Source organism: Hakea prostrata, chromosome 5 (assembly GCF_041222555.1).
Source record: "Hakea prostrata isolate BN-2017 chromosome 5, UWA_Hpros_2, whole genome shotgun sequence".
NCBI lineage: Eukaryota > Viridiplantae > Streptophyta > Magnoliopsida > Proteales > Proteaceae > Hakea > Hakea prostrata.
The window spans coordinates 392,545-508,482 of record NC_142604.1 but is presented as its reverse complement, the minus strand read 5'-3'; the positions used below and the strand labels follow the sequence as shown (position 1 = coordinate 508,482).

General features: G+C 37.9%; 3 protein-coding genes and 2 long non-coding RNA genes across 6 annotated transcripts in view; 3 read left to right on the top strand and 2 right to left on the bottom strand.

Annotated features, from left to right (window-relative positions):
• Window positions 1-24,548: 24,548 nt before the first annotated feature.
• LOC149014244 (putative isoprenylcysteine alpha-carbonyl methylesterase ICMEL1) lies at window positions 24,549-54,553 on the top strand. Of its 2 annotated transcripts, none has more exons than XM_089156322.1 (11): window positions 24,549-25,415; window positions 35,380-35,456; window positions 35,661-35,730; window positions 35,812-35,892; window positions 37,351-37,425; window positions 49,743-49,844; window positions 49,916-50,056; window positions 52,009-52,074; window positions 52,184-52,327; window positions 53,309-53,399; window positions 53,942-54,553. In XM_089156322.1, the coding sequence occupies exons 1-11, from the start codon at window positions 25,024-25,026 to the stop codon at window positions 54,101-54,103; spliced, it is 1,401 nt and encodes a 466-aa protein (XP_089012448.1). In that variant the 5' UTR covers window positions 24,549-25,023; the 3' UTR covers window positions 54,104-54,553. The 2 variants fall into 2 exon arrangements, with proteins under 2 accessions (XP_089012448.1, XP_089012450.1); XM_089156324.1 differs by having other exon boundaries at window positions 25,351-25,415; window positions 35,385-35,456; window positions 53,942-54,552.
• A 14,811-nt stretch (window positions 54,554-69,364) lies between these two features.
• On the top strand, window positions 69,365-70,023 carry LOC149014243 (uncharacterized). Its single transcript, XR_016173592.1, has 2 exons — window positions 69,365-69,517; window positions 69,815-70,023. It is a non-coding gene; the product is annotated as an uncharacterized LOC149014243 (long non-coding RNA).
• A 5,533-nt stretch (window positions 70,024-75,556) lies between these two features.
• Window positions 75,557-76,152, bottom strand: LOC149014242 (uncharacterized). Its single transcript, XR_016173539.1, has 2 exons — window positions 75,906-76,152; window positions 75,557-75,811 (listed from the first exon to the last, which is right to left on the bottom strand). It is a non-coding gene; the product is annotated as an uncharacterized LOC149014242 (long non-coding RNA).
• A 16,223-nt stretch (window positions 76,153-92,375) lies between these two features.
• LOC149014241 (uncharacterized) lies at window positions 92,376-99,055 on the top strand. The gene is given in 7 exon segments (XM_089157013.1): window positions 92,376-93,744; window positions 93,747-94,555; window positions 94,557-95,388; window positions 95,752-95,981; window positions 95,983-96,177; window positions 96,271-96,327; window positions 98,004-99,055. Coding segments are annotated over 5 exon segments (3,348 nt in total). The 5' UTR covers window positions 92,376-92,399; the 3' UTR covers window positions 96,115-96,177; window positions 96,271-96,327; window positions 98,004-99,055.
• Window positions 99,056-114,327: 15,272 nt separating this feature from the next.
• Window positions 114,328-115,938, bottom strand: part of ABCG21 (ABC-2 type transporter family protein) — a 3,704-nt gene continuing 2,093 nt past the window's right edge. The window contains exons 4-5 of the mRNA XM_089155534.1: window positions 115,311-115,492; window positions 114,328-115,217 (exon numbers count right to left, since the gene is read on the bottom strand). Coding sequence (XP_089011660.1) covers window positions 114,567-115,217; window positions 115,311-115,492 — 833 coding nt within the window. The 3' untranslated portion in view covers window positions 114,328-114,566. The remainder of the gene's footprint in view (window positions 115,218-115,310; window positions 115,493-115,938) is intronic.

The following is a 115,938-nucleotide window of genomic DNA, read 5'->3' as shown; positions in this document are numbered from 1 at the left end:
ACCTCTGAAAGCTAGATCCCAAGTACCTAAAGATTTATTTTGTGAATCTCTTGATCCTAAAGTCTTACTACTTCGTTGCTTCACTTTGTTTTGTATATTTATCGTAAAACCTCTTGACTCCAAAGTTAATCTCCACAACTCAAAACTCACATTAATCCATTTTATTATCTCATCGATCAAACAATATCATCAGCGAATAGCATATACTAAAGTACCTCATCTTATTTGTGCCTAGTAAGGTTGTAGCCTAATTATAATTAAGAATTCTTTCATTTCCGCTGTATTGTTCTAAAATTCACTTTCTAAATCAATAAAGATTATATGAAGCTTTTTTTGTGGGCCTTAAAAATTTTGCATTAAGTCTCCTAAATGGCTTCACTTGTCAATCTTCCTTGCATTAAATCCAGATTGGTTCTTTGATAAAGTAATTTTTCTTCTTAAATGAGCTTTAATGACTTTTTTCCATAACTTTTTGGTATGGCTCATAAGATTAACACCTCTATAATTATTGTAATTTTGGATTTCACCTATTTTTAAAGAAAATAAGCACTAAGGTATTTTCCCACTCACTTGACATTTTCTTTAATACTCCAAATCTTGTTAGATAACTTTATTATTCAAGATAAACCCTATGCCCCCAAGCTCTTCCATGCTTCTTTTGGGACCTCATCCAATCTAGGGGTTTTACCTCCCTTCATCTTTCGTAAAGCCTCCTTAACTTGCATCCTGTGGCATTTTTGTAGGTGTTCTTGACAGGTATTTCTCACCATTTTAGAATCCATCTTATCAATCAGGTTTGGTCTTTTTAGAAGATTAAAATTTTTTTCTTTTATTATTTCTCTAAAATGTCCTCATCCTCCTAGTTAGTACTCTACCATCCCCACTCTTGATATATCAAATATAGTCTAAATCTAAATTCTTCATTTCTCTTAGTATATCTATAGATTATATGATGGTATGGTGACAAGCAGAAGAAATGTACGAATGCATGGTGACAAGTGTAAGAAATATAGGAATTGAGGATTTAGCAATGTGAGTTCTCAGTTACAATTTGGTTACATGAAATATCAAGTTTAACCATTACTTGTTATAAGTTGACATTTACATTGATGATTTGATTATAGGGTAATATTTTTTTAAAAAAAATGGACGAGATGGAGTGCTACATCAAGAGTGTTATGTGACTGTCATATGTATTTAAAATTTGAATGAAAAATTTTATAAGATAGTCATGTATTCAATTAAGCTTACAAGTTCATCCCTAATCACTTGAACCCACTCTAGTTTGGCCTAAGCCTACATGGCGATTGAGCTCAAAATTTGGGCCCTAAGGGTCAATGAGGGCAGTCCTAGACAAGGGTTAGGTTCGGGGGAGGGCTGAGTGTTTGACCTAACCGAACCCTACTGACCTGCCTTGCTACCATTTAGAACACTTTTGGTAAATGTAGGGCGACAATGTGTAATTATGCATTGTTTTATTGTTTTGTGGTTATGATCAAGATTAGTGAGATTCAAAGATACACTATGATATTCAAAATGAGGATCAGGTTATCAAAAAGCTTGGCCTCAATCTTTTTTTTTTTTTTCTTCTTTTATTTTGATTATAATAACTAAACTTACTATTTCCTGTATTACATATTTTATGATAGATGTAGTAAAGGGGGCCATCTATAGGAAAAGGGGAGATTATAGTTACTAACATAATTTCTACTTCTACTAACGGTTTAAACATGTGTATAAGTTGATAAGCCCAGTGAATCATTGAAGGGATTCGAAGCATTTTTAAAAGGGTTATTGAGTCTACCCATATGCAGTTTAGGGTAATATAGTATTGTGGTGCATGTGTTACTCCTTCCATGATCTATCTAGTAGAGCTTCTAAGTTTGAGTCAAAAGTGCAGGCGTCCACCCTACTATATACACTAATACAAGTGTGCTTTTGTGGACAAAAAAGGTGCCTCATCTCCAACTGCTTACCCCTAGCAGTTGAAAACATATAAAAAAAAAACTCGAGGAAAACTAAAGTTTCGACCAAGTGAAAATGAGAATCTTAATTGAAAACTTAAGAAATTTTGAGGAAGCTTGGGATTTTTTTATATATGCAAGTTTGGACATCAAGTTTCAATAGATTTTAGGGAGTATTTTGTGGTGAGACTTTGCATTTAAACTAATTAGAGTATAAGGAACGTAGTGGCACGTGCATTTTGTTAAAAAAAAAATTAATGTAGATATGTCATTCAATGTACATAACATCAATGTAAAGTTGTCTGAGAAGTACACTGGAAACTTAATTACTTAACTACATAACATTCAACATATAACTTCTAAGTTCAAAACATCAAATACAAAGTAACTGGCAATAAAAGGGAAGATTTCATATGTGGAGAGAGTTACAAGAATATTTGTTGACTATAGATTGGAAGATTTCACATTGCTATCGTGAAACTAATACAGTGGCAGATTTTTTGGCAAATTCGGCAGCTAGAATAGAAATTTCTGATATTAACATTCCTTGGTCAGCTTCAATCCTTAATGAACTTGATGTGGATGCCTCTAGACGTCCTAGATTTCGTTTTATAAGTTAGTGGTTTTCTAATCTGAGCAGGAACCAGTGAGGAAGGGTGTATTGGGGCAACAGGTGTTGCGGATAAGGGAGGTTGGTTCTTTATACGGTATTAATTGATGTATTTTTAATATTTCTTCTTCGCTTAATATAATGATCCTTTTAGCGAAAAAAAAATAAAAGGGAAGTACATTTCACTATCAACAGGAGTGTCTAGGTGGATCTATCTTATGAGCCAAGTAATATTGTGCCTGTAACAACCTCTCCTCTGACCAACAAATATAGATATACCATGACATGTTATGCCTATGGTTGTCTAGGAAATCGACAACTGCAACTCTATAAGTCTGGTCATCAACATGCCTAAGATAACTAGTCTGAGGGAAGACACAATTTGGATAGGGAAGTGCTAATGGAGGGGGTATTGGTCGTGGTATTTGGGAAAACATGAAAGAATGAAAAAAAAAAATAAAAGATTTGAGGAAACCACGAAACATGCAGGATAAAGTTCTAGGTTTCCCAAAAGTTTTCCATGTTTCCATTTTATTTTTTCTTGTGAACTGGATGGTACGTCTAGCTGGGTTGAACAAGGTTACAACTCAGTTGGAGGAAATTTCCCAACTTTCGATCGAAACCTGGGATTTTTTTTCCGTTCCCTTTATAGTGTTGTTCCTAGCTCTTGGAAATGCGGAATTTTGCTTAAAATTTTGAGGGTTTTGAGGGAATTTTGTTTCATGGTCGAAAGCATGGAATCATAGAGTATAATTAACAATAGTATTCCAAATATCGAGATGCAAAATTAAATATAAATATGTTTGTGAGCCAGTTGAGACTGGAGTTCTAGGGAAATTGTCCTCCAATACTGTGGTGGGGGACAGCTTAAGGGCTGGGATCCAAAATTGTATTATCTCGATAACTTCTAGTGGGTTTTTTTTTTTAGTTAAATAAGTGTTGAGCGTGAACCTTCCAAATATAGTAAAATGTAACTAATATTCGATTAAGGTCTTTTTGGATGTTAAAAAAAATGGTTTAGTTGATATGGAATGAATTAAAATCCAGTCTTCTCAACCTCTAAATTGATTCCGTTTGGAGGACTTCTTGAAGCAATTATTATGGAACTTGTTACCGCTATACATTTATCTATTTTGATTATTGACAACCTATATATACACTATCAGTATAGGTTGATAGAGAGGATTGAACATATTAACTTGACTGTTCATCTCATTTAGTAACAGTAAAATTTTAAAAAAGAAAAAAGAAAAATGAAATCCAAGATAAGTCATCTCATATTTGCTATTTGGTTTTATCCTTGCATATGTACCATTTGATTTCTTCACTAAACAAAACCAGTACAAAACAAGGCCCACCTTTCATCATAGAATAAATAACTATCATATTAAAATAAAATAAAATAAATAAATTAAAATCCCTCGTATATGATAGATTAAACATGTGATTTAATGAATAAATAGATGTAAATTCTTTTGCACTTCAATCAACATGAACATTTAATGCCTGAATGGTGACAAGAAGAGAAATACTAGTCAATTTATAAATATTCGTAAATAATAACAAACATTGAGTATGAATTTTCAAATGTTGAAACCAATTCATGTGCACTTTGACTAATTTTAGAGAGGGTAACACAACTATAGGCGAAATGCTCTAGCCTTAAGACGGCTTGAACTCTTGATTTCTCTTATTTATGAGGTATTGATCTTTGCCAATTGAGCCAATCCTTCAAGAATTAGTCAATAAAATTATGATTTTTGTTTTGTTCTTTTAGTAAATATATGATTTTGGTTGTTCTGATCATTAAGGGGTGTCAATTCATATCCTATGTTCTTTACTAAAATATATATTGTGTTGCTTATATCGTAATGAATAAATATGCTACGTAACAATATGGCATAGTTGTATTGTATATTAACTGGTACAGTGATAGTATGAACAAAATGGTTTAAATGAACTATATATTGCAGTAATACTGTATCGAACAGCAAAACCATTTAGATTGGAGTGGAGCTAAAATTTAACATTGGGAAGGGCCGAATAATGACTACGACATTTTTTAAAAGAATTATCTTGTGTAAATAAATATTAGTTTCTTATATATATAAGGGATAGAGATATTACTTATATTATCAACTATAACTTAACACAACCTTGTCAAGTGTTGATCATTATTAATCGAACAACCCTACGATAGTGAGGCATAGTTCCCCTAGCCCTAAGAGAGCTCTCTCTGTACATGCATCTTTAACCGAATAAATATAATACATTAATGATATGACATATTTATATTGCGCTTACATTGCGTTTGGTATTTGATAGGATAATGGTGTAAGGTAAAATTTATTTGACACTGGATATATCGATTTCATATTAAATTGACACCCTAATTAACTAGAGTGTTGGCAAGTATGTTAGCTGTTTTAAAAGCGATGCATTTTATGGTTTCTCTTCTTCAGCATGTCTCTCTGATCTTTCTCCTCCAAAGTATGGGTCTTGAGGTATTTTCTCTCAGTATTTGGGTCACCTGAATATTACCTATGTATGCTAAGGTTACTTAGTGAAACGTCCTACTTGGTGTTGTGGTATTTCTCGTCTTGCTTATAACCAGGTGGTGGGCCTTTAGTTCTTATCTTAGTTAATGGTCCATATGCTACTATTTTCTATTGTGAATGCTTTTTTTTCCAACTTTTTCCACTTTATAGAAATTCATGGTAACTTTGCTATGAGCTGGCCTAATGGTATTTCACCATTTTATGAGGTGATATCCGTGGCCACCATGCTTTGGAGAGTTGGTTTTGCTACTAACACATGCAGGCAGGGAGCTCATCTTCGACTGCTGTCAATCTTATTCCTCCCTAGCTATAGTTATAGGAGTATACGTTGCGTTTTGAAAGCTTACTGCAGTAAATCCTAGAGCTACATGCATGTCTTCGGCTTGGTGAAGTATGTTATCTACAGCTTAGATGGTTGTTGTCTTATGCTAGAGGTTATTGGGATCTTTCTTCTCCTCTGCCTTTCTCGATTCATCTGGTTGTCACTATATATATATGGTAGGTCTCTACTGAGTGCTACAGAAGCAGAAGCTGGGTAATGGGACTTTGCAAGTGTTGAAGTTTTCTTAACCCTCTGTATCTTGGCATTGCAGTTAAGAATTATGGCCTTGTATCCCTCTATCTCCACAGCCGCGTCTTCTCGTCCAGTGGTTCCAAATGCTGATGCCCTATCTTTCGACTTTGCAAAGAAGCTGGATTTTCCTATCTGCAAGCCTGAGACTATGTCCATTTCAGCAGGTAAGCTAGCATCTCTGAAAATTTCTCTAAAGTATACAATACAATACATAGTTGGATGGGTCCCGGATGGAATTCCCATTAATGTAACTAAGCTTCGTCGTCATATGGCTAGAAAAGTGTGGTAAATAGGAGTTACCATCACTGATTATCACCCTGTAGAAGGAGCACTTGATCAATTCATTCTTAAATTCAATACAGATAGAGACATGCAATGCTTGTTGTTTTCTCAGCCCATGGACTTACAGAGGGCACCTTATGTTTATGCAACCATGGGATATCGCGTTTCTCGCAAAGACAATTGTGTTCAAAGTGGGTACCATATGGGTGCAAACGATAGACCTATATTGGATGTTTTTTGACAAGGAAATTCTGTACTTATTATTCTAATTGGACATGTTTTGGGTCCCTCGGATGACTCAAATTACCTAGTGGTGCATGCTGCCAGAATTCATGCATGTACCTTTGGACAAAGATCTGCCAACAATAGTGAAGTTGGGCCTCCTCGATTCCTCAACCATTGCAGTCCAAGTGGGGTATGAGAATATGCCATCTGTTGTATGCATCTCTTGCAATCAAATTGGACATCGACAAATGGATTGCCCATTTATGAGAAATCCTTTAGTCGCTTCTGCTCTTTCAAAGCAAGATGCAGAGAACTCTCGGCTCCTAGCATTGCTCTCCCCCCATAAGAAAAATCAAGAATATCGAAGCTGAAGTGCTGAACCCAATGACATTTTGTCTCTAAGCACGAAGTGGAGCTGGTTCGAAGTTTTTTGTATATGGCCTATGTGTTCAACATGATGATTCCACGATACAGAGAAGCGCATGATTCTCAACCTTTTTGCCTTCTCATTCTATATAAGCAAAAGGACTGCAAACACTTCCGCTTGTCCACGTTTGAAGAAGTTCGCTTCAACATTAGGCATATTTCACCCTCTCTGGCTGGTTATATTTCTAATCAAAGTTCTTTTGAATCCTATGAAGATACAACGGAGCCAATGCAAGCATCCTGTGGTGCACCTGAGCCCATACTCCAAGTAAAACAAGAACAAAATCGACCTCTCAAAGGAGTTTGCAATTTTCAGGTGCTCATGGAGAATATGCCTTCGACAACTACCACTCTAAATGAAGAGGAAACACAGATATCTGACTTCTTAGTAGACATTAAAGGAAAAACTGTAATGTACCCCTTAACTGTCACTGCATCGTCATTTCCAGTTAAGCATATAATCCTAACACAATTGGAAGTAGATCCTGCAGAAATGGAAGATCTCACCTCTTCTCCTTGGAATAAGATTTGAGTTTATGAGTATGGATCCAATTTACCTGAGGCCGAGATGGCTGGCCAAAAACAGCCATCCAAATCACCATGAAAACCCTGTACAATAATAGTCGGGGCTTGGGTCAGCCTGCCACAAGATCGGAGCTCAAATCCCTTATCCTACAACATCGACCCAACCTTTTGTTTTTAGGTGAAGTCAAATCGAGTTGTCCAAACCCCAACAATTTGTGTAAATATTGGGGTTTCACTGGTGTGTTTTTCTCCCCTCACCTTGGGAAATTTGGCGATCTTTTGTTGTTTTGGGATGATCAACTATGGGTGCATATAGTGTGGTCATCTAAATGGTGTATCCATGCAGTAATTTCCAATCAAATATCCAGATGGATGCAATCTTTTGTTTACTTGAGTTTAGTACCTCATTTACAGCACCAACGGTGGAATACTTTGTGTCACACCCCACCCGCCGGTCTCGGTTACCCGCCCGACAACCTGTGGGAGTGATCTGTCACAGGATCCACGGTTTTAGTCTATCAATAATAATAAATGCAAGTAAAGACAATCATGAGCAAGAATAAGTTCAATAATTAACTGAAAGGATTACATGAGTCCAAATACTCCAATAAAATAATCAAGGAAAGAATAAATAATCAAAAATGTAAATGAGTTCAGCAAAAGCAATCAAAAAGAGTTATATGATTTTCTTTCCAATTTCCTTCTCTAAAACTAAATAATGTTTTTCATGAATTTCTAGAAATGGGGTCTTCCAGTTCTTCTCCATACGGTGAGCAAACTGCCTGGCAACCTGTCTCCTCCGTCCATCAATGGGTGCTATAAGCGCATTCCATGCACTCTCACTCCCGCACAGGCTATCTCCATTTTCCATTGTCGGTGCCACATCTTCTTCATACGGGAAGGTTCCTTCATAGGAAACCAATCCATCTTCCTACGTATTTCCTCCATCTGTACAAACTAATAAAACATAGAAAAATAAAGGAATGAGTTCTGGAGAACTCAGTAAGAACAAACAATGATTCGCATCCATATGTCAAACCAATCAAAAATGCATAAATGACATGTATGAATGCAAAGTATGAATACCGCTAAAATCTAACCATGCAAGTCTCTAACAGTTGACATGCTTTAAGATATACACCAGCCCTCCTCTAGGTAGGTCTAGTCACTCTGATCCGGCAAGGACTGGTTACCTCTGTAGGGATCTTGGGTAAAATGGAAAGTCCACACCTGGCTCTCAAACCATGGCTGGGGTTAAGTCAACACTCTCTCACCACGACCATTGGCATGAGTATTGGCGCATGTCGGGGTTTCTAATCCAATGCAAGTCATAGTGGCAACATACTACATGAAGTCCAGATACATCCCTTATGGCACCAACCAACTCGGTTCAGTATCCTTCGCTACCTAGGAATGAAAACCCTCACGGACTGGTTACCGCTATTGGACTTCATTCCATAACCCTATGGTCATCCACATATTGTTGGAGCGGAATGCTCTCATGACTCCTCACGACACCCGGTCCGTTCCTTGGACGTCCATGAGCCCAACCCTAACATATGCAACCCTACCATTTATATGACCAACAGTGGACCATCGTCACATCACTGTCATCACAGGTCATCCGGCTTCAATTCCCCTACCGAAAGGGTAGTAGCATGTGGGGTACCTAGCCATGCAACTCTAGACTCTACCTAGGTATGTCATACAGTAGTTATGATAGTGCTAGAGACATCAACAGGCATGTGTCCCATACCACAGCCCTCTGATATCCCAAGCTAGGATATTCAAATGGAATACCCCTTCCATCAGAACCACAAACCAACCAACATCAGCATATCATGTCACACCCCACCCGCAGGTCTCGGTTACCCGCCTGACAACCCGTGGGAGTGATCCATCACAAAATCCACGGTTTTAGTCTATCAACAATAATAAAGACAATCAAGAGCAATAATAGTTCAATTAATGAATAAAAGGATTATATGAGTCCGAATACTCCAATAAAATAATCAATGAAAGAATAATAAATAAAAATAAATACCAGTTCAGCAGAAGCAATAAAAAAAAGTTAAATTATTTTCTTTCCAGTTTCCTTCTCTAAGGCTAAATAATGTTTTTCATGAATCTCTAGAAAGGGGTCCTCCAATTCTTCTCCATTCGTTGAGCGAACTGTCTAACCACTTTTCTTCTCTGTCCATCAATGGGTGCGATAAGCGCATTCCATGCACTCGCAGGAACTCCCGCACATCTATCTCCATTTCCCATTGTCAGTGCCACATCTTCTTCATACGGGAAGGTTACTTCATAGGAAACCAATCCATCTTCCGACACATTTTCTCCATCTGCGCAGACTAAATAAAACATATACAAATAAAGGAGTGAGTTCTGGAGAACTCAGTAAGAACAATTATAATTCCCATCAATATGTCCAACAAATCATAAATGCATATATGATTGTATGAGTGCAAAGTATGAATGCTGCTAGATCTAACTATGCAAGTCTCTAACAGTTGACATACTTTAAGATAGAATACCAGCCCTCCTTTGGGAAAGTCTAGTCACTCTGATCCGGCAAGGATTGGTTACCTCTATAGGGATCTTGAGCAAAATGGAAAGTCCACACCTAGCTCTCAAACCATGACTGGGGTTAAGTCAACACTCTCTCACCACGACCATTGGTAATGAGTACTGGCGCATGTCAGGGTTTCTAATCCAATGCAAGGTCATATAGGTAACATGTCTACATAAAGTCCAGATACATCCCATATGGAATGAGAATCCTCACGGACTGGCTACCGCTATTGGACTTCATTCCATAACCCTATGGTCATCCACATATTGTTGGGGCGGAATACTCTCATGGCTCCTCACGACACCCGGTCCGTTCCTTGGATGTCCATGAGCCCAACCCTAACATATGCTACCCTACCATTTATATGACCAACAATGGACCAACGTCACATCACTGTCATCACGGGTCATCCGGTTTCAATCCCCCTACCGAAAGGGTAGTAGCATGTGGGGTACCTAGCCATACAACTCTAGACTCTACCTAAGAATGTCATCCAATAGTTATGACAAGTCTGGAGACATCAGCAGGCATGTGTCCCATATCACAGCCTTCTGATATCCCAAGCTAAGATATCCAAATAGAACATCTATTCCATCAGAACCACGTACTATCAACCAACATCATATCACATTCATAATCAACAAAGTATATATGTAAACAAGATAAACAACAGTAATATAACAAGATCAGTATGTGAATTATGATTACAGCAGCATACAAAATGAAAGACTAATACTAATAGACACTAGAATAGCATGTTCAAGTCTATTCATAAAGATAGGATTGTATGCCCTTACCTGAATATAACTAATTTGTTTGTAAAAAGAAATCCGTAAACAATTATAAAACTTTCTCTTCAAACGGACACCTATACATAGGGTTACAATAAGGTGTAAGTCAATTGAATCAAATCGGATCAAAACCAAAAGCCAATTGGTCACTGTTTACCAGCCGGTCGCTTGGGCCGGTCACTTAGGTTGAGCAACCGCCACTAGTGACCACCCCAAAAACATTAAGTTTCAGATCTGAAACTTAGGCTTTTGATCACCCGTTTTCAATCCGGATTTCGAGTGATCATAGTCTAAATCTCGAATCTAACACTCCTATAGCCAATGGGTGAAAGGAAACCTAACAATCATCATAATTGGATTATCCAGAAACCTTCCCTTGTTCAGATCAGCCCTTTTTACGAAAGACCCCGCAACCAGAACCAGGCGGTCGCTTGGTTCAATCGACCACCACTAGCAACCGCCCCCATGTATTTTGCTATACAAGGGTGCTTTTTCCAGGGGGTTGATATCTAAGTACAACCTAGCCCTAAAGAAGAGATGGGGGAGATCTTACCCTCATTCTGGACATCTCCAGACATCACTTGACTTCCAGAAGTCCAACTAACAAGCAAGGCATGCTCTTCAGACAGAGAATCCAGATCCATGGGTTCAGGGTATGGATCATGGACTTCTATCCGGACACTCCACAAATTTACTCGACTAGACCTTCGGGTTATCGGACCTGCAATACGGATCTCGGGTTAGAAATATGGGGGTTGTTACATATCACATTCATGATCAAAAAAGTATAAGTAAAGACAGTGTAAACAACAAGCATATAATAAGATCAGCATACTAAACATGGTTACAGCAGCATATGAAATGAAAGAACAGTAATAACTGACACTGGACTAGCATGTTTAAGTCATTTCATAAAGATAGGATTGTATGTCCTTACTTGTAATTATGCGGAATTCCTCTAACTTGCAATCCAGAAACTATTATAAGACTTTTATTTGAAACAGAGAACACCTATATACAGGGTTACAATAAGGTATAAGTCGATTGAATTAAATCAGATCAAAACCAAAAGTCATTTGGTCACTAGTGACCGCCCCAAAAATAGAGAGTTTTCAATTCGAAACTCAGGCTTCTAATCATCAGATTTCAATCCGAATTTTGAATGATCATAGTCCGAATTTCAAATCTATCACTCCCATAACCACGGGTGATACAAAACCTAACCAAAGACATCAAATTGGTTATCCAGAATCCTCCCTCTTGATTAGATCAGCCCTTTTCACGAAAGCAAGGTTTCGTTTTCAAATTTGATCTCACCAAGATCATCAAAAGGGTAGACAGTGCAATAGAAGGATCAAGAACAACCAAAGGGAAACACTAATCTACTTTTATCATAGCTTAAAGTGAAGTACGAGTGAACAATAAATCACTTACCTCAACCAGATCAACTATGAAGGATAGCAGAACCTTCTAGGACTCTAACACTTTAGATATGCTTCCAGCACGTCTCCACAACCGTCTAACCTCCAAAAACAGTAATCCCGAATATAATATTCATAAAATAGGCTAGGGTTACTATTTATAGAAGTCTGGGGGAAAAATAGGGCAAAACCCCGCAACCAGGACCAGGCGGTCGCTTGGTCTAATCAACCGCCACTAGCAACCGCCCCCAAGTATATTGCTATACAAGGGTGCTTTGCTCAGGGGGTTGATGTCCAAGTACAACCTAACCCTAATGAACACATGGGGGAGGTCTTACCTTCATTCCGGACATCTCCAGACATCACCTGCCTTCTAGAAGTCCAACTACCAAGCAAGGCAAGCTCTTCACCAAAAGAATCCAGATCCATGGGTTCAGGGTATGGATCATGGGCTTCTATCTGGACACTCCACAAATTTACTCGGCTAGACCTTCGGGTTCTCGGACCTACAATACCGATCCCGGGTTAGAAATACGGGGGTTGTTACACTTTGTCTCAGTTAGGATCCTTTGTTAATCTACCATGGGAAATCGGGGGTGATTGGAATGCCTATCTCTCTACTAGTGATCGGAAGGGAGGACGCCTCTAATGATATTAGATGTGAAGCCATTTTAGTCATTTGTCAATGATCAAACTTTGCTCCTTATTCAAACATGCATGTGGTCCGATGTATATGTGGTCCAATAAATGAAAAAACTTGGCAAGAGTAGAACGCATTCTAGATCAAGTTATAAGCAACCATGATTGGCTTATGCTATTCCCGTTTGCGCAAGTGATGCATATTAAGGTAGCTCTATCAGATCATTAAGCACTCCTACTAAGCACAGAACCACTTGTAAAAGTTAGCAAAAGGCCATTCAAGTTTGAAAGCTTTTGGGTATTTGAAGACACTTATCCAACAGTGGTGAATGCAGCATGGGCTCAGTGCATTAGAGGCTCCCCTTCGTTTCAGCTTGCAGAAAAACATCTCTCCTTACAGCACACCTTATCTCACTGGAACCGTAATTACGTTCAAAAGCTGGAAACCGCAGAAAAGCAAACTCGCGAAGCTTTATCCAATCATGCGAAGGTACCTTTTGAAAATAGACCGGGAGACTGGTATGCTGAGGAAAGCAGATTGTTGGCTCTTCTCAAGAGGATCACAAATCAGATTTGTGACAAATGGCACCAGAAGTCAAGGATCAACTGGTTGAATCTTGCGGATCGTAATACTAAGTTTTTTCATCTCTCAACCATCAAGCGAATGGCAAGGAACCAAATCAAATTGCTATCTAATAATGGACTCACCTGACGGACCACCAACACATTGCCTCAATGTTCACACAACATTTCAAGAACATCTATTCTTTTGGTATGTCGGTCCGTCATGAAGAATAATTTCTGGTCATTAAAGATCGTCTAAAGGAGGATAGCAAATCCCAGTTAATACAACCTTTCATGGAACAAGAAGTTTAGCGAGTTGTCTTTAAGGCTAATGGACTGAAGGCGCTAGGACCTAATGGATTCCTGGGAATCTTTTATCAAAAGTCATGGAATGAAGTTAAGCAGGATGTGTGGGACATGGTGGATGCTTTTTTTTTGAATAGGTACTTTCATTTCGCAGTTGAATAAGACCTACATTACGGTTGTACCTAAAGTAGATACAACAAACTTTGTTGGAGATTTTTGGCCTATTAGTCTGTGCAACATGTCTTATAAGATATTTTCCAAGCTCTTGGTAAATCGTTTGAAGAGAGTTCTACCGCATCTAGTGTCCTTCTAGCAAAACGGATTTGTCAAAGGCAAACACATATAGTGTCAAACCCCACCCAGCTGGATCCAGCCATACCCAAATACCCATGGGGGTGATACATCGCAAGACCTAGGTTCAATGACAATTCCATACAACACATGATATAGCATAATTATAAGGACAAGAATAAATCAAGTTCAAGTATATAATTATCAAAAGGTTACAATCATCCATTATCTAAAGTTAATCAAAATGAACATCAGAGTCTGAAGGAAGAATAGATTATTGCAGCAGAATTTAAACTAAACTGATCCACTAATGGGATCCAACCCATAAGAACAGTACTTGCACGGGCATGAAGCTCCATGCGAATCTACATCTTCTTCAGTCACTCCTTCAACAAAGTCTGTTGGCGACGAATCCTCCACTTGGAAGGAGTCCTCATAACCTGCAGAATATTCTAATAGAAACAAACATATAAAAAGGAATGAGTTCAACAAAACTCAGTGAGGCCAATTCAACATCATATCATGCATTCGTTCACAAATTTCCACACCACATATATAGCATGAATATCAATAATGTAATTAATGATAATGATATGATATATGAATGATTATGATATTATGCTCCTAACTCTATCATGTGGACTCTATGGTAGACACGCATTAAGTTTAAACACCAATCTCCTTTGGGCGGTCTCAGTCACTCTCCCTCAACAAGAGACGTCTATTGGGTTCTCCATGGTTGTTGGGTAAAGTCTTGTCAAGCCATGGTTGGGGTATAGGTCACCACTCTCTCACATCACCTTTTGGTATGAGATTTGGCACATTTCAAGGATAACCTAGCCTAGTGCAAAGTCATACGGTCCCGTACTACATGTGGTCCGGATATCTCCCCTCATGCCTAGTGCCCTTTTGGTTCGATACCTTCCCACCTATGAATGTAATCCTCAACGGGAGGCATCTGTTGGACCCCATTCCTTAACCCAACGGTCATCCACATATAATGGATAGGATGCTCTCCATATCCTCTCACGGGTTGGTTACCGGTCTTGAGCATCCAGGAGCCCTTATCTATTATATGCAACCTTTCCTTTTTATATTATAGTGGGCCTGCTTGATACTCAAGACTCAGCCACTAACATCACAGGTTAACCGGCTTCAATACCCCTGTCGAAAGGGTAGTAGTACTCATGAGGTCACCTAGCCAAACACTTCTAGACATGCTCTAGGTATGCCAACCAGTAGTCAGGGAAAGCGCCAATGGACACCATAGGAATGCGTCCCATACCACCTCCTCTGGTGTCTAATGACAGAAATGCCAAAATGGCATTCCCCATTCCTCAATCACAATCTAGGCAATCACATAAAGTCACTAGGGCAATGGGCGAACCCACAACCCTAGTTAACAACATAAAATAAAAGGAGTAATATGTCAACATCATTCATATATGTTCATATCAATAATTTAAGATTTAAAATATAAAAGAAAAACTCAATCCATCCAATCTCATCCAACTCATACATTCTCATATCACCATTCAAAGAATATTGAAAAATGGAAGTAAACATATTTTCTTACCTTTCATTCGTGCAAAGTCCCATACATAATCACAAGATATATAAGTACTAAAGCAAGACAATATATCAATAATGAAATTTAATTAACATAATTAAACATGCAAGATAAGGTTAAGTATATTCCTCACCTTTGTAGTTAGCATAAGCCCTCCAAAGTTCCACAAAGTCACACTTACGAGTTGGTGATTATAATCAAAATAAACCTAATCATGTAGAAAGATCAATAGACATAAATTAGAAGTCAATTGGGTTTTAATAGAGTTCCCAAAATCACCCAACAAAAGCCTAATCTGTCAATTAGGTTCGAACCCGCCGTTCTCAACCTAGTTTCTGCGAAAATCAATATTTCGCCGTTGATTCGAAGTTGAATCGAAACGAAACTTTGGGAATGTCTAACTAGCAGCAATAGGGTCCTAAAGGTACCTTCAATTTGATCCATTTCGTTTTGGATAAAATAAAAAGCCCCAAATATGGCTCTTGCGAGTGCCTGCGGGCGTCTCAAAGAGTCAAAACGCAAAATCTCTCACAACGAATCGCACAAACCACATCTAAACTATAAGGAAGCATAAATATAACTAATTACAAGCATTCAATAGGCCTAACATGCAACAACCACCCAAATATATCATTTATTGTGAAGAACACCCCATAAAACCAAGCTTAAAGAAGAGAGTTTGAGGATTCTTACATTTTCTAATGATTCCGCAATGATTCAGGTGCTGGCACGCTTCCGAATGATTAGAAACCTTCCTCTCCCTTGGTTTCTCCTCCTCCTTTAGCCTCAGCCTCGTACTAGCCTTCTAAAATGCGAGTATGCTAGTACGAGAGAATAGGAACTCAGGGAAGAGGCCGCCCCGTGGGGGGGGGGGGGTCGACCGACCGTTCAATCAGCCCAATCAACCAGCCTTGGTTGAGGGGCCAACCAAGGTCAAATTCTGGTGATTTTTGGCTTGTTGGAAAGGTCTTTCGATGATCTTTGATTTGATACCTTATTCGTGTCAATCGGATTTTCCATCGCCGATCTATAGATGTTCCAAGATCACCCTTTTTACACCATCGTGATTAATCTTCCCTCTTCTCTTAAACTCTAGGAGAGTTGTTGAGTCATCACACCACCAACATTGGTTCCATTTCCAATCCATCGTGCTTGATTTGCATGGCCCACAATTGTCTTCGACTCGAGTTTCGCGTTCGTGGTTTTTTAACCATGGGTTAAAGGGTTAGAAATCCGATGGATTTCACATATAGGATATTGTTCTTATTGCTCATGGGCTCATCTACACAATTCATTTACATAGGAAGAGGAAGAAGGGCTTGATGGCAGTTAAGTTAGACATGAGTAAAGCGTACGATCATCTTGAATGGTCATTTATTGCTCACACTCTTACGGCGTATGACTGTTCACCAAAATGGATTCAATGGATAATGTTCTGTATCACATCACAGCAATGTTCCATATTGTTGAATGGCTCACCACTTCCATTCTTCAAACCAACCCGGAGACTAAGGCAAGGTGATCCGTTATCTTCCTATATTTTTGTATTGTGTGCCGAAGTACTCACATCGCATCTTGAGAAAGCCCTACAATCAAAAGAATAAAGGGCATACAACTCTCCAGAGGAGGTCATAGGCTCTTGCATTTTGCCTTTGCAGATGACTTGATTATGTTTGGACAAGCAACCAAGCATGAAGCAACGCAATTTAGTTGCATCTTATGGGACTATTGCCTTGAATCAGGACAACAATTGAATCTAACCAAGACAGTCCCAACACTTTTGCTTCAATCAAGAGAGAGTTGGCTACCACCTTCCATATTACACCCACCTTAGAGCTGGATGTGTACCTTAGAATTTCATTAATCCCAGGCAAACTCAAGTGATGTTCCAAGTCTTATTTCATGTTCTCATTAGGTGATTAACACATATGAATTATCAATTGAATCAAGAAGAAGAAACGCAACCTATAAACCCTAACCTAGCCTAACCATTCGGTGGTGTGATTTACCTAGAAATCAGAAGCAAGAAGAAGAAGAGACACAGGGCATTTGATTACGGAGTTTGGCAATATGCCTACTCTTCGGGATTCAGGATTGAATCCAACTGCACTAAACCAAGGATGTTACAGACAAGAAGAAGAAAGGAGAAGTTCACGAATACACCTGGTACAGGCAACAAAATGCCCCCAAAATACCATCGAGTGATTGTCCTTTATCACTGATCAAAAGCCCTCAACAAATGTCATCAAGATCCAAAGAAAACCAAAGTTGTAGGTGCTCGAACTCGGCTACCATGGAAAGCTTCAAGAGTTCTTCAAGAATCGTAGAACAGAACAGATGTGAAAAACGATTTGCACACTCGCATAAACCAACCCAGCCCTCTCATATACAAAGAGTTATGAACCATATGAACCCAACCGGTTCGGTTCATGACTTAATAGTTACAATTACTAGATTACCCCCCAACAATCTCCCCCTTAATCTGTACATCCAAAATGACTATAGTGAGCTAGATAACAACCATCATCATCCAAGTGTACCTGCACACAAAAAAAAAGAGACCACAATACAAAGCAAATAATAAAGATGCAAAATACCTAGACATATACTAACTATGCAACACTAAGGACTCCATGTAGATACACTATGCAACAAACTGCACCAGGTAGAGAAACCCTAATAGTAACTCATAACTCACAACTCACTCATATAACTATGAAGAGCACTCATGCACACACCAGGCATATATCTCATAACTGAGATAAACAGAGAAAGAGTTATAAAAAATTTGGGCAGCATCTCCCCTAAAACTGCAACAAATGCAAAACCTGATAAACAAACACAAGACATACCTAGACATCACCACACCATAGATAAATGAAAACAAGTATACAATCTCCACAAAAGATAATAACCCACCACATAGACTTACTCATGCTAACCAAAGCATAATAAATATATGAATTAAAAACAAGTAAGACTTTAAACAAGAGACAAGTATAACTTCAAGAAATCCATGGTGATATCCAAAAACAACCTAGATTAACAGAACCTCACACACATCAACAGATGAACAACATGGATCATGACATAACTGACAATGCCAACACAGCCCATGAATCTACAAATGCTTACAATATAAGCCAAGTCAAGTCTAAAACATATCACATGATACATAAGAGAACTTAACCAACTAGAGAAGAGAGAATAAACAATTCAAATATATAAAACATAACAAGTAAGCATAAATCTCTCCCCCTCAATCAGTAGATTCCAAAAACTTAGGAAATTCCTAACAAATCCATGTATTTTCATTTCAAAAATTCTGATTTTAAAACCTTCCCCAAGAAATACAATCATGCAATCAATATGTAAACCACATAGATGCAAATATAAGACACAGAAAATGAAATGAGAAATTAGAGGCAACTGTCAACCTAAAATGCAAATATAATGCAAAAAACTCAACCATCAAGTCTTATGTATCAATGCCTAGGGTATTCAAACGAAATCACAATAGAATTCATTAACAAATCATATTTTCAAATTCAGTTGTTAAAATGCCTAAAGAAGTTGCAAATCATTCTTTCTTCCACACTAAAGTAAAGAAAGACAACAAGTATCCAATTACCCATTAAAATAATGAAGAGAGTAACTCAGGATAGCAAACATTCTAATAGTCTTACATTTAACCAACAAGATGAAAAATATTCCAGACAAACCCAAATAGGCAATAACACTCCTCAATCCATCACTGGCTTACTACCACTACTCAGACCAGGACCTCTTCACCCACTCACCACACATGACGGGCACAAGTCACAACTAGACACATCTAGATCACCTAGAGTAGAAACCAAACCAGAGATAAAAGAAGTAAACTCAATAAGACTTAACAACTCTGACCTACAAGACCAGACTCAATAACCACATAAAAATCAAACTGCAAACAAGACATAATCTAACCAATAAAACTGGTGCAAGTCATCTTACTAGACAACTCCATAAATCTGACAATAACTACTCCCAAATCAAAACCATACAAGCTGACAAACCATATCCCTTGAATATCATGTGAACCCCAACAACATGTGAGGACACACCCTCTTGACATCTCCTATGTCAAGACCAGCACTAATGCTGAACTGGGGAACAAACCTCTCCCCCTGGAGACCAACCTCTCCAAACACTTGACAACATTGTGTCAAAACTAGCACTAATAAGGCTGAACATGGAGACTATACCTCTCCAAACACCAGGTATACATCTAATGCTATACCAAGTGAAATAGGAATCCTCATGTGTAACCAACTGTACTAAACAGCCTCAACACCACCTATTACCACTCTAGCATTACAAAACTCAGTCAGACATGTATACCAATGCAAATAAAAGCATCCATGAGAGTACAAAACAACAACAAATACTTAACATGCCAACACTATCATAATTGGTCAAGAATTCTCACACAACAAGGCATATCTTAACCAATAGAAAATCAGGCATAGAACATGTTGTCTCAGATTTATGAAAATAAACAGTTTCCTTTCACAAGCATATCACCTTAAAGATAAATAGACCACCTCCTTTTAACAAAGGAACAAAATAGGATAAACCAAAGTGTGCACCTAATGGAAAACCAAATAACCAGGTCTTAAAACAAGGTCTATGCTAAGACAGAAAGCACCTAGGTCATCAAAGGACCTCAAACATATTTAATTCACCAGAATTAGGTATATTATTATTAGATGTCTCATCTTCTTGCAGTTTTCTCTTATATGCAAAACAATTTTTCTTAAAGTGTCCTACTTTCTTGCAAAAGAAGCATCTCTTGAGGTTTGCATCAGACTTGTTGTTCCCATTATTATTCTTATTGTTATTCTCATGACTTTCAAATACTTTTCCCTTCCTTTTGGGTCTCCCTTGTTTGTAAGAGCCTTTGCCCTTAACAAATAGATTTTCCCCACTGTCCTTAGTCTTACCAGAAGCCAATAGTTCAGACTCCCTATTCTTTAAGGCATCAATTAGTTGTTTTAGGGAAATGTTTTGACAAGCATACTTGATTGAGTTCTTAACAACAAGATAATCATTATGAAGTGAATTCAATAGGATAATAGACAAGTCCTGGTTTTCTAATTTAGTCTTCTCCCCTGTATTGGCTAAGTCTTGAATCAACTTCTTAAACATATCTAGGTTCTTGTCAAGGCTGATTGTAGGGTCCATCTTAAACCCATACAACCTCTCCTTCAAATAAATTTTATTACCTAGATTCTTTCTCTGATAGATCTGTTCAAGCTTATTCCAAACTTTAATAGGAGTATTGTCATCATCATCAAGACATCTGATAACCCCATCAGTGATGTTCCAGAGCATGCAACCAATTGCATTCTCCATCACTTCAGTCCTCAAGCAACTAGGTCATCTATTGATCTTAGGAGCTTTTGTTGAGCCATTAAGGCTCGAACCTTCCTCTTCCAAATCCCAAAATCCCCTGTCCCATCAAACTTCTCAATGTCTACCTTGGAACCCCCCATAGGAGTATCCAAACTTAGGTAACTAGGATTCCCCCCTAGACCTACTGCTCTATCCGAGCCTGTGGTAACCCCACTGACCACACTGGGAGGAGTGCCCTCCCCTGGTAGACCAAATCCCTTGCTTGACTCCACTTTGGAGCCGGTAAATCACAACAATACTGATATAAACAATTCTGAGAAAGGAAGATTAAACTAATCAAGCATCAATTAATCACACTTTGTTTGCTAATATCATTCAAAACAAAAAAACATCAGCATTTATTTAATTAGATGTTAACACAATAGGCCAATATTAACAAACTAATATAATAATGCAATTTTATAAAAGAATATTTAGCAAAATATATATAACAGTGATTAATTAAACATTAACCATATCAGAATATCTTCTCATACATAGGCTTATTCCATTACACTAATTAAAATTCTTCTTAAGCATAGGACCAAATATGATCAGGGCAGCAGAAGCAGGTATATGCAAAATTAGAAAATTAACAAATGTAAAAGCCTAAGAACCATATGAGAACAAACATCACCTTCTAACCAGGCTATCTGGCTAACTCAGGTTAACAGGCTAACAGTGGTAGAACTAAACAAAAAATTCAGATTATATATATAATCAAATCCGAACAAGCAATGGTTGAAAATTATATAGAACAAATGTATATCATCAATTCTAACCAACAGATGCAGAAAAATATACACAACTGTATATAATCAAGTCCTGGCTAGAAGAGCAGAGCACGAAGCATACACAGATTATATAATCAGGAAAAATGATTCAATAATTTAACCTGAAATTACCTATGAGATCATATAAACCAATTAAGCATAAAACTCATAGATAATAGCAATTAGTCTCCACAGAATCACAAGAAAAAGAAAATCACCGAAACACAGGCTATCTCAGACTAACATGGTTAACAGGCTGACATGCTAATAGGCAGAAATTATACAAACAAAAACAAATTATGTATATCATCAATTCCTAACCAGAAGTAGCAGTAGCCAAAACTGTAACCAACAGGAGCAGTAGCCAAAGCTCAACCGAAACACCTAGCCTGAGCTCTGATGCCAATTTGATGTTCCAGGTCTTATTTCATGTTCGCATGAGGTGATTAACACATATGAATTATCAATTGAATCAAGAAGAAGAAACGCAACCTATAAACCCTAACCTAGCCTAACCATTCGGTGGTGTGATTTACCTAGAAATTAGAAGCAAGAAGAAGAAGAGACACAAGGCATTTGATTACGGAGTTCGGCAATATGCCTACTCTCCGGGATTCAGGATTGAATCCAACTGCACTAAACCAAGGATGTTACAAACAAGAAGAAGAAATGAGAAGTTCACGAATACACTTGGTACAGGCAACAAAATGCCCCCAAAATACCATCGAGTGATTGTCCTTTATCACTGATCAAAAGCCCTCAACAATCGTCATCAAGATCCAAAGAAAACCAAAGTTGCAGGTGCTCGAACTCGGCTACCATGGAAAGCTTCAAGAGTTCTTCAAGAACCGTAGAACAGAACATATGTGAAAAACGATTTGCACACTCGCATAAACCAACCCAGCCCTCTCATATACAAAGAGTTATGAACCATATGAACCCAACCGGTTCGGTTCATAACTTAGTAGTTACAATTACCAGATTACCCCCCAACATCAAGAAGAAGCACTGCTCCACCTTGCTACAAAGAATGAATAGTAGGCTACAAAATTGGCGCTCTCCAATACTCTCGGAGGTAGGCCGCACAATGTTGATCCAATCTACCTTCACTACTTTGCCCACCTATTATATGTCATGCTTCAAACTCCCCTCTTCAGTAATTGGCATAATGGTACACGCATTTCGAAATTTCTTCTGGGTCAAAGCAAAAGGTACATACGGTGGATTGGGCCACTATTCGTTCACCAAAGCTTCAAGGAGGGTTAAACATCAAGAATTTGCATAAGCTAAACCTGGCTCTTTTGTCTTGGAAGGCATGGGAATTGGTACAACCAATTTCTTCTCTATTGAGTAGGCTAATGAAGGGAAAATATTTCCCTACCACAAGTTTCCTTTAGGCTCCTACAGGCTGTTCAACTTCATGGGGGTGGAAATCTTTGCTTCGAGTAAGGCCGTTAATCTTGGAAGGAGTGTTTAAACAGGTAGGCATGAGACACAACATTAATCCATGGACCCTTGGATCCCAAATGTAAGAATGGATAACGGATGTTTTCCGTTTGCTACCTTAGCTCCAGCAACGGTCTTCGATTTTATCCATCTTGTCTCTCGAAGGTGGGATCGGTCAATGGTACAGAAAGGGTGGCCGCCAGAGGTGGCACAAATTATCATGACACGCCACTTCCGACCCAACTTGCAAAAGATTGAATAATATGGAGGCTGACTACATTAGGAGAATTCACAGTCAAATCCTCATATGAGCTACAAGAGTCAAAGCAAGTAACAAGTTTGGAACAAACAAACATTTTGCACACTGGAAAATGTTGGTGTTGGTTTCACCACTAGAATATTTTGCATGGAAAATATTATTACAGAAGCTACCAATTCCAGATCTTCTTATCACTTGGGGATGCAGTTTGTCGGCTTTATGAAGATTTTGTGGTCAGCATGATAGTATAGTGGAGAACATCTTTTTGTAGTGCCAGTTCACCTTGAAAGTGTGGACCAAGTTAGCTCTCCCAAACATGAACCAGATAGTGTGCCTCCAGTCTCATTTGAGGACACTCCTACAACAATACTCCCACTCAAACACTCACAAGACACTTAGTTTGAGAATGATAACCACTTTCTGGCAGTTGTGGCGCTTTTACACTAAGTTGATTGATAATCCCGCACTCCCCATGCCGGTGCAAGTAGCAGTTATCATCGAGAGATCCTAGAGTTTCTTCATCGCTGAAAGTGTACAGAGTTCAAAACCGAGATAGGCGCTAGCCTACCATATATTGCTAGCTACTTCCAAAGCACCCTTATATAAGGTAAATGTCGATGGCTCATCCTTTACAGAGAAAAATTTCTCAGGTTTTAGCGGAATAGCTCGCGACGCTCAAGGTCAATTTATATTTGCATTCGGAGAAGGATGTGGCTATCAGGACTCTATAGTGGCTGAAGCTCTAGCCATTTAGAAAACCCCTCCATTGGTGTGCTAATTTGTCCTTTGCCCACGTGCTTATAGAAAGTGACAACCAAGCGCTAGTGGATATGTTCACAACAACTACGACCATTCCCTGGAAGGCGTATCACATCCTCAATGATGTCCGTAACAAAATGGCTGTTTTTTTCATATTCATTGGAAAGCGAATTTTTCAGCAGATACAAAGCCAAATAGGCGGCTTTAACACAGGACTATTATCTATCATTCTCTATCTCAACTTGTTCACTATGGCCTCTCCTTTTAGACTCGTTAGGTTGTATTATCCTTAGGGCTGTGCCCTTTCAAATGAATTAAGTATGCTTAAAAAAAAAAACCCTAATTGGTTTCTTTGTTTTTTTTTTTATTATTTATTATTTTTTATAATCGCATTACATGTTTTGGAAAAAAAATAAATTTGATAATAAACAAATTGCGGACATGGTTACCCAAAAAAAAAATGGTATATATATATATATAAGGAAGTTGCGTGAGGGATCGTGGTTGGTTGTCGCCACCACGCAAATTGTTCCTTTATTGTTTTTCTGAAGCTTCAACGCCACGGAGACACAGAGAAGCAGAGAAGTGAGCTGACGAAGCACCATGCAGTGACAGAGAAGTGGACCCACCAAATAACCAAAGAAAAGTAGCAAAAAACAGAAGAAGACGAAAAAGCAGAGTAAAAGAGAAAGAAAAGGAACCGAAAGCTAACGACCAATTTGAATTCCGAACCCTCCACACCCGAGAATCGATCCAAATCACGCCGTGTGGAGTCTAGAAACCGCTGATCAATCTGAACTCGAAATCCCTGCCCAGCTCTTTCTCTAGGTAGTTCATGAGTGTGATAAAGAAATGGGTTATCTATGATTCGATGTTCTATCCTTTTCCCTCTCTCTCCGTTTCCGTCTTCCATTTGGCCACACAAATTGAAACCCCCTTACTGAACTGATCAATCCAACGAACCCATTTCGTAGTTTCTCGATCTTCACTTTCCTATCATCTCTAATCTCGACCCATCAAGATAAGTACCTCATGCAATCTCAGATCCTACCCATCTCTGAGACTCCCTCGTCTTCCTCTTCTTCTTCTTGTTCTCCTTCTTCTCCCTCTTCTGCGACTATGGGAACAAAGACAATGTTATTCAGAGGTCGTGAGAATCAGGGTCGTTTGCTTTTCTTGTCCTCGATGCTATTTGGAGATGCGAAAGCTATTGAGAAAAAACCTTTGCTCTCCCGGGCTTCCAGTACCAATAGCAACAGCAGTAACATGAACCTGCACCAACAGAGGAGGCGTAGGGTCAATAGCGACACGTCTCTTCCTTCTCTCCCTCGTCGTGAATACTCATTCAAGCGGGACGTTGGCCACGCTGCTTCTGAGACCTATTTGGTTACTCGTCTTAGCTTCAAGCTCTTACGCTATCTAGGGTAACATTCTTTTATATCAATTACCTTTGATTTTTTCAAGTATCATCTTTGTGCTTTCGTTGTTAGATCTGATAGAATTTTATTGTTTGGATTGTGTACAACTTGTTTGATACAAACCATGGTTGTTCCCTGATTATAATCTTTAAATTTGCCAAGATTTTGTTTTTTCTTTTTCTGACATGTCAGGGTTCATTCATTGACAAAGAAGTTGCTTTTACGTAAATTGGAATGAATTGAAGTCTTAAATGAAATTGGAGAATATCTGTAATTTTGTGTTCAATCTTGTGTAGTAACTAGTGTCCAAACCCTTAATTTTATAGATGTCTGTAGGGAAAATGTGTTGTTTTAAGTGATCTGTTTCTAATTTTTTTAGCTGCTGGGGTAGATGTTCTACCTGTCTAGAGTTCCATTGTATATTTTTGGCTAGAGTTTTTTCTCTGTGATTAATCTGTGAGAGATATGACCACAAGCAATCGTGTGATAGTGATGCAGGGCTTATCTTACTGTGGACTTAGGCAATTTTGTAGAACAATATAAGCCTTATGTGCATTTTTTGATTTCTGTCTTTGATTCACTTCCTTTCTGATTGTTTAGTTTCCAGTCTATATGAGCCACTCACTTTGAACTCATAATTTGATAGCTTCATATGTTATGCAGTTACACAAAGAATTAAAATAGGGTGAATAGACTGGAGGAGCATGACTAAAGTTTTGAGATCTGTGTTCCTTTAAAGCTTAGAGAAATTCTATAGGATAGTTATATGACCAGCAATGATCCTTCGAGTTGAATGTTGGGCAGTGAAAAGACTAACAAATAAATATGATGTGGCTGAAATGAGAATGTTGAGATGGATAAAGGGAAAAAGTTAGAAAGGATACAATAAACAGTCGATAAATTAGAGCTATTTAAGAGCAGCTTTGAATCCTCTGATACATGATGAATGTGAGAAATTTGTTTGAGGTGGCATGGGCATGGGCATGTGCAATGTAGGCTTTTGAATACTCTAGTAAGGAAGTGCAGCTTATTTGGATTGAAGGTGCTAAAAGAGCCAGGGTAATAAGCATGACTTTACATATAGCTTATTGGAGAAAAAAACATCTATACAGTCGACGCCATTTAGTTGGCATAAGGCTGAGTTAAGTTGAGTTTGAAGTTCAAGATCTTGATAATGGTTGTAGGAGTTTTGCTTGTACAACTATGTATTCCTTATGCATATGCTGCTACTTAGCTGGTTTCCATTATGAAAAATCTCCATGATTTCTTTCTGAGGATAAGCTGTACAACTTTGTATTTCTAAATCTGAAGAGCCCTTTCAGTGTCTGGATTCTTTGCTGAATCCATGTCTAACCAGTTTTCAATTGTCTATGCTGATTCCTTCTTATATGCATTGCCTAGCAGATGTACACCTGACTTGTGTCCCATATGTGTAACGGATTGGCTCAATAGCTTTGTTTCAAAGGGTTGAACTCGAACACAACAACAAAAACCACATACTCTGCCTTATTCCAACTTAATGAGGTCGGATATATGGATTCCAAACAAAACAAATAAGAAAAACATAGTTCTGCCCAGAAAAAAAGGGGATGTGAGAAAAAGAGGAATTAGGCACACAATATCTGAGGAGAATCACGGCTAAATGTGGCCTCCAATATGAATCATAGCCCTCCAATAGGCTCTGTCTGAGGTCATTTTTCCTTCTGCACCACTTCTCCTATGGTCATCTTAGGTCTGCCTTCTAGCTTTTTTTTCCCTCCCACAGCCGAATCGTATTATTCTTTCATACTGGGAGACCCCAGGCGACTCCTATGCTCACTCTCATGCTTTCATTTCATAATCTATCCTTTTTTTTCCCACACATATCTTAACATCCTTGTCTGTACTAAACAAAGCTTATCAATATGACACTTCTTAAACTGCCCAATGTTTTGCTTCGTACATCATGGCTGGTCAAGGGACAATCCTATAGAACTCCCATTCTAGCTTTACAGGTATACATCAGCCACACAGCACTCTGGGTGCATTTTCCACTTCATCCATCCCACTTTAATTCTTTGTGAGCCATCATCCTCTATGTCACCCATCTTTATTTCTTGCTGATCTCATACATCTAAAATAGCCACTTTGTGGTATATTTTTTCCTTAATTCACACCATATTGTTTTAGGATGGAACTCGAACACTGTTTCCTATTATTCATGCTGCTATCTTTTTCAATGGTTCATCTTTTTCCTTGAGCAAGAAATCTTTGAACAAAAAACTTTGAACTGTGGCTGATACATGCTTTGGCTCAAGACACTACTTCATTTCAACAGGCTTTCTGTCAGAAATGAGTTCTCTTGATGTTTCCTAGAATTCCTTGGCTATTTTAAGGCTTTGTTTGGAGACATGTTTCTGGTCTCCTTGTTTTGAGTAATCATTCCTCAAGTTTGACTTGACTTTTAGTTGGCTTTATTAGCTGATGGAAGCATTGAGTATGTTAAAAACAAGGAAATGTCAAAACTGCAGCTCTGGAGGAGATTGATACAGGGTATGCTATATAGTTGCGTTCTTCTGCTGCTTAATCTGTTTTCTCTAAGAACCATATAGTAAATACAACGTGAAGGTTTTTCTTTGGATTTGGTATGGATGGGTCTTGAAGTGTATGTTAGTCTTCAAGCCATTGCTGAAAATTCAAGGTGTGAGTGTTGTCATACATCATATGGTTAAGGAAGTTGTGTTTGTCTATGTTACTATAAGGAGAAGTTGGACTCTGATAGTCTAATGCAGAGTAACATTACATGCTGTTAAACATAGAAGATAATGATTTGGTGGAAGACAAGTGATGGTTTATTTGAAGAAAGATGTGTGATACAGTGGCTATAAAGGAAGATATATCATTTGAATTAGGACACTAATGTCCTGCATGTGTAGTTGATTTTCTTACCTTCTTGAAATTGTCTAACATTTATTGCTGTTTCACTAGAGGAGCTAGCTCTTGGGTTAATAACTTAATGGTGGTTTATGGAACTGATTGCAGCTGGATTCCTTGGTAGCCATGCTTATGTGGACCCTCTGTTATGTTTTTCATACTCATGACTTGTAAGCTACCCAAGGCATTAGAGGATTGGAGAGGGTCCAGATGCATGATGACCAATGCATTAGAGCCTTAGAGGGGATCCAGAAGCAAGGCATCCAAGGTATAGGAGTGTTCTAGGGACAAGGCTACACCAAGGCCCATCAAAGTAATTGATGGGGATTGCGAGTTACGAGCTCCACTGATTACTGTATGATGATTTATGTAGACAGAAATTGAATACCAACTATAGAATTGCCCCCTTACTGTTGAGTCAATGAAAATTCTCTTCCTTGAAGACTTGGGGACTTCTGACAGAGTTTTGCGGTTATTCAATTCTTCAATTCCTTTTTATACAACGTTAGGACTCCCTTTTTCATACAACATGAGAATGTAAGAGAGTGCAAAAGGTGGAGCTTCAGTTAGAGAAACTTCTGATCAATCTGCTTCTCTTACTTTGGACCTCTTCTCCACTTTTCTTCAGGGCCTTGCATGCCAATTTGAAGTCATGTAGCTGTCATTATTTCTCATTTGTTGGTTTTCCTAGACCCTGGGTATTTCTGTGGATGATATCTATCAAATTCCAGTCTTAGAACTATTAACCTGCTCATGATTGTAGTAGTTCCTATTGTCTACTGATTTGTGCCTATAGGTTGTGACAGTTAAGCCATTTTTCTCATATAACATTTGATTAGGTCAGGGAATATGAAACGTGAACACAAAGACTTCCTAGCTGAAACCACAAGGGCCCCCCCCCCAGGATGGCTCCAAGAAGCCACACTAAGCTGGCTGAACCCCTTGGGGGGGTATTTTGGGCATTTTGGCCCCTTTTTGAGAGCTGGAATTACTTCCAACTCTAATATGTGAGTTTGATTCTATTTCTAGTTTCCAGTTTGAGTCAAGTTTGGTTTTGTTAAAGAGTTACAGTTTGATGTACCAAAAAAAGAGAGTTTTAGTTTAATTTAAAGTTGTTGTTTGAGTCTTAAGTTATCTTATTTAGCATGTGCTTTAAAGATAACTTAAAGAGTGTTAGTAAGATTCCAATCTTAGGGTTGTGATCTTGTAGTAATTTGATTCCCTTTTAAGTGTGGTAGCCTGGAGTTGGGATCCTTATGTATTAGGGATTTCCCACGCCAGTCAAAGTCTTTTATTTTCAGGCTATAAATGGCCTATTCTTGCATCGTAATTTTCGGCTTTGTTGATTAATAAATTTGATTGAGTTGAGGATCAAGGTCTCGTTGTTGGGTAGGCCCTGGTTGAGTGAAATTATTCTAGTTCTTCATCTTCTTCGTCAATCCAGCAGATTTTCAACATTCATCAAAGCAGGCAAGCAATCAAGCATACAATCCCCAAGCAATCAAGTAAGTTACAGCAGCCTCCCCACCCTTCCCCCTTTCCTGTGCAACCCTAGAACCCCCTCCCCCTTCCACTGTAGCCTTACCTGCCTCTGCCCTCTTGCTTAGGCCTAGGAAACCATCCCAACCCCATGGCAGTTACCCCCTTCTCCTTTCCCTGCAGTTTCAGCCAAACCCTACCCCTTTCCCACCCACCATGGCCCTCTCCTTCCCTTTCTTCTTACAGGACTAGATTCCAAGAGCAGTTCCACACTTTGAAGGCAGGTAATCTATCAGTTTCAAATTACATGCAGCAATTTGACTCTTTGGCCTGTAGAACTGGTACTAAGGGAGCATAAAAGAAATTTCGGTTGAAATTGTCGAAATTTCGACCGGAATGCCTGCATTTTTGAAAATCGAAATGAAATTCCAATTATTTCGGAAAAGTTACAGGTTTCGACCGAAATTTCAGAGATTACGACCATTTCGGAGGTTTTGACCGAAATTTCGATCATCTCGACTGAAATTTCAACCATTTCAACTTGTTTTTCCTCAGTTTTTGTTGATTTTTATTGCTTAATTTCCATGACTCATTTGCCTTCAAGCACCTCTTTTGCTCATCTTTTGCCTCCGAACACCTCCTAAGCCAACAACTACAAAGGAAAGTCTAGCAGCAATAGAATGTGAAGCATGAGCCATACCCAACGGTTCCAAACTTCCCCTTTTTTTATTTTTATTTCATTCATGCCTTAAATGATCTTGTATTGCCTTGAAATTAATATATGTTTAGCCTGGGACTATGATCTATGATTATTTTGGTTAAACTTATTTTTTTGTTATTTGCTTCCATTTTTTCATTTTTTGATTTTAATAATTATTTTTTAAATTATGTATTTTTATTATATGTATATATGATATATGGGATTCAATTTAATATATGTAAGACACCATCACTTGATCTAGTTGGTCATTTTATTTGTTTGACTTGTTGTATATGTAACCAATCTATCAAACAATTTATGTATGTTGATGATTCTATGCCTATATGCAATATAGTTTGTACTTGTCGGAGCCAGTCATTTGTTAGTATACTTGAATTATAAATTTTCAATGGTTTCTTTTTTTGGAAAAATATTAGTTCCCTTGTGTTTATTATGCTTTAAATGGGTAGGAGGCAAGAAATCAGAAATTTTCAATGGTTTTTTTTTTTTTTTTTGGAAAAATACTAGTTCCATTGTGTTTGTTATGCTTTAAATAGGTAGGAGGCAAGAATCAGATGAAATGGATGTCATATAAGGCCCGAAAGAAATTTAAAAGAAAAATGACATGTTTCGACCGAAATTTCGGTCGAAACCTAAAAATTTTGGTCTTTAAAATTTTTTTCCTTGCTAGGGAGAGTAAGTTTCAAATCATGACTAGGTTTAAGCTAGGGTTAAAGCTAGACATCCAATTGGCCTTAGGGGTTATAGACGTCATTGACTTGAGGGACTTATTTAACAAAGCTGTAAGAGCCAAGACCTTGTTGGCTGAAATGAAACAGCCAAATCGAGACTGCAGAAGAGATCCACCTACCACTAGCCCCACTGCAACTGCAAAGGTAACCACTCCTACCAAAACAGCGCCAAACTTTGGCAACAAACCAGGAGTATGTTTTTTCTATAACGAGAGAGGGCACTTCGCCAGAGAGTATCCTAAGAGGAAAGGACTTGCAGTCCTAGAGGGGTACCCCCACCGGACCCAACTATTGACGAGACCTATGAGTGTCTACCTCCAGAGTTTTGAGATGAAGAATACAGTGAAGACAAGATAGATCTAGCAGTCCATCTCAACTTGGTCTCTAGAATTCTGATGTCCACCACTATTGCTGAAGAAAATGATTGGAAGAGAAACACTATCTTCCACACCACACTTATGGCAGGAGAACTTAAAGCCCTGGACATTGTGACAGTGGCAGTAGCATCAGCACAGTGGCGGAAGACTTCCTACAAAAGACAAGAGTCACACCCGGAAAGCACCCCAAACCCTACAGGGTAGCACTCTTGAATGTCTCCAGACTAGATGTGGTTACCAGGTGCTTTATCCCAATCCATCTACATTCCTATTCAGACGCAATCTAGTGTGATTTCATACCTATGAAGTCCACTACCCTCATCTTGGGAAGACCGTGGTTCTATGATAGAGATGTCACCATCCCTTGCAAAGAGAACAAGTGCATCTTCAAGCATGAAGGACAGAAGACTGTACTTCTACCACTAAACCTAGCTGAAGATGCCAAGAAGAGACAAGCCATACAGTAGATCCTCCCCAGAGCCAGCCAGTCAAGGTGACCCAGTCCAACAAGACTCCACAGAGGCCTAGTGTGAAGACACTTCCAGAAGCAGACAACCGTTTATTTGGGGGGGGGGGTGAGTGTGCTCAAGAGGGGGAGAACAGAGGTGAATACAAAGACCCCTTGGCTGAAACCACCAGCGGCCCCTAGGGTGGCTCCAAAAAGCCACCCTAAGCTGGCCGAAACCCTTTGGGGGGGTATTTTGGGCATTTTACTCCCTTTTTGAGAGCTGGAATTACTTCCAACTTTAGTCTATGAGTTCGATTCTATTTTTAGTTTCCAATCTGAGTCAAGTTTGGTTTGTTAAAGAGTTATAGTTTGATTTAAAGTTGTTGCTTGAGTCTTAAGTTATCTTATTTATCATTTGCTTCAAAGATAAAGAGTGTTAGTAAGATTCCAATCCTAGAGTTGTGATATTTTGGTAATTTGATTCCCTTTCAAGTGTGGTAGTCTAGAGTTGGGATCCTTATCTATTAGGGATTCCCAGCCCCAGTCAGAGTCTTTTATTTTCAGGCTATAAATGGCCTATTATTGCATTGTCATTTTCAGTTTTGATTAATAAATTTGATTGAGTTGAGGATAAGGGTCTTGTAGTTGGGTGGGTCCTGGTTGAGTGAAATTGTTCTAGTTGTCATCTTCTTCATCAATCCAGCAGATTATCAATTCATCAAGCACTCAAGCAATCAAGCATGCAATCCCCAAGCACTCAAGTAAGTACAGCAGCCTCCCCACTCTTCCTTCTTTCCTGCGCAACCCTAGAACTCCCTCCCCCTTCCACCGTAGCTTTCCTTGCCCCTCCTCTTGCTTGGTGCCTAGGAAACCATCCCATCCCCATCGCAATTACCCCCTTCCCCTTTCCCTGCAGTTTCAGCCAAACCCTACCCCTTCCCCACACACTGTAGCCCTCCCCTTCCCTTTCTTCTTAGCTGCAATAGCAGCCACTCCCACCTGCTGGTAACTACTAATTCCCAACCCCTTTCAGGTCCTTCTCATCTCCATTATAGTCGCAATATCCCGTAGGATCAACTTCTATGGTTGCTTCCTTCAATTCAGTCCTGCTTCCCTAATCTTAGAAAACCTGCACTTCATCTTCTACCTTGGGAAGTTGCAGAATTTTTAAATTGCTGAATTCTGGTTTCCTTAAATTCTGTTCAATCAAGTGACGTTCTGAGTGACAGAATGTTAATAGAGATCCGTTCTGCGAGTACAGAACCAACAGGGGTAAGCCTCCATCCACCCTAGCCGAATCCTTGAAAAACCCTAATTTTAGGTTCAGCCATTATCCAGAACCCTGCTCACACTGTAACTGAATTAGAAAGTGTGAAAGCACCATCTGAAACCCTAGAATCTTCATCTTTATTTACTGGAATTTCCTGGGGAACCGTAAATCTAGGGAAATTACATCATTATCGTTAGCCCCAGATCTTGGTTTTCATCATTATGTCTCATGATATTGTCCACTTTGGGCGCCTAATGTCACCCTTACAGTATTAAATGGCCTCATGAGGAAGTGAGAATCACAATCCCCATAAGATTTTTATGGTCTTCCCTTAAACCATCAATGTGGGGTATCCTAGTCTCCGTTAGGCTAGGTATTACCTACAAAACGACGCCCCACCCAAGTTGAGGGAATTATGGGTTACTTTACAAACCTAAGGATGGCATGGTTTCCCACAAAAGGAGCCAATGGTGATGTCAGGAATATTTCCAATGATATGGTCTATGTTTGGGCCTTGTGGAGTCTTCATGAGAAAGTAAGGAGTCCAATCCCTGTAAGAGCCATGGTCTCCCATTCATTCACCAATGTTTGACTTTAGTTGCTTATGCATACACGTTTAACTTCTATTCTTTAATCTTAGTTTGTCCAACTGTTCCTTTCCATCATTCCAGGATAAAGAAGAGAGAACGAACTATTTATTCATTATAGACAGAACAATTCAAAATGAAATATTCAGAAATTCTCTGCCTATATTGTTGTTGAAGTTATTTATCAAGGACGAGGACTCGACGCTCTTTCTTTACTTATTAGTTGGAGCTAGTGCCCTTATTTTGCACAATAACCTTTTGGATGTTGCATTTTGGTGAAAAGATAGGGGTAACTTGACAGGATCTGTTGTGAAAACAGACAACTTCAGCCTAATTGATTTGCATGGTGGGGATTCACTCCATTGTTTTCCTTTAAAAACCATGGGATGTTGCATTTTGGTGAGTCTTTCCTCAATTCACATAGCCAGCTTTGGTTGCCAAGGAAGCGAGGGAGGTTAAAATAAAAGTCAGGCAAATCTTGGCAGTTTCTGTGTTTGAACTTGCATGTTCAGTTTGTTTGGTTTGCATGGTAGGGATTTACTCCATTCTTTTCCTCCCTCCCCTTCCCTCACCCACCGAAATTTCCCCCACCCACCCAAATATAACTTTCCTCCTTTTACAATTGCAAAAATACAAATAGTTCCTTGTTTTTCTACTTTCCATTGGTCCCACTTTGCTTTCACCCTCCCTACTTACCAATTTCTAGTGAGGGGAAGTTTTACTTAATTAATTTTAACTTTAGTTTTGTTTACTCAAAGTTATTTCGACATGGTGGGGCTTAATTTGGTGCCTTTTATATCTTCATTTTATCTTCATAAGCCTTCTGGTTCTAGTTCAGTTACTTCCCTTGGGCCCAAATTAGGCTCCTTTAATAACTTTAATCAACCTTTGTTGGCATTTTGACTCTTGTTTGGTCACTTCCAAATTTTGGTGCATGCTTACCACTCTGTGATAGTGTGACTACTTTCTCATTTTGAAGGGAAGGGAGCAGTATGCGTATGTTATGAAGTTAGTCCAAAGCAAATTACTGGGACATGTTTTTATGACTTCAAGGAATCTCTATGTTTGAGCCATGGACTTTACAATGGCTTATTATCCTGCTCCTATTAAACCAAGCAGTGCAACATCGGGAATTATTTAATGATAGATGATCCATTGCTTACTGTTTTTTGCATCCCTATTGCATGGTGGGTAGATTTTTCTTCATTATCATCAATGTCAATGCAAAAGCATTAATTGCTAAGGTTCTTTTGTACACTTGCCAAGTTAATATCAAAGGTTTGCAATGAAAAACTCTGGAGGTTGATTACATTCAATGGGTTGACATGGCAAACATTATAAACAAGAGTGAATTTCATTAATATGCTAGGCTACTTTTTGCACTTGCCAATAATTAACTTTTTGATTTGGTTAATAAACTTTCTAATAGTTTATTTTCATTCAGGGTAGGCTACAGGTGGATCATAAAATTTCTTGCTCTTGGATTTTATGCTATGCTACTTATGCCCGGTTTTGTCAAAGGTGTGTACTTTCTGGTGATAAGGTTATGAACTTATGAACTTATGATTATGATAATCTCATTTAATTTCATCTCTTTCAATATTAGTGGTGAGGATGTCTATCTGTCCATTTCCCCTTCTCTCTGTGTGTGTGTGTGTGTTACAGGATTCTGCTGGTTAATTTTGGTTTCTAATAAGTTTAATTGGTCCCTCTTATTTATTTCAGTTGGATATTACTATTTCTTTTCAAGTCAGGTTCGTCGAAGTATAGTTTACGGAGATCAACCAAGAAATAGGTACAGTTTAGGTAATATGTCATTGATCTGTGCATTAATTGTGCATTTTTTCTAATTGCTCATCTCATTTTGATTTTGCAGGCTTGATCTGTATTTGCCTGTAAATACTAATGGGCCAAAGCCAGTTGTGGCATTTGTAACTGGTGGTGCCTGGATTATTGGGTGAGGAATTAATCTATCGATTTAATTGTAGCGTGTCCAAAGTTTAAAGTCTTGATATTTGGTATCTTATGGGTCTGGTGATTCTAAGAGAGGTATCATATCATATCATATCATCTTGGAGATATGTATTTAACAATATAGAAATACATGGTAATGATCAAAGTTGAACAAATTACAATAGAAACAAGCAATATATGAGTCACTTTATCAAGCATAATTACTAAAATGGAGAATAATGTATAACCAGGAGGACAAGTTTGTTAAAATGAAACTGTTAAGAAGATGATGTTTCTTACATGTATCACTATTCACTCCGTCTATAGCTACAAAAGGTGTTGAGGGATGTTCAAACTCTATATGGAAGGCTTTTCAAGTTCTCATTTTCGGTTGAAGTATGGACTTGAACTTAAATCCTTACAAATGTGGAACCTTGGTGTATCTAGTGCTTTAGTCTGACTGCAATGCATGACTTTGTAGCAAAAACCAGAACTGGAAATCATTATTTGAAGGGGGGGGGGGAATCAAGTTTTTTCAAAAAGCATGTCTTTTCCTACAAAATCCCCTTTAAGTCTTTGATCTCAACTTGTTGGTTGGTGCAAAGGATGTTTTTCAATTAATTGAGTTGTTTAAGTGTTGAGTGGAAGTCCTACAAGATTTGTGAGAAAGCGAAGGTTGAAAGCAAGATTTGGTGGTTCTTCAAAGGGTTCCTCACTGTTTTTTTCTGCCTACATGCTGCTGGGTCATGCTTTTGGGCAAAAAAGATGACTTAAATCCTTTGTGTTGAGTGTACTGAAATGTATCAGTACGTATTGGTATGTATTGTGCTCTATCGACCAATAGATCTATCCCAAAAACATTACATAACTATGTATATTATGCTGTATATTGGACTGTATAGGCTGATACATATCGCTACATATTAAATCCCTAAAAACTTGTCAAATAGGTTCATAGTGAGGGTAGTGGGCCATATTGACTGATGCCATGTGATATGCATGATACGTACTGTTATTTTTTTTTGGAAAATGAAGAGATATATCAGTACTCACTGATAGCCAATACGTTTCAGCTGATACATTACAAAGAAATGACGCAATACAACTGACTGATACCTAATTCTTTGAATATGTCTACTGCCTTCTATTTTTATTTAACATCACATGGAAAGTGTAATAACTTCAGTTATTAAAAGGTTAAGGCAGAGAGACCTTAAAATGCTTTTACGTTAGTTGAAAGAGATAATACAGAGGCATGAAACGGAATCTGTATAATTTACATCAGCGAAGTAGCAAAACAGGTTTTATTTTTTAATGGTTCTGTTGTGTGATCTGGCTTTGCTAATATAGTTGTTTTTCCATCTGAAAGTTTTTCTTTTCTTGGTTAAGTAAATATAGTTGTTATTCCATCTGAAAGTTTTTCTTTTCTTGGTTAAGTGTCATTGTATGCTTACTTATGCAGGTACAAAGCATGGGGTTCCCTTTTAGGACAACAGTTAGCAGAAAGAGAAATCATTGTGGCATGTATAGATTACAGGTAACTGTCTTAGTTTCAGTGGCTCCATGCTGCATGGTTTTAGGGCTCATATTGGTACTGATTTTGGTCAGGTAGAAAACCAAGCTGTGCTGAGATCTCAGTGAGTTGGTACGATATTGTTTTTGTATTTGAAGCCAGGTTACAGTGGGTTTTTGACCTAGTTAGGTCATAAAACTTGTTATACAGCCTGGCAGTCAGATTTTGAAATATTAAAGTCAAATAGGAGCTTGACTTCAGATCTTAGGTCAATAGGCTAGGTGTACTGGTAGTCATTATCCTAAACATAATGGCATGAGTAGTAACGCATACAAGTAATATAAGTTTTGGTCTCCGACATTGAAAAATCTGAGATATCTTAGAGGTCTCTGCAAGAACTTGCTGTGGGCCATGCTATATTCTTCCTGAGCACTCTTGGTGTTTTTATGGCATGTTATACCTGTCCTATTTGTTATATAAAAGACAGCTCCAATTTCAATTAATTTTCTTGAAAAATCTCTTATATTAGAATATTGTCACCTTAGTAATTAGAAAAATATGCTGGCATCAATTTTTTCATAATATTCATATACATTGTCTGTCTCTTACTTGACTGGCAGTTTATATTTGATTTTTATTACTAGTGGCATGTAATGAGATTATGATGCTATGCTTTTATAGTTTTATTCAATTATTTGTTCAGTTCGTATTAATTTGTGACACCGAAAATGTATATGAGATTCCCCCTTCCCTTGTATTTAAGGGTTAACTGATTCGCCTATCTTATGTAATTTGACTCAATTTAATGGCTAAGCCTAAGTAGAGCTGGTGTAGATTTTTGGACATTTGTGGTCCGTGGATGCAGTTATGGTGGTTGTGCATCAGCATGGACCTGGCAACCTCATGAAGAACCAGAATGGGAACAGCTATGTGTATTTGATACATCATGTAAACTATAATAAGTGTATCTCTCTCCAACATTGAAGCATATTAAATGAAGCACCCTAGGCAATAAACCAACAGATGGAAGAAGGATAAGACATAAGAGTTACTGTTGGAAGAGTTAGAGAAGTCCTGACTTGTGTCTGAAGGACACAGCAGGAGCTTTATTTGTACTCAAAACTTACCAAATACAGGAAAAATCAAATGTTCCCACTGTGGGAATCTTACAAGAAAAATAAGATCCAAATATATCCTGGCAAATCTACCCTCAATAAGGTAGAATGGAAAAGGAAAGTAAATCACCTAAATCTATCCAAATCAGCCAATTAACCTAGATCTCCTCCAAGCGATTCTTCCTTAGAATACTCCCCCTCAAGTTGGAGCATAGATATTATCATGCTCAACTTCCAATGGTACTCTGGAACACCTTGGTGCTTAAGCTTTTTGTAAGCACTTCAGCCCGCTGCTCTTCTGAAGTAACAAAAGTGATATGGATCAACCCAGGCTCATTCTTCTCTTTGATGAAATGTCTGTTAATCTCCACATGCTTGGTATTGTTATGCTGTACTAGGTTATGAGCTATGCTGATTGTTGACATACTGAGTACAACTATATAGGAACCCCTGGATCTGACCCAATCTCCTGAAGCAGCCGTTTCAGCAATGATACCTCACAAATGCCCTAAGCAATAGGCCTAAATTTGTCCTCGGCATTGGACCTCCCTACCATGGCCTATTTCTTGCTTCTCCTAGTCACGAGGTTACCTCCTATATACACACAATATCCAAAGGTAGATCTCTTATCATCTGGACATCGTGCCACTTGCATTTGTATATTGCCTCAATCTTCAAGTGCCATGAGTTGAAATAAAAAAATCACTTTTTTTGAAGTGGCCTTTAAGTACCTCAAGATACGCTACACCGCGTCCAAGTGTGATGAGTAGGGATCACACATTTACTAGTTAACAAGACATATTGCAAATGTGATGTTTGGCCTTGTATGCGACAGATATATCAACTTTTCCACCAACTTCCAATACCTCGTCTTGTCAACTGATTCTCTTTTTGCCTTCAAGTGTAGGTAGGCTTAGTAGAAGTCTTAGCAGGCTTATATCGTAGCATCTCAGCTTTCTCGAAAGATCTAGTGAATACTTCTTTTGAGAGAAAGACACACTATTGGCAGAATATGCCATCTCCTACCCTAGGAAATATCTGAGCTTTCCCATATCTTTGATCTCAAATTCAATCCCCAAAAAGGTCTTCAATGCTGAAATCTCATCATCACTACTGCCTATGATCACAATATGATCTCCATATACTAGAAGTACAAGATTGCAGGAACCATCTTTTTTGATGAACATAGTGTGGTTTGCATTCCTTTGCTTGTAGTCATTAGAGATTATAGCCTTATGGAACCTTTCCAAACCACGCTCTTGGAGATTGCTTTAACTCATATGATGCCCTCTTCAACATGCATACTTTCCCATGAGTCTTGGCACTGGAATAACAAGATGGCACATCCATGTACACCTCCTTTCAGAGTTCTCCATGTAGAATAGCATTCTTAACATCTGACTGTCGTAAGCTCCACCCTTATGCATTGCACACGAAAGAATAGCCTGAACTGTGTTCATCTTGGAAATGTGGGCAAATGTCTCTTGTTAGTCAATCTCATAAGTCTAAGTGAAGCCTTTGGCCACCAGTTTTGCCTTGTACCTCTCAACTATCCCATTTTCTTTGTGCTTGATCATGACCACCCATTTGCACCCAATAGTCCACGTTCTTGCATGTAAAGTCACCAATTCCCATGTTTTGTTTTTTTCTAGAGCTCACGTTTCCTTATCCATGTCTTCCTTCTAGTTTGAGTGATATAACACATCCGGCCAAGTGTAGGGAATAGAAGTAAAGGACAAAGAGGAAACTAAGCTTTGAAACTCTAGGGATAGGGTTTGATATGAAACATAACGGGTAATAGGGTGTTTGGTGCAAGTCCATGGCTGCTTTCTCAATGTAATTGGTAAGGACAACGTAGGGTCAAAAGAGGGTTCAGAGATAGGCTTATCTGGAAAAACTTGTACTTCAGGACTAGGAGTAGGACTACAACAAGGAAGGGCTGGCTGGGCTGGGCTTTTTCAAACCCAATCCTAGTCCTAAATGCTTATACGCAAGTCCATTCCCACCTTGACCTTGATTCAGGGCCGAAAATCCTTGTCTCTGACCTTAAGCCCTAATGGGCCAAGCTTGTCTCTGTCCCATCCTGATTGTCCCTAATCGGGCCAGGACAGGGCGACCTAGATTGACAACTTTAACAGAAAAATTATCTTAACTAAGTCGAAAATTAGATGCCAAATCGAACATTGACACTTCCAAAATCTATGCTCTTGTTAATTTGAAAAGAAAAAAATAAACTTCCAAGCTATTTTTATTAAATTTGATATGATAATATCTTAATTACATGTACAATAGAAAAATAGAGCTTCCATAATCTAACCTTTTGTTAAATTTAAATAGTTTGATATAGAAAAAAAAAATAAAGAAACAACATAACTTCCAAGCTTTTCTATATCCTTGATAAATTTGATATCAATAATATCTCAATTATACGAGCAATAGAAAAAAAATCTTATACTCTAACGTGTTGTTAAATTTGAATTATTTGATATATAAAAAAAATAAAGAAGCAATTGATTTTCTAAAATGCTATTAAATTTGACATAAAAAATATCTTAAACAAATGAGAATAAAATGCATAAAAATATATGACAACTCGAGATCCATACTCTTTTTTCTCCATAAAAACAATAAAAAAATTTATAAATCCATATTGTTGCCTTGACCACAAAAATCAAGGCCAAAATCCAGGTTATGACTGGGGCCAAAATCAGGGGCGGGTAGGGACAATTAGGGCGAGGCAAACACTAATTATAGGCTTGTCGTTAGCCTTAATTCAGGATTAGAATATTTTGGCCCTATTCAGGCTCATAAAGGGACAGAGAGGGTCAGGACCACTAGGGCCAAACTTGCACCCCTAACTAGGAATTGAAGGTTCCATTTGGCTCGACACAAAAGAGAAAGTCCTTGTTGCTAAGGTAGAAAATTCGACCTTGCAGAAGGCCGAAATTTCGATGTTTCGGTCAAAATTTTGGCCAAATCCAGACAATTTTTTTTTTTTTTTTTTGGAAATTGGAACTTCAATTTCGGGCATCATATGGAATCAAAATGATTTGGATTCTTGCATATTACCTATTTCAAGCATAATAAACACAATGAACTAGTATTTTGCCAAAAAAAAAAAAAAACCATTGACAATTTATCATTCAAGTATACTAACAAATGACTAGTTCCAACAAGTGCAAACTGTATTGCATACAGACATAGAATCATTAGCATACATGAATTGTTTGGTAGATGGTTACATATACAACAAGTCAACAAAACAAAATGACCAATTAGATCAAGTGATGGTGTCTCACATATATTAAGTTGAAGCCTATATATCATATAAACATAAAATAAAAATACATAGTTTTAAAAAATAATTATTAAAGTCAGAAAATGAAAAAATGGTGGAAAATAATAAAAAGATAAGTTTAACAAAACACAATCATAGATCATAGTCCTAGGCTAAACATATATTAATTTCAAGGCAATACAAGATCATTTAAGGCATGAACAAAACAAAAATAAAAAAGGGAAAGTTTGGAACTACTGGGTATGGCTCATGCTTCACATTCTATTGTTGCCGGAGTTTCTTTTGTAACTGTTGTGGCTTAGGAGGTGTTTGGAGGCCAAAAATGAGCAAAAGAGGTGTTTGAAGGCAAAGGAGTAGTGGAAATTAGGTGAAAATGGGATATAAATAAAAAAAAACTAAGGAAAAACAAGTTGGAATGTTGAAGTGGTCAAAATTTCAGTCGAAATGGTCGAAACCTCCGAAATGGTCGAAATCTCCGAAATTTCAGTTGAAATTTGATACTTTTCCGAAATAATTGGAATTTCATTTTGTTTTTGAAAATTGCAGACATTTCGACTGAAATTTCGAATTTTCGGTCGAATTTTCTTCTATGCTTGCTGCTTTCTTGATAGGTCTTCAGAGGTCTTTGCTTCCTTAGCATATCATCCACCAATTGTTCTTGTTTGTTCACTCCATTTTCCAAAGGAGGATCATGTGCAAGAATTTTAGGAGAAATATCTAAAGGAGGAATCAAGACTAGAACCTTTTGACTAAGATTCTATCCCTGAAGAGGTGTCGGGGAAAAGAAAGAAACTTGTTCCTAGAACACATCTATATAGACAAAGAAACGATGAGAACCAGAATGATGACACTTATACCCCTTTTGCATAGGAGGATAACCTAAGAAATGCACCGTATCCCACAAGGATCCAACTTACCATGGACATGGTGGTTACAGGAAACACAACCAAAAACCTTAGGTGGCACTGTAAATGCTGTTGTCCCTAAAAGAACCTCAGACGGGTAGTGTTGGTCTAAGACCTGGGAAGGTTCTCGATAATCAGATAAGTTGCAGTAAGGATTGCCCACTTCAAAACTTAGGAGACAAATGCATAGTAAACATAAGGGAACATGCCACCTTAAGTAGGTGTCTATTCTTGCGTTTGACAACCCCATTTTGAGGTGGAGTGTTGATGCAACTGGTCTAGCGTATGATGATGGTTAGCTAGGTAAGAAGGGAATGCACCACCGAAGTACTCAATCCCATTATCTGTACGAAGGATTTTGACTATGGTCCAAATTGTGTCCTAACCATGTTATGGAAGCTTTGAAAACGCGGGAAAACATCACTTTTCTGGTGTGGTAAGTAGACCTATGTGGTCTTAGTGCAATAGTCAATAAATGTGACAAACCACCTATGACCAGACAAAGACAGTCCGAGATGGGCCTGACACATCAGAATAAATAATTGAAAAAGGTACAATACTACGATGGTTTGAAAAAGGGTAAACATGCTTGGTTTGTTTGGTTAAAATGCAGGTCTCATAATATCTTCTAATCATATCAAGAAATAAATTGGATAAAACAGATAAAGAAATGTGGCCAAGACGCGATGCCATTGCAACAAAGTAAAAAGTGCAGGAGAAGTGGAACTAAAGGCCGTAGAAAGAGGTGGTGGAGACCTATCCAATGAGTAGAGCCCCCTTTTTGTCTACCACTGCCAATCGTACACCCCATTTTTAGGTCCTGAAATACACAGTGAGAAGGGAAAACAATTATTTTGCAATTCATATAATGAGTGAAGCTACTAATAGATAAAAGGTCAGTCGATAACTTAGGAACATGCAAAACATAAGTTAGAGTAAGAGACAGTGAACAAGTAATAGATTCCTTCCCAGAGATGGGGGAAAGAGACCCATTAGCCATTCCAACATTTTGAGCAAAAGGAATAGATGAATAAGTATGAAACAAGGAAGATGAGCCAGTCATATGGTCGGTTGCCCCATAGTTCATTATCTAGGAGTGATACGTCAAGTTGATATTGTGATAACCGAAAATACTTGTGGAGGACTAGGGATCAGCAGAGGGAACAATGGCAGAAGCTACACTCACATTGGAAGTCGGCGTTGAAGAAGAGATGTCAAATTTGGATATCAACTGGCGAAGGTGTTGAAGCTCGTTAGAGGACAGAGTTGCTGGAATACTTAGGGTGTTAGAATTTGCTTGGTGTGCATATGCTGGATTGCTACCCCTATTTCCACTCCTACCTCCTTTGTGGGAATTTGTTGGACGTCCATGCAACTTTCAAAACTAGTCTTTTGCATGAAGCTCTTTTCCATAGTACTCGTAATTCACTAGGGCGCGGGAACCGCCTTTTTATGCTATGGTGGAAGTAGAGGTGAGTTTGGAGGTGGAGGCAGGCTCAAGCTGTTGCATACATTTAATCAACTGGTGATAATTAACATAGGACAAAGTGGATGTACCAGATGTAGAACTTCAATTCATGTCACTGTTTCTTAGTTGAACTGTCGATCTTGATGGCATTTGAAAGTTCATTCGTCCATCTGATTTTTCGTTTAGCCCAACAAGTTTCCACTATGTATCACGTGGTTTACCATCATAGCATTTGCAGCTGACTTATCAAAAGGATTTATAATAGATATAGTCCAACAGGACTCAACCATGGCCCCTGAATTGGCCATAACCATGGGGTAGACCTACGGAAACTAGATTCTCCGAGCTGAAAGCTCTTCTTTTGAGGAAAAGTTTTCATGGACGTCTCAAGTTCTAGAGCAATCCTAAAGGCTTGAGGGACATCTCGCACTAAGTGGGGTGCAAGTCGTGACCGGATATCGGAGTTAAGTCCAGTAATAAATCTATAAAGTGTCTGCTCAACATCGTCGCGAGTACGGCTTTTAATCTTGAGTTCATTGAATTTGGCCATGTACTCAGTCACAGTTAATTTCCCTTGCTTTAGGGTGTTCATTTCATTCAACAAGTTCAGCCTATAGGTGATAGGTAACAACTCCCTTTTAAGCCTTTCTTGCATCTCAACCCAAGTGGTCACTGGCTCAAGTCCTAGATTGTTCTCTTGGTACTCTAATTCTGTCCAAAAATCTTGGGCAGCCGCGGTAAGCTTAATCTTAGCAAACCTAAAGCGAACCTCTTCCGACATATTATAAAAATCAAAGTACCTATCCATTTGTCTAATCCAATCTAGTAAGACTTTCGCATCTATTTGGCCATCATTAGATGGGGCCTCTACCTTGACTATCCTCCTAATAACGAACCCTCTATCATGGGTGTTAAGGGCATTGTCATGCTCATAGGTTGCATGATGCATAGGACCAAGATGTCCACGTGCTCCACGACCTCTACCTCTACCTTTTCCATTACCTTGGAAATTATCCCTAGTTCTATCAAGATCCTCGAGGCGGTGGTCAAAGTTCCGGAGGTCCACTTGGTAGTTTTCATTCCTAGGTCCATTGGCTTGAGTATTATGTCCATGCTGCTCTTGCTGTCCCTCTATGGCTGTAAGTCGTGTTGCAAGGGTCCGAACATTACATTCTATGGCCTGAATGGTGGTGGCTTGGGCTGCCTGTGCTGCCCTTTGTTATTTAACTCCTCTTGAGTTGTTTGAATGGCCTTTAAGATCTCTCCATTTTGTTGGAGCAGCTGAGTCAATTGGGCACTTCATGAAGTAGTCATATTGGAATCTTCGTTTCCACTTCGGGTTACTACCATACACAGTCTGACCTAAAAACACCTAAACTAAAAACCAACAATTCTAACAACTCGAAACCTAAAAGTCCAGCAGTACTGACACTCTAAACCAGGCTCTGATATCAGAATTGATGTAGGAGAAACCCTAGAAACTAGGGGACCTACAAAGTGGGTTACTAGACTCTTAGAATTAAACACCTATTCTTGACAGATAGTAAAGAAAGGAATTTGCAGCACTTGAAATCTGATTAATTATGCATGTAAGACAACTAAAGTAGAGAAATAAACATAATGAGTCTTACTAGTAAGCACAACTAAACAAGAATCAATAGGGAAACAAGGGGATGGGGATCTTGGCACCATAACACTAAATTGAATGCAAGGATATTAAGAAACTTAAAGAAAAATAGAGCTGTCCTAATCAATATCAGATTTCTAACAAGGAATTTAACAATGAACAATGTAAAGGGAGTCTTGGGAAGTTTTTGTTTTAAACAAAACTACTGCCAAAGAATAAATGAGAAATATTTTGGGAGAGATAATGTTACCTGCTGATCCTGGCTGCAAAACAGGGGTTAGAAAGCATATAGGAACAGAAATAAGAGAAAGAAAAAAATATTTTGAAGTAGTGGTAAATCCTAAGAAAGGAAAAAAAAAAATATATTTTGAAGTAAAGACGTATCCTAGGAAAGTGAGTATGTGATAAGAGAGAGGGAGAGAAAGAAAAGAAACAAAGAGAAGGGAAGGGAGACTAACAAAAGACAACTAGACTGCCGTATAAGGGAAAGGGGGAATAAAAAAAACAAAGATTTTTTTTTTCTGCAAGAAAAACAGAACCGTGGGGTTTGGGGAAGAAGAAGAAGATTTCTAGGAAAAAAACTAGGTCTTTTTTGAGAAAAAAAAGAGTAGATCTTTGTAGAGGAGAGCAAGGGGAATTTTTCTAGTGGGAAACAAGGGTGAAAGGAAGAGAGAGAGATTACCTGGAGAGAGGGGAAATGCTGGTTCCGCCAGGAAGGAGAGAGAGAGAGCAACATGAACTCTTTTTTTCTTTTCAAATTCTTTCATTCATTGATTGCCCAAAACGAATTCCATACAAAGGTTTAAATAAAAAAATTGATTTCTCACAACCCTACATGTTTAATTCCCAAAATAACCCCAACTTAAGTTGTAAATATAACCCAAACTCAAAATAATTCAAAATTGTGCCAAAATAGACTCTAGGCCCAGCCCATAAAGACTCAAACGTGAAATTAAAATATTTCAATAGTAAACTACTACCCAACCCACTAAGACTAAGGAAAATAACATGACAAACTGCCTATGAGCAATGTTTCCCATCGAACCATAGGATCCTAACAATCCGATAACCTCCGAACTCATCATCCATCCACATAGATGCTGTCGTCGGATGATCTCTATGTCGGCGTCGTCGGTAAACTCGGAACTGCTCATTGATATCCTCATCACTTATTATACTCAATTATTGTATTCTTCCTTTGCATGAATAAAGACTTGAAAGAGCTTGGGCCATAGGGATTATTTAAAGCTTTAGAGAGTTTGATAGTGGTCTTAACTTGGTGATTGTCCGATAGTGGCTTTAATGTGGCCTAAACTAAATGATGGCCAGTCCTCCAAGATCTTCAATGGACAATGAAATCAGCAATTTTGGTATTCTTAGTGGTTTGATTTAAATAAAATTTTGAGGGTTTGGTATGGAGGTGTTAAGGAGGATGTGGTGTGAAAATTGGTTAAATCTGATGGCTGGTTTGAGAATCCTGAATTTTCTAGGAGCTTGAATCCTAATAGTGCTTGTATGGCTAATGGGTCTTCAGGACTTGGATGGTGCTACAACTTGGGAATATCCAAGTTTAGGTCAAATCCATCGGTATCAGATTGATGCATATCTGACTTGGAAATTTTGGTGTCAATGGAACCTGGAACTGAAAACAAGTTCTTGAAGAGAAAAAAATGATAGGAGAAGGGAGATGGGGTGTAGGCTTCCTGAAATCTGGATGAGGGGGAACTTATAGATGCTTGGATCAAATGGAGATGGAGTTGTGGCATCCTTTCAGCCACTGCAAGGAACCAGGCTTGACTTCTTGGGCCTTAATGTTTTTTCAATCTTGGACCTACCAAATTGAACAAAACATTGCACACCAGCATGCACTCACAAAGATGATCCAATTTTGAAAACCTTATTAGTAATCTGAGAGGGGTAGCCTTCCGTTGAATGGGATAGGTTATTTATAACAAAAATCCTAGAGTTCTAAGGGGAATAGGCCCCTAACAAACAAATAAAGGAGTTCTATTTGGACTGGAACTCCTAACTAACTTTTAATAACTTAAGACTTGCACATGAAAGACTAGTTCACATTTGTGACTTATGTTGGGTAGAACTTACATAATTGTACCAATTGAACTAATTAATTGACCTATTTTCGTACTTGGCTAGGTCCATTATATTAGGCCCATGACCCACATAAATGAACAGAACAAAGGCCTAACACCCATATTTATCAACCCTAGGTTGATTTCAAAGGAAATTGGCCATTTCAGTGCTGGATCTGCATCAGGTTTATAATCAGACATGAGTAATTAAGCAACAGCCAAGAAGAGCAGTAGCAGAAGGTAGCAGCTGCAGTAAGCAAGCAATCATTTAGACCCAAAGTTGGTTTTGATAGCACACAATAATGGTATAGAAACAATTGCCAGGAGGATAAGGGTTTGAATACAGCAGTAAACAATCAGAAGGAACCAAAATCATATTAAGGTTATAAATCAAATTCATTGGCACTAGATTACCCAGCTGAATTAGGATTTAAAACGCAATCAAAAACAGCAGTAAATAACCGCAGAAATAGGTTTGAAAGCCCAACCTGACAGCAGCAGAAAAAATTGGCAGACACTCGAATCAGATCAGGTTTCACAAACCCAATAATGTCAGCAGCAGCAGAACCAGAAACTTAGCGTATTGAAACCCAAGCAACAGAAGCAGTGACAATCTCAGCATTAGGGGTTGGAAGCAAGCCAAATTTGAAAGAATTCATGAGAGGAGAGGAATCAAGTGGATTACATGAAGCGGGGGAGTTTTTTCTTTTTTTTCTTTCACAAAGAACCTCACTGCCAGAGGCCCTGAGCTTGTGGTTCAATTGGAGAATTGTGTTTAATTGGAGAATTATTCTGATCTCAATCCTTAATATGGTGCCGAAGAGAGAGAGAGCTCCCCACCCACAAAAAGGAAAAAAGGAAAAAGGAAAAAGGAATAGACCGATTGAAAACTTCAAGAAGTGTACATGTGATAACTGTGGGGATAAAACCCTAGTTTTCAATTGAGAACTTCATATAGGGTTTGATTCTCAGCAATAAGCAGCTTGGGTTGCTACATCCTTACAAGAGAATTAAGCCTTGGAAGATCCTCAAACTAGAATAGCAGATCATTAAATGTCGTACCTTGATAGTATTTAGCAGTAGAAAACCTAGCTTACTGGAAAATGAATTAGGAAAGATAGGCGATGGAGGAGAAGAATAATTGGAATGGAGATAAGGAATGTCGAATATATCAGTTTGCCCCTCACCTCATGTCACAACCCTTCATTTATATGTGACTGAGTTACAAGTTACAATGCGGCCAACGTGTTCCTAATCCTAGGAGAAATTAGAATTATATAAATAGAGATGGAAGAAGCAACTAATGCTAGAAATAGAAACAGCCACAAATAAGAATTCAATCTTCTTCATAGAAAGCATCTAAAACTAGTTTGCAAAAGGAGACTTCAGTGGGATTATGTTAAGGCTTATTATTAAGATTATTTCACTTGGCTTTATGCAACACACAGCTGTCTGTATGAATTTCAACTTCCTGGACACATGTAAATCATGGTGTGCATGGAGTCATGAGAATTCTACAATTGTGAATTCATACAAATCACTATTGATTGCAGAACAAAGTACCTAGAACAGAAGCAGGCAGTTTAAAACATCTTGTTTTATTAATAAGAGAAAGCATTGATAAAGGTTAGAGTGCAGATGTAGTTTTCCATACGACCTACCTCATAAATATAACAGAGATGTAGTCATGTAGCTGAGAATGAATTTAATAAGTTTACCTATCTTATTTGGTTGTTTTTGTCTAAATATGCTTCTATCATCATTAGCATAGAATACTTTAAGATTTTGTCAAAGCTCTCTGTTCTTATTTCATGTTGTGCACAATACTGCACATGCAGAAATTTTCCTCAGGGAACCATTGGTGATATGGTGAAAGATGCTTCTCAAGGAATATCGTTTGTCTGCAACAAGATTGCTGAATATGGAGGTGATCCTAATAGGTAAAATTCTCTGGATGTTACCTAGCCATGCATTAAGAGGTACACATTTGTATTCATGCTTTTATATGCAGGATCTATTTAATGGGGCAATCAGCTGGTGCTCATATTGCAGCTTGTGCACTCTTGGACCAGGCCATCAAAGAATCTGGAGAAAATGAAAGTGTCTCTTGGAGTGTTTCACAGATAAAAGCTTATTTTGGCATATCTGGAGGGTAAATCTTACCATTCTCTCTTTGTAACTTGTACTTTTTGTGAACTTAAGTGATGCTTCTGCAAATAGCTCATCCCCTCTTTTGAACCATTTACAAGTATTCCTTTCCTAGTGGTCAAGTATAATCTACACAACTATTATTATCACAGTACTTGGTGGTGGTTTTTTTCTTCTTTCTTTCATGTAGAAAGTCTCCAAAGTGAGATCCGTGGAGTAAAGGGTGCTGCATTTTGCATGTGCATAAATAGCTTCGAATTATGGAGTTGAAACCTCTCCTTCGTCCCTAACTACCACTTTATTAGCATTTCTCTTAGGTAAGTTTTCACTTCAGGTTAAAACAGTAGGAAGTGGTTTAGTGATATGGGGTGATGAAAGCAGATTTTTTTTATCTCTCCATGAAATAAACGATTGAAATTTGAAATAGTAAGGGACAAATTGTGGGCAAGAGAAAGCAACTAATTCTTGGTTTTAGGAAAGGATCAGAAAGAGGCAGTCCTAAAGAACTTGACTTTTGTTTTGGGTGGTCTCATGCATGGACTGGTCAAACCTTGCTGACTTTTCCTTTTTAGTTTACTTGATTGCCTTGCTGAATAGAGAATCATAAATTCATCTAGAAATCTTGGGGTAAGGTTTTGTAGCAATTGGTGACTTTTAAGGTTCCCAGGTGTTCAAAAAAATAATAGTAACCACAAGCGCATAGTATCGTGTAGCCAACGAGTCAATCTTTGGGAGATTTACTAGTTTGCTCACTTAAGCTACGTGAGAATGAGATGTATTAATTTTTTGTTTAATTTTGATTTCATGTATTTAGTAATTACTAATAATTAATACTTTAATTATAATAGTATTCTTAATTAGCAAAAAATTCCCAATGTTTGGGAATACCTTGCGTTGTAAGTAATGTGTGTTTAGGTTAAAAATCAATTACTTTGTATTTAAAGTTTTGAACTTAGAAGTTATGTATTGAATGCTATGTTTATAGTGTATTTGTTGGAAATCTCTCTATATATACTATGACTTTGAATGACATATATTGATTTTTTTTAGTGAAATGCAGGTGTCAATGTGTTATGTATGTCCTAATTAGGTTATATGTAGAGTCTTACCCCAAATACCCCCTAAAACCTATTGAAATTTGTTGGAAAAAGTCCAAAGTTTCTACGAAGTTTCTCAGGTTTCGACCTAAAATTCCCATATCGAAACCTGAGTTTCCCTCGAATTTTGTTCCATGGATTTTAATGTCATATTCTTATCGACCAATATGTATCTGTATTGCTGGGCGTCAATATAATACTTATCTTCTTCTTCTAGAAGAAGAATTGTATTGAGAGGTATGGATTGATGTGGTCCTAACCGTCCTATACAGGCAAGATACACTTGATATTCCTCCTTTGAACCTGCAAAACAGAAACTGAGTGAGGTACGTAATTGAGAGCAAATGAAGGCCTTGGAGATTTGTTTTTCTCTCAGATATGAGATAAAAATTATCTAACATCAAATGCATTTAATAATATTCATGATTTCAATAATTCATGGATTTGTATTGTAAGAATCATCAACTGAACATATTTAGGAGGAGAAGTGGTAAAGTTGTAAATCTCTTTCTCTCTCTCTCTTTAATTTATCATGACTAGGTTATATATGACTGAAATCCTTGCATCAAGCTAATTACTTACTGTAGAATAAAGTACATTATACTTAAAAAAACTGTATATTTTATATTAGCATCTCCATACATTTCTTGACTAGTTCTTTAGCTTATGTTGCTTTCTGATATGATATTGATAGTTTTTTTAAAATTATCCCTTACATAGTTAAATCTTGCTTGTGGACGGCCCCCAATACAGGGTTTAGGTTTATATCTTTCTCCTATTGCTATTGGCATGGGATCTGTAGCATGATGGAAATTATATGCAGTTTTCTCATGAACAACTCTTGCCACAAATTTTACAGGTACAATTTACTTGACTTAGTGGACCACTTCCATAGACGAGGTCTGTACCGTTCCATCTTTCTCAGGTACCTCTATTTTCTATTTGCTAGTGATTGGGTTCATGCTAGTATTAGTACTTGTTCCCTCTGGGGTGCTTTAACCTTGTCACACTAATGCATTGAAGTGTCATCTCAGTATAATGGAAGGAGAGGAATCTCTACGGAGAGTTTCTCCTGAAGTAATGGTACAGGACCCAAGCATTAGAGATGCAGTTTCTCTGTTGCCTCCTATTATCCTGTTCCACGGAACTGCAGATTATTCCATACCATCAGTTGCCAGGTTTGTCTTCTTTAGTTGGATCTTTAATATCTTGAAATAATTGATGTTTAATTCCCAATAAGTTATGACAATTTGTTGAGTTGTACAAGGAAACTTGTTATATAGAAATGTTTCCATTTTTAGATGGTGCCCTTACTCCCTTTTTTTTTTGAGTGGCTTACGAAACTATATTCAACTTTTGACCTGTTGCTTAAATGCGATCTTAAAATCATGGTTCACTTCTGCTCTTCTTTGGACTAATTAAAGGAAAATAAATTGTGCAGTGTTGGTTTGCATTTGAGCTATTAGGTTGACTACAGGGATTAAACGGTTACAAGTGGGATTCTTCAATCCTCACCTGTCTGTTAGATTTTTCTGGAAATGAAGGCTTCTACTTATATTGGTATTGATACATTTCCTGGCAACCCAACATGAAAAGGTTGAGGACTTATAATGATTATGTAGTAAGTTTGGAATTAAAAATTTTCCCATATGCATAAATATATGCTACTAGATATCAATATGAAGTCTTGAAGAAAATTTCACCATTTCAGGTATTTTTCAAAATTCCAATCCTGGTGGGTGCCAGAGGAAAATTAAGTAGTCCTTCCAACGCGAACTCTTGTTATAAAGATATAAGGGAAGGTTTTAGATATGAGTTGAGAAGAATCAAGAATTGTTTCTTATCATGATGTATTGAGTCTAATTCTTGTATCCTGATCATTCCCTATTTAATTGTACAGTATTATACCATGATTCCATATGCCAGGTGATGTCAATATTTATTGTAGATTCCAGGAGTTGGAATCTTCTGTATAACTTGAAGTCTTTTGTGTGTAGGGGTTTCTGGATGAAGGGCATCTAGTTTTTTACATTTTTGTTGTATATTTTCTCGGATAACCCCTTTGATCAGCCATATTTTATTTGATGTTGTATAGTCGCATATCCCAGGATTTTCTCAGATTATGCAATATCCTGATGGTAACATGTTCTCCTATGCAGTAAGAATTTTGCAAAGACCCTTCAGAAAGTTGGAGCTCAAGCTGAACTAATACTATTTGAAGGAAAAACTCACACAGATTTGTTTATTCAAGTAAGGTCCACTGATGATCTTATCGTTTTTGCTAAGTTAGGTTTTAGTTGTGATGGTTGCATCCCCATTTTTTCGCTCCTGCTTAAGCCAATTAACAACTGTGGAGTGACAAGGACACTCTGGAAAGCTGAGCTTTCGTGCTTAACTGGAGGTAGAGAGGAGGTGGTGGGAGCTTGTGAAGAGTCGAATTATTAATGAGCAAACAATCTTGTTAGACGCTGAAGCATAAAATGATATCTTACCTTTCGACTTTTGGAAAGCTGAACTTACCTCCTACTCAGCATAATAGTAAAGTTCTTTAATTTGGGAACTTTCCTCCAATTTAGTTAATAGCTGATTCTAGCTCTTTGACTTGGGAACTGCCAATTGAAGTAAGATACTGAGTAACAATTACTTATTACCATGAAGTTGCATTTTTTCAATGCAAAATCATTGGTGACCACTTTGTGTCTTCTTATGTTGTGAGCCTTTGACACCCTTTTGAGATATTGGTATTTATTTTAGCTTTTCTGTTTTGTTTTGTTTTGTTTTTGTTGAAGCAGGATCCCATGAGAGGTGGTCGGGATGAGCTCTTGGAGGATATAATTGCTGTCATCCATGCAGGAGATGAAGAGGCTCTTGCTAAAGATAGGGTTGCTCCTCCTAGGAAGCGTTATGTACCAGATTTCATGTTGAAATTGGCAAGAAAGATCAGCCCATTCTAAGCATTTCAATTTTTAGCTTTTGAGGTTTGTTAGTTGCCTGCCTTAAATTAGTGGTTGTAAGTTTACTTCCTTCATCTTTGTAAAATTGTGAGTTCTATATAATATCTTGTCATCAATTGGAGGAAGATAGAAAAAAAGAAAGAAAAATATTGAATAGCATACATAAAGAATGATCTTCTTGTATCCTTGTCTTTCTCAAAGAGCAAAATAACATTAATACAAAGGAAAGCAAATAGCTTGGAGTATCAAGTCAAAGAAGGCGCCATATTAATCTAATCCAACAGATAGAGATACTCGGGCGGCGAATCATCACTTTTATGGGGCCGGAATGTGGCAGAAATGAAAGAGTAGCCATTGTTTAGTGTGCATTACTCAATTAGGGTCCGGGTGGACAGTTTTCGTACACAACTTTGTCCAATAATTTTTTGTTGAGAAGTTGTTTTGATCAAGGACATCGGACAGATGAGAGTTCAAGGATTTACCGACCTACAAATGGGCCAAGCCTTTCAACTCACTCTTTATGGACCAGCCCTTCGTTGGTTAATGTACCTCGAAACCTCCCAAACTCGTACTTGGGAGGATACAATGAAAGCTTTAAAAAAGTTGTATTCTGACAATACTTTGATGGCTTGATTTCAATCTCAACAAAGAAATGAAAATAACTCTTTACTTGTTGTCCTCATCTTCTATTGGAAGAGAGATGATATTCCTTCTTTAATTGATCGGGAGGCACTCTCCTTTTCCAGTGTCGGAGGGTTGAGATCCAATCAATCTCAAGAGAATTTCCAATCTTCAGCACTAAGGGAAGGGTATCGTTCTCCCAAAGCCGACGGCCTGGTCTTAGGGGTCCAAAAAGAAACACTACTTGGGAGATTTTCTCTTTCATCGCCTTGTGGAGGTCTCTTTTGTCTCTTGATAGGGAGATCCAATCATTCCCAAGCGCCCCCCCAATCTTCCACTGGGAACGGTATGGTCACAATTAGATGTTGGGGTCCCAATGCTTGGGAGATTATCTATTCATCCGGCGTGCGTCTTTTTTCTCTGGATAGCTTGCTCCCTATGCGCCTATTGCTCCCTGGGATCAGGTCCTTCTGCCGCTTCGACTGATTGTTCGCATCAGATCTCAGGTTCTCTATTGCACTCCCTAAATAGGGTTCTTTTCACCTTTCCCTCACGGTACTTGTACGCTATCGGTTGGACACTAGTTGTGCTAGTGGAATGACCCAACTGGACTTAGTCAGCCCGAACCGTTTTGCTGTTCTAGAGTACCTTGAACAAGAAGAGGCAAAGATGCTAGATGTGGACACTGCTGAACCGGAAGAGATTGCTCAGGATGAGTGTCTGGGTAATAAAGCCGAGTAGGGTGGAGAACCAAAAACTGTTATTTTTGTGCCAATCGGACCCATCTCTTTCGATTCTGCCGCATCAAGCAATAGCCGAATGCCATCAAGTCTGGACCAGCAGGCTTTCGGTGAATGAAGTTGGATCGATGATTGGCACAACGATTCATTGATTACATCCAGTTCGGCATCCTACCGGACAACCAAAGAGAAAAGGTCAACATCCCAAGATGGGTGCCTCGATTCCACTACGACGTCCAAACAAAGGTGCTATACAAAAAATTGTATGATGGCATCCTCCTACGGTGCCTTTCGTATCAGGAAGCATATGAGGTCCTAAAGGAGATGCATGAGGGCATATGTGGTGCACACCAACCGGGGCCGAAGCTGCAAGAGCATTTTGTAGATTACATAAATATACTCCAAAAAGGACACGGTAAGATACCATCCAATATCATCATCCCAAATACACTTCTAATTTCATGCAAAGTCATTTTGAACAATGTGACTTTGGTTACGAAGTCACTTTTTAAGATTCTATGTAAGTGCATTGAGACCTTGGTGGAAATTGAAAGTGATAACCAAGCATTAATAGCAATCCTTCAAAAGCATCCAACCGAGGTGCCTTGGAAGGTTTTTCCCATAATCTCAGATATCCTTTGCATGTCAATTTCTTTTGTCTACATATCCTTCAATCATGTGCCTAGGGAAGCAAATATGATTGCAAATGCTTTGGCTAAGTAAGGTTCTTTGATTCAGGAGGCTTTTCTTTACATTCACGCACTCCCTCTTCATGTTTGGTGGCTTATGTTATTCGATGCTTTAAGACTTGTTGTACTCATGATTATGCAAAAATAAAATAAAAATGTAAGTGCATTGAATTAAAGGTGAGATCCGAGTAAGCACCACATTGTCAAAAGAATAGGTTAGCTAGAGTTCGGAATTTGACTAAGCTGTAAGGACCGTTTGACAACCCATAAAAAACAAGTTTCGGTGCTCTTTGTTTCGAGAAAGGAAAAAAAATGGCCAAAGACTATTTAATAGATCTATCTTGTTTTTGGTATATAAATTGACATTCTCGGAAACTTTTGCTTCGTGAAACACTTTTTCTGGTGTTTATTTTTTGAAGCAAAAGTTGGACGGCCAGGTTGTGTTTAAATGAAACAGTTTCATAGAGGAATATTCATGAGATTTGGCATCCAGAGTATAGAAATCCTGCTAAAATTGTCTCATACTATAATAGAATTCTTCCATTTATTGATTTATATACTCTATAGATAAAGATGGTTTGGTTCTTCATCTTCTCTACTTCCGATGACTAAAGTTTTTCATCGTCTTTTCTATTTTTGGTGAAGCCCTAGCCTTTGTTTTTGCATAACGGCTTCTTGTTCTTCATCTTTTTTATTTTTAGACAATGCATGCTGAAACTGTTTTGCTTCCAAAAGCTAGTTTTATCAAACACTTATAAAAGTGTTTTTGCTTTAAAAAACACTCATAATTGCTTATGATGTTTCTCAAAGCAGAAACACTATTTGGTTATTAGACGGATCCTAATAATATCAATTAAATAAAGAGTTTCTTAAACACCCCCCCCGTTTTGCAAAAACAACTAAAACTACTATCACCTTCCCAACTTTGCCAACGTTACAAAGAGGTCTACGAAATTTAACACCATCCATTGGTTATTAACTACCAAGAAGAGATTACCATTTATCATGGTAAGTCTAAACTTGATCCGATTTAAGTTATTTTGCTGGTCTATAAATGGCTACCCATTAATTTTGACTGGCGGGTTATGAATAACCCACCGAATAGAACAATCATCAAATAAGAGAAAAGAAGAACACAATAATAACAACTAAGAGAAAAGAAAGACACAATAATATATGGGCAAGAGAGAAAACTCCACTATAAATAAAGAAATATCCAAGAGAGAAGATATTTGGGATGATTAAAGAAGAAGGAAGAGGCATTCTTTTATAGCCTCTTCCTCTCCACATATTCCCACATCCGTCGATGTGGGACTAATATTACAACAATCTCCCACTTGGAGATTAGATTGAGAACCAATCAATCTCCACACCGTCTCTATCTTGCCACCACCAGCGCTATGTCTCTATCAAGCCATACAAGGACGCACCAAATGAACTTGCAGTATTGATTGCTTTTGTCAATGCATCTGCTAGGTTCTCTTTAGTGTGGATTTTCTGCATATCCACCCTTCCGTCTTCCACCACTTCACGAACAAAATGATATTGTACTTCTATGTGTTTTGTCCCGGAATGAAAAGCGGATTCCTTGCAATGTGCAAGGCACCGACGCACAATACAAGAGAATCTTCTCGTGTTTGTGCCCAAGTTCTTCCATGAATCTTCTTATCCGATTGCTTCTTTACAAGCTGTGTAGCGCCATATACCACGGAGACGTCACAACCGCGTAGTTTAGATACCCACTCACGCTCCTCGCAATTGTAAACACATAGCCGTAGTGGATTTCCTTTTATCAAGATCCCGCAAAATCGAATCAACATATCCCCGATAGTAAATTCGATCCTCCATAACATAGAGCAGCATCCAAGGTTCCTTTAATGTATCTTAGGATCCTCTTCACTATAATCCAATGCTCTTGTCCGGATTGCCATATGCGACTAATCACTCCCACGCATGTGCAATGTCCGGTCTTGTACATATCATAGCGAACATCGGACTTCCCACCGCGATGCATACGGACCGAGACATCTCCATCCTCTCGCTTCATTGCTAGGACACATACTTGAGGATAACTTGAAATTAACGGAAGAGGAGTAGAAATTGGCAGGGTCTTGCATATTGAAGCGGCGCAAGACTTCTTAAGTAACTCCCGAGATAGCCAAATCTTCCGTTATTTCGTCTCGGTGATTTGCATCCCTAGAATCTTGTTTGCGGGTCCCGATCCTTCATTTCAAATTCCCTAGCAACCGAGCCTTTAATTCTACGATCCGATCTTTGTTGGGGCCCGACACCAACATATCATCGACATACAACAGAAAATGATGAAATCATCATTACCAAACCTCTTGTAATACGCACAAGGGCGAAGCAAGTCTGTTGTATCCAAGGCTCAATATGAAGGAATCAAATCTCTTATACCAACATCTTGGCGCCTGTTTTAAGCCGTATAGAGATTTGTTCAACCGCAAACCAAGTTCCCCTTTTGGTTCTTCAAAACCTTCCGGTTGGAGCATATAGATTTCTTCTTCAAGATCTCCATGAAGAAATGCGTTTTACACTAACCGCCAAGATGTAGATCAAACGTAGCACAAAGTGCGAACTATCCGGACAGTAGTAAGTCGAACCACTGGAGAAAAGATTTCGTGAAATCGACACCTTCTTCCCGAGCATATCCTTTGATCACCATCTGCACGATACCGCTCTACTTGATCATCACGGTTTCGTTTGATCTTGTAAACCCATTTGTTACCAATGGGCTTCCTTCCGTGCGGTAAAGGTACAAGCTCCCACGCTTATTCTTATGAAGAGCTTCTAGTTCTTCCGCATAGCCGCCATCCAAAGTGACGCTCGAGCTATCAATCGCTTCTCGAATGTTGATGGCTCACCATCTCTGTTAGAAGACAGTATGCAATGTTGCTCTCCATAATATAACGACTGCAGGTTGGTGTATGTCTTTCACGAGATGACCGTCGAACTCTACGTTGTAGACTCAACGGTACTTGTTCCTCATTTTCCGATGCTCCGAAGATTTTCCTCCGAAGAATTTCCGGATTGGACTCTCTTCCTCCCGAACCGTTGTACTCTCCGGAATTTCTATTGAAATGCTACTCACATCTTCCTTTTGCAGCTTATCTTCGCAAATGAAAAGATCCCGCGATGACGACCTTGTGGGCAATGGGATCCCACGGCCGATACCCCTGGACCCGGATCCAAGAATCGTCGGATTTGGATCCACAAATTTCTTGGGGATGATACATCACGACACGGACTCCCAAATGTGGCAGACGTGAATAATCAACCGGCTTGCCAGTCCACATCTCCATCGGTGTCTTCAAATCAATCGATCTTGTTGGTGATCGATTAATCACATGCAGTATTTACGACCGCCCAAAGGACTTAGCCATACTTGCAGTTCTCAACATGGCTCTCGTTCTTTCGAGTAGAGTTCTATTCAACCGCTCCGCTACTCCATCTCGTTGAGGAGTGTAAGCCACCGTGAGTTGTCTCTTGATGCCTTCTTGATTACAAAACTCAAAGAAGTCATCCCCCGTATATTCACCGCCATGTCCGTCCCGAGGCACTTGATTTTCTTCTCGGTTTCTCGTTCAACTTGCGCTTTGTATGTTTTGAAAGCGAAAACACATCCGACTTCTTCTTGATAGGAAACACCCAACATCTTCGGAATAATCATCAATGAAAGATACATAGTACCTTGCTCCTCCCGGAGATGTAACCGGTGCTTGCCATACATCGAGTGAACTAATTCCCGAATACTTTTACTCCCGGAATCGATGCATTGAATTTCAATCTATGCTTGCTTGCTTGTAACACAATGCTCACAAAAGGGTAATGAAACCTTTGTGAGACCCGGAGTAATTTCGTTCGCGAGAACCTTCAACCCTTGCTCGACATGTGGGCCAATTTTCGATGCCACACTTTTGTCATCTCTTCTGCAGCACCGGTTGATGCAACCGATGCTTCGCCTCCGGACATGCTCCCAACCGCACAAATTGCAGCGCCCCTTTCAGCTTCATTACAACTAGCGCTCCTTGACGATCCTCATCATTCCATTTTGGATGCGTGTCTTGCACCCAATTTCATCTAATTGTCCCAAAGACAATAGATTCTCTTTAAGCCCTCACATGCCGCACATTTTGAATAGTGCGACCATACCATCGACATCTTCAACTGATGGTGCCAACTCCAACAACTCCAAGGCATGATCATTCCCATGTACACGGCACCCGAGAGATAGGTTCATAAGTTTGAAACCAACTCGCGAGAGGTCATGTGCCATGTTGCTCCGAATCCAAGATCCAAGCATCACTATGTTCCAATCTATCCTTGGCGCCATTGTTGATTCGTAAAGAATATCTCCTTCAAGCAATGCACCCTGAGATGCTCCGCCTTATCTACACCCTTTTGAATCGACACTCATTTTTGAAGTGTCCCCTCCACAATTGTAGCACTTGAAATCCACCCCGGATTTTGACCTCCTTGATTGTGACTCCCACGGAATCACGCGTGACCTTCCCGAGCATAGACAAAGCCGCTGTTGTGAGCTGCGATCTCTCGCCGCTACTCTTCTTCAAGAATGTAGCAGCGACTCATCAAATACCAAATAATCAGAGAGGATATACCGGTTAAATTGATGATGATTGGGTCATATGAATCGAAGACTTTGGAGTAGAATCAGCACGCGTGGTAAACATATGCCCAACGTGAAAGTTGAGAACATAACGAAACGAGTAGTAAATGCCAGAACGATGAGATTTGACATCCGAAGGTATACAACCTCTTCAAGAAGATTTTGTTGTGAAGTGATTTGGCCAACAATGATGAGGTGACCCAAACCTCCGCCACGCCCGTAAAAATCACCGATAATGCAAGATGCAAACGAAAGAGCGACGACACACCGGCCGGAACCCGCCGCCGAACACCGATGGCCCAGCAGTATCTTTATCAATAATGCCTTCATCTATCCAAATGAGAATTCGCGCAAACTGCCGATGTCAATGCGCCATGCTCTATCACGAACGTTGTGGAGAATAACTCCCACTACACGGAAACTTGTCTCCAAGTATCTCCACGGATATGGTTGAACCAAAATGCACCAGGAAAATCCAGAAAGACCGGAGGGACACAAGCGGCCGCAAAAACCAACTCCTTAGACAAAATCCAGACATCACTAACACCCAAACACCCAGGATACCCGAAAAGAAACCACGTGAAAGCGACCCAACACCCGAGGATGAAAAACAATATCTACTTATTTTCGATGTGAAGGATCCACCAAGTGCAATCACAAAGCATACTATAAGTAGATACTCACACCCTAAACCAAACAAACAAACCCCTAAGGAATTTCCCGATGTGGAAGGACACCCACCACGAGCATACCGAAAAACCGAAACGCGGGTAGAAAACCCACGAAAGAACAACAGCAAATAAGAGAAAAGAAGAACACAATAATAACAACTAAGAGAAAAGAAAGACACAAAATATATGGGCAAGAGAGAAAATCCACTATAAATAAAGAAATATCCAAAGAGAAGATATTTGGGATGATTAAAGAAGAAGGAAGAGGCATTCTTTAGCCTCTTCTCTACATATTCCCACATCAGTCGATGTGGGACTAATATTACAACGATTTCAGTTCTATCGTGAAATTACAGACTACATACTCCCAAAATTACAAATTGCACTCTTAACGTTCCATCCAAGATTCTGTTAACTCATGAGAGAAATATCTATGTTACTCTCATTAAAGTCAAATGACATAACTACCCCATTTAAACCCTCCCATAAAGATTTCTCTCTCTCTCTCTCTCTCTCTCTCTCTCTCTCTCTCTCTCTCTCTCTCTCTCTCTCTCTCTCTCATGTAGGACTACAACAGGGTCGGCAATCCTAAGCCCAACCCTATATATTCTATATAAGTCCATTCCCGCACTGACCTTAATTTTAGGCTAATGATTATTGTTCATGATCTTAAGGCCTACGGGGCCAAGATAAGCCCATCCACTAAGCTCTGACTGGCCATATTCGTAGCCCTGGCCCTAATTGGTCCTATCCTTGATAAAGTATGTTTTTATTCACAATTGTTCAACAAATTAATATCCCTATTTAAAAAAAAAAAATCCTATTCAAAACATTGTTGACAACAAGTAAATCAATAGTAATTTAGTACCAAAAAAAGTTTTTTTTTTTTGGTAGTTAAAAAAATGGTATTTTAGTTACAAACATAATTATCTATCATTGATTAGTTTTTTTGAGATACCACATGGCAGGAAAATAAAAGATGTCAATATTTGTTGGAACTAAAAATGACTTAGGTCAAACCTCAAGGGGTCCAAATAAAAATTACACAAAAAAATAATATAAAAAGTGAACTCATAGTCTAATATGATCAAAATGACTCAAGGTCAATCAAGGCTTATATCAAGGTTAATATGAAGATCAGATAAAAATCAAGGACAAGATTAGGGTCAAGATTAAGGACAAAATTAGCGTCAAGATTAGGGTCAAAATTAGGGCTAGGATCACGGCCAAAATTAGGACTCAGGGCCAAATTTAAGACCAGAATTAGGGCAAGAATCACGGACTGGTCAGGACGGGCCCGATGAACCAAAGAGTAATCCTGGACCCGCCCTTAGCCCTAGTCAGAGCCAAAATCATCACAAGGAGTGGTTATTCCCTTCAGATCTTCATTTGTGGAAGTTATTAGACGTAGGCATAGATCACTTCTCCTCTTTCTAGGCAGTTGTACTAATCCCACAAACTGAGCTTTTGGTTTGGCCTTCTTGATTGATTCTTCGGTTGGTCTTCCCAGCACGACCTAAATTGGGGTCTCTTCACAATCATGTTGCTTCTTCTAGGGAGGCTTCTCTGCTTGATCCGGGCTCTTTGACCTTTATTTTTTGCTGTCTTTGGTTGGGGATCTTTCTCAATATTGCCCTATTCTTTGGACATACTTCCTGAGCTAGGCTGCTTGGATGAGCTTCTCAATTTTCATCTTAGGTTCCTACAATCATCCATGTGGTGACCATGGTCTATATAAAAACGATAATACTTAGTAATATTCCTATCTTCCGAACAGGAGTGTAGCTTGTCTGACCACTTCAAAAGGTTCTTATCTCAAGTTTGCATTAGGATCTCTGACCTCTTGGTATTTAGAGGTGTGTTAGTCTTCTTCGACCGGCTTACTTCTCTAATGTCCATCTTTGTTGTTCTTTCCTCGAACCTTTGAATTTTGACCCTGATTTCAATTGTTCTTCTTCTCTTTCTCACTCTTGTGATTTCTTGCCGAGCTTCAATGACATCGGCAACCATCGCTTTCTTCTGACACCTTTTGAGTAGGGCTCCATAAGTCCTAGGCTTGTCTTGGAGTAAAGTCTCTAGCAATTGAGGGTGTGATATTCCACCCTATAGTGCGTTTTATGCCATTGTATCATCTAGTTCTTCAATCTTAATCGTTACTTTATCAAATCTCAAGATATAGTCTTAGATGGACTCATTTCGTCCTAATCTAATGGAAAAAAGGCTATATATTGTCTTCTTACTTCCAATGCTACTTTGGAATCAGGCAATGAACTTCCTTCTTAGTTCTCTAAAATTTTAAATAGATCACAACTTTAGGCTAGTAAACCACTTTATCGCAGAGCCCTTGAGGGAGGCTAGGAATGTTCAACACAACACTCATCTTCTCTCCCAAATACCACCATCACCGAATTAAAATAACTAATATGTTCTCGAGGATTGGATTTACCCTCAAAAGGAATAAATGTTGGCATAATGAAGTTGGGTGAAAGTGGTGCTTCATAACTTCTTCAGAGAGAAGTTCTCGATCAACCACATCATAATCATCGTCGTTGTCTTGATCATCAAACTTCTTCTCCTACTCGTCCAATCTTCTCTTGAGCCTATTTGCATCACGATGCGCCTCTTGAGGGGACCGAATGCTCTCACGATCAGAATAATGTGATGAAAGTAAGAGTGATGATCAAAATCTCCATCTCCATGGCTTTCACCTTCTCACTTGCAAACTCTTTCCTCTAGGCGTCTTCTAGGTAAGTCTTGAGTTTGCCTAATGAATACACTCCCCCAAGTCTGGTTGCCTCGGGGTTGTGGTTCTTGGACATGGACTCCTTGATTTCTTTCTCCAACATGTTCATGTGGTTGCCTAGACCTACTTCGTTGGCCTTGCCCTTCTTGAACCTCATTCTCTGAATGTTGCCTTGCACATACAAGCCGAATGGCTTCACGTAATCTCATCTCTCGGGTATTTCGAGTGGGTCATGGTGGTACTCCAACTTGGTGGACTAAACCTCTCACCAATCCTTAGAGCTCCAACATTTTTTGTTGAACTTCTCTTCGCATATTTTGTAGATCGGTTGTTGTTGCTGGTACCAAGGATTGGTTCGAACCTCCTTCTCCAAATGGAGTTGGTATGATTCTTGGGGGGAATCTTTGGAACCCCTTCTTGATGTCACTCCTAATTATGGTTTTGCAGGTTTAGAGGAGTGGGGCCTATTCTGGCGTGCCTTCTTTATTGCACCCATTCCGGTCTCAGTTCCTTCTCTTCGGGTAGTAACTCAACTGGAATTTTAAGCTACGTGATTAATTGTTAGTCTCACCATGGCTCTTTAGGAGTTTCCCATAGACGGCACCAATCTGTTGCATCTAGACCTTCTTCGCATCACTCGAATCGTCAGATGACTTCTTAAGAGCTACTTCAACCTGACCTGAGTAGATAAGATGTCTGCACTCAAAGGAAGTTAGAGCAGCCCGACCTTGTGTGTCACATCCCCCCAGCCGGTACCCTAACTGGCATACCCGGGAGTGTGATCCACAGCCCCGAAGATCAAGTATCAAGGAAATCATCCTCCCACATATACAATAACATAATCATAAACATGAAATAATCAAGGTTTTAATATTATAAACAAAATATCCAAATCAGGAAATGAATAAATAATGTAATCAGAGTGCGGAAAATGATACTAGATATCCGAAGATATCAAAATAGAGTAGAGAGAGAGTCGGAAACTCACTCCACAGATACAACGGAACGTAGTGCATAAGTCTAAAAGAATTACAACTGTTTCTAAAGAAAAGCAAGACAGACAAACTAAACTTAAGAGTTTTCTATCTTATAGATGACATCTTCAAAATAGTGGACTTCGTTAGTCCAACATAGATGTTCCATCTCTACATTACGTCTAATCGTAGTACACAATGTGATCGCTTGCGGGATCATCAGGGTAATCTTGATTGTCGCCAACACCTTGTGTGTAGTACGCTTCATCGGCTTACGCTTCATCATACTGTCCTTCATAGTAGTCAAGAACTGTAGGATAATCTAACAAAACATTGTACAAAAAGGAATGAGTTTCGAAAGAAACTCAATATTTCGAAACTCAGTAAGGCAAGTTAACTCATAACAACATAAATAACATGTGGCAAATCATGACAAGATGCAATGCAGTATGAAACAGATAATGTATGTATGCATCCAAACTCTATGTATGCTGGTCTCTATTGGCAGACATGCTTTAAGTCATAGCACCGTACTTCTTTGGGTAGGTCAATCACACAATGCCTTTTGGTAGTGGGTCCGACATCCCTCGGGACATTCCATGGTTGGGGGTAAGTCACCGCTCTCTCACATCACCATTGGTCTAAGTACTGGCACATCTCAGGGTTAAGCCTAGCCCAATGCAAGTCATCTACTCAGTTACATCAACTCAGTTCCAGATACGTCCATACCTCATCCCTGACGATCCTTTCCGGTATCCTTCGCACTAGAGTCCTAATAATCCCTGACTACGGACTCAATAACCCTATTGGTTATCCACATATGGTAAACGAGAAACTCTCATGTCCTCTCACGGGTTGGTTACCGGTCTTGAGTGCCCATGAGCCCAAGTCTAGCCGTATGCAACCCTCCAATAAATGGCCCCCACAATATGATTCCCGTCCTCTCACGGGTTGGTTACCGATCTTGAGTGCCCGTGAATCACATTGCTACCACGGGTCGTTCGGTCTCAATACCCTTCCGATTCGGGTCTGATATAACGGGGACATCCTAGCCAAACACTACTAGACAGCCCTAGGTATGACAACCAATGATTTGGGAAAGCGTCAATGGGCAACCCCAGAAACATCCCATACTATTTCCGGTAATGTCCAAGGACAGAAGTGTCAAAAGGAGACCTCTCAATCCCAAACCATACCTAGTCAAACACATTATCAGATCAGCCATGACATACTCAATCAACACTTCATCATATAAAAGAGAATATAAAAGCATAAGCTAATCGTTAAACAAAATAGTAATAAACAATTCATATAAGCTTGAATAATAAAAAGAAAACATAAGTGAAGTGCTACTGTACTTACAGTAGTACATCAGAAGTATAAAATATAAGAACAGTAAAGAAACTCATAGTTTCATAAAGTAGAAACTAGAGAGTATGCGATCTATGTTATTATGAAATAATTATGAAATAACTATCCTTACCTTGATTATTGCCGAAGATAATCCAAAGATCAAAGAGAGTAACTCTAAACTTAGCAAATAAACTCCTAACAATCATAGATACAACATTAGGAAAGATACCTAAAAGATCAGAGAGCAAACGAATCAAACAGAGCAAAATGAAGCTACTGACATCATTGGTCGAGTGCTTGGTCTACTGACCCAGTCGACCAAGCAGTCGACCAATCGAGTCAGTACGGAATTGCAGAATTTAGATTGGTCATAACTTCTTCGTTTGAAGTCGGATTGATCCGAAATTCGAAGGGGAACTTCCTAGAATGTATTAGAACTATTTAGGAAGATAAAATCATCAAGTCATGGTCAAAATATGGGTTCTTGATTTGAAACAAGAAACTAGGGTTTCAACCTTATGGCTCTCATGAAAAGGCTATGATCACAGGATGAAAGGGAATGATTGCCATGAAGAAAATAACAAGAAAAGCATTGAAAAACAAGTTTAGATTAATCTAAACATTGCCCATGAGGTTTCCCTCGCATGGGAGGTTACCAAAGGTTTCAGGAAAGATCATACAAGGTCAGGGTTTCAAGAAATTAATCAGGCTAGGGTTAAGATCATGATGATGATCATAGATCTCAAAGAATAGAATGAGATCATGGAATAGATGGTTGCAAGATTGCAGCATCTTCTTCCTGATCTCAATCAAGAACAAGATCGAAGAAAGAATAATTAAAATTTTAGAAAAGATACTAACCTTGAATTGTCAGATCAGAGATGAGAGGCTTCAGATTTGCATAGGAGTCTTCGAAATCACCAGAAAGAGTTTTAGAAAGGTCTTCTCACGTTCACAAAGTGTTTAGGAGGCAGCCGTAGCTAAGAAACACGAAGTAGGGTTTAAATATAAGTGAAAAACCCTAAAATTGGATTTTCTTGGATTTAACACACAGTTGGTCGAGTGCTTGGTCGAATGGCCCAATTGACCAATCAGTCGACCAAGGCAGACAGTGAGGAACAAACAGGGAATTGAAAGATCAAATGGGCTCTAAACCTCAAGGGCTTTTGCACACATATCAAGTGATATACTGAGGGTATAGAAATGCCTTCAAACCAAGTCAGATAACACTCCAAGTCCTTCAACTAATCTCATCTTCAGACAGGTGCAACCTTCTTTCCAGATCAGTACAGACTTTCAAGATTTGAACTCCATCATCAATATCCATAGGTTCAGAGTCAAACACCATGTATTCTACTGAGATGACCCATAGTTGGCTTCTTCCTTTACTTCGGGTCTTCGGACCTACAAACAACCGGGTTACGGTTTCACACTGTGTAGGCCATGAATGCCTCTAAGGCTCAAGTTAGTCTAAGCACACTAGTAGAAGGCTTTGAGATGGTTTCTCAAAGCGTAAGGAATAATAGTGAGTAATTCCTCATACCTTGTCAATCCCACAAGTCGTGTTTACATAGAGTTTACCTTGAGGTGGTTTCTCCATTAATTTTGCCCACTTAGTGAAGAGTGGGGTGAGTTTCCTTAGAAAGCACATTCCCTTTCCATGGTGGTTCCCTTGATGGACTCCAATGGAGCAGTTGCTCTAAGAGTCACTCTCCCATGTTTCACTTTGGGCATATTGGGTATTATTTCTATAACTAGCCCCTTTGACTTAATCTTTCTTCGAAGTCCAAATTGTGGTTATCTAGATTTGGAGTACTTATTCCCCGACCTGGGTCATTTCGTGGGGGAGATTCTTCATACCTTTCCCCAGCACGAGGTTCTTCATGCCTTTCTCGTGGAGCAGGTTCTTCATGGCTTTCCTGAGGGGGAAGACCCTTCATGCCTTTTTGGGGGGGAGGTCCTTCATGCCTTTCCCGAGGGGGAGGTTCTTCACGCCTTTCCCAAGGACGAGGTTCTTCATGCCCTTCTTGAGAGGGTATAGGCCATCCTGACCATGGGGTACTCAGAGGCTAGTTGCCTACCACTACACATATCAACCCGTTGATGCATCTGATTGGGTTATTCTTGATATTGAAAAAGAGTAGAATTATTCTAATTTCATTGGCTGTTTATATGGTAGCATCATGTTTCTTCTCTGGAATGAATGGAGAGTGAAGGAATGAGAGAGAATTTGAAGAAGAAACACGAATTAGCGTGGAAGTGATCAGGAATGTTAAAGATAGCCTGCTAAGGGTTGCTGCCAAAGAAGGATAATGAGGGAGGAAATGTTAGAATGCTAGGGCCAAAATGATGAAGTGACTCTGCATATTTGGAGAATTAGAAAAAGAAGTCCAGGCCACGAGGACTTTAAAGTAAATATAGACTGCTGAAGGGTAGTGGTAGTAGCTATTCCTTTTAAAATTCATTGACAGAGTCAATGGTTTATGTTTCTCTAATTCATTGACAGAGTCAATAATGGTTTTTCTCTCTCTTCTTGACTGGTTCGCGTGTATTGCAAATATTCCAATAGGGACGACCCACCTGAGTCAATGGATTTTGTTTCTTTTGTGACTTGGATTGACTTGCAAATATGACATTTCTTCCCTCTCTCTCTCACAGTCCCAGAGCCATAGGATCCTTATCATTTCCACCTCTCTCTCCCTCTCTCTCTCTCACAGTCCCAGAGCCATAGGATTCTCATCATTTCCACCTCTCTCTCTCTCTAGTGAAGGGCCAATGAAGTGCTATAAAAAGGGAGAGTGGCTTCTGTGGTATGCCATCCATATACATTTCTTATCACCCAAGACACCCCAACAGCAAGATAGATGACTGAGAACAAGGGTCTTCTCATTTTTTGCATCCTGATGTTATCTGCCACTCTTTTCAGCCCTCCTAGGATGGTAGATGCTCGTGCACTTGTGGAGCATCCCAAAGAAGTGAATGCTGATCATACTTGAGAATAATACACTATCCAATACTTCACCTTCATTGGAAATCCTGCTCAGGCATAAAAACTTCTTGGGGTGTCTAGGAAAATCCACTTTTACATGAGGGAAAGATGGTCATTTCCAAGCATTCCAAGAAAAGTATATATGCATGGGCACGGTCGTCGCACTAAGTGTGTATTCCAATGGCTTGTCTTCTTAAATTATTACTCTATTTGGTAAATTTAATTTCGTTTTATCTATTATATTTGGATCATGTTAATATCTACATAGTTGTTCTTGCTACAGAATTCTGCTGCATACCCTGCTCTCAATCCCGATAAGCCTTTCTGTGACAAAGAAAAATATGCAAATTGCCTTCCGCGGCCTCCCGCCACCCGACGTCCGTGCACTACTTATGATCGTTGTCGAGTGGAACGGAGTTTCTCCTTCACCATCTCCTTGAAGGATGCAAATACATGTTTACCTATATATTTATATGAAGATATATATAGAGAGCAACTACTAGAAATAATACATAGAGTTTTTAATCTATGGAGCAATATATAAGGACCAAAGTTGTAATTGCAAACCATGAATCCATTCATCAAAGTGGCGTCAGATGTGTAGGGGATATCAGGAGCGATGAGATAAATGTGCCAACATGGTGGCTAGCTATTGGAAATTATCTCAAGAAATAAGAGTGAGATTTATATTTTACATCATTTGTTATGCATGCATGTAATGTAACTATGATGAAGCTTTTAAGTAATATTATGTATTAATTGTGATGAAGCACTTAAGTAAATATTATGTGTTGATCTTGATCGTATTTGGATTGACTTCTTCTTTCTTTTACTGTAGTTTTCTCCTATTACAAGTGATTGGAATACAAGGTTCTACCAGACTCATCCATCCAAGAAATTTGAAAAAGCAGATTGAGAGAAAGAAAATAAGAAGTAAAAACCAACGTTGATGAATCATACCAGCAACTGAAAAAAGGGAGATGATCACTGAAGAGCTCTTTTATTATTTTCGAGTTTCATATTTTTCATTAAACAATGAAATTAGCTCCTCTATATTTCATAACACCTTTCATTTTATTTATTATTAATTTAACCTCTTCTCCTTTATAATACGCATTACCCACTCTAGTAGAGAAGCATTGGTCATACTAAGATCTCCAGAAAAAGACATTAGTTCAGCTCTCTCTCGAAGTGCATCTTGACTGAGCAACATCGAACGCTTTGGCCGAGCTTGAACAAAGTTTTTGTAGGATCAACTATATTAGGCATTACAGAACCAACCACGTAATTCTATTTCTTCTCGAGATGGTTGTCATTTTCATTTAAGGGAGTTGCTCCAAAATCTTGCTCGATTTCGTGATCAAGTGAACCTGCAAGAACGTGCTCAACCGGGTTGGTCGAGTAATGCCTCCGACGATCAAGTAAGTCGAACATCCGACTTTAGATGAAGAAAATAGATTGTTAAAAGCAAGTTGCCAGTTGAAATGATTCTAGAATGCCCACCTGACCACTAGGGAGGATATGTATGTTGATTGTTGAAGTTACCTTGGCAATGCAGTGATTGAGTTCGACCTGAACTCTAGAATTGGAATAATTGAATCTTATCCACTGAGAGAGAGTATTTCACCCTATTACGATGGTAGAGTCAGAACTGTACTCTCAGAGTAATTCTTAAGGAGGTCGGTTATATTACACATATTTACTTAACATGCACTTTCTTTTATTCAAAGGCCGTTCACGATTTAGTTGATTCAGATATCTTTAAATGCGGTCAAACAGCCATGTATTGGCCGACAACCACAACAAGTGGTAAAATGGTAAATTCACAAGGATATAGTGGGTAATTAAAGGTTTATAAAATTATATAATTGTAACTTAACGGAAAATACAAACAGATATGCTACTGTGCAACTTTAAGTAACATTATAGGGTATCTGTGTAAAATTGATAAACTTGTGGCATGCCTATGCTTTCCACATATGTCTTGGGTGCCATTTAAAAATTTCGTATTATTTTTAAAAAAAAAAATGTTAAATATTGTGAGTTTTGACTCTAAAGGGCATCTACCGATTCATGATAGTGTATAACTAGGTTTGATTGCCACTTGAGAATCTCCTTAGAAACTGTTTGTCCAATTCACATCATGACTAGACCTATAAATGGATCGGATTCAGCTTGGATACCCGATCAGGGATACACCAGTATCCGAATCCGAATCCAATTAACAAAACCATTATCCGTATCCGCATCCAAATCCGACAAAATTTTAGAGAAGGCATCATAATTCAAATCTGGAATTTTATCGGATATCCGATAATAATTTGATCCGATAAACTATCCGATTATTGATTGGTGATTGTCATTTTTAAATTTATTTATTTATTTTAAAATTTTCAATTTCCGGTTACCGATTACCGGTATCCCAATCTGATTATCAGCCCTTTTTTGTGAAAAATATTTAATACTTTACTCTAACAGATAATTTTTTATCTCCGATTACGGTTTCCGAATCCGATTATCATCCATTTTCAAAGAAAAAATGTTGAATATTTTTTTTATCTGGATATTATCCGATCCGATTAGCAATTATTCGAATCTAAATCCGGTTGCTTAACGAATGGATACAGATATTTTACAGTAAGAAAATTTTCGGATACGGACACCTTTAAACGAATACAAATGCGAATTCGGAGGCGGATTTTAGCTATCCATGTACAGGTCTAATCATGACCGGCTGCCTCTATTATTATCTTCTTGTGGGTCCACTTTTCACGTGGTCTAACCTGGCTTCTCAATGGGTGGTCATCAACTGTGATAGTTCTCTTTGAGAGAAATGGGTGGATATAAACCATTTGTTGTGATTTTTAAGGGAGAATCAGTCTCCATCATGTACTTGTACAAAACATTCAAAATATTTTAAGAACCAATCAAAAGACATTTCAGAACCTGTTATGATCCATGATGGTAAAGGGGTAGCCACAAAGGACTCTAGGTGGAATATCACTCTTGGCACAATAGAAGCTCCTAGAAGGCTTTCTAAAAGGGTAAGGCGAACTCCTACATACCTCAAGGAATATACTGGGTAGTCCAAGAATGTGATAATTGTTATGTTTGGTTCATTGCTTCTTTCTGTTATGCTGTTTGTCTTTGTTATTTGGTGTTTGGGAAATCAATTTGCTGTAACCGTCTTGTTATAGTATAAAGGCATCCCAGCAATGAGAGGAAACAAGATTAACTTTCCCTCAATTATCTCTACTTCTCCTTTTCTAGGCTCCGTTCTTGTTCTCTCTACTTTTTCTTAAGAAATCCCTGCTCATCGATCATATTCACTCATCGGCGCAAACTCAACCACTACATTGCAATTCATCGGCAGCGTTAATGGAGTCCATGTTCAGGTTCTCGTGGATGGAGGCAGCACGCACAACTTTGTGCAAGGACATGTCATGCGAAAGTTAGGGTTACTAGTAGAGTCATTAACGACAAGAACGTTTTGGTGGGAGATGGCAGCAAACTCAGTTGTGAAGAAAATAATTTCGGTGATCTCCGATGGGTCTGACTGTTCCTCAGAATATAAATTTCAAGATGGACTTTTGTATCACAACCAAAGGTTAGTCCTGCCATCCGATTCTCAGTACAAATCCTATTTTTTTTTACAGCAATTCCATGATTCTTTGATCGAAGGCCATTCGGGGCATCTACGAACCTTGAAGAGAATCAGTTCAAATGTGACCTGGAAGGGAATCCATCGAGATGTCAATGCATATGTTCGTGAATGCTCAGTTTGTTAGCAAAATAAAATTCAAAACACCTCCCCTGCTGGCTTGCTCCAACCCCTGGGAATTCCACAACAGGTTTGGGAGGATATTTCACTTGACTTCATTACTGGATTACCCACGTCTAACAGAAAGGTAGCCATAGTAGTGGTGGTTGATCGATTAACAAAATATGGCCATTTCTGTTCATTGACTCCAGTGTATATCAGCCAACGTGTAGCCAAAGTATTTGTTCAGGAGGTGCTAAAATTACATGAAGTACCTAAGTCCATCATTAGCGACCGAGATCCCTTATTTTTAAGTGGATTTTGGAAGGAACTTAATCGATTGCAGGGGATTACATTGGCTCTCAGCACTGCGTACCACCCTCAGATAGATGGCCAAACTGAGGTTCTTAACAAATGTTTAGAGATGTATTTGCGCAATTTCATTTCTAACAATCCAAAGCAATGGGCGCGACTTCTACCATGGGCAGAATTGTGGTATAACACCTCCCATCATACTGCAATTGGGATGACACCCTTTCAAGCTCTATATGGGCGTCTACCTCCAACCTTGAACATGTACATTTCTGGCACTACACGAAACACTGTTGTAGAGGAAGAATTTGTTTATCACAACCAACACTTAGGAGGCTTGAAGACCAATCTCTAGCAAGCTCAATCAAGGATGAAAACTTATGTTGACACACGACGATCTGAGAGTACACTGGTAGTGGGCGACTGGGCATATGTTAAATTATAGCCCTATAAACAAACTTCTATTGCCCAGCGTTTACATCCCAAACTGTCTCGACGATACTTTGCTCCATTTCAAATCTTGGAACGCATAGGCCAGGTTGCTTATCGCCTTGCTCTACCGGAGTCCTGACAAATACATCCAGTTTTTCATGTGAGTTTGTTGAAGCAACACTACGGGCCACCTTTGCAGGAAGTTCTTGTTGCTCACCTACCCCCAAACTCACCCAATCCCTGTGGCTGTTCTACATACTCGAACTATTCTACATGATCAGGAACAGAAGCTCCAATTGTTAGTCCAATGGGAAGGCTACCCAATAGAGGATGCCACCTAGGAAGATGCCTTGCTCTTTCACAATCGGTTTCCAACTTACAACCTTGAGGACAAGGTTGATCTTGTAGACAGTGGCAATGTTATGATCCATGATGGTAAAGGGGTAGCCACAGAGGACTCTAGGTGGAACATCACTCCTGGCACAATAGAAGCTCCTAGAAGGCTTTCTAAAAGGGTAGGGCGAACTCCTGCATACCTCAAGGAATATACTCGGTAGTCCAAGAATGTGACAATTGTTATGTTTGGTTCATTGCTTCTTTCTGTTATGCTGTTTGTCTTTGTTATTTGGTGTTTGGGAAATCAATTTGCTGTAACCGTCTTGTTATAGTATAAAAGGCATCCCAGCAATGAGAGGAAACAAGATTAATTTTCCCTTAATTATCTCTACTTCTCCTTTTCTAGGCTCTGTTCTTATTCTCTTTGCTTTTTCTTAAGAAATCCCTGCTCATCTCTAGAAGAATCATAACAGGAACCACAGGTTGGAAGCATGGTATATGGATACTTCACTTGCATACAACACAGTCGCTTCTGAATTATTGATTCGTAAAAAGTGTGTTGGACATTCTTGTATAAGAAAAAAAATCTAGAGGAGATAACTCTATTTGTCAAAAAAAAAAATAATAATAAAAAAAATCTAGATGGAGTTAAGTGCAATCAGATGTGGCATGGTGAAGGCAAAGGCCTTAGGCCTAACTCAAGTGGAGAGTTTTTGAGTGTATGTCGCTTTTGTAAAATTTTCAGACTTGTGAAATAGTAAACCCTTGGCTCTCGACTCACATAACAAAATTTTGGTTATAATTCTGATGCATACTTCGACTTCCTATGCCTTGCTAACTTGAAATTTATACTTATCTAACTGAATGACTTCAAATCCATTGGAAATTCTTTAAATAGGATGTATGCAAAATTCAATGTCAAAACCCCATCCAAATATGGTCGAAACCATCTTTCGGAATTCCCTAAAAAAATTTCTAAGTTTCAACCAAGAGGTCTAGATTTCAACATTATCTCAGTTTCAAGACTGAATTGAAACTAACATCAAAACTGAGATTTCGAACCTTGGTCTATTATATTTGAGTGATATTTTTCTTCAAGCACAGTGAGCAGCATGGCTCTTCAACTATACACTAAACAATATATAGCTAGAGATACTGATCTTGTACAAACAAAGCCCAACCTCCTTTATAAAGATACGATATAATTTATTCATTAAAAGTTTGAAAACCCACACACATACATGCCAGGAGGAAAAAAGAGGGGGAGGATCTAAAATAAAAATAAAAATAAAATAAATTCAAGAAAGATATAAAATGACAATGATCAAACCGTCATCTTATGTCTATTAATTAAAAAGTTTCATTAACAGAATATTCCTCCATTGTGGCATGACATGGCAATCTTTCTCAGTTCTTGGATCCTGCTTTGCCACCTTTGGCCTGGAAAACCATCAAAACGCATGAATCAGATTAAAAACATGAAGAAGCATTGGCATATTACATCATCGATTTTAAGAACTCTATATATATGTACCTTCTTCTTTGGCTCCCGAGGTTTCTGCTCCTTCTTGGGTCCTGACTTGCTGGTCGGAGCTTTAGATCCACCAGTCTCTCCGGCTTTGGCTGCAGGCTCCTTCTTGGCCTGTCCAAAGAGTTGAGTGCCAACTGGTCTCTCAGCCTTCATGGATGCCATTTCTATGTTCTAGTCTTAAAAGGAAGAGAAGAAACTATCAGAAATGAGAAGGCTGGATGAGTGCCTAATTGGTTTAGCTCAAGTGTAGTTGTTTCTACGTACCAGCTAACATTTATATAGCATTGCTTGCAAGAGTGTGTCATGGAATTAGAATCACAAGTTACACCGAACAATGGTGGCATTTAGGGGGGAATAAGAATAAATTGAAATTATGGGCTCATGATGCTTGATGGGCATAGTATAGGATGCTCATTTATCAACTTCAAAGCATATGCTGATGCATTAGAAGATTTGATGACACTTTTTTTTTTTTTGAGAGAGAGTGTGTGTTATATATAGATATGATTATTGTCCTAATACATGCATTTGCCAAACTTGGACTGGCTTGGAGAACTGTATGGATTCCTCTTTCACCTAAATTTACAAGGAAAACATACTTTATTAATGGAGAATCATGATCTTGTAAGAAATTATCTCAAAAAGTTGAGTGATGCGAAGCATATAATTTTCCATCGTGGAGTATGTTAAGGGTGCAAGTTTGGTTCTAACAGGCCAAACCCATCCTCAGTGCCAGAGCTTTCTAGGGTCAGGCCCCCTCCCAATTGATTTTTGAAATTTTCATAGAGAGACTCCTTTAGATTTCTTTCAATGTGTGAAATATCAGTACTTAGCTTTCGCATTGGAGGAAATTTTTAAATGTGACATTAATATATGGTAACATAAAAAATACAGTTTTTTACTTATTTATTTATTTATTTTTCTTCTTTTAGCCCACTTAAGTTGCCCAAACTATTGTTTCCTACTTAAGTGGCCAATTTTTTAGTTTGCCCAGTTTGTTAAACTTGAAATATTATAAAATAATAATAATAAATAAATAAAACCAATGCTAGTTTTTTAACCATTAATGCTACTAAGTTTTCAAATTTTGAAATGTGTTATGACCCAAATGCCCATACCTATTTTGTCAAACTTCACTTAATTTTTTTCAAATTTACAAAACAAACTCCCTGGGTTCAAAATCAAATAGGCTAAAGCAGAGTTGTGTATTGCCTTGATGTCGAGCTTGCAGTGAAGCACCAATTTGACCCAAGCCATTTTAGTGGCCAAACCAACCTTTGCATATCCAAGTAATGTCATGAACACCTCTCGTGCGCTCTTTGCCCGCTTTAGCCCTTTTGAAACAGGTCGATTGAGTAGAAATTGCGAACCCAATTAAAAGCTAAGTCGAGAACAATACATAGTATGATCACAATGGATCACGATTCTGCCATTGTCATCAGAGATGGATGTAAGGAGGCTCTAGGTGGAGGGTGGGCTTTGGAGCGGGTAACCATGGGGTGAGTATTGAAAGAAGAGGTTGGATGAGGTGGGGAAGGAGAATGAGGTTGAGAGTCATAAGGGAGATCAATGATGATATCCAAAGAAGGAGAAAAGGATAAGGATGAGGTGGAGGTGTGGGGCCCAGGGAAGAAACAAGGGTTAGTTGGGGAGGGAGTCGTTGAGCTTAAGGGGAGGGGATTTGACTAGGGGTGGGGGTGGTGAGATTGGAGGTGGAGGAGATGGAGGAGGGGAAGGAAACATAGGAGGAGGACCAAGAAGAGAAGGTAAAGGTGGTTGAGATTGATGGGTAACCTCTCTGGGAGATTGATGGTGATAGGGAAGCTGTTTTTCATAAAAAATAACATGGTGGAAAATTAAGAGTTTACTTGTTGAGGATTGAAGCAACGATAGCCACTGTGACGAGGACTGTATCCAAGAAAGACATGCATGCTAGAGAGAAACCCTAACTTGTGTTTGTTGTAAGGGCGAAGGTAAGGCTAGCATGCACAACCAAAGACTCTTAAGGAGGCATAATCAGGATGGACTTTAAAGAGTATGTAGTGGGGTGAAACATTTCCCAAAACAAGGGTAGGAGTCTTATTGATGAGAAATACTATAGTTTCAAAAGCATAGTTCCAAAATCTTCGAGGGCAAGAATAATATGCTAACAAGGTAAGGCCAATTTCAACAATATGGTGGCGATGGCACTCAACAACCCCATTTTGCTCATGGGTGTGAGGACAATGAAAGCGATGATCAATCCCACAAGAAGTGAGACAAGTAGAGACAGTGCGATATTCGCCACCCCAAATCACTTTGAATTATTTTAATTTGTCTTGAAAATAAATTTTCAACAAGTAGTTTAAACTTTTGAAGAATCCCGACAACCTCAAACTTTAGATGCATAGGATACAACCAAGTATACTTACTAAAGGCATCCACAAAAATAACATAATATTGAAATCCATCAATAGAAGCAATTGGAGAAGGTCCCCACACATCCGAATATATCAAATCCAAAGGGGATGTAAAAACCGAAGTAGAAGAGGAGAAAGGGAGTTTATGACTCTTTCCCTTTTGACAAGCATCACACAAAAACTTAACTCTCTCAGAAGTAACAGGTAATTTAAATTGGGAAACAATACGATGGACTAATTTAAAAGTAGGATGGTCAAGTCTGGAGTGCCATTAGGAGATAGAAGCTCGTTCACCAATAAAAGCTTGTGGAGAAAAGTCGCCCAAGTGCATCTGGTAAGCCCATTCCTAACAGTTCCCTGGAGAAGACAACTCCCTATTGCTCAATCCTTCACATAAAACATGTCATGATGAAACTCAAAAATAGCATTATTATCACGAGTAAACTGTGAAACGGATAATAAATTCTTCTGGATGGAAGGGACATGAAGAACTTTATTGAGAAAAACAGGAGAATACTTTGTAGGGATAGAAAAAGTTACTAGCGTGAGTGATTGGCAAGCCTATACGTTACCTACTAACACCTGATCCGAACCAGTGTAAGGTTGAGCAATTTGAAGATTGTTAAGGGCATTGGTGATATGTTGTGTAGCCCTAGAGTTAGGATACCAAGTTTTGTCTGCATAACTACCACCTGAGAATTCTGAAACATGCAAAGGGGGGGGGGGGGGGGGGGGTGGCTATACCTTGAATGACATGATTGTAGCGTTGATAACAATCACGAGCTTTATGGCCATGGCGATCACAAATTTGGCAAATAATGAAAGACGGCTGCTATTGTTTGTAACCACCAGTAGAGTATGAAGGTGGAGTGGCAAGAGTGGTGGATGATAGCTAGAAAAATGTCCACAAAAAATTATGCCTCTGTTGTGTGATCTACCCCAAAAGGGAGGGCGGTAATGGTGAGGATGGCCTGTCTGAGCCAGATTAGCCAAAGGTGAAGAGGAGTCATAGGCTAAGTCATCCTTAATACAGATTTCTTGAGTAAAATTCCTTTTAACTCAGCAAAAGTAATAGGGAAGCCACGAATTGTTATAGAAGTAACAAAGGCTGAATAATCAGAGCCCAATCCATTGAGAATATGAAGACAAATATCATCATCTGAAATAGTCTTACCAATAGCTATGAGTTGATTAGTAGTATGCTTAATACGAAGAAGGTAGTCATGGATCGTACTGTTACCTCGTTTCATATTTGTAACTGAAGACGAAGTTGCATAATCTTCGTTGTAGATGGTGTTGCATATGTGTTTTCAAGATGAAGCCAAATTGTTTGAGCAGTAGAACATCCAACAATTTGAGCATGAACAAATTCTGTGAGTGAGGCAATAAGCCAACACATGAGAAGTTGGTCCTGACGAATCCATGAATTATAGTCAGGATTCGGTTTGCATATATGGATGGAGTCTTCTTCAATGAATATAGTTACAGGAGGACATATTGAGGAGCCATCCACAAAAGAAAATAATTCATTAGTCTTCAAGAGAGGAACAATTTGCGACCTCCATAGTAAGTAGTTGTTGTTTGTGAGCTTGATTGTCAATAGATTGTTGAGGGAGGGAAGCGAAGCAAGAGGGGAAGAAAGAACCTGGTGCTCTAATGCCATGCTAGAAATCGTGGGAGTGAAGGGGAGAGAAGGGGAGAGAGAGAGAGGCGTGAGAGAGAGTGAGAGAAGGCCAGAGAATTTACGTGGTTTAGTTGAATTCAACTTACATCCATGGGAGAGTTTCCGATGTTTTCACTATTGTAAAGAGTTGTGTACATGGCTTCCTTATATAGAGATAGAGTCTTTGTTCATCAATGTTCTAGAACTCTTGTACTTGTGATCTTCTAGATACCCTGAGTTACAGTGTCTGGATTTACATGAAGATAAGTATTTTAGATTACATAAAATATTGACCAGGATTTTGTAGTAACTGTAATCTATCAATTCTTCTTTGGGTTGGCTAAAGTTTTTGTGAGTTCCAATTGTAGAAACATTCTTGGATGTAGTAGCTAGTGTTTGATCAGCTGTGGAAGTCTTAAAAGCAACCCTAGCTTCATAAGCTTGAGATGGAGTAGCGGCTAGGGTTTTGGTTGATTTTCAAGAAATATCCTTAATATATGGGATTAAGTATTATTTGCATATTTGCTCCGATTGCATACCATCTCTACCAAGATCCAATTCATGACCCAAGGATATGAAGAGCAAAGATTCAATGACCATATATATGCTTCTTTAGGCTACTTAGACTACCCTTTTGGGGTTTCCTAGGTGTTGTACGGTAATGTTCCTTTTTATTGTTTCTCGTATTTTTTTACATTTTTAGAACAGAAACAGCTCAACAAATCATGTACGTGAGATCTACTTCTTGACTTTAGCATAGTTTTGAGCCCACTTTAATTGGTGTTTCTCATAAAGGAAGGAAAAAAGAAGAAAAAAAAAATTTCTGTTGAAAAAGTGGAGATGTATTCTTGTTTTTTTTTTAATATCAAAACATATCCTTTTATTTTGGAGGGAAAAAAAATCCTTGTTTCATTCATTTACTTTTTGTTACAAATATAATATTTTTTTTCTCGTGCAACCATACATGATTTCAGTACCGAAAAGCTATTAGAAACAATGAAAATGTACAGTTACTAGAAGAATTATTTCTCACCTAAAAACAAGAAAATGGAACAGAAACTCGCCATACAACCCCTTAAAGAATTTAAAAGAAAGAATACTAACTGAAAGGAAAATTTTCAAGGACATCCTAGACAATTGGTGAAAAACATACACTCAAAAATTATGCTTAATTGGCAATTGCCCCCTATTTTGTTAGAACCATTAATTAGCTAGAGAAAATGACAGATATACTCTTAATTGTATAATTCTATATCTTATAACATAGAATGACAAACAGAAGAAGAAGAAGGAACTCGAGGAGGAAGAAAGAACATGCAATTCTATTTTCCAGAAAGAAAGAAGAAAAAAATTTCCGCTTTCGACAAGTTCTAACAACTTAGAAGAGAAGAAGCTACAAGAATTGTGAATTGAATTATCAAAGATAAACAGCACCGTGAATGAATCGGTTGTTACTATTAAAATAACTCATATTTCCATGACTTCTTAACCGATTTCATCCGCTCCGAACCAGAATTTTCAGTGATTGATTCACCTCCAAATTTATTTTATTTTATTTTATTTATTTATTTATTTTTGTGTAAAATGATAGCTTGTTAATATGGGGTGAGACCTAAATTATATCATCGAGTGGGTGCAAACCCAAGACCTCCCCGTGAGAGGGCGGATCTTTAACCACTTGACTAACCCACCTCATAGCAAATAGCATTACCAGAGGATTAGAAGCTTTCAAAACAAAGGATATTCTCAAATTACTTTTTTTTTTTTTGGCTCCTAAGAGGATGCTTCATTACATGAGCAGTGGGAAGTGACCGCACTATGGGCAAAGGAACTGACATACACTTTGTCCTAAAGTCATCGTTTGTTAAAAAAAAAAGAGAAAGTTAAATTACATGTACACCCCCCCCCCCCTTGAGTTTATAATCAATTATATCTATTATTCTTAAAGCAATCAATTACAAATGTCCAATATTGTTTAGAATTAAGTTAAATGATGATGTTACCGCTAGATAAATATATGAAATACTGATTTATCCTTCTTTATCCAAAATTTTTTAAGTATTTTTAATTATGTTAGCACAACCAATGACTTCGGAGACTATCGCAACATATGCCATTATCACTTCGTTTAGGAGAGAATTTTTTGTGACAAATGCCATCACTAATGTGCTCTGCAATCACTTGAACACAGTTAGCTCGATTGGATGGTCGTATATGGAACCCAATACGAGTCGATCCTTTAGATCCAGAAATAATACTTGATTACTAATGTTCCTATAGAACCTAGGAAGCTTGTGCCGAAGAAAATGAAGATGAAAGAGGAAGAAGAAAGGAAGAAGATCAAGTCAACAAGGGTATTTTTCCATCAGGAGGAAGACTCTTTCAAATATTCTAATAGTATTCAGGTCGTGAATGGACAACTCCAAGAGGAGGAAAGTAAAGATGAGGGTGTTGATGAGGTGATGGTCATTGATGACAATTCAAATCACTACTAAAAATATAAAATTTTCCCAACAGAAAAATCAATGGCCGACAGACTTATTTTGTGGTGAAGTGGTCGAGAATAATGCCGTCAGGAGCTTCTCCCTATGGATTATGAGTGCCATTTAAACATTTTTTGCTATGGCACCCCCGCTTTCCGTAGGAAAATATATATAACTATTGTAAGAATAAATCTAGCCAAGATCACGTAGATTGATTAAAAATACATTTGTATAATAACAGTACAAGATGATGAAACATACCTTATTTGGGATCTATTGGAGGCAGAATGTAGCGGAATCCTTTATACAGTCTCCCACGAAGAACGAACCTGTAATTGATTCAACTTGATAGTAGGATTTTCTCCTCTAGACTCCCTCTTATTCAGTGGCTCGATGGAATAACATCTCTGATCTACACTTTATGTGCAGAGAAGAATGTGATTTATTAGGGTTTAGAAGAGGGACTTAGTATTTCTTCATATAGGCAAACTAATTAGATCTTCCATCAAGATCTAACAGTCTCTATTAGCCACACTAGCCAGTCCATATTAAGAGTTCTAATAACCATATATTTCACATAGCAGACCAAATAAGGAAAACAAATCAAAATCAGATACAATCAATAAAGTACACCTTATGTGGAATATTTTATTAATATTCTAACATTTACGGCTCTTCCCCGTCAGGCCAACCATGTACTTCTCCCTACGGATTGTGAGTGCTATAGGTTTAAACATTTTCGGCTATGACACCCCGCTTTCCGTGAAGTAATAACATAGCCATGCATTTTTGTCTGCGGTCTAGTATGTTCTTAGGTATTATGAATTATTATTATTATTATTTTTTCCTCTCATAGGACGTATTTTATTGCATGTTCCACACCTACTTGGCCTGTTTGGTTACATGAATCCAGAGATTTCAAATCTCTAGATTCATGAATCTGAGAATTATACCCGTTTAGTTGTAAAAATCTCTAGATTCATGAAATCTAGAGATTCACATTTTTACACTAAAAACGTGAATATGTAGATTTATGGGTAAGGGGTGAAATCCAGAGATTTCAAAAAAGCTATACATTTGCATATTCACAAAAATCACGTCGATCAAATAGTTTTTTAGGATGAATCCACAGATTTCATTCCACAACCAAACATCTAATTTTATAAATTATAACTCCATAGATTTGAAATCTCTAGATATTTGAAATCTCCAGACTTGTATAACCAAACAGGCCCTAGAGAAAACTCATAACATTAAATGTTGACAAACCACATGAATATATAATTAAAATACTAACACTTTCACATTTGAAAGTTTGAAAGTCACCAATTCATCACAAAGTCTTTAATTCACAATACATGGTTCAAAAGATATATAACACAAAAGAATTTCAAAGCGAAAAAGTTATTTGCTATCTGTTTTATATTCAACCAAATCTTCAATGTCCAAGTTGTACAAGTGATCCTCATCAGCCTCTTTATCTCTATTATTCTTGAGCACAACCATCTGAAAATTTTGCAAGGAAACAAAAGAATGAGTATATATGAAACTCCACATACTAGGAGAGACAATAAACTCTGAGAAAGAGAAAATAGAACAACAGTCAATTCAACAATAAACTTAGAAGAGCAAGAGAAAGAGAAAGCCCAAACTTATTTACTAATATACATGCCCTCTCACACACGCTCACAAACAGATATAAGGGTGCATTCTAATTAAGTAAATGTGATCACAATTTTTAGATGCTAATAAGTAATGAAATTAGTAGTGGGAAGAACATGAAAACTAGGGTATGCTTGAAAGAATATAGGAAATAATGTAAGGAACTGAAATCAAAACCTCTGCATCTTTAAGCCAAATACCTGTCAACGCAGAAATTAGGGTATGAAATGGCATCAAATAAATTCTTTTCTTTTCTTTTTTTTAATTACATGGGACTCCCTATTTTTAGGTGAACTATCGACCAGCCCTATTATCTCCATAATTACATGGCTCCCACATAGATAATTACAAGTTGCCCACAATTAATATTGTTGTTAAATAAGTAGTAATATTACCTAAATATCCTTACATCCGTTTAAGTCATTTAATAAATAAAATTAAAATTACTTAAATGCCCTTTAGGCAGCAAAATTACAAAAGTACCTCAACCTAAAACAAGTGGGTCTCACTCTATAACCATCTTCTCTAACCACCCGCCAGCAATTATCTCCTCCGGTTGGTAATCTATGTGTCTTCAAGTCAATGCTATCAAAACTCTGCAATTTTTTTTTTTCTTTCGTTTTGTTGTTGTTGGTAACCTACACTACTTCCACCAGACCTCGTAGAAGAACTCCTACCTCCATCACTGCTCTCCTCCACACAGTGCAAAACACTGGAGACAAAAGATAGAGATATCGCCGATGTCCACAACGATAAGCTTTTCCTCATGAATCTCTTCTTTGGGTCAATCATTAATTGAGTTCTCAAAGGAAACGATGAACAACAATGAAAAGGAACCCAGAGAAGAACTAAATTTCTACTCGTTCATCCGATGAAGCTCGATCGACTAATGTATCTGTCATTTGATAAAATTTACACTAAATAGATAATCGTAATTATCTTAAAACCAAGTTTTGTATACTGCCTTACCAAAAAAAAAAAAAAAAAAAAAAAGTTTTGTATACTGCAACAGCCCTTGAAACTCTTCCTTCAGCCACTTTCTCTTCCACCTCTTGATTTAACGTGAAAGACGACCCAAAGTATGAACAAGCAAACCCCAAAGAAACCTAAGTAAAGAAACTTTGTTTGTTTGTACCATAACCGACATCTATACCAGAGCTATCAAACCCTAACAGAGATTGTTCCACAGGAATTGAAACGAAACCAATGCATTGTATCTTGCCTCTGCTTTTGTATCCGGAATATTTAAGTTCGCTTTAGGGATTTTCAGATTCAGACTTCAAAACAGAGACAATGGAAGTTTAAATTTTGTAATTCGCTCTAACCTTCTCCCTCGATTTATAAATTTCCCTCCAAGTAATGGAAGAATGGTTTTTGTTTTTTTGTCATTTCAGGATAAACCCCACCATTCCCTGCATGAAACATGAACTCCATGCCCACCGGACCCTAAAACCCAATTGAGCACATCATAATAAAATTCCACTCCTGATTCACCCACTGCAATTCGCTCATTCCCTCTAATCCATGCTAATCTCTTCCAAACGCACCTCATTGTCCACCTTCACCCTCAACATTCCTCCATTATGTTCAATCCCAATTTCGTGTTTCGATTCAGAGATTTGAGCTATTGTCACCAAAATCTTGTGCCCAAATACATGTTCACGGTGGGATTGATAGCAGAGCTCTTCTGTTGAATTTTGGTTATTGCTTCGTGGCTTGGACGACTCTAGTTTCAATGTATATTTTTTGATTTTGATTTTGATTTGATATTATTTTAACTAATATGATCTATAACTGTATATAGTTACTTTCATTGCATAACATACTTAGAACTTCCATTGCGCTGTTTACTATAGTGTCATGAATATGATTTAGTCGTTGGGAGTATAGATATTATATAGAGGATTATGTATGATTTACTCTTGTTATCTGTTTCCTAATCAGCAAAGGATCAAGTGCATGCCCCACACTATATAACCTCTTCATGTTTCATGGTTTTTTTTGCTTTTGGGGATGCAGGTGGGATAGTGGTTGAAAAATCTAGCACCTGTCTTTCGAGTTTGGAAATCTTAATCCGCCTCCCAAAAAATAAATGCAGCATGGGATCGAGTTCAGATATATAGATGACAAAATCCGATGACACTATCAATGATCATTCTCTGTTGATTTGTCATCCAAATAGAAGGTCTTTTCCATTTGTTAACATACAAACCAAACACAATACTATTGTGTTTGGTTTTCTTTTACCATGGTTATCACTACAAAGGTACTAATTATTCATTCTTAAATACTTTGTTTTGGAGCTTACTTCTGCAAGGTTTCAAGACTTGAACTGGTTTATGAATCTTTTTTATTTATAAGCATTTATGGCCTACATTTATGGCCGTTGTTCGACCAGCTATGATGTACGGTGCAGAGTGTTGGGCTGTTAAAAAGAATCATATAGATAAACTCAGTGGTAGAGAAATGAAGATGCTAAGATAGATGAGTGGCAAAACTAGGATGGATAAGATAAGAAACGATCATATTAGAGTTGGTCTGGGAGTTGCTCCCATAAGGGATAAGCTTAGAAAAAGTCGTTTGAGGTGGCACGACCACGTTCAACGGAGACCTATAAATGCTCCTGTATGGAGAAGTGATATAATCCATATTGAAGGAATTAGAAGAGCTAGGGATAGACCTAAGATAACCTTAGGAAAAATGGTGAGAAAGGATATGTATAGCTTAGGCCTTGTATCTAGCATGGCCTCGAACAGAACTGATTGGAGGGCAAGAATCCATGTAGCCAACCCCATTTAGTTGGGACAAGGCTTATTGTTGTTGTTGTATGGCCTACATTGCCACTTCAACAGATTTGATGCTATCTAACCCACCAATTGGTGCCATTACTCCCTCAACTTCCTAATGATGGAATTGAGGAAGGTTTAACAACGTTTCTATACAGGTTTCCTGGCATCAGAATGAAGGGAATAGTGATATCATTGAACCTTTCCCTTCTGAGAGAAGTACTTGAAGATTGTACACTGTTGTCACCAGAGGAGAACAAGAGGAAACATTGGACAACAAAGGCAAGATTCCAATCCTTGAGGAGAGGTTAGTTCCATCATCTCCTCTACAGTTCGGTAACAATAATTCGTCAACCATGGGATGATCAAGCCCTTAGAGTCACATGTTGGATTTGAGGATAATGTGAGATTGTTTAACACAGTACACAACAAATAATTTCCTACTGTTTCTCAATTAATCCAGTATCTTACACTCTTCAACACTGTCGTAACATCATGATTACTATCTTGCTTATCTAATTGTTAGGTTACCTTGTAATGGTTTGATAAACAGTCATTTACTTATTAATACAACAATCTAGTGTCTCATACTGTTCCAATTTTACATAAAAAATGAAGCTTTTGACTACCTAATTGTCATGTTGGCTTGTGATGGGCTTGAATAACAGTCATTTCCTTATTAGATACAACTGAAAGTACTGTAAATATGGAGTGCATCCCAAAATTTGGATCAGACTTCACTTACCCAAGCTCGTATCCTAAGTAATCTAGTAGTTTAGGTTTCAAAGTTATGAATTTTTACCATCAGAATTCACAAGCAGTTGGTGCGTGCATGGAGTCCATACTCTCATTCTTTCCATATCAGCCATTCTTGTCAAAAGTGCATGGGGGTAGTGGTTGGGGTGAATGTTAACTAATTTGCTTCTGGATGCATGAGTTCTTGACTAATTGATTTGACAAATATTTTCCTATAAAATAGAGGAATGAAATGTGTCATAAGTTCTCAACTGACCCAAACACCTGAGTAAACATTTAAACATATGGCTATCAATCAAGTTTGGTAATAATTCATCTTACCGTGACTGATATTTCAACGATTCATAGATAATATTTCATTCTCACATATAGAAGTTATGCTAATTTATCCAAGCCAAAATAAAAACATTGAAATTTAAAAATTTCTCTATGGAACAATACCAATTAAAAATACGGAACATCTAATCGTTTTCCACAGATATGTACTTTGTCAATCAGATTTTAGAAGGGTCTTCGAGAGTTAGATAGATACAAGAACTTACGAAGAAATTATAGTTTATCATTAGAAATCAAAATACAAGAGTGTACAATACTCTGACTTGTAATATTATTTTGGAGAAAAGAAGAATAATAAATGAGAGGTGCACATAAGAAACCATTTGAGTAACAATTTAGAATCTAGCAGATGTGCTTTTGAATCATAAAACAAAATACATTCAATAGATGTACCTCTAATCATAGAAAATATTTTTGAATTGCACAACTTATTGTGACGGATACATCAACAATTCACCGATAATATTCTATTCTGAAAGTATGCTAACCTGTCCAAGCCAAAATAAAAACATTAAAATTCAGAAAATTCTCTATGAAGCAATACCAATTAAAAAAACAAAGGGATAATTACTATTGGCCCCTTGTACTTTGATTTTATTACTACCGTATTCCCTGTCCTTTTCAAAATTACTAATCCAACCTTTAACTTTGTCTACAATTACTATTGCCCCCCTTACCGTTAAGTTCCTTTAGTTTACTGATGATGTGGCATCTTTATATTTTCTCAAAAATCCCAAAATACCATTATACTTATCACTTTACTTATTTACCCTTTTGTCAAGTGACAGTAGTACCCTTAATTAACTATGGAGAAAAAAGTAACTATAATCCGTTTATTCTAAAAGAAAAAACCCATCAAATAAAGAAAGAATGATTGAATAAAACTCAAATAGAAACCGAAGAGGAAGGAAAATCGAATTCAACTCAAATTGGAAACTGAATATCACCTAAAATATTTTCAAAATAAATGAAGTTAAATGAAAGTGGGAAACCAAATTGGATTTGGATTTTTTCATTTCTTTAATTCAAAATAAATGAAGTTTAGTGAAGGTGGAAACCAAATCGGGTTTGGATTTTGCCCATTTCTTTAATTCAAAATAAATGAAGCTAATAAAGCACCTTTGTACCAAAAATAAATAAATGAAGTTTAGTAAAGGCGGGAAACCAAATCCGATTTGGATTTTGCCCATTTCTTTAATTCAAAATAAATGAAGCTTAGTGAAGGTGGGAAACCAAATCGGATTTGGATTTTGCCGATTTCTCTAATTCAAAATAAATGAAATTTAGTGAAGGTGGGAAACCAAACTGGATTTGGATTTTGCCCATTACATTAATTCAAAATAAATGAAGTTTAGGGTAAAATTAATATTTAATCTGGTTTTTATAAATGGGATAGCATCATCTTTTGTAGAATCCGTTAATAGCATTAAATGTTAAACATGACGGAATCAGAGTTACAAAGACAAATTCTAATTTCATGTTATCTTCTTTCTTTTGACTTTGCAAGGCCGGGGCCTTTCTTGCTAAGCAAGCACATCCGATTTAAAAGTCCTTTCCTACATCACATCCGGTTCAATGTTGATAGATATATGTGCTTTTTATTTTGTTTCTAAATGAGATTGAGTTCCACGGATATGCAGGATATAAGATGTTGTTTGTTGCTACTCCATTTATTTGTGCATCAAGTTCGAAGAAGATCTCACTCAACCCAGTTTACCGGCTTTCTTAGATATTTTATTATGCTGGTTAGGTTTGGATGCCCTAGAATCCCAGGCCGGCACCATGGTAATTGTAAAGGGAATAAGTTTTTTTCATGGCGTCCATTTATTTTGGGCTAAAACTCTTGGCTACCATTTAAGTGAAAATTATTACAACTGCCTATACTAGGCATTTTGAAAACTTATAAGTTACCAACAATTAAAATTTGAGCATTTAACCATTAAGTTTTCAATTTTTAAATGTTGATGTACAATACTACCCGTCACCCATGTAAATGACCATAATCCCATGGGAGTTAAAGGCATGTTAAAGACACACCTTCAGGGGAGTTTTCTTTCTCGATCTCTCTCTTTGTCTCTCCCTTCTTTGTCTTTCACCTCTTGAGACCCCACTTTCGAATAGATTCTCAGTGAAGAAGAAGATCAAACCAAGCCATTATAGCAGCAACTTGCATCTTTTTAGAATTTTGATCGCAAGATAAAAATAGGAGAAAACCACCTTTCATGGGTCTTCACCTCCAAACGTCATGGCCATTTTTCTCAGTACTTGCATACCCATATGTGTTTCTCTCTGCCTTAAGCAACAACCCCTTGGTAGTTCTCAATACTTGGGTGGTCAATCAAGCACCTTCAGCTTTTGCCCTTGGTATTTCTCAGTACTTTGGCTTTTTACACTCCCGGTTGATCCCTAACATTGTTGTAACCTTAACCAATATGTAGAAGGATCTTACCTTGTTCATGAACATCTCCCAACTCGACCTTTCTCACGCTGGATATCCATCTGCCCAATCCATCCGGGATCCAGCTAGATCTTCTTTTGGTTCCCAATAAGGCAGGTTCTTCTTCAACAATATCCAGATCTATGGGCTCTAGGGCTGAAACATGCGCTTCAATCCGGATGGCCGACAGCTTCTTCAGGCTAGAGCTTCGAGTACTTAGACCTTCATATCGGGTTTCGGGTTAGGATTATATCGTGAGCTTCTCTTTGTCTTCCAGTAATGGTTTTCTTGCATGATATTCTTGAGTTTGGAAGAGTGTCATGTGATTGACTTACAAGAATTCATTTGAAACCCAAATTATATATTTAAAAAAAAAAAAAGTGTTTGTCATATAAGGGCTAGGCTGGTCTAGACACCAATTCTTTTAGTTATAGGATGGAATGGAAAGTATGAAGTATAAGTCTCCCACATGGCCATATCCGTTGTTAAAGGTAACATAACCCACACATGTCTTTTTCCATCTCAAACATGTACAATGACAGGCTAACCAATAGTTGACAACAGAAATTTACTGTCGACAAATATATATTTATGATAGATAAACACTTTCACAACAGAAAATTTCCATCACAAAAGGCTATTTTCTTCTAGTGTTTTTGAAAAAGCCAAAAAGGAAGGGAATTTTATCATGTTCATTTCTAACATGGGAATCAACCATCCATTTCTTGATAGATGAGCAACATGTCTCCCAAAATTAGATATAAGGATTGAGTTTGATTTGAGAGATAAAATCTCTTTTTACATAAGCATTACAATTTTTCTTTCTAAACAATAAGCTTCTTTTTTTTTCTTCTTTTTTTTGTGTAGAAATGCGCTTTTTTTTTGTTTTTATTAAATGGGAATATTAATATGTCTTAGCAAGAGTTGAACCTACGATCTCTTTATTAAGAGGTGTTGGTTTCAAACAACAAGCAATTTAAACAGATAGATTTATTGTAACTCCAAACATCATGGAGAATTTACTCCCTACCAACTATTAAAGATGTTAAATTTTTGGGCCTCTTCATATGAAATTACCCATTTGAAGGAGGTGCATGTACATTTTTCAAACTCATAAGAAGTGTATGTAATTATAATAATGTTTGGAGAAAGTGCTTGTAATTTACTTGAAAAACTTTATTTTTAGAACAAAATTTTTGTTGGAGGAATGAGGTGAGAATCATATTATTAATAACATAATAGAAAGAATATATACCCTCTCCAATAGTAAATCCATGAGAGGGGTTTTACGAATGCAACTCGGATCAAGCTGACAAGCTCCAACTAGTTCTCATTTAAAAACTTTTGAATTTTCCTAATTTCTCTTAAAGGTTGTAACTAGTTCTCCCATTCTTCAGTTGGTACCTGTAACTAATTCTTTGGTTGGGTTTACTTTTTCATTGAGATTGTAATTAAGCGTGGATGTATTTATTCTAAATCAGTGAAGAAACAAATGTTCTGACAATTATTGCCTTATTACCCTACCCGTTCAATTTATGCTTGAACTAATTAATTAAGATTTGAAACTGAAATAGAAGACGTATTTATCCTATAGTTTCAATTGGCAAAGTCTGATATGTATTGATTTGTATCAGTATCTGAAATTAAAGAGAGGGGAAATTGCCTCTGGAGAAAAAAAACCAAAGTGGGGCCCCATTTGATGGGTGGTGGTGGAAGACTTATTAAAGTCGCTTGCCGTGGGAGATGGGGAAGAAACTATATATATATATATATATAATATACTGAAGACTAATTAAGTAAGTCGCTTGCATGCGTAGGAGACGGAGCAGAAAACAAGACCATTGAAATCCAAGACCTCCTCTAATTCGTTGATGGTCATCCATAGCCTGCTGTGCTAACTCTATAAATTTCACACTTAGAAGCTGCGTAACACCACACCACCAACCTGCAAACCAACCAACAAACCAATTTACAAATGGCTCACTACTCCACTACTACTACTCCATCGTTGTTATTCTTCTTTCTTTGCCTTCTCCTCCTCTTCTCTTCATCTGCTTTTTCTGCGCGAAGCAGCAGATCTTCGTCTGTTCACTCGTCAACCCAAGTTGAGGCTGAGGCTCTCCTCAAATGGAAAGCCACCCTTCAGAACTATTCTCTTGCTGCTCTCAGTTCTTGGAATCTCAATTCCTCATCATCATCATCATCATCAGCGTCGCCATGCAACTGGTTTGGCATAACTTGCAACAAAGTTGGAAGCGTGGTTGAGATTAACCTTTTCCAAGCACAGCTGCAAGGTACGCTTCACAACTTCACCTTCTCTTCCTTTCCTAATCTCCACCGTCTCAATCTCAGCAAAAATCAACTCACAGGACCCATACCCTCAAATGTTGGTAATCTCACCAAACTCACCCTCCTCACTCTCGCCAACAACAGTCTCTCAGGTGTTCTGCCCCCCACCTTGTCTAATTTGAGTAGATTGCAATACTTAGTCCTTCACATAAATGAATTCAGTGGGACAATACCGTTTGAGATAGGAAGTATGAAAAATCTGGTTGAATTCTCAATAGGATGGAATAAATTGACTGGTATGGTGCCTCCTGTCTTGGCTAATTTGAGCAACCTTCGCATTCTATACCTGCATACCAATGAACTCATAGGTCCAATTCCTTCAGAGATTGGAGATTTGAAAAACCTTGTTGAATTGGAGCTAGCGGACAACAAACTCACTGGCTCCATCCCTCATTCTCTAGCTAAATTAAGTAGACTAGAGACACTCTACCTGTTAGGGAATCAATTATCCGGTTCGATTCCTTCAGAGATTGGAGATATGGAAAATCTGATTGATTTGGCTTTGTGTGACAACAAACTCAGTGGTCCAATACCTCATTCTTTGGCTAATTTAAGTAGACTAGAGAAGCTCTTCTTGTATGGGAATCAATTATCAGGTCCAATTCCTTCAGAGATTGGAGATATGAAAACTCTGACCGAATTGGATCTCTATGGAAACACTATTAGTGGTTCCATCCCTCATTCTCTTGCTAAATTAAGTAGACTAGAGACACTCTACTTGTATAGGAATCAATTATCTGGTCCAATTCCTCCGGAGATTGGAGATATGGAAAATCTGGTTCATTTGGAATTGTCTGAAAACAAACTCAGTGGTCCAATACCTCATTCTCTGGCTAATTTAAGTAGACTAGAGAAGCTCCGTTTGGATAGGAATCAATTATCTGGTCCCATACCTGAAGACTTGGGTAGCCAAGCCTCCATTGTAGAATTTGTAACGTTTGACAACTTCTTATTTGGAGGCTTACCACAACAAAATGCAAAGGACGAGCACTTCAATTGTTAGTGGTTTGTAACAATAGTCTCACGGGTCTTATTCCAGATTTGAGAAATTGCACAAGTTTAAGGAGAGTTAGACTTGATGACAACCAGATTCTAGGAAATATAAGCAATAGTTTTGGTGTACACCCACATCTTTACTATCTTGATATGAGTCACAACAAATTGTATGGAGAGCTATCAGCAAATTGGGGAGAATGCAAGAATTTGTCGGTGCTAAAGATTTCTCGAAACAATATCAGTGGGAAGATACCGATTGAGATCGGTCAATTAACTCAAGTAGGAGAACTTGACTTTTCTTACAACAAAATTGTTGGTGAAATACCAAAAGAAATCGGTAGCCTACACGCTTTGCTCAAGCTATATTTAAATGGGAACCAGATCTCAGGGAATGTACCAATTGAAATTGGCAAGTTAATCAATTTGGATCATCTAGACCTATCATCAAATAGACTAATCGGATCGATTCCGGCACAACTTGGTCAATGTTCTAAATTGTTGTTATTAAGTTTGAGTTATAATTCATTTAATGGAAGCATTCCATCTCAAATTGGTGATTTAGTATCCTTACAAATACAGTTGGACCTTAGCCATAACTCATTAAGTGGAACGATACCAACACAACTTGCAAACTTGAAGTTGTTGGAAGTTTTGAATTTATCACACAACATGATCATGGGCTCTATACCCCCTTCTCTTGAAGAGATGGTTAGCTTGGAATCCCTTGATTTGTCATATAATCAATTGAATGGTGTAGTTCCTAATAGTAAGGTTTTCCAACGTGCTGGCTTTACCACAAACATTTATTTATAACAAAGGATTATGTGGTGACTTTCAAGGTCTTCTACCATGCAATCGATCTCATACAAATGAGGGATATAGCAATAGAGGACACAAAATTCTCATATCCATCATTGCTTCTTTAATAGGGATCGTATTCCTTGCATTTGGAATTATTCTTGGTGGTTTCTTCTTGAGAAAAAAAGATCAACAAAGACATGTAGAAGCAACAAGGAGAAATCATGGTAATATATTGTCAATATGGAACTTTGACGGCAACATTGCTTATGGGGACATAATCCAAGCAACAGAAAATTTTGACATCAAATATTGTATTGGAGCTGGAACTTATGGGAGCGTTTACAGAGCAGTCCTACCTACAGGTCATGTAGTAGCCTTGAAGAAGTTTCATTCATTGGAAGGTGAAAGTAAGGTGATAATTAATGAAAGCTTTGAAAATGAAATGCGCATCTTGACAAATATTAGGCATCGAGACATTATCAAGCTTTATGGCTTTTGTTCACATCCGCGATGCATGTTTCTTGTTTATGAGTATATGGAAAAAGGAAGCTTGGCTTGTATCTTGAGCACTGAAGCAGAGGCAAAAGAGTTGTATTGGCTTAAAAGAGTAAACATCGTCAAAAGTATCATAAATGCTTTGTCATACTTGCATCATGATTGTACTCCACCAATAATTCACCGAGATATTTCAAGCAAAAATATATTGTTAGACTTTGAACTTGAGGCTCGCGTATCTGATTTTGGTATTGCCAAACTCTTAAATCCAGACTCATCCAATTGGACGTCACTTAAAGGAACTCATGGATATATTGCTCCAGGTATTTAAATTTATCTTTGTTTTATATTATGTTCTTATTGTCATTTTTTTAAGGTTTCTTTATTTATATTTTAATATTGATGACCTATTGCATTTTTCTTGGAGTGGGCCATTGGAGTATTTGTATATCAATATTGATAATGGAAAGATAAAGTTTATATATCTCATATGTATCCTAAACTTTGAAATATTTAATATATATAAGTTTATTTTCAGATTCAAATGATTTTAGAATTGTCATGTTCTATTGTACGTTTTCATATTTATGTTAAGTAATAAGTTCTTAAATTCTTCTTGAATAAATAGTTTCTAGATTTGGTTTTGGTTTTGGACATTTTTACCACAGTTTTTTTCCCTCTTGCAGAACTTGCCTACACCATGGCATTAACGGATAAATGTGATGTATATAGTTTTGGAGTGGTTGCATTGGAAATAATTATGGGAAGTCATCCAGCGGAGCTCATCTCATCTCTAACGTCACCGTTTGGTCAAAATATATTATTGAGGGACATATTAGACCCACGCCTCACCATTCCATCAAATCAGAATATTGCAAAGGATCTAATTTCTATTGTGAGAATAGCAATTGCTTGTTATATACAATAATCCACGATCTCGTCCAACAATGCATCAAGTATCGAAAGAGTTACTTGTTTCTCGATCAATATCTGTGGAGCATTTTCAGACGATTACTCTTGGTGACTTGCATGATGTTGAACTCCATTAGTTTTGATAATCATTTGACTAATGGGGATTAAAGTAATTCCTTTGAGACTGCTCCTTAAATTAGGTAAAAGCACTTGTGATCAACCTTCTACTTTCCATTATTTGATTTCAATCTAGTCTCAAAACTAATCATTTTTTTTTTTTTTGCATTCTATAGATGTTGAACGATTGAAGATTTCATTGCAAACAACAAAGTGGTTTTCTTTCATTGAAGGTAATTATTTTATGAAAAAAAAACTTAATTATTCTATAAAAAAAAATTAACTGTAACTTTTCTTGCTTTAAATAGTATGCTAAGCTTTAATAGTTATTTGGATTTAATCTTATTAAATGAGGTTTTATAGATATCAATTTGAATCATCCTCCCTTTCTTATTTTGGAATTTAAAAAACATAGTTGAAGTTGAAGGAAGTCGCAAAGATTATGTTGTACGCTTAATTAACTCAAAGAGGATATTTTTACACTTTTGTACAAAATTATGAAGTAACATTTAATCACTTCTCTTTCATAGCCATACATAGACTTAAACATTTATTTTATAAGATTTTTATAAAATGTGGACTTGTTATAGATTATAATTATACTGTTCATTTTCTGTTCCATTAGTTTTACAGTTTGTTAGGGTTATGAGAGTTACAAGGAAAACATGATGAAATTAATGTACAGATAAAATAAATTGTTTTCTATGGGTCAAACCTAAATTAATCTTGTTTAATTAAAGGTTAGACCTAAAATTGGACATAACCCATAAAGGCCGAAATTACCAATTTGGCCTATCCTAGAGGCCAACATCATCAAACCTTTGGTCATTGATAGCTAACAATTTTGAGTGTTGCCAATTATTATTTTTTTGAATTTATAAGTAGTCAAATCCAAGTGAGATTTGATCTCGTCTCCCTTTTGTCAACAAAGCAATTCGTCTAGCTACATTTTAGACCTAGGAAACTTTGTAGAAGGCTCTTAAACCCTACAAGATGACTCATAGCTATCATAGTACTTTCTTTAAGTTACTCCAATTGGATCTTTATTTCCATTCAAACTACTTCCTTAAGGCTGCGTTTGTTTGTAAAGGTGGGGTGGGAAAAAAAAAACATGTGGGTCCCATGTGTAGTGGGGTGAGGGAGAAGGAAAGGAAAGGAAATGAAAGGAAAGGGTTTTGTGGAAAAGTGATAGGGGTGGGTCCCACTTTTTAATTTTCTCAACTTTTCCACAAAGTCCCACCAAATATGTGGGGTTTTAAAATGGTATGGGGTGGGAAAGTTGGGCTGCCACATCAGCAAACTTGTCTCCCACTTTCCTACCCCAAGCAACCAAACAATCTACCATTTTGGGATATAAAGGAAAAGTAAGTAATCTACACTTTTTTCAAGAATTTTCCCACCCCACCTTTATTCCAACAAACAAACGCAGATTGTGCTTGGTTGTCTAGAAATTACTAAAAAAAGAAGAGAAAAGGGTGTATATTTTGTATTCTTTCCTTATATCTTTAAATTATCTGTGTTTGTGTTTGGTTGGCTAGAGATGAATTGAAGACTCTATTTTCAAAATGTGACATTTTATAGGAACTACAAATTTGTTTGTCCCCATCTAGAAAATTGTCTACACTTTTTTAGTGAGAGAAACTCTTCAAAGCTAAGAACTTTGCAAAATTTACAAAGTCACATCTCTCTCAAAAGCTTCCTTTTACTTAAGTTTGTTATAGTAACATCAACAATTCAACTTGATCCCCAAGAAACCTGATTGTCCATGTGAATACTTGTGGGTAGTTGTGAACATGAGGTAGTTGTGAACATGAGTTTTGTCTATATAGATCTTGTTACATTGTCATTCCTTAGTGTAGTTTATTTACAATGTACTTCTCTAACCAGAATAATTCCTTTCATTTTCTAGGCATTTTACGGCTTCCCAATTAATGTTTCTTGTTGGTCAGGTAATCCTTAGTGTAGTTTTTCTTTTCATTAGTTTCATATCCATTCTTAACTAAATGATCTCATGCTCTTTCAGGCAAATACTTGCAAGTGCATTTGTAGGAAAGTGCTAATAGAAATGCAAAAATATGATAACATTCTTGCCTTTTGGGAGAACTTTTATGGCGTTTTTATGTTCTTTGAGAATGGAAGAACATGTGATGAGCATTTGGTAAAACACTTCGTTCTTGTATTCTTCAAGAATGAGCCAGTAACAAATGTTGTCAACGCCATTGTAAGAACATCTTAGACATGTTCCGTAGGAAGAACCGAGAAAGGAGAAAGCGGTAATGATATTTCAGAACTAGAACCTCTTTTCATGCTAACATTAAATCTTAAAGAGGTCTTCCATACTTGCTGCAAATGTATTTCAGTAACTCTTTGTGTTTCATCTTCTCGAATTGAATGTTATTTCTTTTTTCACTTTTTAATCAGTCAAAGAATCATTCTGCTTTGTAGATGCGATTTCTTTTAGCTAGTGATGCCTTCAAGAATCAAGAAGTTAGAAGTATTGAATGTCGTCTTCCTCAAACTTCTCATTCCTGAATCAAACATCTCTGGATGATCGTGTCACTTGCTGAAGGTAGGGTTCGAGAAATTGTGGTATTCTAGGACTTCGTCTTGATAGGGCTTCTCTCTGACATCTCATAGGTTTGTGTTTTTGTAGTTTTAGGCTTGTTTCATTCTCTCCCTTTATTTGAAACTCGAAATATAGGTTCTCAAGTTTCAGAAGAGTCTTACTAATTAAAGATAAGGCTTTCCAACTAATTAATTAAGATTTGAAATTGAAATAGAAGACGTATCTATCCTATCGTTTCAATTGGCAATGTCTGATATGTATTGGATTGGATTGTATCGTTTTAATTAAAATTATATTAAATTAATTTTTTTTCGAAGATGGAGAAAACGAAATTCGCAAATGTATTGACTTGTATCAGTATCATTGGCTTGCAATATGAATACGCATCCGACCAAAATAGTTACACTCCTGAAGTCGTATTGGAGGCATCATGGTAAAAATCAAATGTAATCAATTAATATGCAAAATACGTGACCACTGAAATGAGTCAGCTAATTTCAAAGCATTCTTGGGGGGTAAAAATCAATTTTGAAGCTGAGATGGAAGCCGTCATGCATGGTATGGAATGGGATAAAAGGTTGGGTGTGATTCAGTGGTTGTAATTGTGCTAATACAATAAAAGGAGGTCCCCTGGATCATTCTACAATGATGGAGAGGCTTGGAGTTTTCTTAGCCAATATCGTTTGGAAGATTTCCCAATTGCTATAATTAAGGGAAACTACCAGGGCTGGAATTCCCATTGCTTCTAGTGAACCTCAACATATATGGTTACTGATCATCCCCTTCACTTTGCATGGCGATCTTGTTGAACCCCGTGTTAATGGTTCTAACCACCCAGATTTGGTGGACTTTGGCATGGCCCTAAGCCTGGTATACAAAGTTAAGTGGATTTTCTATTCACAAGGATTTGTGCCCTCTCGGTCTCCTTTTATCTATTCAGGTAATGGGATCATTTTTCTGTATTTCCTCATATATGTAGACGACCTTATCTATTAATCTTGACACGCAGCAACTCAGATGCCATCTCTTCTTTTATGAAAGCCCTTTCTAGAGCATTTCCTGTTAAGGACTTAGGCCTGTTTATCTCTTTTTTTGGCAGTGAAATCTCTCGTCCAGCATAAATACATTTTGAATCTTCTGACTCAGTTTTTCTATCGCAAGGTTGTTGCCTTGTTGGTTTTGTCTTGCGTTAGTTACTAGACCTTGACATTGGGTTCGTTGTCAGTCATTTGGCTCAATTTATTTTATGCATCCCTCAACTGATCGAGTTACATTGAGTTGCTGTTAAAGAGGATATTCCGGTATCTTCATGGCATATATATATATATATATATATTCACTCATGGGTTATATTTTTCTCAGCACAATTCATCTTTCACTGCCTATGCATCTGCTAATTAGGCCGGGTACCTACCTGATCTCCATTTGACCACTGGATTTTGTATATTTTTTTGGTAATCACTCAGTGTTATCGTCTTTTTTCTCACAAAAATAATAAATCTCTCGGTCCTTATCTAATGAAGTCGAATGCAGAGCCATGGCTAATACCTCGAATAAGATTACTTGGTTTCGTTCTCTTCTTGGAGAGCTCGGTGTTTTTATACTCACTATTCCCATTGTTTGGTTTCGTAAAATTGGTGCCGCATATTTGACAGCTAATCTTGTCTTTCATTCGAGAATCAGGTTTCTTGAGTTGGATTTTCGTTATGTTTCAGAGTTGGTTGCCATGGATCACCTTCAAATGAAGTTTGTTTTCACTATAGATTAGCTTGCATATACATTGACTAAGGTGTTCCCTCATGCTAGGTTCAGTACTCTCAGTGACAAGCCTGCAGTTGTTGACCCACTTTGCTTGTGAGGTGTCTTGAGGAGAATGCTCAGTCCAGAGTTCATAGAGCTATTATCAGCGTCTTGTATTCTTAAGTCTCTATTATTTATCCATCTTCTATATACAGTCTCTTGTAAAAAGAAAAAAAAAAAAAGGTTTACCAAAAAAAAAAAATTTTGAATATTATAATTAACAAAGTCTTCTCTTTCACACTTAGAGATAAGAAATAACAAGGAGAAAGAAAAAAAATGGAAAAAAAAAATTTGTTATAAGAAGAAGAGATGCTTTGCTTAAAGATTAGAGTATAAAAAGAATACATGTAGGAACTCTGCTGAGAAAGCACAAAAAAAAAAAGGGAGGTGAGGGGAGAAAAAAGATGAACACTAAAAGGAAGAAGATAAGAGGAATCATTACTAAATTAGCATAGTTAGGATATATAGGATGGTGTCTTGTATAGTATTAAAAACATGTAGCTTTTGTATATTCTTTACACAAGTTGACTTGATCAATATACATTTTATATTTATTTTTCTTAAACTTTCGTTCTTTGAATATTTTTAGCTTTTTTTAATTTTTTCATATTCATGTGTTTATATGTGTTCTAGGAATAAATGTAATAAAAGCAAATATAGGGAACTAAAAACAAAATCAACCTAATTGGTGGTGGTTCTTTTAAATCCGCCACTAATTGTGAACTAAATAGTGGTCGCCACCATTAAAATTGTGTCGGTTTTTGACACAATTAATGGTAGATAAAACCGCCACTAATACCCTTCTCTTCTTCTTGTGCGTGTGTGTAGTGTATAAGAAATAGAGGTGAGTGTACAAATTCTTAGGAATTAAGTAGGAAAAGCGGGGAGAATAAATAATTGATGGAAAGATATATTAGAACATATGGCAAATTAACACAAGACCTTAACATAAACAGAAACCGTTTTAAACTTTGGACTCAACCTCTTTAAACTCTGTTGAGTATGGCTCATGCTTCTCATTGTGTTGCCAAAGGACATGGAGTCCCGCTCCCCAATGAGCGGGTTGGGGTTCTAGGGAGGTCGTCCCTGTGGGGTGTGGGGGCAACGCTCTCATAGCCTATAGATGGTCCATGTTTATGTGGGCTTTGGAGTTTCTTTACAGTTTGGGCCTGAGCCCATGAATAGCTTTGACTTAAGGTTTCTAAGTGCTTATATATATTCTCTTATAGCAAAACATTGAATATAGTGAAAAATTTAATGCTAGACATAGCCTCACATTGAGGTGAACTAGGGGTAAATTCATGTCTCTTCCTTTCTTGTTTTCTATTCGATTGTGTGTGATTGATTGCTTTAATCCTGACAGACTCTTATTCCTTATTTCGGAGAAGGGAGACTCATATTAAGTAAGGGGTAAAGTTATAGGCTGGACAAATTTCCAGCCTTGTATTTTTTGTTGAACAAAAAGGGCGAGGCAACATTCAGGTAATCTTACAAAATCATAAAAAAAATGACATGGCCACTAATAGACAAGCTTGCCAAGTAATTGGCACATCAATTAGTCTCCCTTACTCCATGATCGGAAGCTCAATTGTGAAACTAAAACCAAAAAATGATATGAGAAACTTGCTAATAAATCTTAAATAAATAAATAAACTAGAGGAGAAAAAAATGTAAATTGGTGTTTGTGCCTAGTGCGGTTTTCAAGATCCATATTCTCCATAGCCACAAGGGTGTGTTAGATTTAAATTTGAAATCATTCAATAGTGTGGAATTCACCTAAAGACACTTGGCATGCCATCCTTGATTAGTTAAAGCGTCACATCAAAGATAATTGAGGTATTCCAAATCTCCAATCTCTGAAGGCATTGGACTGGATAATTGATTCTCATACAAGTGGAGTGTCTCTAGCCTACTTAGATGAGCTAGAGAATGAGGTATTGGACCACTGAGTTTGTTTTGAGACAACTCCAAATTAATCAGATTGGAGATTTGGAATACCTCAATTATTTTTAGATGACTGACATCTAAGTAGGCTAGTGTCTTCTAAAAGGGATAATTACTATTGCCCCCTTATACTTTGGTTTTATTACTAATCAAACCCCCTTGTTTGTGAAATTACTATTGCCCCCCTCACTTCTAAAGGTGTTAAGTGGCTGTTAACATCAAATATGAAATGTCTATTTAGCCCTTAAAATTAAGAAGTAAAAAATATGGCATTACCCTCATTTATAGAAACTATATTGCATGTCAATTATATCCTTAAAATCTTATATTTTATAATTAGTTTTGGATTTGGTGGGATCACATACTTATGATTGTTGAAACTTTTACATTCCACTTAAATTTTTCATAATCACCATGATGGAAGTTTTACAAACAAATTAGCATATAAGATCTAATTGATAGAAAATTTGGTAACATACATAATGGTTAGCATATATTAGGTGATTTTCAATTTTCAGCTTTGAATTAAATTTGATATTTCTTAATATTTTAGTTTCTATATAATTACATCTTTCCTTTATTTGGAGTTTCTTAAAAAAGAAAAGGAAAAAAGATTTCCAAAGGGAGAAAACGAAAAAAGAGCAAAAAGAAAAAGAAAGGGGATTTGGGATTTGAAAAAAAAAAGCAAAAAGAAAGAGGAGAAGGAGGGGCAAGAAGGAAAAGAAAGGTGAATAGTAATAAAAGAAGGGATAAAGAGTAATAAAATAGAAGGGGCCACGCTTCTTTAAACTCAAGACAAGATTGGTCAAGATAATCCTGTAATTATCAATTACACAAGGGCACGTCCACCACACACCACAATGTGGTTGGGTCTACCAGACAGTGCACCACCACTCTGCAATCAAAGCACTCCAATATATGCAATGAAAAATAAACTAGAAACACATGACACCAAATTTACGTGGTTCATCCAAATTGCCTACATCCACGGAGTAATGCCCTAAATAGAGCTTCGTATTACTCAATACTTTCCAACTAGAATTTTGATCACTACAACGATCAGAGAGCACCCACTCCATTATTAATTCTTGCACCCACAAAAATCCAAGGCTACAACCTCAAACAACTCAACCCTAGCAAGCAACTACTTGAAATGTGAAACTTTTCAAATTAAGGGAGATTACAATAGATTATTCACCTTCTTCTTCAACGTTGTCACCAAAATACGCATCCAAGCTTGTTCTCCATACCCCTCTTGCTTCTTGGCTTCTCCTCCTTGTTTTTCTTAGTCTTCACAAGCCAAAAATCTCAAAAACCCCATTCTGTTTAGCTCAAATTCGAGCTTTTAAAGAGAATGAAAGTTGATGCACAGGAACCGTTGGATTTCATCTTTTAGATGAGTCCCAAAGAGAATCTAATCCCACAGCCGTTGGATACCCACTTTAAAAAGGCGGGTGAGATCTGGGCCGTCAGATCCTTTAAGTGATGTAAGATTAGAGTACCCTTCACCAGATTATTTCAAATGGAATCTTTTCTAATCTTATCTTTAAGCTGCGATACACAGGATCATGTTGATCATTATACTTTGCAGTGCACCATATTATCATGCTCCCGACCAACCAAAAGACGTGCATTGGCCTTCTAATGACCATTAGATTGTATCATTCAATCTTTCAAAATTACACTTTCCTCCTTGGGATGTAAAACTTATTTCATAAAGACCCTCGAACTCTTAAAAATTATTTTCTAAACCCTAAGAGTAGATTGCATCATAGTAGCCAAATTTGATATTTCTTCTACAATGCCCAGATTTGCTTCCATATCGCACACTCTCACGAGAAACCTCATAACTTCCTTGTTTGGTATCGAATCATAATCCAAAAATTCATCCAACTTGTGCAGTGACTTGTGAAATCCACTATTCTAAGTAATCTTCGCTTCACCCAAAACACTTAAATCTTCTCATAAACACTCAAAACTATTGTAATAGTGTTAATCACCCCCTAAAAAAATATAACAAATGCCCAAAGCCTTCTATGGGAGCTTGTCTTTAGTACAAGTCATGTACTCTTAGAACACACTGTATTTTAGTTGCCAACAATGACAACATATGCAATCTTAGCCAATGGAACAACAAGCATTTGTTATTTAAACAATGTACTTGCAGTGTGTTTTCACAATGTTTACTTTTTTTCACAAACCTTCTTTAATGTGTGCAGGAATTCTTTATTCAAAGCTGACAAGATCTAGGTGGATTTTTTGCCTTTTCTTAGATGAGTTTTTTCATATGATCAATATGGGGCATCTAAGGTCTTTCAATTTTTCTAAAGCTAAGTTTGTGTGCATACAATGTTCGTTGGATCACTCACTATTTGCCTTTATAATTTCAATAGATTTGATGTGGCTGACAAGAGGTCCTTGATCTTCGATCTCCCTATACCTGAAAGACCTTGCTTGAGTGGCTTCTTATTCTAACCCCCTTGTTTTTGGATATTTTGAGAAACTATCGATCAACCAGGTTTACTAGCTTTCTTACGATAGTTTATTATGCTGGTTAGTTTTTGATGCCCTAGAATGGCACCTTGATAAATGTAAAGAGAAATGCATGCTTTGTACATGCCCTTCTTAATTTAATGAATTTTTCGGAAGCTGAACTTGTGTGCATACAATGTGTGCTGGATCATTCATTCAGTACTTGTTTTGGACTAGGTTTAACAGATTTGGTGTAGCGGACAAGAGGTCCTTGATGATCTTCTCCCGATGCCTAAAAGACCTTGCTCGAATGGCCGGCCTGTTAATATATATATTTCAGATCCTATCAAATATTTCACATTTTCTAGTTTGATCATCTCTATTTCAGGTATTCTGGGAATCCTCCTTAATAGACCAAATATTCCTATTATGTTAATGCCATTTGAAATTTGAATCAATGTTATTAGCTGTGAATTTGAACTTTTTTGGTATTTTCAGTTTCTTCGGATGGTATGATGGGTCAATCGTTTGCTTCATTGGTTCCAATGGCGGCAGCTGCGGAATCAGCTATTGGGTCAGCCATTTTCATTATTACTTTCCGAGCCCAAATAGCATTGAAGGTTAAACATGACGGAATCAGAGTTACAAAGACGAATTCTAATTTCATGTTCTCTTCTTTCTTTTGACTTTGCAAGGGCGGGACCTTTTTTGCTAAGTGAGCACATCCGATTTGAAAGTCCTTTCCTAAATCACTTCCGGTTCAGTTGTTGATAGATAGATGTGCTTTTTATTTTGTTTCTAAATGAGATTGAGTTCCACGGATATGCATGATAGAAAGATGTTGTTTGTTGTTACTCCCTTTATTTGTGCATCAAGTTCGAAGAAGATCTCACTCAACCTGGTTTACTGGCTTTCTTCGATAGTTTTTTATTATGCTAGTTAGCTTTGGATGCCCCAGAATCCCAGGCCCGCACCTTGGTAAATGGCAAGGGAAATAAGTTTTTTTGTCAGGGCATCCATTTATTTTGGGCTAAAACTCTTGGCTACCATTTAAATGAAAATTATTACGAACTGCCTATACTAGGATTTTGAAAACTTATAAGATACGAACAATTAAAATTTGAGCATTTAACCATTAAATGACCATAATCCCAGTTAAGGTGTTCAGAATGAATGCACGATTTTAACGTGGTTTGATCTTCATTGTGAAGTCTATGTCCATGGTGAAACCCCAATCAACTATGTTCTGGGGAGAATCTTTATTATCTTTAAATATATATGGTAGTGTACATGATGTAGTATTTTACAATGAGTAGAATTCTACAGAGAATGGGAACTTTTACAATGCTTAGGACTATTAGTCTTTATGTTATACTGAAAGACTAATATCCGATAACACTCCCCCTCAAGTTGGATCAAAGATAACATCTGAGGTCAACTTGGACAATAATTTTTGGAATGTTCCCTTGGATAAAGCTTTTGTGAAAATATATGCAAGCTGCTCTTCACTTCTTATGAATGGAGTTGCAATAGTTCTATCTTGGACTTTCTCACGAATAAAATGACAATCAATCTCAATGTGTTTGGTTCTTTCATGAAATACTGGGTTGGAAGCAATGTGAGTAGCTGCTTGATTATCATAGAAGAACTTCATAGGTTGATTAAAACTGTCAAATCCTAATTCTTGAAGAAGAGATTTGATCCATACCAATTCACTAGTTGCAGATGCCATTGCTCTATACTCAGCTTCAGCACTAGAACGTGCAATCACCCTTTGTTTTTTACTTTTCCAAGTGACTAGGTTTCCTCCAACAAATACGTCAGAAACCAGTAGTTGATTTTTGATCAATAGGATTACCCGCCCAATCAGCATTAGAGAATCCTTCAATAATAGTGTTCCCATTTTTCTTCCCATTTTTCTTCGTCCATATACCTCGTCCTGGAGATGACTTCAAGTAACATAGAATATGGTCTACCAACTCCATGCGTCCTTTGGTAGGAGCATGCATGAATTGGCTCACATAACTCACTGAATATGCAATATCAGGTCTAGTAATCGTAAGATAAATTAGACGTCCTACTAATCATTGGAAACAACCAATATCTTGCAGAGGAGTAGAATCACTGACCACTTTGCTATTATAGTCCATGGGAGAATTAGCTGGTTTCACACCCATTTTTCCAGTTTCTTTTAGAAGATCAAGAGTATACTTCCTTTGACAAATGAACAATCCCTTATTAGAGCTTGCAACTTCAATACCAAGAAAATATCGAAGTTTTCGCAGATCCTTGATGTCAAAAGTTTTACCCAAATATTGCTTGAGAGTGGTAATTTCCTGATGATTATCTCCAGTGATAACTAAGTCATTGACATAGACTAAGACGACAAATGTACCCTCAATAGTTTTCTTGACAAACATTGAAGAGTCTAATCCACTTCTTTTGAATCCAAAAACTAGAAGGGTTGTACTTAACTTCTCATACCACGCTCATGGTGATTGCTTAAGACCGTATATTGCCTTCTTCAACTTACAGGCAATACCATCTTGATGTTTCAATGGATGACCTGGAGGAACTTCCATGTATACATCTTCTAGCAAATCTCCTTGTAAGAATGCATTCTTTACATCCATTTGAAAGAGAGGCCATTCACAATTGACGGCTATTGACATTAACACTCTTACAATGTTCATCTTCACTACAGGTTGCAAATGTTTCCTTATAGTCAACTCCATATGTTTGGGTATATCCTTTGGCAACAAGCCTAGCCTTGTATCTTTCGAATAGGAGTTCATATTATCAGTACTCAAATCAGATAAACAATATGAAGAACGATACATATTGTCAGTTGCATCTGAATCCAATATAAAGTAATTCTGAGATAAAGTTGAAAGGGCAAGGGGAGTACCAGTGGTGTGAGCCACGTTGCTTGATTCAGCTACTAAGTGAACAGAACCATTTGATTGAAGGAGTTGTTGTAGTTGAGATGCAATTTGTTCAAGAGAACCTTGAAAATCTGAAGAGCCTACTTGTGCAACAATTTTTGGATCTGATGCTTTAGTAGTGGTCTGATCTTTAGAATGACGCAAGTGAGGGTGCAATTGCCAGCAGCGTTCTTTAGAATGACCATCACGATTACAATGATCACAATGATAAGTAGGTCGAGTTCCACGACCTTTCCCATGATGACGCCATAAGAGACTTGATTGCCAGAGCCACAACTAGGAACAATGTTTGTTTTTGCAACATGGGCAGTAGTCTCACTTTGATCTGTCACACCCCACCCGCCGGTCTCGGTTACCCACCCGACAACTCGTGGGAGTGATCCGTCATAGGATCCACGGTTTAGTCTATCAACAATATTAAATACAAATAAAGATAATCAAGAGCAAAAATGATCAATAAATGAATTAAAGGAATTACAGGAGTCCAAATACTCCAATAACAATAATAAAGGAAAGAAATAATGAATAAAAATGAATAAGAGTTCAGCGGAAGTAAACAAAAGAGTTATATCAATTTCTTTCTAGTTTCCTTTTCTAAGGTTAAATAGTGTTTTTCATGAATCTCAAGATAGGGTGTCCTCCAGTTCTTCTCCATTCGCTGAGCGAACTTTCTAACCCCTTCCGCTCTCGACCATCAATAGGTGCGATAAGCGCACCCAGCCCGCACGGAGCTCCCGCACAGGAGCTATCTCCATTTCCCACTGATAGTGCCACATCTTCTTCATGCGGGATGGTTCCTTCATAGGAAACCAGTCCATCTTCCTGTACAATTTCTTCTTCCGGGATGCGATATACAAAATAAAGGCTTGAGTTCTAAAGAACCCCAAAAAACAATCGCAAATCCCATCAATTATCCAACAAAGCATAAATACATAAATGATATGAATGAATGCAAAGTATGAATGATACTATGATTTCTAACTATGCAGGTCTCTAACAGTTGACATGCTTTAAGATATACACCAGCCCCCCCTCGCGCAAGTCTAGTCACACCGCCGGCAAGGACCGGTTACCTCCGTCAGGGATCCTCGGCAAAAAGGGAAAGTCCACACTGACTCTCAAACCATGGTGGGGTTAAGTCAACACTCTCTCACCACGACCATTGGTAATGGCGGCGCATGCCGGGGTTTCTAATCCAATGCAAGGTCATACTGGTAATATGTCTACATGAAGTCCGGATACATCCCCTATGGCACCAACCAATCGGTTCGAGTATCCTTCGCAACCTAGGAATGAGAATCCTCACGGAGTGGCTACCGCTATTGGACTCCACTCCTTAACCCTATGGTTATCCACATATTATTGGGGCGGATGCTCTCATGACTCCTCAAGACACCCGGTCCGTTCCTTGGACGTCCATGAGCCCAACCCTAACATATGCAACCCCACCATTTACATGACTAACAGTGGACCAACGCACCCTCCGCCATCACGGGTCACTCGGTGTCAGATCCCCCGAGAGAAAGGGTAGTAGCATGTGGGGTACCTAGCCATGCACTCCGACTCTACCTAAGAATGTCATCAAATAGTCATGAATCGTGATGTGGAGACATCAGGAGCATGTGTCCCATTCCACACCTTCTGATATCCCAAGCTAAGATATCCCAAAAGAATACCTCATCCATCAAGACCATATACTAACCATCATCAGTACATAACATTCATAATCAACAAAGTATATATGTAAACAAGACAAACAGCAGTAATATAACAAGATTAATATATAAGACATGAATACAGCAACATATATAAAGAAATACTAATTCTAATAGACACTGGACTAGCATGTTCAAGTCTATTCAAAAGATAGGATTGATTGTCCTTACCGCATATAAGGTACCGTAAAAAGAGATCCGTTAACTATTACAAGTCTTTCTTTTCAAACGCAGTATACCTAAACACAAGTGTTACAATATTATATGAGTTAATTGAATCAAAGTGAATCAAAACCAAAAGTCATTTGGCTCATTGTTTACAAAGCTCAGCGGATCACTTAAGTTGACCGCCCGCCACTAGTGACCCCCCCAAAAACAAAGAGTTTCAAACCGAAACTCGAATGAATCGCAACCGATTTCGGTGACAGGCCAAGTCCAAACAAACTCCCAAAGCCAAAGGTGAAGGAAATCCTAGCAATACCATCATTGGGTTACCCAGAACTCTCCCTTGATTGGATTATCCTTCTCACGAAAGCGAGGGTTTCGTTTCCGGATAAACCACCTCAAGTAGATTGGAAAGAGAGTCACAATGATCAAAGAGGGAACCACCATGAGGAGGGGATAGGTTAACACTAAAATAACAGACAAAGAGGATAAAGAATAAATGGTGAATTCATTACCTCACTTAAGAGAAAAAAAGGGAATCTCAAAAATCCACTGGAACCCCACCCAACCTCAAAATAGCAACCACGAAAAAAACGTTACTGGACAAGGGTTACCTTTTATAGAAATCGGGGGCAAAATAGGGCAAAAACTCCAAAATAGATCAGGCGGTCGCTCTAGGCGGTCGCTTGGTTTGATCGACCGCCACTAGCAACCACCCCCATGAATTTCCATACAAGGGTGCTTGCTAGGGGTTGATATCCAAGCACAACCAGCCCAAAGAAGAGATGGGGAGACTACCTCATTCCAAACATCTCCGAACAACACTTGTCTTCCGAAGACCAACTACTAAGCAAGGCAAGCCTCGGACAAAGGATCGTTTGGTTTGGCAGATCATGGACTTCAATCCGAACACTCCACAAACACCCGACTAGACCCGGGTTCGGGACTGAGATACGGATCTCGGGTTAGAAATATGGGGGTTGTTACATGATCGTCCCTATTTTAGAGTCAGATTGCATAACACGTTTTCTAGCTTCTTCTCTTTGAATAATGGCACAAACAGTCGTGAATGTGGGAATTTCTAGATTCATAAGTATCTGTCTTTTTAAGTCTTCATATTCAAGATGAATACTAGCTAACAATTGAAAGACACGATCATGCTCATCTCTTTTCATATATTCATCAATAGTTTGGGTTGGTGGACGATACCGACGAAGTTCGTCCCATTTCTTTTTAAGGTTTCCAAGATGGTCAGAAAAAGACTGAGAAGAGCCTTGCTCAACATGGGCAATCTCTTGTTGTAGTTCATAGATTCTAGAAGAATTATCAGCTTGTCCATACATAAGGCTCAAGGCATCTCATAGAGATTTAGCCGTTTCAGAGTAAGCAAAAATCTCATATATCTGAGGTTCCATGGAATTAAAAAGCCAAGTCATAACTTGATTATCAGTGGCAAGCCATTCACCATATTTGGAGTTAGCAATAGCAGGGGCTTTGGTCTGTCCATTAACATGACCAATTTTAGAATGCCCACCTAAAGCAACGGTTATTGCACGAGACCAAGTCAAAAAATTTCTCTCATTAATTGAGTAAGGTGGAGGTAAGACGACCAGTGGGTTCATATGAAACTTTTGGGTCAGTCATGATGAATACTTCTACCCGTGCAACAACCAATCAACAACCAAGCAACTGAAAAGAAACTTCTTCAACCAAGCAAGCAAGCAAGCAACATGTAGGACTCAAGAGAGTTGTTTTGCCTTTCCTTCCCCATTTTTTTTTTTTTTTGGGAGAAACAGAAAGGCAAGGATTTACACGTGAAACCAAAATAAGTCTCCACCACCTTTTTTTTTTTTTTTTTTTTCTTTTGGAGGAACGAAATAGAGAGGCACCACGTGAAACCCAATTTTTTTTTCTTTTCTGAGAAACGAAATCAGAAAGGCACCACGACCCCAACAAAAAAAAAATAGTACTTAGCTGGCAGAGTTTTTCTTTTCATAGTTTTCTTCTGCGGCTCCATATTCTTCCCGCGGTTTTTTCAGGTAAGTGGAATGAAGGATGGCTGTAGCGGCAAGTCGATGATCTGATCTGGCAAAGATTGGATATCAGATCCAATAGCGTCCCAGAAACTAGATCTGAGGCACAAAAAGGAAGAATTCCGTCAAATTGCAAAAGAGACGGAAAAAAAACCGCTTCAAGAACGAGCGCGCACCAAACATATCCAAGTATGCTCTAATACCATGTTTAGAATGAATGCACGATTTTAACGTGGTTCGATCTTCAATGTGAAGTCTACGTCCACGGTGAAATCCCCAATCAACTATTTTCTGGGGAGAACCTTTATTATCTTTAAATAGAGATGGTAGTGTACATGATGTAGTATTTTACAATGAGCAGAATTCTACAAAATATGGGTACTTTTACAATGCTTAGGACGATTAGTCTTTATGTTATACTGAAAGACTAATATCTAATAACATAAGGCATGTTAAAGACACCTTCAGGGGAGATTTCTTTCTCAATCTCTCTCTTTGTCTCTCCCTTCTTTGTCTTTCACCTCTTGAGACCCCACTTTTCAATAGATTCTCAGTGAAGAAGAAGAGCAAGCCCAGCCATTATAGCAGCTACTTGCAGCTTTTCAGAATTTTGATCGCAAGATAAAAATAGGAGAAAACCACCTTTCATGGGTCTTCACCCCCAAACGTCATGGCCATTTTTCTCAGTACTTGCATACCCATATGTGTTTCTCTCTGCGTCAACCAACCAACAACCATAATCGGCTTTCTCAATCCTACAAAACCCATTGAGGGGGGTTTCCTGCTTCTCATCTTCCTCCATTCCCTCTTATAACTCGAGTTGATATTAGACATTAAGGTCTGTAAGGTTTACAATTATGGCATCTATGTTTTTGTACCATGTCGTTGAAGATCTGGGGAAACTAGAGTTGATTGAGTTTTTGGAGACTGAAACTGTCAAATCGGCGATTCGTGTTGTTGTAGCATTAATGTATAGAAGATCAAATTCTCACACTACTCGAGTTAATTTTCATTTTACATGTTCTCTTTCTAGTTCAGTTCAATTTCAATCTGGACTACATGAGTCCCCGAAACCAATTTGATTGATCGATCAAGTAAGATGAAACTTAATTGATACACCATCCTTTATTAATTTCTTTTTTCTAGAATTTGTTAGATAATCTTGATCTCGCGTTTGATAGGATAATGGAATTCATATTGTTGCATCTCAGATCTAACCCTGGTCCCGACTAAGGTGATGTGACTTCTGAGTGAGGTCCCGAGTAAGAAGATGAAACCTACAAGAGAAGTTAGACGCGGGCCAGCTTGGATGCCGAGTAACCGCTTCCAATGGCTAAGTCAATCGGAGATCAGATTAAGGTCCCGAGCGAATACGCTGCTCAGGGATTAAGAAAATGTTTGTGTCTTTACCTAAGGATCAAGCCCTTGTTAAGTAGTGTGTAGGTTACCTTACTTAGAACCAACAACCGGTCACTCGTTTTTCGGGGTAGACATTCCATTTATGTTGATGTTACCTTCTTTGCCTTGGCGTGAATAGAGTCTTCCATATTAGTTAGACATGATCGGGGGATGTCCCGACCATTTAGCGGAGTGGTTACCCTAGTAATGACCCGATCCAATCAGCCACTTGTGTGCATTTGTGAATCTTGCCTGTAACACATATTTACAAGTGGAGATAGATTTGTTTTGGGGAAGAGAAAATTCTGAGAAACGAAGTTATGAAACACATTTAAATTTTTCTATTGCTTCGATCCAACCCAGTCATTGTGGTTGCTGCAATCAATGACCTCGCCGTGGACCAAGGAGTTTTTTGGTAAATCTTAATAAGTTAAGTGAGGTTTAGTAAAATTAAAAAAATATATATATATATATTATAACTGAAAAATAACTGAGCGTAACTTGTAATTTTTGAAAAAGCCTAATATGAGCAGTCTGTAATATCTCCTTACTTAAGTCTGCAATCAAGAATTTTAGTGGACTTTCATGAAGAAAAACTCAAAAAAATGCATGAGTTATATATATTTATATTAGTATCATTTCATGCGACACTATGTTTAAAAGGAAGAATCACAGTTAAACATATTCCCAATTTGTTCTCTTTGTTTTCCTCTTAGTGTTTTCCCGTTTCCATTAATCAAAACGGAATCAATCCATTGTACTCTTATGCTCTTTTTTTATGACTTCTGGCATTTCACATCAGATGATAACGGAAAGTTTTATAGCTCTTTCTTCAATTGTTGTTATTGAGGTATTGAATTAATTTTTAAATTGCCACCTCCAACAAATGTAAAACTAATTAGAGGGTTCTTGAAATATGCAAAATTCAACGAAGATTTATCAAAGATTTCTCTAAAATAGTCAAACCAGTTTCAAAGTTACCTGAAAAGGATGCTAGATTTATTTTAATGAATAATTCCTTCCAGGCATCTCCAACTTTGAAATGAATCTGGGCCGGACTTCAAAGCCCAAGAAGCCGATTGCCCATGTTTTGGCAATTCCCCAAGTGGGAAGTGGATTCTAGGCAACAATCATTAAATAAGAACTTGCATCAATCATCAATGGTGATCTTGGATCAATTTCATTCCATTTTTGATAAATTCTTACAATAGGTTTCAATTTTGTTGGGTTTTCTCTAACATTGAACTCGGTCACAAAAGCTTTCACATAAGCAGATTTCAAGGAGGCAATTTTTCTATGTAACTTTACTATAGTAATTTTGTCTAAGAAGCTCTTCTGATGCCTTGATCTTTGACTGCAACTGTGATCCACCGACCGCTGATAAATACAATTATTATCAGTTCATAATCAAATCATATTCTTGTTTATGATCTATCAATGTTTCCTAATCCTTAATGCCACATAAGCAATGAACCTATATCCAACCAACATAACTCCTAATGCAACAACATCAAGTGCCATGTTATTAGGACCTAGATGCTTGATACCAGGAAACTCCATGGTCTTGCAATGATGTCTCCCGAAATCGCATTCGTAATAGTCATCGTCGCTATACTGAACACCGATGAGAAGCTTATAGCAGTAGTAACTGAAGGAAATGTACTTGATCCAACCTATAAATGGAGGAATGTGTTGAATGTAGTATCCACCTGCTAATAGAAACACCAACATTATCACTGAAGCTAAGGTGGTTGCTTGTTTCACTTCCATTAAAATCGCGCCGAGGGCGAGACCTAGACCTTGAGAGACTAACACATTGTAGAGGATGATCAAGAGTGTTAGCACAAAATTGGTGGGGAGAGGCTTAAGTCCACCCATCCAATATGTAATGGCTACAAAGATAGTTGGTAGAACAAGCTCCATTGGTAAATCTCCAGTCATTCTAGCAAAGTAGTAGGAGGAAAGTCTGTACATCCCTGATGATCTCTCCTTGATTAACATTGCTCTTTCTTGAGGGAAAGCAAATATGGCATTGAACATTGGAAAGAATCCCCAAAATGTGGAGAAGAAGAAGAGAAGACCCACCTGTATTATCAAAAAATAGAAAGATTTTTGTTGTTAATTTGTTTTGTTTATCTTTATTATGGGTTTTAATTGTTTGAGATTAATTATTAGTACCTGATCTTGTACATGGGAAGGATTAGAATGCCACCATAGGAGACCTGAAAGAATTGAAACAGACAAGGATTGGAATATTCTGAGACCTGAATAGGATTCATGTCTTCTCTCCTTTAAACCTCTAACCAACAACACCTTGAATTGCCCACACCAGCTTGTGGTCCATTGCTGCTCATGAGAACCTGAAGATTAAGAACCAAATTAGTTAATCAACTCATAAGCAATCCATGAATGATTTGTATTTATGGAGTCAAGTTGACATGTATAAGGAGTCCATGTCACGTTTTGTGGTCTTGTCACATCAATAGAGGGGATAATGATAACACACATGAGGTTATCCAAGAGGGGTAGGGATTGTTTTACTTTACAAGCTAAGCATCTAGGATTTTGTTAGGCTAGTGCCATTGACGTGGTGGTGCCTATGGTGCTCAACGTCTCATGGTTACCACCTAGTCTTCATTAAAACTCAACGGCTTAAAATGTGGTCCGATTTCCAAAGAAAAATTGGTTTTTTCACATAAAACTGATTATATGTATACATGTGTTTTCAGCAACTAAGATTTAATGAAAATTAGCAAGTCGTAACTATCAAATGATAAGCACCATAGGCACCACTACGTCAGCGCCA

Bases quoted from the DNA above. Each gene is read 5' to 3' on its own strand.
- LOC149014244 (XM_089156322.1), top strand. From the start codon at position 25,024: ATGCAATCTCAGATCCTACCCATCTCTGAGACTCCCTCGTCTTCCTCT. The intron at 25,416-35,379 runs GTAACATTCTTT...ATTTTCATTCAG, and splicing joins AAGCTCTTACGCTATCTAGG to GGTAGGCTACAGGTGGATCA. The intron at 35,731-35,811 runs GTACAGTTTAGG...TTGATTTTGCAG, and splicing joins GGAGATCAACCAAGAAATAG to GCTTGATCTGTATTTGCCTG.